This window comes from Pollicipes pollicipes, unplaced genomic scaffold (assembly GCF_011947565.3).
Source record: "Pollicipes pollicipes isolate AB1234 unplaced genomic scaffold, Ppol_2.1 Scaffold_7231;HRSCAF=8579_pilon_pilon_pilon, whole genome shotgun sequence".
In the NCBI taxonomy this organism is placed as follows: Eukaryota; Metazoa; Arthropoda; class Thecostraca; order Pollicipedomorpha; family Pollicipedidae; genus Pollicipes; species Pollicipes pollicipes.
In genome coordinates this window covers 16,385,395-16,526,438 of record NW_023597034.1, presented here as the reverse complement: position 1 = coordinate 16,526,438, position 141,044 = coordinate 16,385,395, and the positions used below count along the sequence as shown (strand labels likewise).

Sequence of the window (141,044 nt, the reverse complement as noted above, 5' to 3'; positions counted from 1 at the left end):
TCATCAGGAGGAGGGCAGTTCGGGCTGTGCTTTCCAGCATTATCTTGGCCACATGGAAGGACGAAATTTTCAGGAAAACAAGGGTCTTTGGTGTTGGACAGTTACAGAACCCCGCCATTCCAGTCCGCGCTGCTTGGACTAGCATGTATTCCTGTTCGCAGGATTAAAAGGGGGTTGTGCAAGCAGGGGCCGAGGTCCTCTTCAATATTCTTCCGCTTTCCTTGCAGCGCTCAAGGCTGACCGGAAGCGGTTGAAGGCGGAAAAGTTTGACCTGCTGAATCAGATGAAGCAGCTGTACCAGACGCTGGAGGACAAGGAGCGCGAACTGCGTGATTTCATCCGAAACTACGAGCAGGTCGGACCTCACCTCCCTTCCGCCTCAATGAGTGATGAAGGAGTGGCGAAGCTAACGACGCTAGCAAATAGCTTACGAGCGTTTGGTGATTGTGAATTCGTATTCTCGGGTTGGCTGCCTACCAGTCGCGTTTCATGTACCACATACCTTGACGTGATACTTTGTGACTGTGAAGGCTCCACCAGTCACGTGGTCCGTGCCGAAGGAGTGGGTACTGTTTTATAACCAGTTGGCGGGTTGGCTCGGAGACGCGAGCGGCCAGCGGTATGAGGTCCATCCTTGCTGTGCCTCGGCACCTGCCGACCCGAGCCAGTGTGTGGCAGGTGCGTCGGCAGCATTGATTTCTATGCAGCCGTCTTTAAGTGGCAGTACTGTGCGCTGCTGCGGACTTGTGTCCTGGCGTCAGCTTAACTGCGTTACGCTGCTGTTTGTCGCTGTCTGCCACCCGTCTCCTTCGCGGGTTAAGTTTGGCGTCTGAACCGAGTGCCCCCTTACGAGCGAGTGTGACGTCTGACCTGGGTGCTCCCTCAAGGTCTGATGTCTCCGACTCAGCCTGTCTGGGTGCGGCAGGTGTTGGGTGCGGGGCTTCGATGGGGGACGATTTGGGTCAGCCGCGGGCGCACGGTGTCTGGTGTCCGTGCTTGGAAAAGTTGAAACGAAGCGGAAAGACACTGCTTCCGCTTTCGGGCACGGCTTTGGTCTTGGCCTAGTGCTTTGTACTACACAAGTGATAGAACCCAAATTGGGAGCGGGGAAGGCATGGGTGTTTTGTATTTTGACTGTCTCTTTCATTTCCATGCATGGCTCATGGTATTTCATTGGTGTTGTGCAATGCACAGGGTATTCGTATTTATCGATATTTCGGTATTTAGATATACTCCAAATCATCCCAATTAAAGGAAAGCATAAGCACTGACGTAATAACAGCAAGAATTGGCATGATCACTATCATTTGTACCCAGCAGGCAGGGAACATCCCTTCTCACTTTTATTGAGCTTGTCTCTAGTTCTTCAAGACGTGTCTCTCCCACCCAGCGGATAAAGGAAAACGACGAGTCGCTGCGCACGCTGGCCGCCGAGCGAGACGAGACAGAGCGTGAGAAGTGGAACATTCTGAAACACGCGCGCGACGAGACGGAACGCTCCGTGGGGCTGTCGGCCGAACTGAGCAACAAGGACGGCCAGCTCAAACACATCACTGAGGAGCTCACGGGCGTGAGTACGGAACGAGCGCGGCATGACGCACCGGGCACGCGACAGCGAAGGCAGCGACGTTGTGCTCAGGGCTGGAAATCGCTCTCGAGAAGTGCGAGTCTTTGTGTCGCAGGATCCCTTGTCATCAGGGGTCGCCAGGGTCCAAGAGTCGCAGTAAACGCTTTCGTTTACTGCGACCCTTGGATTTCCAGAGATCCCCTTAGTGGTCAGAGGGCATGAGAAGTCAGAAGGACCCACGAACCTCCGGAAGACTCAGCAGCCGCGTCGGACTGTTGTGTTTTTACCATATCAAGTGGTACCAAAACACTAGTGAACCCCAGTGAAATTCAAAGTGTGGTCGCGTTCACGGAAGCCACCGGGCACGGGAGGACGTATTGTGGCTTTGTGCGGCACAATATGTCGTCTCATTGTCATTTAAGTGTGTTTCAGTTAGGTGTCCGGTCAGAAACGATAGGATAAAGAGCAGGTGCGACGTAAGATAAGGTTCAAAGTGTTAACAAAGTATACTTTGAGAAGCATCTATGTAGATCTCATTTACGTTTTGCAGATAAATGTCGCAATTGAAAGGCAGGTATTGCATCTGTTCGTCTATGTCTCAGTTGGTTAGAGGGTCTACCGTACAATTGACCAATCCTTGGAGCGATGAGCCTAAGCCCCTTTCGGCGGTTGCTGTTTGCCCAAGAGCGGAATGGCAGGTGGTCGGTGACAGCGACCACACTAAGGTCGGTTGACGTCAGAGGGTACGACGGGCTTTCGGGTGGGGGTTTCGTCGCAAAATTCTGCCCTTGACCCGCAATTTCGCGGTTGGATTGTGGGGTGATGGCTTGCGCAGTAAACGCTGCTTAGCATGGGCGCTGATCCCGGAGCGCCACCAAATCAAAAACTTCTGATAATCGAAAAGTTTGCAAGGGGCTGTCCACACATACGTTTTGCATATTTGGCCAGTTTTAACTCTCTCATTCTGTTTTACTAAAGACGGCGCGTTGCTGGTCATGAGAGGAAGCCAACGGCATATGGCTTCAAATTCTTAAACGTTGTTGTACTTCAGCAGAATTTGTAACCCCTCTTAAAGGGGCCGAGCGTAATGTTACGCTATCCATCCCCGCCCTTGCCATGCCACCCGAGCGGACGTGTAACGAGCCGTGACTGTGCCGGCAGCTACGGAAGCAGCTCTCGCAACTGGGCTACTACTCAGACCAGGAGGCGGCGAGCCGGCCGAGTCGCGCCGCGGCGCCGCCGCCGGCCGCCGCGCCGGCGCTGGCGCCAGCGCCGCCCTCGCTCTCTCCGGGCGCGCTCGGCACGCCCAACGGCCGCGGCTCGAGCGCCGACTCGGGAGTTCGAGTCAGCTCTGACCGCGACTCGGTGGCCGCCGGCACCTCGGGCAACCTGAGCGACTCGACCACCAGCGGCGAGGGTACGACTGGGTTCTGTGTGACCGGCTGCGGTGCGTCCCTCCTCCTTCTTTTAACGTTTTGTTGGCGGCCTGTGCGAGCAGCCCGGCGATCCATTGGGGATGACTCGTTCTGTCCTGGCTTTTGCTGACGTCCTTCCAGAACTAAATGTAGGACGTGCTATTGATCACGGCTGGTCTGGGGTCAAGGTCCAGCATTCCCATACCAGTGCACTCTGAGAGGCTGGGGCTCATTTTTGGTTGCTGCTAATTGGTGCTTGGGTAGTTCACATCTGCAAGAGTGTGCAGTACACGATATAGACAAGTGTTGAGCATTTCCTGTGGCTGCAACTCACGCGTGAAGTATACCGGTGGAATGGTGTTTCCAAACTTACGGGCATTAAACTTCCTCCTGAAGGCCGGGCTGGACGCACAGGCTGTGTTGTCTTGTTTTGTTGTCACTCATGGACTGGTGTATGTGGGGTGGGGACTTAATATCGTTTACATGTTTTCGTGACTCATATGCTTTTCACGTTTGGTTTTATGTTTTTCGTGCATCCGTCCTAATATTCCTTTGTGTACGCATCCATATACTCTTTTCCAGCTTTGTTTTCTTTGGAGGTGGCGTTGTTGGGCTTGTCTTGCTAACCACAAATAGCAGATCACTAAAATGATTCTGCCAAATAACTATTCGCAGGTTGGCTAGAGAAAGGAGACATCACATTCGGTTAGTTTCCATGACTGTGCCTTAAAGGCCTGTGGCCATATATATGCGTACAATGGGATCAGTCACAGTGCCTTCGTGTCCTGGGCCCCTGGGGGTCGTGCTAAATGTTCTGTTTTGTAATGTCGTGACCCCATTGTCGCAACAAGCAGAGGTACAGCTGTCCATTGACTAACCTACCGTGTGCTTACCGCATTCACTAGGTTCTCATAAAATGGGACTTGGCATCGGATATTGATGTCTTTGAGATCGAATCAACATTTCCTCAAAGTAATAAACTTGTTGCAAAGCTCACTTGCCACGAATTTCATAAAAATATAAGCATGCTAAGCCAAACAATTCCCCAAGCAGCATCAAAGTTGTGGTGTGAAAGTAGTCTACGGGTGTGCTCAAAAACAGTTTACTCTAACTCCACCCGCACTACCTAGCGCCACCTTGAAGCTGGCAGTGTATGCCGCTTGGCGAGAGCGGCCGCCCCACACCGTACCTATGTGCGTCTTCGCGAGAGCGGCCGCCCCACACCGTACCTATGTGCGTCTTCTCTCCGCAGCGGGCGCTCCGGCGCACAACCCGGACGGCGTGCCCACCGACTATGACTCGATATCGATAGTGTCCTCCGTAACCGCGTGCAGTCCCTACTACTACTACGCCCGTACGTGCCCTCCTCACTCCGTGTGTGGCTGTAGCTGCGCTCCACGTCGTGCTGTGTGAGCCTCCACTGGCCTGCCCACGTGCCCACTCCTGGTGTAGAGCCACAAGTGGCAGGCGCAGAGCCACGTCAGGCGATAGCGCGCGGCTGTGGCAAGCTTACGCATGTGGCACTAATACCTGTTAGCGAAGGCAAGCACGAGCAGTAAAATTCATGATCAGTGATGCTGGCTATCAAAACATTAAGGTCAACAACAAAGATGGATAACGTATTTTGAAACATATGCCGCTCTCTCGCATTCTGAGTCCGTCCCTGCTGCCTTTGAAGAGAATGCCCCACATTGGAAAATATTGAGGCAAGCATCAGATGTGATAAAATGAGCTCGCTTGTACCTTCTGGTATACTTTATGTGGAAAGACTGCTGTTGACAAAAAGGTCTGTTCTTGTAGTAAATGTTCTCCTCAATGCGTCATTGTTTGATTGCGTCTTGGAATATCTATATGATATTGAGACACTATCGTAAGAGGCACTAGGCTGTGAGAAATTAGCACTCCGGAACCCTAGCACCCCAGCACCCTAGCACCCACTTGTAGCACCTCAATCTTCTGAGGGGTGACCATGGCGATGATGGAGGTGTTTACTAACCCAGATATCATTATGTTTTCGTGTTTTGGCTACTCACCGTGGTGCTCTTGTACATTTATTCGTGAGTTTAAGGTCTTTGCTTGCGTTTAAATGCTCGATTGCGGCACCATTTTTAAGCTATCATATTTAAAATATTATATCTGTAGTAACTAGGATCCATGTCCAACTTCCTGCATTACGTAGCACAAAACGTGCCTCGTGATTGAAACTTTTACAACCTGCATAACATTGATTGAGGGCCAATGAACATCGTTATATTTGGAAATCGTGCTCACGAACGCCAGATATGAACGACCCGACGATTGTATTTCAATCGTCCTTGAAAGCTGCACTGCCGCCAATGGGATGGCATGATCTGTATAACGTTTCTATAGCGTCATGCATGCCTGAATGAGGTTGAAATAGTCTACACGAAATAGCATTCACATATTCGCGGGCTTGTAGCTCAGAAACTAGATGGCTTGAGGTATTAAGATGGGCAGGGCTGTGAACTGCATCGAATGAAACTGAAGATGGCTATTTCAGCTCAAATCCCCATACAAAGGTGGAACACTCCCTTAAATTCACCGCTGCCACCGGACTTAAGGTATCTGCCGCGTGAATACCAAACTCAGCACCAGCGAGGCGAACCAGACCCACCTGACCATGACCCCTGACCAAGTTACATCAGGTCGTTACACCTGACCAAGTTACGTGTCAAACACCGACCCGCCTTGCGGTCAGGCAATGTGCTTTATCCAGCACCGGGATGCAGCGGTCGGGTTCTCCAGCGCTAAAAGACAGAACTGACTGGAGTATCGTAAAGAATATCAAACGAATGCCAGACAGTGTAGCTTTCGTCCGCCTTTGTGCCGCCTGCGTGGCGCCGTGTACTCCACGCGCTTCATAGCTCAGCTTGTGTAGCTGTCGTTGCATGAGCGCACCGAATGACCCCTGCTTTTTGGATGTACTGTCCCTCGGCTGTAGCTCAACATTGCTGTGATGTTTGTTCTGCTTTGCGCCCAGGTATGTGTCTCAGTGTCGAGGTGGTTGAGAAATGATGTCGTTTGGCTTCGTTCGACGCGAGCTAGCGCTGCTTTGCCGCGCCATTGCTGCTGACGCTAAGCCAGCTACGGTGGTTAGCCAGCTATGAACCAGACCCTCTCAAGCTGTATTGAGCTGATACCATCACTAGCTTCAATGATGAAATAAACACAGAGACCCAAATGGCGTCATTGGGTCCCTCCGCGTGCAGCCTACTTTGCAGAATAGTCTTGCATTTCAGGTGGCCCGCGAACGGAGTTGTGCTGTGGCTGAAACGGAAGCTTATTTCACCTCGCTTCGGTTGCTATTGTTCATCTACGTCACCGTGTCACTATGTTTCAGGCAACCTGTCTCTTTCCTTGAGTCCGTGTCTCCCTGCTTCTCGCCTTTCTTGGAGCATTCCTGCTCTGCCCTCGGAGTGCTTCCTCTATATCTGCATGTGCCCCCTGTCTCTATCTCTCCCGCTCGGTAGTCCCCAAATCCTGCTGCGTTTTCCCTCTGTCTCGTCCTCCTCGACCGCCTCGGTCCTGACCGCCTCTCTATCCCTCCCGCCTGGCAGTCCCCAAATCCTGCTGCGTTTTCCTTCTGCCTCGTCCTCCTCGACCGCCTCGGTCCTGAAGTCCACTGTCCACCTAGGAGCGGCGGACGGCCAGTGCGGCTCGCGCTACTCCCTTTCCCCGCCCTGATTCTGACGTCCCGTGTGGTTGGCCGGCAGCGGCGGACAGCCAACGCGGCTCGCGCTCCTCCCCTTCCCCGCCCTGATTCTGACGTCCCGTGTGGTTGGCCGGCAGCGGCGGACGGCCAGCGCGGCTCGCCCACCATGTCGCCCCTCACGCTGTCGCACACAGTCGACGTCGCCTCCATCTCCAAGTCGGCTGAGCAGCTGGACTCGCTTGACCAGCTGGACCGCAAGCTGCGTCCTAAGGGCGCCAAGCAGGGGACCTGGGGCAGCATCTCGCGGGTGTTCTCGCGCCAAAAGCAACGCAAGCAGCTGCATATGGGCGCGCACACAAGTTAGTAGTGGTCTGCTGTGGAGGGGACGTCGAGGGAGCAGGTGGGGTTGACGTCAGCTGACTATGCGGAGATGATCCGCGACATCAAATCAGTGTGCTCTCGGCCACGTGACGTGGTGTCACCAGTTGGCGGACCCGCCAGTAAAGCCCCGCGCTAATGGCGTGTTTTCGTTTTTGACAGATGTCCAGCCTAAGCTCTCAGGAAAGCCCTCATAGCATTAATCAGCTTCTAACCTCCACCGTTAGCTTTCGTCCTGGTGTCAGTCCTCTGCTGTTGTGCCGTGTGTGGGTCACGCATGGGCCGAGGTTTGCTCGCGGGCTCAGCCGCGCCACACTGTAGCCGTCCTAGCCGCTTCCGTCCTCCCCGACATGTTTGTCATTACGTGGTGCCCGTGCCTCCCCCCGGTGTCGGACCGCCCGTAACGCCTCGCCAATAGCTGCCAACCGTGTCCACTGCCACGTCGCATGCCGCCACCTGTCGCCGCTGCTGCGCACCACTAACTGAGCCGGCCGCCGGCGGGCTGCAGACGACGAGACGTGGTCGCCACACTCGTCGCTCTGCTCGTCGCCGCTGACGGACGAGTCGTACGCCGAGAAGCTGCGCCTGCTGGAGGAGGCGCAGCAGCTGCCCATGGAGCGCTGGAAGGCCTCGATGGTTCTGGCCTGGCTCCAGGTGACCCTCGGCATGCCGCAGTACGGCCCCGCCTGCGCCGAGAACGTCCGATCCGGCAAGGTGGGCGTCGCCTGTTGGCCGACTCTCTCCAGCTTAGTCACAGCTGTGAGAGCCGGTGACGCTGTGTGCCGTAATGTACCCGCTCGTCAGACAGTGCCGGTGATGGGATCGTGTACTTTATTGCATACCAACTTTGTAGCTGAATTGTATTTTAGCTGCCATTTGGGGGGGGGGGGGGGCGAGATGGCTCAGACATGAGTATGATCGTCTTCCACGTGAGAGGCGTGGACTCGATTCTGAGCCAAGCTAAAGACTCCGGGTACTGAAATATGTCGTTAGTGCTCCAGGAAACGTCGCGGGCTCCCGTGCTCCAGGCAACCTTTTTGTATCTAACAAGTGACTGTTGTTTCCTGCAATGGTATGGTTTGAAGAAAAGATCCACATTTTAGTGCACACGTACGGCTGAGGAAGTTGTTGCCTCACTTACCTTCCATGAGTACGCTGTTTGGCGGTAAGCACCACGGGAGGTCTCGTGTAACCCCTCCGGTGGGGTTCAGACGTGGCGCCACCTGGCGTCTGCCCTCTGGTCTGCAGGTTATCCCACAGGCGATGGCTGCCCCCGAGCAGAAGCGCTCGCTCCGTTGGACCTCTTTGATAAGTTCGGGCGTGACTTCCAGGCCGCCGGACCCTGCCCTCCTCTCGTGTGTATCTAGCCCAGGCGTCGGAGGGTGTCGCTCCGTTAGCTCCCCGTCCGTCCGCCAGGTGATGCTGGAGATGACGGACGTGGACCGGGAGCGTGTCTATTAGTTCTCCGTCCGTCCACCAGGTGATGCTGGAGCTGACGGACGTGGACCTGGAGCGGGGTCTTGGTATCCTGCAGCCGATGCACAAGAAGAAGCTTCGGCTGGCCATCGAGGAGCTGCGCCAGCCACACCTCTGCAAGTACCCGTACATCTCTCAGCTGAACCACGGCTGGGTGGCGGCTGAGTGGTTGCCCGACGTCGGCCTGGCGCAGTACTCCGACATCTTCAGCGCCCACCTCATGGATGGACGGATGCTGGCGCACCTCACCAAGAAAGACATGGAGAAATACCTGAACGTCACCAGGAAGTTCCACCAGGTGAGTTGGCGCTGCGGCAACGCTGTGTCCGGCGCGGTGAGGTGATAAGCGGCGGCGAGCCAAATGTGGACGAGGCTTGTTTGGAGCGCATTACGTGTTCGTACCGTAACCGAACGATGATGGATGGTAATGGTAAAATGTGGAAGCGGTACAGAAAGGCTACCAGATAAAATTAAATCTACGACGGAGGCCTAACTCACATGCGCTGTATATTATGACAGCTGTGTGGTGCGACCCGCTGGTACTCTTCGGCCGTCTGAACTGTGTCAACTCAGGCCCCGACTCTCACCCGATACCACGCTGCGTCGCGTTGTTGGTGGAGCGCTACAGCGGCGTCGGCGGCGTCGGGAGCCAGCACGGCCGAACCCTGCGGCCTCTCCCGCCACCGCCGCCCTCGCCGTCACCCGTGACGTCACCCGTTACATCACTGGTCATGTCACGTGGCCAGGTGTCGATGCTGCACGGCATCCAGCTGCTGCGGCTGCTGCAGTTCGACCGCCAGATCATCTGCGAGCGCCGCCAGCGCAGCGAGCTGAACGGCGACGACGTGCTGGTCTGGACCAACGCCCGCTTCGTGCACTGGGCCCGCTCCATCGACCTGGCAGAGTACGCTGATAATCTCAAAGGTTAGTGCACAGTGGAGCTGAAGAACGTGACGCCAGCCCACTTGTTTCCCTTAAAGGAGGCCGTGTTTCGTGTCATGTTTTATTATATGTTGCATGTGTTACGGACAGGAAATTCATGCTTTGTTAGCCATTAGTGCTCAATGTGAATTGAATTAACATCGGTTCCTCTTTTTCCATCTTGTTGAGCACCTGATATAACGTTGGACGTGATGAGGAACCAGTTTGATGTAACCGCTCGTTCGTGTTGACTGGAATTCAAATGGACGAAGTTTCGACTCTTCAGCCGCTGAGTTTCGGCTGCTGTGACGACATGCTGTTGGTGGTGCGGCTGTGGTGCTGCCGCGATCGCCGCCGTGCCATTAGTGACCGGCTGCTCTGGTGTGCGCCAGACTCGGGTGTGCATGGGGCACTGGTGACGCTCGAGCTCTCCTTCACGGCGGACACCATGGCCACGGCGCTGGGCGTGCCCCAGTCCAAGAGCATGATCCGCCGGCATCTGGCGGCGGAGCTGGACAAGCTGGTGCGGCCGGCCAGGTGAGCGGCTCGGCCCGGCTCGGCTCGGCTGATCTGGGCGGGGCTCGGCCCGCCTGGGCTCGGCTCGGCTCGGCCCGGCTCGGCTCGGCTCGGCTGGTTTGGGCTGGGCTCGGCCCGCCTGGGCTCGGCTCGGCTCGGCTCGGCCCGGCTCGGCTCGGCTGGTTTGGGCTGGGCTCGGCCCGCTTGGGCTCGGCTCGGCTAAGCTAGGCCCGGCTTGGCTCGGCTCGGCTTGGCTCGGCTAGTCTGGGCTCACAACACTCCACTAGAGACGGGCCTCACCACTAGCCGGCCGACATCCGGCTGCTAATAATTAGGTCTAGGTCTTTATTGCCAGGTACGAAACAGTCCTTGTTTTCTCCTGCGTGACTCTAAGCCTGATCATTACTCAAAGCGTTATTGAATAGATGTAGGTATGCTGCAAGTGAGCACGTCTAACTGCAACTTAACAGAGCGTGTAGTTTGATAACACCGGCCAGCATCTGAGGATCCGCCTTCAGAGTAGAGCGTGTAGCTTGATAACACCGGCCAGCATCTGAGGATCCGCCTTCAGAGTAGAGCGTGTAGCTTGATAACACCGGCCAGCATCTGAGGATCCGCCTTCAGAGTAGAGCGTGTGGTTTGATAACACCGGCCAGCATCTGAGGATCCGCCTTCAGAGTAGAGCGTGTGGTTTGATAACACCGGCCAGCATCTGAGGACCCGTCTTCAGAGTGAAGATCTCGCCAGCGTGATATGCACGGCTTAGGATTCTTGTACAACAGGTTTTTGGTTTCTCTCATAGTAGTCGAAATGGCGTATAGCATCGTTAATGATTCGATCACTTGAATGCGCCGTAAACTGAGATGTTGAATGACCATAAGACGCTGTGCCCCATCGAGTGACAGAGGTAATGGGGATCTTTTCGCACCCGATTCAAAACCCTGGCGCTGTGGCAGATGTTGACCTTCATTCGCGGTGACTGATGGTGATGGCTAGCTGATAGTGAGCCCCTGTCACCCGTTCGCGAGTGCGCTGGTCGGCTGTTGTTCTGGCTCGGCTGGCGGGTTGCTGGTGAGCTGGCACCGTCGTCAGCGCGCTGACCGGCGCTGACCGGGGCGCGGCCGTCGCAGGGTGCTGCTGGACGAGGAGGCGCGGTACGCGCGCTGGGAGCAGGAGCGCCGACGCGCCGACCGGCCGGCCGCCGCCACCCTGGGCCGACCGTTCTCGCGCTCGTACGCCAGCGGTCTGCAGCGCAGCTCCGACAAGGACAAGCGCGGCTCCAGTCTCCGGGTGAGGGCTGCCGACGCGGCCGACGCGGCTGACGCGGCTGACGCGGCGGCCGACTGCTGACGGGCACAAGGGCAGGGGAGCATGACGTCAGCCGCGGAGTCGGGGGGTCTCGAAACTACTACAGAATATGACTCATGGTCAGATGATTGCGTGCCAGAGACTCGCCAGGGATGCGGGACCCGAATGGGAGGGACTGTGTGCCAGACCCTCGCCAGGGATGAGGGACTCGAATGGGAGGGACTGTGTGCCAGACCCTCGCCAGGGATGAGGGACCCAAATGGAAGGGACTGTGTGCCACACCCTCGCCAGGGATGCGGGACCCGAATGGGAGGGACTGTGTGCCAGACCCTCGCCAGGGATGCGGGACCCGAATGGGAGGGACGGTGTGCCATATTCTCGCCAGGGATGCGGGACCCGAATGGGAGGGACTGTGTGCCATGCCCTCGCCAGGGATGCGGAACTCGAGTGGGACGGTAGAAATCAGATCAGGCTTGTCTGAGAAGTAATCACTGAGTGTGTAGAGGCAAGTGTTATCAGATCCACCGTGTCCGCTGTTTGATAACTCCTCCCCCCCCCCCCCTCCCGATGACAACCTTGCAAGTAAACTGGTGCATGATAGGTAAAGAGGCACTTCAGGAGTGGCTGGCTATCTGTGATATATGTGATATCGTATGTTCAACGTTTGCTAACGAGGATGAGGGGGTCATGACGTTGCGCCTCCTCTCTGCCATGAAATAATCTAACAGTGGTATGCCCTCCAATGAACTCACCTTCTGTCTCTTTCGCGACGGTCTGACAGAACATGCAACTCCAGTTCATGCACAAGAAGGTTTGCACTTCCATAAACTTGTAGTGTTTCCTGTGTAGTGTCGACGCTGTCCTTTTAGAATCGTTTGATCGTCTCAGCCGTGTGAGAGGTGACCCTGGCCCAGTTTATGGCGGGGCAGCGCGAGTATTACGGGCTGGTTACAGTGGAATTCATGTAGCATTGAGTTTAATTTTAGTTGAAGCAGATTCCAGCCATACCTGGCTTATTTGCTAATATTCGTTTGTCGCAGGACTAGTGTTCATATGTTGGCATTCGCACCGCAGTGGCGTATCTAGAGGACGTCAAAAGGCCAGAACTACTTACGTCATGCTCCTTTGGTTTATGTCATCGACCCTTTTACTAAAATGAAAGCGCAGGTAAAATAAAATGCCTGAAACGCCAGCCGCCAAGGACTGGTTATTCTAAATTGCCTCTAAACACGCCACTGTTCCCCCCGTCTCAGTACCCGTGCACATGTTTTTGAGACCCTTACTGATGCGTTCTACCGTTTTTAAAGCCCACCGCATGGTGCAGTTCGCAGGTAATTAGCTCTACTCCTGTCATACATGGTGGCTGTCTTACGCTCTGTTCACTCATCCCTGGCTACTCTGTTAAGTAGGCGAAGCAGCGTCGCTTCTAACGTGCTCTAAATGCATGCATAGCGGAATGGATCCTTCTCCAACGTCGTCACAACACCCCCCAAGCTCACGCAGCGCTTTTGTCTTACAACTCTCCAACACACCCTGTGATGTTTTCGTGCGTGTAATGCCGATGGCATGTATGCTTATGTCATGAATAGTTCTGGGAGGAAATTGAACACACGTGTCGTGGATGTACAGTTAGTTCCATTTTAGATATGTCACGCTACCTTTTGTGTCATGTGCACGACGGACAAAGAACCTGGGGCCTTGCGTAGAACGGTAAAAAAACAGGCAGTGCGATTTCAATGGAACAGCGCGAGTTCTTAAAGAGCAGTCTCTTTTCGGACCCTCGATCCGAAATGTAGCAATTTATTTCCGTATCATTGCAAAGTCACTCATGTTATCCTGCGAAGACAAGTCTTGTTCATTCGCCCATTTTTTTATGGTAACATTCACGCAAATTGTCTTGGCTGTTCGGTGAATCGCTTTGGTAGGCCAAATTTGAGGCTCTGCAGGGTGTTTTTAGGCGAGGAAAAATATTCTAAGCCATAAGTTTTATAACTAGAAATTTATCAAAGCTGTCCGTTCATTTTCCCCATAGATATTGTTTAAAACCCTTTGATATCAGGAACTGAAATGTCTGCGTACCTGATGCAATGAGCTTATCGAGGGAGAAATAGCCATTATGGGATATGTAACATCATTCTGTTGCGTATCACACAATAAGTAAATTAATCCATGAGAAGCGGGCCATTGGGAAGCAGTCACTGTACAAGACTTAAGCGTGATGTTTCTCATTGGGGTGGACTAGGTCACACATGTTCAGTACTCAGACGGGAACAAGAAACGTTGGCGACGTCTTTGCCTATGACTTCCTTTGTAATGGTGAGAAAGCGGTAAGATTGCAGTGACGGCCCTCAAGTTTTCCTACATAAAATACGAACGTGATATATATATATATATATATATATATATATATATATATATATATGTGTGTGTGTGTGTGTGTGTGTGTGTGTGTGTGTGTGTGTGTGTGTGTGTGTGTGTGTGTGTGTGTGTGTGTGTGTGTGTGTGTGTGTGTGTGTGTGTGTGTGTGTGTGTGTGTGTGTGTGTGTGTGTGTGTGTGTGTGTGTGTGTGTGTGTGTGTGTGTGTGTGTGTGTGTGTGTGTGTGTGTGTGTGTGTGTGTGTGTGTGTGTGTGTGTGTGTGTGTGTGTGTGTGTGTGTGTGTGTGTGTGTGTGTGTGTGTGTGTGTGGTGTGTGTGTGTGTGTGTGTGTGTGGTGTGTGTGTGTGTGTGTGTGTGTGTGTGTGTGTGTGTGTGTGTGTGTGTGTGTGTGTGTGTGTGTGTGTGTGTGTGTGTATGTGTATAAGCACAGCTTCCTGACTTTGTCCGCGGTGGCGGCGCTGCGCGTACCGCGTTCGAAAGGTTAAAAGAAACAATCGGGAATACTCTGTAAACAGTCCACTCTCTGGTCTGGAGACTACGAAAGAGCTCCCAGACAAAGGAACGTGTTCTGATACGTTGTCTACGCTTAGACCTGAAACCAGCTTCCATAAACAGCCGTCATACTGCATGGCCTATTTTTTACGTGACCTGTCTACCCACCCAACCCCATCACTGACAACACGTCGCCCAAAGATATTCCTCAGCGTTCTTCCCCACGCAGATATTTTCCTGTACAACTGTCGATCTCCGACTCAGCTAACGCGTACTGGCTGTGACCGATATAGTGCCGGCCGTCGCTGCCTGTACTCAGCGCTCTTCCCCGCTCTGACCGTACTGTCAACACTCAGGTCTACCCTAACCCAGCGCCCCGACACCGGACCCGGCCGGCGTCCTGACCCGACACCATCCGGCAGGGGTCGCTGAGCCGGGCATTCGGCCTGAAGACGCGCCAGGAGCTGCAGCAGAGGGAGCCGGTGTACGAGACGCCGCGGGCGTCGGCGGCGCGCGCGGCGCCCCCGCCGCCACCGCCGCTGGAGCGGCCGCAGTCCGTGGTGACGACCAGCAGTGAGTCGCGTGTCGAGAGGCAGCACCGCCGCATCAAGTCCATCAGCGACATGGAGACCATCACCGTGACGCCCGTCTGAGACCCGGCAGAGACGGCGCACTGCGGCGCGCGCTGGTGCAATACGGCAGCGGTCGGGCCGCGTTTACTGCCATCTAGCGGGCCAGTGAACACTTGAGCACGATTTTCGCCGGTGAGGCATTCGCTACGAATGGGTCAATGGATGGTGGACGCGCGGGAGTGCTGATACCCGGGAACTTCTGGGCTTGGTGACGACGACAGGCGGCAGCAGTGCACGTGCGGCGACGTGCGTTGTGCGGGGCGGCTACCCCCCGATGAAGGCCGCACGTCTCGTGCCCCTGTGATACCGGAGACAGCACAGCCGTCGTTTGCCAAATGCTCTAGTCATGCCCGCGGGCCGGGGTCGCCCCCGGCGTTTTCCGCGCCGCCCCTTTCCTCCCCGCCTGTACAAACGGTGTCCGGCGTCGGCCAGAGGGCGGCGCTCGCTCAAGTCGGTCGGCCGCGCCGCGGGGCTCGGGTCTCGGTCGGAGGTCTCGACCTCAAGGTGAAAACCGGCCTCGCCGGCCAGACCCACACTTTATATTGCGGAGACGGTGCAGCGCTGGTGGCTAAATAAAGCTTTACATATCCACGTATGGTGCTTGGTCCTGCGTCAATGTTCTGCCGCAGAAACTCTTGTTGGCAAGTCACCAATGACATCTGATTCAAGTAGCACATAATTCAGGAGCTCCATGTATTGTCGACAGGCGCATACAACTCTACCATTTGGGATGGAATCAGGAAAGACATCATCAATGCGCCCAGCGTAGGTATTCCATGGCAAGCCCAATGCATCAAATCACCAAAAGACAGCTTGTGGCCTGTTTTGCTGCACTGTATCGGTTTCTCCCTAGCTTAAACCTGTAATGAGCAGCTGGACAGTAGCGATTCCCAAAGGTGCGACACCACAATTAATTTGAGCTGCTTTTGGACGCGTGACAGGATTCTCGAGTCCCAGTAGTTTGAGGGCGACTTGCTATGAATATGCGAAAGTGAAGTTACCAGCAGTTAGCACCAAAATATAATGCACAACATACAGCACGTTAACCCGCATTCGCTTATCGCTTCTTGAGGCCGCTGAATCACAATGTTGTGTTCTGTTATCCAAGGACAGGCGTCAGTCCACACTGCAGCACACTCAAATGGTTAACGCATTTAAGCATGATGTCCCCAATATAACTCCAGCGGCACAGACTTAGTGCCGATCGATAAGTGTCACACCACATGGTCTTTACACCGTGTTACTGATTCAACACATCAGGTGAATAGGGTTACTGATCAGATACTGCTATGGACTCAATGTCAAATACCAGTACCAAATAGTCAGCTGCCGGTCTTGATCAGCGTGCCCTGCAGACCATACCGGTGGCTGCAGACGATGCCCTGACCGGGCACTGACCGCTGGCCAGACCGGTACCCTACCGCCCGACCTGCCGAGCCAGGCCGGTACCCTGCCGCCCGACCTGTCGAGCCAGACCGGTACCCTACCGCCCGACCTGCCGAGCCAGACCGGTACCCTGCCGCCCGACCTGTCGAGCCAGGCCGGTACCCTGCCGCCCGACCTGTCGAGCCAGGCCGGTACCCTGCCGCCCGACCTGCCGAGCCAGGCCGGCACCCTGCCGCCCGACCTGCCGAGCCAGACCGGTACCCTGCCGCCCGACCTGTCGAGCCAGGCCGGTACCCTGCCGCCCGACCTGCCGAGCCAGACCGGTACCCCGCCGCCCCACCTGCTGAGCCAGACTCGCGCGTACATTTCGAGGTCTATCTCGTCCCCTGGATCCTGCGGCCCCCTTCACTGTGCGGGCGTGTCCATCACCGTGATCTAAGGCATTTGAGCTACCACGGCATCGCTCTCCATATTCTTCATCAGCCTATAATAGAATCGGATGCAGTTGTGGTAGTTCTCAACGGAGATCCTCTCGTCGTTGCCGTGGAACATGCCGAGCTGATCCGGCCGCAGCACGATGGGGTTGAAACGGTACACGTTGTCGGTGAGGTGGAGGTAGTGGCGCGTGTCCGTGTTGGCCACCATGACGGCCGGCGCCGTCAGAACATCATCGCCGTAAAGCTGCCGCACAGTGCCGGCTAGCAGGCCGAACGGCGCGTCATCCTCCCCGTACGGCGAGATGGGCGACGCCGGCGAGTGGTGCAGAACTTCAAACTCCATCTCCGGGTCTGAGATGGCATTGCGGTCGCACGCCATCACGTCGTCGCGGTCCTGCAGCGGCGAGATGCGGTGGTTTATGATAGCGCTGGCGTGCGCCGGCACCACGTTCTCCTTGTACCCACCCTTGAGCACGGTGACGGCGGTGGTGGTCTGCACGCTGGCGCGCAAGGCTGGGTTCTTCAGGAAGGCGCGCTTCAGCACGGCGCCAAACAGCCACAGATTGGCGTAGACGAGCCGGAACGGCGGCGACGCCACGGGCCCCATGACGCGCAGCAGCTCCATCTCGGGCCCGCGCCCGAACAGCACCGGCTGCGGGTCGGCGTGCAGCCGGTTGACGGCGCGCGCCAGCCGGCCGACAGCCGTTGGAACCGGCGGGATACTCGAGTGGCCGGCCTGGCCGCGCGCCGTCACCTCCAGCGCCAGGTAGCCCTTCTCGCTCACGCCGACCACGGCCAGTGGCTGGCGCACTCCCGGAAAGAAGCCCTGCATCAGCGTGATGCCCTCGTCGAGCACGAAGAGCGGGCGCGCGCCGCGCTGCTCCAACAGGTGGCCAATTCGCGCGGCGCCCTCCCGCCCCGACACCTCCTCGTCGTGCCCGAGCGCCACGATCAGCGGGCGGCGCGGCAGGTCGCCGGCCAGCAGCCGCCGCTCCAGGCTCTCCAGGATGGCGTGCGTCGTCTGCTTGACGTCGATAGCGCCGCGGCCGATGATGTAGCCGTCCTGGACGAGGCCGTCGAACGGCGGCCAGCTCCAGTGCTCTTCGACGACCGGCACCACGTCCATGTGCGAGAGCAGGAGGTAGGGCGACAGCTGGGGCTCGCTGCCGGCCACCGTCAGCAGCAGGCTCAGCTCGTTTACCACCTCGACCGTCACCGCGTGCGAGCTGAACACCGTCGGAAAGCCTGTGGTGGAGTCGTCAGTCTGTCACAGGGGAACGGCCCGCTCAAACGGCGGAAGCTCGGCAGAGGCATTGCTTGAAGCGGACCAACCAAACGGATGTATGCCGATGCATCATTAAAGAAAGTTTACGGGCGGAGTTTAAATCCAGCACCGGTATGAAAAAGAAAAACATTTCATCCTGCTTTGAGACATTCAATAATAACTGCAATATTTGAACCCGCGTTGAGCCCCAATGTTCCGTTGAGTCCCTATGCCCCGCCGCACCCAACCGGGTGCTGACGCGCCGGCAGAGGCTCCGCACACGACTCAGCCGTGCTGATGGTACAACAGACCACTTACTCACCACGAGGTGTTGGTAGTATCCCGGGTCACCAACTGCCCTTGAGGTGCTGGTAGTACTCCGGACCGCTTACTGCCCCCGAGGTGCTGGTGGTACCCCGGGCCGCTTACCGTCCCCGAGGTGCTGGTGGTACTTCAACCGCTTTTTGACCTCGAGATGCTGGTAGTCCTCCAGGCCGCTTACTGTCTCCGAGGTGCTGGTGGTACCCCGGCCACTTGCTGCCCTCGAGGTGCTGGTGGCAGTAGCGTAGGCAGAGGGGGCACAGGAGACGTGTGCCCCCCCCCCCCCCCCCCCTCCTCTCAGGTTCCCAAAACCCAAAGGAACTCAAAGGGCCCTGGGAACCTACGATTAAGGGCCAGAAGACAGCTGAAGGTCTCATTTACAGGTCCCGGCCCTCAGGGCTGGGCACTTCAATGCCAGTCAGAGGGCCCTGCGCGCTGATCAGGGGCCCACTGAGGCGATAAGGACCTATATTTCGGCCAGACGCCACCAGTAACGCACAGTCGGCTCGGGGGCCGCATGGGCCTAAGGGCCCATTTCTCAAGCAGGGGCAAAGCCGGAACCAGCTATTTACATGGCTCGGCGCTCCACAGCGCCTAAGGGGCCCCGTGATGTCAAGGGGCCCTGAGTCGGACAGAGGCGGTGTCCGTGGAGATCCGAAGAGCCTGTAGGGCCCACCGAGTTCGACGATCAAGGGCGTGATTGGAGAGTCTAAGCGCATAAAGGGCTGGTCGGAGTCTTATTCGGGGGCCCTGACCCGCGAAGACAGACCCTCAAATAGTGGTCAGAGGGTCAGGTCAATTCTGACTGAATGTTAAAGATTTCCAGGTCAAGATGATTTTGCCATCTTAATGCAAATTGTTGACCCATTTTGCTTTTCACTTTACATTCGCGTAATTCTTGCTATCTCTGTACTACCCAGACAAAAAATGCTGACAAAGTTTCTGAGTTCTGTTGGTTTAAAAAGTCCAGTGAGCCACTGTAAAAGGAAGAGCGCCAGCGATTTATTTCATGCAATCATTAACGCATGATTTCGTCAGTTAATTCACTATAAACTTAGGCAGAACTGATCTCGCGGTAGCGTCTGTAGAAAAATCTTCCAGTTCAAAAATATTCCGGTATGAATAAAAATATTCCGGAAAATATTCCAGAAAAACTATTCCAACTATGAAAGACAAAAATGTGTAATATATATATATATATATATATATATATATATATATATATATGCATATATCTGAGAAAAACGTGTCCTCAATAGCAAAAGGGTCATATCCGGCGATTTCTTATGGGGGGGGCCTCTTACTGCCAGTAGGCCCTTTGTCAACCTTGTGCCGCCCCCCCCCCCCTTTGCCAAGGCTCCGGCTGCGCCTCTGGCTGGTGGTACCCCAGGCCACTTACTGTCTCCGAGGTGTTGGTGGTGACCCGTGCCACTTACTGTCGCGGTGTCGGTGATTCCCTGGGCCACTTACTGTCGCGGAGGTGCTGGTGGTAGCGAAGCAGCTGCTCACGCGGCGGCGGGTCGTCCCGGGACGTTGAGACGGTGGGAATGCGCAGGCCCTGGGCCAGCCGGTCCTCGCTGCCGCGCAGCGAGGCTGGCTCGAGGTCGGCGTCGCTCAGGTCGGCGCTGCTGAAGCGGTAGCGGCGCCGGCGGCAGCTGAGCGCGCGGCCCGCCACTACTGACACCAGCCCTACTATCAGGGTCAGTGCCACCTTGCCGGCCGTCACAAGGTCCCACATGATGGCAGGGGGAGGGCAGCGGTTTGGAACGCTACCAGCCGGTGACGACGGGATCGGCTCACGACGGGACCACTTCGCGTGACCGCCGCCCGGCTACAGCTAAGCACAGCTTGGGTTATCGTCGCCGCCCCAAACACGAGCGCACCGTCGGCCTCGGCCGCCGTCAAGGCCGTCAGCACTGGCGTATCAGGCGGCCCGTCTCGGTGCGGCCGACCAACCAACGGCCTCGGTGCGCCCCTCCCCGCCGTCACACCCGCTCAGAGTCCGGCCGACCGAGCGGCGCGCTGCGAGCCTTTATCTGGTTATCGCCAGTCTGTAGCAGACGGCGGGCGCGCCGCTCCACCCAATACACATGTCCGCACGTCGATGGTCCGAGAGATAGAGGTGAGGAAATTGGCAGGTTCGAGTCCGGGCAAAACCCGGCTCGCGGCGCAGAACTGACAACGGACCCCATGCAAATGCAAATTGTCAACTTTATTTCCCGGACACAGTGAACGGCCCGTTGCATAACAATGACCATAAATCTCTTAAATTCACCGCCAGGGCAATCGCGGAATCCCAGATCCGGGGCGTGGCCTCGAGGGGTGGCGATTCGATCCGTTCCACAAAAATACCAAAGTAAACATCAGAATGCGCGGATCGATCCACTCTACAAAAACATCAAAAACACAGAAATCAGGATAGAAAAAACTTGGCTGGTTGGTGACATGGGAACCGGGAGTAGCAATCTATTTCGGCACAGCGCTGATAGCCTTGATTACCGAACCGATCAGGATAGTTGCATGCGATATGCTCGACCCGTCGACGAAACACGAGTTTCGTTACACCACCTTTGCGTGAAACCCAACCACCAAATCGATCTGGTGTTTAAAAGCCGCCAAAACCCCAGATCTCGAAATAGCTACGCTCGGCTCGAACAGTTGTCCGTAGAGCTCAATGAAAACTCCTGCATGCTGCTGCATTTCACCCGGACTGTGCGGTTAACTTCAGCAAAGTTTAGATGGGATTCATAAGCTGTATTGAATTTTGCGGACATAAAGCGGGAACGGCCTTTGTGTAGACATGCGGAGATCACAAAAATACGTCTACTCACAACCATACACAACAAAACAATGCAGTCCCCAAGCCACAGACGAGTCAGAACGCCCCAGATTACACGCTAATGGTTACGCTGTGGATTGGAAAGCCTATCCTTGTCTTGCAAAAACGAGCTACAAAGTTACGATCACCAACCGATAACATGATCACTGTTGGACACAGACCGCTCGGTGATCAGTTGAAGCGCTTCGTCTGATAATGGATCGGCTCAAAGAAAACCCAACCATCGCCATTGTGTACAACAGCTAGCTGTACGCAGCGCAACTCCGACCCTACGAACAATGACTGATCGGGCGTCTGTTATAAAAATGTCGAAAACAGGGTCATCTAAAAATTGCAGCATAAGTCGGGATCGTACCACTTAGGCAGTGATGGTTTCACACGATATACGTGAAGAGTGTAAGCGATCGGCCCTGTTCCACGCTATCCTGTCCGTGATGCAACAGCCCGGCGTGAAGCTCCCCACGTCCCCAAGTCACGATGAATATGTAGTGGATAGAGTACAGCTTAAAGCGTTTCACCCGCATAGTTCCCCACGTCCCCAAAGCACAATGAATATGTAGTGGATAGAGTACAGCTTAAAGCGTTTCACCCGCATAGTTCCCCACGTCCCCAAAGCACAATGAATATGTAGTGGATTAAGAGCGCAGCTTAAAGCGTTTCACCCGCATAGTTCCCCACGTCCCCAAGTCACGATGAATATGTAGTGGATAGAGTACAGCTTAAAGCGTTTCACCCGCATAGTTCCCCACGTCCCCAAAGCACAATGAATATGTAGTGGATTAAGAGCGCAGCTTAAAGCGTTTCACCCGCATAGTTCCCCACGTCCCCAAAGCACAACGAATATGTGGTGGATTAAGAGCGCAGCTTAAAGCGCTTCACCCGCATAAAGTTCCCCACGTCCCCACGGCACAATGAATATGTGGTGGATTAAGAGCGCAGCTTAAAGCGCTTCACTCGCATAAATTTCCCCACGTCCCCAAAGCGCGATGAATATGCGGTGGATTAAGAGTACAGCTTAAAGCGTTGTATCCGCATGAGGCCCCCCACGAGGTATTCATTACTAATGTCACTGTCCAACGGTTCCTCACACTCACACTCACACGCTCACGCCCACGCCACCAGAATACGGCCAAAATGATATTGTCCGGACTGGACGGATCAGTCCAGTTTACTATCCTGATATGCAGCTCCGGCTTTACTGCCATCGGACATGTGAAGCTGTGGCACTTGCAGATTTCGTCGCTCTGCATCCGAATCTTCAGTCGGTTATACCCATCTGCTTCAACATGCTAATGGCTTCTTCCTTCGACTGCAACCAGGAGGGGCCTTGATCATCATGAGAAGAGGTAAAAGTCAGTCACAACAAACTCTGTCGACAAACACTTGTGCTTCAATTCAGCCGCTTTGATTTGCTGCAAAAAAAAAATCCTGGGGAAAATGTCCAAAATTGGACTATACAAGCACGGTAGCAATTCCAAACGTATTCCCTGTTGTAGATTTGTTTGGAACGATCAGTCACGATCGTCAGTAGTTGTGAAATGACGGAAAAAGTGGTCACCAGCGACCTAAGCCGTACCTAACCATGAGCTCCTTCATGGTTTGGTCACGTACCTCTTCATCGTCCGCGGTCTTCGCTTCAAGGGCTCGAACCATCTTCAGGTACTTTATTGCGTTTTCCTTGTCTTTCAGTTTTTGGTAACACTTGCCGATCATCATGAGATTGCGACTGAAAAAGAAACACTTCATTGCGTCCAGACGACCAAGATCAACCCAGCGCAGGCTCGCCGGAAGAGCGACCTAAACATTCTTATGCGGAGTTTTAGATAAGACGCGTCTTCAAAGCAGTTCACGAACAACGATGTTGAATCAGAATGGTATGAGGAACAAATGTAATGGCATACAAACCGCGCCAGGATCGCTTCAAAATTGCTCAGGAAATCAAAAACACTTCCTGGGAATTCAGTGTTAGAGCAAAAGAGCGAGGTAACGTTGTATTGCGCACTGAATATTTGCATTGAAACGTGCAATAGCAAAAACACTGTGAATGAGTGGTAGCAGTTTATTGGGTGGTTCTAGCGGGCTGTCATTAGCTGACTTCGGCTATGATTACTTCAAGCCTTATCATGTATGATGTATCCTTGCCAACCGCATAACACGATTCCTGCCGGGTCTGCACCGCCTCTTCGCCTACTTATTTACTTTTGTTTGGTCTTGCTAGCTGGGAGCGCAGCGACTTGATTTTATGTTTTCTGATGTTAAGTAAGGTTCTATGCGTCGCTTGGATAGAAGGAAGGGCGCTCCTGGCTATCTGCTCTTGGGTAACGGCGCAGAAAAAGAAATAGGACTGGGCAGAGCATCACGATAAAACAAATAAGGACAGCAAAACGTACCTCTTGATTGGCCAGGCGAGACCCCGCCCTGCACTCAGCTGTCTGAAACAACAGTAAAAACATTAAGAACGTCACTAGCGACCCATGTCAATGAAGAGATGAGCTCCACTGCAAGCAGATGCCGTTCAATCACTGCAAGCTGATGCAGTTCAGTAGGTAGTCTGCTCATGTGGCGTCGGTGCAGTACTCCACAACTAGCATCCGGGTACAACACACAACACGGATGTTGAGCTTCTGAAGACGATGCACTTGAAACTTCAAGCAAAAATCGTGATAATGGTCATCGGCAAGGTACACGCCCCGTAGTCAAACCCTTTCACCCAGGTACGCTAAGCCCGAGAGCCGGCGCTGATGCGGAGCTCACCTGAGCGGCGCCACCTACACCGTCTCGCACCTGAAACCGTCCGACAGCTGATCCGCCTTCAGGAAGTTGTCGAGCGCCTGCTGGAAGGTGGCCCTGGGCGGCTCGCCGTACACCACCGTGGCCAGTTTGCGCATCACCCACGATATGTCGGCCACGCTGTACTCCCACATGGCGATCAGGTGCCAGTTCGTGGCGTCGTCCGGACCGTACTCGCACGCCTTCTGGTGACGGAAACAGCCCCCAGATGGTGTGAGTGGAATGGTGGCGCGTGCAGGGGCGGCGGCCAGGTACACACTCCTGATGGTGGGAGGGGAGCGGCGACACAGGCAGGGGCGGCGGCCAGGTACAGCACTGCTGATGGTGGGAGGGGAGGGGAGGCGGTGACGGAGACACGAGCAGCGGCGACCCGGGGCAGCCAGCACGGACAGGCGCGGGGCACGACCGCTCATGTCAGTCACCAGGCGGTTGTATTCATAAAGTGCTCTAGAAAGCCGTGATTTACGTCATCGTTCCACACATACCAAAATTTGATAAACACATAATGAGGTATTGGCAATGTGGCTAAAATATGTCTCACGTACCTGGCATGCATTCCTCTGCATTATGCCACAATGTGACCAGGCGGTGACCTGCTGTCAGGGCCCTGCCCACCCAGACAGCGTGTGGGCAGAGTTAGGGTCTCGCTCACCAGCATGTGCTCCCTGATGGTGGTGGCTGCGTCAATTTGTGCCTTGGAGCCCTGCAGCTTGGTGATGGCGTTCAGATAGATGGCCATCCACTTGTGGCAGTTGGGGTCAGTGGCGTCCAGCGCCAGCGCTCGCTGCACGGTGGCCAGCGTGTCCTGCAGCAGCCGGAGCTGGGCAGCGTCCGAGCCCAGCGTCTTCTGGCGCTCGTAGTTGGCCCGCGCCAGTCGCCACAGTAGTCCGATGTCGTCGCCGCCCTGCAGGAGCCGGTCACGGCGCCGTCACAGTTCACCCTGCTGCCGATGCTGCCGAGCGTCGGTCCAGCCGTGGTCACCCTGCTGCCGATGCCGCCGAGCGTCGGTCCAGCCGTGGTCACCCTGCTGCCGATGCTGCCGAGCGTCGGTCCAGCCGTGGCCTTCAAACTACACGGACGCCGTCCCGGGTCTAAGAAGCGGGAATCCCCTATCATGCATGACAAGTCGCGCGGGGTATCCCTGCCCTACCCACGGGCCACTGAGGTGGGGACCCATCGAGCCCAGCAGCAGCAGCAGCAGCAGTAGCAGCAGCAGTAGTGATAGTGTTACGTCTCCGCCGCTCGTAATTCATCCCGATTTACGGCCACGCCGACAGACTATACCTGTTGTAGTCATAGGTGTGGGTTGTTTCCGAGCGCTCTTATGGTATAAACATTTCACCACAAGGGAGCACACGCCTGTACTTTAATCCACAGGGTCACAAGTCTGTATTTTAGCAAACATCAAGCAAAAATGCACGACGCACACCATACCAGAAGTTGGCAACGCATGAACTGAAACCTGGGAAATGTGATGCAATATCAAACATTTGACTGTTTAATCATACGTGCCAATAAGCCAACACATTCACTGTCGTTTCGTGCTTCCACTAAAACATGCCTGGTTGGCACAGACCCCGCTATTCGGAATATGCGTGATCATCGTTACTACACACGTTACCTTGTATGGCTCCAACTGTTCAGCAATCTGATCATATTTCATTTCGTCATAATATTGATCTACATTCTTCTTCAGCTGGTCCACACCAGCCATTGTTATTGTGACAGGTTGGGCTTGCAAATAGTGTTCAATGGGATAGCTCTTGAATTCCGACCCTGAAAAATATTGGTATTCGTCTGGAACTGGATGACCATCATTTTCAGCATGAACAGCGCTGCTCGTCCGGTCGAATGGCAGGATTGCTTACTCGGTATGTCAGCAACAAAGCCCTCACTACTGGAAACCCTGGTGGTGAACATCATCCTCCGGGCGGTGCACAGAAATAGCCTCATGAAGCCCGGGATCCGATGCACAACCAGCACATCGCTGCGCAGCACCCAACCTCAGGCAGGTCAGGTCAGGACGGGTCCGGTCAGGTCAGGTCATAAGACCGCTCGGCCGTACACCATGAAAACTCTCGCCTTGCATAAAATGTAGCCCGAAATTCGTTGAGACTTACACTGTATGAAAAGAGATAGACTGAAAGTGATGCACAAAATAGGGTCATGATCTTCTATAAAGGTCAGTATATTCCCTGCAACTGAAACTCAATAGGTTTGAGAGTTGGTTGGGTGGGTTTAAGAGTTGGCATGGGTTAAAGCGGAGGCACTGCAGAACATGTGGATGTCACTTCCCAGACCTAAAGGAAATGTTCCAGTTTCAGGTCTCATTGGGGATGTCCCAATACGGACATCGAGGAGTGCTTCATTTTTTATGGTTTTCAAAACGGTCAAGGCATGGTTAAAAGTGTACACTTATCTTATTCACGCTGTCATTGTTTTTCTAAAATGCTAAAAGTAATCATACGCTGCGGATAAAGATGCAGCTGTGAGGCGTTAGTCAACCACGGACCAGCAGCGGTGGTCGAGGCGTTAGTCAACCACGGACCAGCAGCGGTGGTTGAGGCGTTAGTCAACCACGGACCAGCAGCGGTGGTCCAGGCGTTAGTCAACCACGGACCAGCAGGGGCGGTTGAGGCGTTAGTCAACCACGGACCAGCAGCGGTGGTTGAGGCGTTAGTCAACCACGGACCAGCAGCGGCGGGCGGCGGTCACGCCACGCCTTGTCTGCGGTTGAGATCATAAGACGGGTTCACAACCAATGAAAAAAGTAAAAGCCAATCAATGTATACCACAATTATTAAGCATGTTTGGCGTCTCCGATAAACAGAGGAGCAAGATAAGTCCCGCGTCCGTGTGGGCCCCAAGCCGGACCAAGAGGGACACTCAACCCCACCGCCAAACTATTGCAGGCCAGTCTGTGTGTGGGCCGGTCTGTACACTCTCCCCGGTCGGCGCCTGGCGCTACAAGGCCCCAGCTCAATACGATGATCAGTTTGAAAGCTGCAAGTTTGCATGGTGGACATGGACAGCAGAGATCCGGACTGGCAATCCATACTGCGTTCAGAAACTGATGGCACGCGTTAGTGATCTGTCCCGAGGTCCACTGAGCCCAACTGGGGAAAGCACATGGTGTATTATAATGTCCTATGGACCCGGAGCGGCAGGCATCAATGCACCGAACGCTTAACACAAGGCCCCGTGTGAGTCCGCGTGACAAAAATTTCGGCTCGTCGTCCGTCGCGCGTCGAAACTTCAGCACATTTGTCGCGTCGGAGAATTCCGAACGCAGCGCACAGAGTGTCTCGCGCCCGGACGACCGGTTAAATATCCTTCGCTGGGGTGGAGGGGGTGGGGGGGGGGGGGTAGTTTGACCCCGTGAGATCTCGAAAACTAAGAACACTTAAGCAACAAAATTCACAGGGTGGGTTCGCCTGTGCGTGAACTTATTTGTGTCGCCAAAATCCAGATTGGTGTCCAACGTGTCTCATGTCGTCCTCATGCAGCCGTTATGAGCCAAGATACCCGTTCGTGGTAAAACATCCAGATTGGTCCTTTAAGGCTAGTGGCCTTGTTTGACTCTAAGAAAGTCAAGATGGCCAGAATCTATCAGATCGCTCCTATTTTGCCCCTCAAATAATTGTCAGGGATTTCGCTAGGCGGTATGCTCCTCAAAACGAAACCTTGACGTGGGTAATTTTGGGTTAGTGACCTACCCTGACCTTTAAAAATTTCACGGAACGTGGCTGCTACGATCGGTGCCATTAATGAATTCGGAACCAGCTGGCGTTTTACATCACCAACTGGTACATGACAGGCATCGCATCGTGCTTCATCCTGAAACAGTTTCTGTCCTCAGAAACTACCCATCCCATGTCTCAAAAACTTATATCAGTCAAACTGTAACACATGGTTTTGTCAACCACAGTGAATGTGGTGACTTTGGGTAACCCAAACAACTTTCATATCACTAGGAGTCTATAAGATACTACACAAACTGTCTCCAGCCCATAGGCATAGAATTTTTTTAAGTGGCGAGGGGGCAGGCTGGCCTCACATCATATTTTACACATTTTGCTGGGGAGGCAAACTTGGCTATGAAGGGAACTGGGGAGGCAACCCAGTGACTGAGGGTGAGGGTGAGGGGGGAATGGTGACCTTTGCCACTCTTAATTTATAACAAAACCTTTCAGAGACCATGAAAATACCCCAATTGCTTTAGCATGTATACTTACAGCCGTTTTATCCCAATGCACAACCTTACATGAACAGCTCACCCATGCCATTTGGCAAACAGGCTATCTAGTTTCCTAAAATAATTCATGCATTTCAACATCATTTCCACCAAGTACACACAGGCAAAATGACGCAAATGAAGGGGGCATGGTCAGTTATTGGGCAGGCACCTGCCTCCCCAATTATGATGTTGAATATGTCCTGGGCCTAGACTGGTCAGAATTTCAAACTGGAATATGTGAACCATACTGCCCCAAAATTTGTTGTGGTACACATTTCCCCAGCTGCCCCTGACAAGACGAGCTCTTGTCACAACATTTTAGACAGAAACAAATTAAGAAGTTTCAACACAGTCTAACAAAAACAATCACAAATTAATATTTTTGTTTTCTCCTCCAAGAGCCTAAACCAAATTTCAGATACTGTGTATGGAGGTGGTCCTAATGATGCTCAGTGTTTGCCTAAAATAGCAAATGACAACTCCAATGTTTCCAGAATTGCCACTTAACTCTTAAACAAGACTCTGATGTGGGCACTAATTACCTTCCCAATCGTCTCACAACACACGGCTCACACAGCAAAGCTCGCCTCCCGCCCAGAATCACATCACACTTCACAGTGCTTACAATTTCGGCACAATTTATCACCATATGCTAGAAAGCGCCCTCTTGCAGATAATAGTCACTGTTACGAAATTGCACAGTTCTTAAAATTCGCGAAAACCGGTTCACCCGCAACTTGCAGCGCCAATCTCACCATTTCGCAAGACGGTGCCAACTTGGAATAAAAACAATGCGTTGAAATGGCGCACACTATGCGCCAGTTAAAAACCTTCCAATATGCGCTGGGAAAACGGAAAGTGACCAATGGTTTAGCTTGTTGTAAATGACGTCATGATAGCTTGCTGTATGAGTTAAAGTTGAATAAGAGTGTTACCACCCGCTTCACTAGCAGCAGGTTTGAATTTCAGTGCGCCATTGTTGGTTGTGTTGGGCGTGCGCCGCGGTTCCGTAGTGTATTGGTTTATAGGGAAATGCGTTGAGGAGTAGCCAGGCACCATCATCGCAAGCATGTCTGTTTTTGATTGCCGGTAAATGCTCAGAAATTAAGTTTGGTCGTTCTTTGTGCTCAAAAGTATCAATTGGAATCAAGCGTAGTTAATGTTCTTACGGACATCGGGCAACTTGCAAGCTATACTTGCCCCGAAACGTTCAGTGGCATGATGGATCGTCTGAAGCTAAAGAATGACCTGGCCAAGATTCGGCAGGGAAATGGTATGAATGATTACACACCTGGTAGCTACTAAAGCACCATGTATTGTCTGATTTTTTAAAACATGTGACATTTTTTCATGCTTCACTCTGCTACTGGTTTTTGCTGCACAGAAACTGAAAAAGTGCTGCCTGGAGCAGCTGGAGGTCCCAGTCACTCTCATGTGCAGTTGCTTAAGTGGTTTTCACACAGCAATCATTTGAAACTTAAGCACAGGTTGGCCTGGCCAGAGTTTGGTGTCTGCGAGCAAGGTGTTTAGCACTTTGATGTTCATGAATTGTCTAGTGTAGCGCATGGGTTGTGCAGACTGGGTATTGCTAATATTTGCATTTCCATTTGAGAGTTCAGGAGCTGAGCAAAGCATAATATTTATTTGCTTAAAACAAGGTGTCTTGTTTGGATGGCTTTGTATAAAAAGAAACATGGAAGCGAAAGCAAGCCAAATATTTGTTTGGGTTTAGAACATTTAGCTTCATAACCAAATAGGTAACCACCCTCTCAGATAACTGCTGTGCTAGTACTTAATTTCCAAAGTCAAGACATACAGACTTATTGTGTGCCCCATTGGTGTATTATGCAGCATGTCTCCAATATGGTCAACACCATGTGACTGTTTCTGAAAAAGAGCCACTTGCACACTGGTGCAGTCTGCTAAGTTTTGAGTGGTGATGCTTATGTCAGTCTGCCATTATTTGTATAATGTGGAGTGAGACCAGGAGATCTTATTTTCATACAACCATGAAGGAGAGGTTTGGATCTACAACCAGGAGCTCAATAAAGCTTCTGTTATTTTGTGTCCTTGCTCAGTTTGCGGAGGACTTTACTGTGGAGTAATTTGCAGGTAAATGAGGCACTGGAATTGTAAACCTCATCAGGGAGTTGAACCCTTGTCCTGTTGAAGTCATTTTCATGTACCATACAAGCTGAACTAATGAAGGGCCACCATTTTAAGGTACAACTTCTGGTATATGTGGTATGGATCAGAGATATGATATTATGCAAGAAGGGTGTTGAATTTTTGCAAGAAGTCCCTGCACAGTACAGTCCTTTGTGGTCGGTGTATGGAGAGAAACCAACACACAACACAGGAAAAGTGGAAGGGTTTTTGTGATATCCTTCAGGCATCACAAGTACACTTGTTTGATAGCACATGGCATACAATAAGTTTGTCTCACTTATGGGATTCAATATAGTCACATTTGGATGTCCTATTTGTATGGTTACTCAACACCTCATTGGCTACCTAACCTGCCTCCATAGATGTCCTGCCTTGCTACTACCTTCACATGTTCCAGCTCCAGGTCTTCCTGTGATGGGGACTGCTCCTTGTCCTGTCTCATGGCAGCACTTACAGGGTGCACATGTCATCACCAAATTCATAGATTTATTTAGCACAAGATGATGTAGCAAGATGCATGCCAACACAAGTAATGGTGCATTCTGAAGTGTACAGGGTGTACCCACCATATGCAGTTATATCAGTCACACTTCATCTTCCCACTCACAAGTCCCAAGTCAAAGATTCGTGAGATTTTGTGCTGAACTCTCCTTGCGCCGTGCCCCAGTGGAGCTGCTGGAGGGCGTGCAGGCGCGGCTGCAGGCGTCGCAGGCGGCACTCGAGGCGGCCGTGGCCGAGACAGTGGCCGCGCAGGCGCGCCGGCGCCGCCTGGTGCAGGCGGAGGCAGAGGCGCGGCGCGCGCGCAAGGAACGGCGGCGCACCGAACAGGAGCTGGCCGATGCCGAGGACCGGCGCGACCTGGCCGCCGACCGGTTCGACCAGATGCAGCGAGGTCAGCCATCGTGCCGCGCGGCGGCGACGGCCGCCATCCGGTTCGATCGGCAGTCTCACGCGAGCCACACGCCCGACGTCTCCGGGCGCGGGGAGGGGGGTGTGAGCGGGCCTCGATCTCTCTGGGCGCGGGGAGGAGGGTGTCAGTGGGCCCCGACGGCATCTTAGCAGCGTGGATGGACGCTCATCGCATCAGAGCTGTACGGTCGAAGGCTGTCCTAGCATGCAGTGAGTTGGGACGCGATGCAGCATCCTGGGGAAGCGTGTTGTGTGTGCTCATACAGCTCCATCATAGATACGGGTTTTGTCATATTCCAGTAAGTCTGGATGTGTGCTTAAGCTCTTTGCTAGTGTAGCAGAGTTGTAATGACTGTTGAGCCAACTTTCCGTTTGCTGGACAGCATTGTCCTCTGCGCTTCTGGAGCTGGAGAAGAAGACGACGAATTACCGCAAGGCCGCCACCATGCTCAGGACTTATATGGGCATTGAGGTGGGTAAACGCTGCAACACATCCCCTCTGCGAGGACTCTGCATTGGGCGTATTTCCCACAGTCGGTGGACTCGGTGCAGACGTTCGCCGTTGCCGCGGATCATTTTGCCCAGACTTTTACGTGTTAGGACTAAAGGTTACACGCAGATCATTCTTCGCAGGGTACTGGAAATATTACGGCACTGTATGGTTGCCTGTCACGATGTCTGCTGTTTTCCCGGGGCTCTATCTGGTGTCTCGTCAGGTCGCCTACAGTGGGCTGCGTCGGTGTATATTGCACTCTCCGGTGTCCGTACATGTGCGTCTGTCGGGCGGCCCGGTCGTGCCTGGCCAGTCCCTCTACAGTGCGGGCGGACGCCCACCGCCCTTTTAACCGGTCAGGTACGCAAGTCCAGCTCCTCCACTGAGGGCGTAGCGGTGCGCGTCATCACGCTCACCCGTGTCGACGACGCCGACCCGGAGAGGCCGTTCCACATTCAGTACTCATCTGACGACCACCAGCTGAAGCGTGAGTGGAAGGAGGGCCCGGGTCCCCCTGCCGCCACGGCCAGCGAGATGGGGTCGTCTTGGCGTGCACATGAACGCGTTTTGGTTTCGGCTTGAGTGTGTGAATATTTTTTTAATGTGTTAGCAATGGTGTTATCATAGTAAAGGAAAGAATAAGTCAAGCTGTTTACAGTTCAGTTGTGATGTTTTGCATGTATGAGGGGTTACTAGAAGATTCATTAACTTATATGCTCGTGGTGGACGATGCGACTCACCGCCTTTAAGTGGGCAGCCTGTGTGTGGGCCGTAGCTCCTCCGAGTCGTGGCTCGGGACCCTCGTGCCCCGTGGATCTGCTGAATCCTTATCGGGGTTCTTCCGACTCGCGACTCGTGACCCTTGGCTGGTGGCTTTCTCCCACCTGGCTGCAGTGTTTGACCACGGGCGGTCGTTGCAGTGATGAAGACCAAGCCGTCGATCGGCGACCTGACAGACCTGCAGGAGGCGCTGGCAGCGGGCGGCGACCTGGGCGCCTGCATCGCGCAGATTCGTGCCCGCTTCCGCCTGGTGGTGCGCCAGCAGGCGGCGCGGCGTCAGAGGCGGGCGGCGGCCCGCTCCGCCGGCCCGGCCGGCCAGCCGCAGCCGGCCGTCGTCACGTAAGGCGGGCGCGGCCTCACGCTGGATACGGCTGACGAGACGGACACCAAATGCGCCGTGTGTGGTGCTGGTCTCACGTGGTGATCGTGACAGCGGTTTGGCCATGTGTGACGGTTCGGCTGGCGGGACGGCGGTGGCCGTCAGGGCCGATGCTGGATCTGAAACTGGGGGCGGTGGCGAGCACGGCTGATGCCTGTAAAGCCGAGCACGGCCGATGCCTGTGGTGCCGAGTACGGCCGCCACCGTGTGGTGCCGGGTACGGACGATGTCTGTGGAGCCTAGTACGGCCGATACCTGTGGTGCCGAGTACGGACGATGCCTGTGGTGCCGAGTACGGCGATGCCTTTGGTGCCGAATATGGACGATACCTGTGGAGCCTAGTACGGCCGATACCTGTGGTGCCGAGTACGGCCGATGCCTGTTGTTCCGAGTACAGCCGCCGCCGTGTGTTGCCGAGTACGACCGACGCCGTGTGGTGCCGGGTACGGACGATGTCTGTGGAGCCTAGTACGACCGATACCTGTGGTGCCGAGTACGGACGATGCCTGTCGTGCCGAGTACGGCGATGCCTGTCGTGCCGAATATGGACGATACCTGTGGGGCCGGGTACGGCCGATACCTGTGGTGCCGAGTACGGCCGATGCCTGTGGGGCCGAATATGGACGATACCTGTGGTGCCGTGTACGGACGATGCCCGTGGTGCCGAGTACGGCCGATACCTGTGGTGCCGGGTACGAACGATGCCTGTGGTGCCGAATATGGACGATGTCTGTGGTGCCGAGTGCGGATGATGCCTGTGGTACTGAGTACGACCGACGCCGTGTGGTGCCGAGTACAATCGAGTATATGTTTATGTATTCACAAGAGTAGTGTCCATGATAAAGCTGGCATTGCATCTCGTTTGCAGGAAGCTTCTCGATATCCCACAAACTTAACTGATAAACCATGCGCATTTCAGTTAGTGTAAAGCAAAACATAACCACTGATCCACGCATCATTTCAGGAAATGTTTTACAACCTTCCCCCAAACGCTTAGGCGAATACCCTCTTCCTCAAAATACCTTTCCCCGCTTACTTCGTGAAACACGCATGGCTAGGCCGCTGTAATTTAGAGATACGCTGTTTACAGTCTGTTGTTTCAGGAAGGGGAAAGCAACTCTAACCCGCCTCAGTTCGAACATGTGGCAAATAAGACGGCCATGGCAATGTCGCGCGTCAGACAGGCTGCTTGTAAAAGCGTTGCTAGATGAGCTGCCTCCTCAGTGATCATGTTGGTCTGGAAAGGTTCGAACTTTGTTCAGAACCGAGACGTGTAAGAATTACATAGCATAGCGTTGACCACGAGAGCTCTCAAGCTTGGAACAAGTTGGCTCTTTTGTAGACATTGGTTGGGCGGTGACTGGTGGGCTGGGCTGTGCTGGCTGAGTCTCCGTGGGCTGTGCGTCGTTGGCTCTTGTAGATATTGGTTGGGCGGTGACTGGTGAGCTGGGCTGTGCTGGCTGAGTCTCCGTGGGCTGTGCGTCGTTGGCTCTTTTGTAGACATTGGTTGGGCGGTGACTGGTGAGCTGGGCTGTGCTGGCTGAGTCTCCGTGGGCTGTGCGTCGTTGGCTCTTTTGTAGATATTGGTTGGGCGGTGACTGGTGAGCTGGGCTGTACTGGCTGAGTCTCCGTGGGCTGTGCGTCGTTGGCTCTTTTGTAGATATTGGTTGGGCGGTGACTGGTGAGCTGGGCTGTGCTGGCTGAGTCTCCGTGGGCTGTGCGTCGTTGGCTCTTTTGTAGATATTGGTTGGGCGGTGACTGGTGAGCTGGGCTGTACTGGCTGAGTCTCCGTGGGCTGTGCGTCGTTGGCTCTTTTGTAGATATTGGTTGGGCGGTGACTGGTGAGCTGGGCTGTGCTGGCTGAGTCTCCGTGGGCTGTGCGTCGTTGGCTCTCTTGCAGATATTGGTTGGGCGGTGACTGGTGAGCGGACGAAAACGGCCACGTTTCTGAAGGAGGTACCTTTGAACGCTTCCAGATGTCAATTCGTGCGGTAAGAAGAAAGTCCGGCAGCATGTTTCACCAGGGTGATTGCATATTTATGGTAGGAACGGATTAGCACTCAACACTGTGATCGCTGACGGAATTTGGCGATGGAACTAGACAAGGACACATAAAATCCGTCTTTCCGTGCTGGCAATGCCTTTAATTGTTTAGAAGACATCCTCAATATTTTACTTGTGAAAGGTACTCCCAAGTCTTCTTTTCAACGGTACGAACCCGTTTTGAAAGACTTGCGGAGGCATTATTTCACGGCGCTTGTTCAGAAGCCCGCCGCCCGGTGTGGCCCTCCAGCGCCGCTCGGTTTGATGGAAGCTGCAACCGCGGCCATCCGTGATGTTGCTTGCAAGACTGCAAGTACGCAGGTCCAAAGTTATTCATGCAATTTGTTTCACAAGTTGTTCCGCATCAAGGCTGCACGTAGGGGTGTAACCTTCTAAGATGGGTCGGAGGAGAGGGGCTGAGCCAATAAAGTAGAACCGACCTACCCTCAAATCCCGATCCTCCCTGGGTTTCGACTGCTTTGATTTGTGTCCGTGATGTCAAAATTGAGCTTACGAAAACGAAGATTTCGTCGGTCCCGAAACTGTCTTGATGTTGAGAATTACTTCCCTTTTAAAATTTATTTGACATTGATAATGAGGATACATGAAAATATTGGTATAAACAGTAATGCGTTTAGTATGTCATGTACCAGCAGTTCAGACAAAAGGTAGTTTTCGCTGGCCCAGTGTTTTATTTTTCGCCCATATGCATTGGGGGTGGGGGGTTTGGAAGAGCATGAAAGGGACCATTCAGGCATGCATGACGCGATAGAAACGTTATTCAAATCCTACTACCTCACAGGACAAGCGGCATTCAAGACCAATAGTAATAATATGTTTGTAGTCATCCAGATCTGGCGTCCGTGATCACGATTTCCAACTCTAGTAGACATCAATTGGTTCCCTGAATAATAAGTAAGTTCTGCAGGTTTTGGACACGTATCACGTTTTGTACTACGTAATCTAAGAACTTGGACATGGTTGTTAACGTTGATAGAAATGAAATTTATAATTGAATAACTTAAGAATAGCGCCATAGCCGAGGATGTAAATACAAGCAAACATCTTGCACTCACTGATCAATGTGCAAGAACGCCGCAAGAAAGGGCCCAAAATACCAGCGCATAACGATGTTTGGCTCAGCAAGCACTTCCAGCACCGCTATCGCCATCTTCCGGCTAGTTGAGGTACTACGTGATTGTATGGCAATTTCGCACGGTTGGTTTGGCAGCACCTTAACGTCATACAAACGTTCCATGACACAATCAAGCAATGACGTATTAGAAAGCATGTCTGCTAAATTGAAAATTGTTTTCATCCAGACCAATATTTTCCACTTAAGAGCATAGGAATTGTTATAGCTGAGCAGATTTCACCGTATCTGATGCTTGCTTCAGTTTTCAAATTTGGAACATTCCCTTAAAGTGCAGGGTGGCAGGGCGGCATTCCCTTTAAGTGCGGGGTGGCTGTGGAGGGTGGCTCCGGCACTCCGGAAGCATAAAAAGTGACACCCTGGATGGACGTTTTCCTTTGTGTTGGCCTTTTTCCCATTTTTTTTTCATCTATGAGACTTCAGTTCAGCATAACGGACCCCGGGCTGAATGGAATGGAGAGGCCCCTGTTCTGTAAGGGAACCCCTGACCGGCACATGACTTTCCATTGTCTCATTGTGGACTCCCGTCGTAAATGATCATGTTCACTTGCGTTGTCTTAGGTTCCAGACAAACGCAAAAGGCTCTCTAACATTCTGGGTAGTCTCTTTCCATGTTCAGCAAATGTTACCCTGGCCGACTCGGGGCCCCTTGCGAAAACGGCACCCTCTGTTAGGCAATGTGGACATTTGACCGACAGAGAGGCCTTTGCTTCAGAGGTCCCGACCAATGCAAATCGCAGGTCACGACCTTGTTCTTGTTTGTGAAATGGGCTCCCAGGGCTTAGGCCGACACGGAGCCGACTGTTCGTTGCTGTTTGCCTCTGACCAAAATAGAGGCCCGTGTTGTTCCAGGGTCCCTCCAGTCGGTGCAAGAGACTCTCCGAATGGCATTTGAGGGCCCGGCCCTGCAGATTGACGTCCTTGATGTGACCTGTAGCCTGCTCTTCATACCTTGCAATCAGGCACTAGATGAAATGTCCCTATATGGCCCATCGAACGCTCAGGGGCCCCGACCGATGTAAATATCGGGCCCTGGCCTTGTCTTTGCTTGGGAAATACACCCTGAATTTCAGACCTGACGCTGCAGTAACCTGGTGGCGAACCCGTCACGTGTTACGGTCGTTAAGTCTCCACCACAGAAACGTTGGTATCAGTGGTTGTAAGATGAACTCTAATGTTTTAATTTTTGTTAGCTTATATGGCCCAAACGAGGATGAACCCACGTTTTTTGAGCCAATTGGTGCTGTGCTGGAAAGTCTCCCGTCAGATAACATCGCAACTGTTTACGACATTAACTTCGTGATGTATCACAGAGAGGACTCAAACTACGTACATGAACATGGAGAAATGCAAAACTGCATTCACTGAAGTTGCCGTAAAGCACAGTTCGGTTGATTTAGATGATTTGGTTAAGTTGATTTGGTTGACAAATGCGCCGCGACTGGAAAATAATTGGCTTTTATGATATGCATTAAGGTATATTTGTCAAAATTATCCACAGATTCATAAATTTGCGTGTAGATTTGCAGAATTGTCCTCTGTCGTTGTTTGTTGGTTTCTGCTCTGTGAGACACATTTTCTTCAAATACCGCCGCAAATTACAAACTACAATACAAATGTTTAATTGATTGCCTTTATGGAAAAGGCTTAGGTTGATAAAAGCTTGCATTTCTGTCTTGTGTGTTAAAAGTCAGCATAATTGTTGGCATTTGTTCGATGGTCTTAACTCTTGTTGAAATGTCTGAAATCATGTCAGAGACCCCCCACAGGCTTCGAAACTTCTCAAATATACCTGTATTGCATGTACAAAACGCATTTTAGGATACGCATATGGTCACTGCAACATTTGATGAAGCAAAACGATTAGTCGAGGCAGTTTCATTACAACAGTGCAGCATAGCATTGGTTTAGACGTTGCCTCGAGCCCGCAGGGCCAGATATATCACTACTTAAAACAGGCCGTCTGCGTCCCGCAGCAACATCAACATAACAAACGTCACGTTCCAAGTTCATACGATAGATGGTGCCAGCGATGCTGCGGGCGATGCTGCGGGCCCCCCGAAGTGCCAGCGATGCTGCGGGCCCTCCGAAGTGCCAGCGATGCTGCGGGCGATGCTGCGGGCCCTCCGAAGTGCCAGCGATGCTACGGGCCCTCCGAAGCCTCCATGAAACTTCGCCACGAACCAGGTGCCTCTCCCTTTCAAGGAGCGGACCGATGGGCTGTCGTACACTCTCACTGCCCCCCTGGCCTACGGCCGTCACGTGCGCGCTGCGCGTTCGTCACGCACACGGGATCCCTGCGCGCTCGCCACAAACCGGCCGGATCACACGACCGCCTCCTGACCGGAGGAGCAGCCAGCCGAGCGCGGCGGCTCGCGTCCTCGCGTCCTGTGGCCAGCGCGGCACGTCTGCGCTGGCTCACGTGAGCACGTCATACGACACGTCCACGGACAACGCCAGCTGGAGGACGCACGTGCGGTGCGTGGTAGATCGGACGATGCCGACGGCGGCGGGATCACGTGAGCTCGAGGACATAGGTGGCGGGAAAGATGCCGACAGTGCCGTTCAGTTCGCCCAGCCACCAGCCGTCGTCCTGCTTGTCGTGCACATTGATGGTGTCGCCTGGGAAGACACCGTGCCCGGGTGAAGACATGAAACATATTTCAGATCGTGCCTGAGAAATTGTAGGCGAGTCCAAAATAATCGCAAGTCGTGGACTGAATCGGTTCTTTGAAAATGTTGATGTGCATTACTTAGCCGCATTGTGCATGCTGCTGTTCATTTACTACAGCCGTGCTTGGCTAAACTTCTTATATATGTAATTGTCATGCTGAATTATTCTACTTCTAAACAACTGTTGTGAATTTTCACCGAGTGGGCCAGTCTTTAATTTAACCTCTGTCCATAATTGTCATTCCTAAGTTGTGTACTTATAAAAAAACCATAAGATACAGAGCGTATCGTTATCCATTTCAATTCCCAAACCTAAGGCACAAAATATAGCCCCAGATCCCCGAGAATAACTGACTGGAATCAGATACAAATCAAAGGGCTTGATCAAACCACAGAGCACATGACCAAGTTTGTTTTAGACCTTTTAGCGCAGTGTGCGCATCAGATCATCACAACAGGCCAGTGGACGCACACCGATAACTCCCAAACTTCCAACAGTGTCCCGCGCCAGCCGACCACCCGACCGTCCCGGGCACCTACCGGCCTTGATGGTGAGCTCGTCATACATGTTGGCCGTGTAGTCGTAGAGGACCTTGCAGCGTCCAATGGACGGCACGGCGCGGCCGTCCACCGGTGACGGCGACGTGGTGAGCTGGTCACTGCCGGTGCCGCTGCCGCTGTCGGCTGGCGGCGAGGCGGCAGCCGGCGCCGGCGCGCCAGACACCGCACACTGGTACTCACGCTCGTCCCCCTGGCTGCTGAACTCATCTGGCGGAGCGCGGTGGGCTGGCGTTGGGCGGCGCTCGTCACAGTGGGCTGGGGTCAGGCGGCGCTCGTCACAGTGGACTGGGGTCAGGCGGCGCTCGTCACAGTGGACTGGGGTCAGGCGGCGCTCGTCACGGTGGACTGGGGTCAGGCGGCGCTCGTCACAGTGGACTGGGGTCAGGCGGCGCTCGTCACGGTGGACTGGGGTCAGGCGGCGCTCGTCACAGTGGACTGGGGTCAGGCGGCGCTCGTCACAGTGGGCTGGGGTCAGGCGGCGATTGTCACAGTGGACTGGGGTCAGGCGGCGCTCGTCACAGCGGGCTGGGGTCGAGCGGCACTCGTCACGGTGGATTGGGGTCAGGTGGAGCTCGTCACAGTGGACTGGGATCAGGCGGCGATTGTCACAGTGGACTGGGGTCAGGCGGCGATTGTCACAGTGGACTGGGGTCAGGCGGCGCTCGTTACAGTGGACTGGGGTCAGACGGCGCTCGTCACAGTGGGCTGGGGTCGGGCGGCGCTCGTCACAGTGGGCTGGGGTCGGGCGGCGCTCCTCACAGTGGACTGGGGTCAGGCGGCGCTCGTCACAGTGGACTGGGGTCAGGCGGCGCTCGTCACAGTGGACTGGGGTCAGGCGGCGCTCGTCACGGTGGACTGGGTTCAGGCGGCGCCCGTCAAGACGACAAATGAATGAGGGCATACAAAAATGGTTTCAAACATGGCAATGTAGGCTTTTTCGGAGTATTCTGCACTTTGGGGAAATATTTCCGCTGGTTTCCCGTTTCGTCTCCCTCCCCCCCCCCCCCCCCAAAAGCTTCGGAATGCTTAACAAGAAAATCTTACAGCCTTATCATTTGATTACAGCGGTGAATTTTGAAAAGGATGTGCTATAGTACCCAGGGCAACTGAAATTCCTGATATCAGCGCCACCTGACATGTGAGAACCTTGTCATTCAAGAGCCCGTTTCCCCTTTGCAATGGTTGGCCGTGTGCTGGGGGCCCAGCGAGGCCCGATGTCACTGCACTCATACCGAAGTCAGAGTCCGGCTGGTGGGAGGTGCCGTCCGCCTTCCCCCGGTCCGCGGCCCACGTGGGCGAAATATCCGGCGACAGGTCCAGAGGGTCCAGCGCCACCCAGCCCGGTACCTGGCGGAGAGATGGAACGCGGAGGGTCATGACCCAGGCCGGCGCCCGGCGTGGCAGAGAGGGTACTCCGGAGGTCATGACCAAGGCCACCAGCTGGCCGGCGAGAACAGGTCACCACCAAGGCCGGTGTATGATGAGGCGACAGCAAAGCCAACAAAACGGGGTGTTAGGCTGGACCAAGATATGAGCACCATAAACGATTTTTAAAATATCACGTTCGTGACCGCCTACATCCGAGTCAGCTGTGTGTGGCCAGCAGTATGGTGGCCGGTAGGTGTGGAAGCACGCTGCTCAGTAGCCGCTGTCTCTCCGGCACATCTTTGTGCTCCGTGGAATGGTGCGTGTACCTTTAGTATGCTCTGCGTCATGCCCTGGCGGTCCTTGTGATACTCGATGTGTTTGCGGAGGGGGTGCTGGGGTCGCGGCTGGCCCTCCAGCTCCGCCAGTGCCACCTGGATCTTGTACCGACTGGCCTCCAGGTAAGCCAGCAGCGCGCGCATCTGCCGGCATCGGAGAAGCAGGGCTCGACACAGATCATTGACCCAACACAGGCCAGTCTGCAAGGCTCACAGTGGGGGTTCGACACCGACCCAGCTCCGTATAGCTCACAATGGCTCGTAGGTGTGCTGGGAATCTTCTCTGATTTTGGCATGCTCACAACCAGATGCCAGTGGTGCCCACGAATCCGGGTCATAGCACGTTGGCGTGAGAATGGCAGCTTCAAACGAATACAAAGAGGACTACTTCTGCACGCGTCCAGCTTGGGTTCTAACGAATGACTACGACGTCTTTCTACGACGTCTTTTCCGCCTTTTTCCGTTTTTTCCGTCTTTTGACTACGAAGTCTTTCGAAAAACGCATCTCGTGACACTGTCCACGACTAGTGACAACCGTCCATTGAGGCTGACGACCACACCGCAGCGGCAGATGCAGTCGCGATGTATGTTGGCGATGGCGACATACGTGCTGCAGTTTTTCGTGGACGTCCTTCTTGGAACCTTCGCTACCGAAGTGAGGCGTCTCTTGGATCGCCTTGGCGAGGTTCTCGACCCCATGCTTTCCTCTCCTTTCCCGTTCCACACCTTGGCGGATGAGATGGAGGAACTGCTCCAGAGCCTGCAAAGCAACACATCGCCGTTAAACATGGCCGCGTGCAGTTATTTTGTGTCACGTTTATCCCACCGTTTGCAGCGTTTGCATGAGAGGGCCGAATTAACTCGGTAGTAACCCAAATCATAAGCATACATAAACATAAAAAGATAAATAAACATAAATACAAAGCATAGTAATACCGGCAACACACATTGTGGTCCAAGTCATCGGCATTCTCAGGATCGCAATACCATTTTCACCACGCGTCGCACCAGTGACAGGCTTGTCAGTGAATGTTTCCCAACCATTGTGACCAACTATCAGAGAAGCGTTTGCTGTTGCACACCACCCCGCCCGCCCCGTTCCTCCCTCCCGTCCAACTAGTGTTGCCGTCCCACGTTAGACACGCCCGAACCCTCCCATCCCAACTGTACTGCCGTCCTCGGTTCAGACACACCGGTAACCTCCCGTCCCACAGCGCTCCCGTCTCCCTTGTGGATATACCCGTACCTTCCCATACTCCCCCCCCCCCCCCCCCCAGGGCTGCCGGCCTCGGTGTAGACATACCAGTATCCTCCCGTCCCCGCAGGGCTACCGTCCTCGGTGTAGACACACCATTGCCCTCCCGTCCTCCCATTGCTCAGATCGCCCGCTGCCCTACCTTCTTCCGTCGCTCGCGGTTCATCACGTTCGTCATGTCCTCGGCGTAGAAGTCGGGCAGCAGCTGTTCGGGGATGTTGTGACCGGAGCCTTTGACGTTGATGACCGTCTGGACGTCCCGCGTGACGTCGGCGCAGGCCAGTGGCTCTGAGAGACGGTCGGCGCTCTGGCGGACAGCACAGCACGCCACCGTCGCAGACACCGGGCAAGGACGGCACGGCTCTGGGGTCACATGACGCGCCGATCATTGCATCCCAGTAATGTCATCCTGGAGATCTCAGCAAATGTTACGGCGCTAACTGGCGCCTTACCGGGTGTATCTGGGAAGTAAACTTGATTTGATTTCTTCGCTTGATTGAGTCTTTTAACGGAATGTTTCACATCAAAATATATTGAAACAAGTATCAGATATGATGAAATAAGCTTACTTATAATTATTGGTATACCTTTACATGGACAAGACTTCTACAGACACCACAATTACTCTGTTGAGTACATATGCGCCTCAAAGCGTCATTGTTGGGTTAGGTCGTCGTAGCTTGCAAAACATTGATTGAGGGCCAATTGACGGCCGTTATATTTGTAAATTGTGCTTACGAACGCCAGCTATGAACAATTCCACAATATTTTTGGGGCATTTTATCACCGCATGGCTAATGGAATGGCTGGATTTAAAAGACCTTATTATGGCGTCATATACGCCTGGTGACCTTGAAATAGTCTATCCGAAATAGTCTGTACATCTTCGCGAGCGTGTAGCTCAGAAACTAGAGAGGTTCGGGTCCTAAGAAGTTAAGGGGTGTGAGCTGAACCAAATAATTTCAAGACAGCTTTTTCGGTCCAAAACCATTCACCAATGTGAAACACTCTCTTTGAGTCAAAACCGCATGATTATGAGAAGATGTCTTGAAGTCTCACAAGTTCCACAAGTCCATTTAGGTCATGGGATGATATTGCAGTATGAATCATTCTGAACGTAAATAATGTACACAAGTGCTGTAGTTTTACTACATTATCAGCACATGTTGAAAAATATGGTGTATGATGAAAAACAGCTGCCAAAAGAAGGGTCTGGTACCCAGGCGTAGGATCGGAAAAGTGCATGATATACTCATTTTAAGGTTTGCGCGCGAGTTCCTTCAATCTAGTTTCGCCACGAGGCCAGCATGTTGTATTTCGATTTGGGTCAGAGCACTTTCGGTCAGTAATGACCGCTTCAGGATGATAGGATACATGAGTTTGAAGAATGATGGGCTGGGCCATGTGCATCATCTACACAGTCTAGTTCTATTTGTCACGTGCTTCTGTTCATCCCCATTGCCCCAGCCCTATACTGCTGTTTGTTTTGATTTCATGCCTGTAAACCGTGCGCGCACTCGTAATGCGCACGCCCGGAGGCAACCTGACATGTTGGCACGCCTTCTACAGCCTTAATGTTACATCTGTATCCATCATAACTTCCTACTTTTATCGACTTTATCCACTTTGACAGTGTCCTTCGCAATAGCACGTTCTGTTTGATAGTGCATGTCTTTATCACTTCCTTGACAACTTCCAAAAAGAATACGGTAAACAAGAAGTGGAGCATTGATGCACCTAAGCAAAACTGTTCAAAGTAGGCTGAAATTGTCCGGCACTTTAGAGATCCTTCATCCACATCAAGTCAGAGCCCCATATCAGTTTTATGCTTGCGCACTCGCAACAGAAGTGCTTCAGATCATCTGTAAGACTACACATGAGACATGGCGGGCTCTCCGCTGTGCCACTCGGGAATGCGCACTCCCGAGTGATGGGATATGCTTACCTCAGGACATTCGTGTAGTGAAGCGAATGCAGCCTCTGAACATGCAGCATTTTGTATGGAATTTGATAATTGAAAATCCCATTTTCATCTTCATCACTACTTTCCCCAAACGTCATCTCTGCCTTTCAGAAACCCTATTCCGCTAACACTGGATAACAGTGTTAGATGAAGTATCCGATAGATAAAAGTGTGGTCGAATCACGCGGGCAGCTAATGAGATTACAAAAGTTACCGTGCATGGGCACCCTTTGCGGGGTTTGAGCGGGCGCTCGGTAGGGCCTCCCGCCAGGGGTTTGTGCGGGCGCTCGGTAGGGCCTCCGGCCAGGGGGTTTGTGCGGGCGTTCGGTAGGGCCTCCCGCCAGGGGTTTGTGCCGGCGCTCGGTAGGGCCTCTTGCCAGGGGGTTTGTGCGGGCGCTCGGTAGGGCCTCCCGCCAGGGGGTTTGTGCGGGCGCTTGGTAGGGGCTTCCGCCAGCCGGTTTGTGCGGGCGTTCGGTTGGGTCCCTCGCCAGCGGGCGCCGCCGGCCCGCTCGGGGCTGATGCATGCAACTCGCCACGGACAAGCGAGGATCGGCTAGACTTGGCTCAGGCATTCTGTGTCGAGAGGTACCCGAGGAAAGAAGGGCGGATGAGACCGACAAGCTACTTGATCCAATACACAGCTTGTCACCATCACCCAAAATGTGAGCTAACACACCACCCGCACCGCCAGGAGCGATCATTGAGAGCTAGCGCTGGACCGTGCAGCTCAGCTCAGAGACAGCCGCCCTCTGACGTCACCAGCTCGGCTCGGCTCGGCGGCCGCGCCCTCTGCGTGCTCCGGTGGCCGGCCGGCCGACATCTGCCGCCGCCTGGCGCACGACAGGCCGGCGTCTCGGCGCTGCGCGTCCGTGTAAACACGGCTCCGCTCGGCCGGGCCGCTGGCCCACTCCGGCGGTAACTGCCGCTCACACACTCCAGCGGGCGCGGCGTAAACAATGGTGCGGCGCCCAACTGCCCAGCTGACAGGCAAACGACCGACGACCTGCCAGATGACGGTCATTGGGGTGCCTTTCAGACCGTTGGTGAGCATCTTGTTTAAGTGTGGCTCCTTGCAGATACGATTCATGCGCGGCAATGGCCTATGAAATCATGGTTGGGTCTATGGATGCAAAAGAACATTAGTGATCCGCAAGGCACATCCGCCGCTCCGAGTTTTGTAGTAGGTCGTGATAAAAAATCGTCCGGGTAGTGTTAGGTGCTATTCTAACACCATAACACACATTCATTACGTATTTCGCCTTACGCCTACTCATTAAGCGGCAACCCTGCGCAGTTGCTGCGCCGTGCCCTTGCTGGCAAAGTGGCATTACGTGGGGGAAATCCGTACCTGCATCATCTTGGGCCCGAGTGAGCGCATGTTCTGGTGATAGGCGTGCAGGGCGGAGCGTAGCCGCACCAGCCGCTCTTCCTCCAGCGCCTGAAAACACTGGCTGCCCTTGTTGACGGCCGTCTCCCACTCCAGCCTGCCGGAGGATGTGCGCGGGGCGCGTCAGGGCGACGTCACGTCGGCTGGTCAGACCGCTGTCGGTCAAACTTGGCTGTCAGTCACACCGGCCAGCCGCCGTGGTCTGCTCACATGGCGCCCAACACACAGTCAGCACCACACCGGCCAGCCGCCGTGGTCTGCTCACATGGCGTCCAACGCACAGTCAGCACCACGCCAAATCACGCTGTCCAATAACAGCTGACCACCCAGCGTGTCCGGCTGCAGTCGGCAGGCGGGCGTGGCAAGAAGTACAGCGGTTAACGGTGGCCGGCTCGCTCGTGGTTTGGGTGCCAGGTCATACGAGGTCAAGTGCGAGGTCATACTCGGTCAAGTGCGGCCAATGCGGCTGGACTGGTGGGCTTAACCTCGGACGAACAGGCACGATCTGGAGGGGAGCAGAACTGGCAAAACCAACAGGCAATAACCTCACTTCAACGAACATTTAAGATCAAGAGATTTTTAAGAAGAGGAGGAGACCTATCAAGATGTTCAGGCGCGGTAGAGCGCCTGAAAATGCGAGTTTACCAACAACTAAAACTTAAATCTAAAAAGGCATCGCAAAGTGGGCGATTTCCGTGTAGCAGATCCGTGGCGTGCCTGCAGCGCCGTTCTTACCGCGCCCGCTCGCCTCGTAGGCAGAATGTGTAGTAGTCGGAGTCGGCCTTGCTCATGGCGTTGCCCGTCTTCTGTCTCCGGGACTGCACCTGCGGGAGAAGACCTCGTCACTGGTGGCGCAGAGGCGCACCGAGCCAAGCTATTGGTGTTAAGATATGAGCTGATGGCGGAGCCGTGCGCGCCGGTTCAAATAAATATCGGGTGGTGTTGGGGGGCCCGTTGTTTACCCAGTTGCCATACTCAGGGCACAGGGATGAGCCCCGCACCTCCATACGACAGTGGTGTCCCACAGTAAGCTTCCTGTCCGTCTCAGCCCAGCATGCTGCTTACTTTATTGGTCTCCTTCTCGGTGAGCTGTTTGCCGCGGCCCAGTCGCACATCCAGCGCCAGCTCCTCCGCCTTCTCGTTCTCCCGGGCGCACTGGTACGACATCTTCTTGGCCTTCGCTTCCGCCGAGCGCCACTCGGCCAGGTTCTTGGCTGTCTTGTCCACCATGCCTTCCACCGACTTGCGCACTTTATGCTGCGTGTCGATCAAGCCCTTCAGCGGCTTAACCAGCTCCTCAGTGAACGTCACCGCCATTGTCCTGCGCCAGACGGTGCGGGAGGTGATGCCAGGCAGAGGGGAGACGTCGATAGGGGTGGCTAAGTAACGCCGGCGTTCGGCATGAGCCGTCATGCGTTGTAATGCGTCCACATAACGGCCCATAGGGAGAGCGAGCGTTAAGTTGGATTGTATCGAGAGATACCAGTTTGATGAGCACTTCACTCGAGTGCTTACTAGTGCTCCCAAGCACCCAAATGCTCACTTAATGAGTACATGGCATATAAGTGCAGGATTACGCAGAAGCGCGGCTGCAGTGTTTCGGGGCATGGATGTGATATGCATGACAATCACTACGAATTTTTGCCCGGCGACCCCTGTCTTACTTCACTGGATAAAGATAACGATAAGGTGGCTGGATAAGGATCTAGCTTAGCTCGGACCTTGCGATTCTTTCTTCACACAGGCCTGAGACCACGAGCCTTTCCACACGCGTTTTTCCATTTCCTCAGCCATCCTCAGTTTGGTCGCGGGGCGACCGATTTGGTCGCGGGGCGCCCGAACTGAGGAGGTAATCTGCGACAGCAGAGACGACGCATCGTCTCACAACGCTATCCCTGCCCTGCTCCCTGAGCACTCCAGCCGACAGGCCAGCTTTCTTAAACATCACCAACGGTCATATTTGGTAGCTGTTTTCCGGGTAACGAGCTGAGCTTGAGCACGCCATACTCGGCACAGACAGGCGTGATCAGCTGTCCACGGGGCGGACTTACATCCGGGCCCGGCTTCACCTCACGTACAGAATGCCTCGACACCGCTCGGTCCGTCAGAGATCAGGGAAAGGATTGCGCGCTGTTAAACACTAGCGGCTGCCACGTGCCCCTGGCGTCTTCACGCGCCCGCGGCCCGGTCCGGCTGGCTGGGCCCCCGCCCGGAATCGGGAGGGCCAGAGGCCGACAGCGTCCATCTAACGGCAGCCGGCAGTGTGTCGGCTCTGCAGTCGTGATGAATGGCAGTCTGCCCCCCCCCCCCTCTGGTGGCGACAGTGATGCCAGCCTGGTGCGCAGGCTTTGGCCGACCGGGACCGCTGACGTCATCGGCTGCATCCGACCGCTGTCCGTATGGCCAGGCACAGCGCCCGCGAAGCCCAGACATGCGCAGACGGCCCACGGGGCCCGCGAAGCCCAGACATGCGCAGACGGCCCACGGGGCGGCCAGAACGCGCTGATCACAATGATCACGCCGAAGCAGCCAACAAGTGGACCTCGTTCGATATCGCTCTTAATCTCTTTTTGTTAACACTCGCATCCAGTGGGTGGCGTAGCCACGATGCCGCCCAGAACGGGGCCAAAGGCGGTCACAGAGGGCCCTTTTCAACAAAAGAGGCCCCTCTGCATTGCAAAAAGGGTCCTGCTTTTATCCCGACGATTTGTTTGGCCCAAAAGCCCCCTTTACTGCCCAAATGCATCCAGCAAGGCATAACCAAAATAAGGCCATTCCTAATGCAAATATTACAACATCCTTTTAGTTCCTGTAGTACCCACCATTTCTTTGGATCAGTTCGGGAATATCGCAGATGTTGTGTTCCATGTTTTCTGCTGCATTAGCCTCTGCTGTGCAATGTTAAACACTTGTGATATTCACTCAAGCTCACAGCTCAAGCCCCATCCCCTCCACCTATTTCATTGTTTTCGGCGTCCACAAGACAACATGATACGCAACTGTCCCGGTCGTGGCCAAGACTTGGCCGTTCTGGCCAAGACATGGCCGCTCTGGCCAGGAGAGAGGTCCGTCTGGACCACCTCCAACACAGGACCACGGATCAGCGCAGTTAGACGGACGGCCTGACTTCCACCACGAACCGATCGGCCTGCCAACAGCGCATAGCTATAGCGGAGGGGTGCGGCTCGTGTAGCCCGATCCGTGTTCAAACAACCGCTTTGATCAGACCTGCCCCACTTCACAACTATCCGCTGGTGCATTTCTGAGCTGCGTGCCGTAATGGCAGCTCAACGAGGTTGTCATGTTTACCGGTGTTCATCGGTGTTTATCGGTGTTTGATGGTGCTGATACGCACCAGACTCAAGGCGTACACCGTTGATGAACGACTGACAAACCTAGCCGGCCAACAGCCTGCGTCGCCCCGGGCCCTGACCGTCCGTCCGCCCTGATACCCGCCCCGCTGCTGGTGTGCCTGCACGCTCCCGTAGCACGCGTCCTATGTTGCAGGAGCGCCCACACCCACGTTTGACGAGCACACGCCCCGGCCGGCGCACCAAACACCGCCAGCACGCCACACCGATGCGGCTCTTGGCGCGGAAATCAGGAGATACGATCAGAAGACACGATTAGGAGACACGATCAGGAGACACGATCATGCAAAGCCACCTAAGAGCCGAGCTGGAGCTTTGCTGGGATGCAGGACGGGGCTTGCCGAGTTCAGACGAGCTTAAGCAGCCGTGGCGGCCGGCAAGACACTGGCTGTTGAGATGACAGATATTTCGCAACAGACTGATCTTGTTGTAACTGATCTTGATCAATTTCTTTTTGCATACCCCATTGACCCAGCTAGCGGTATTAGCGTGAAATCCCTACCAGTCCCACGCTCACCCCTGCCGTGCGCCTAGACGTTCGAAGTGACCTTTATGAAGTGTCTAAAACCATGTCGTATTGGTGCATGGCACTTGGAATCTAATTTATGTTTCTCTCGGGAAATTAAGAGGCACGTTTGTGCTCGGTGTGGTACCCATTTCGCTTTAGTCGCATTTTGTGGTCAACCGTTCGCGAACCGAGTGCCAAGGCTCAGGTCAGGTCTGAGTAAAGAGTAAATGTATACGTTTTATTCAGTTGGGGCCCGCTGACCACATTCTCCAGAAAAGCGTCATTTCCAATGGCCGGGACCGATGGCCTTTGTCCCCCCCCCCCCCCCCCAGATGAATGGTGAAATGTAACATGGGGTCGCACGGAATCATCAGGTCACCGGGTGTAAGTCTGTGAGAAAGGACACGGAATCAGGTCACTGGAGACACCATCAGTGGGAAAAGTACCAAGCGTCTCCGTAAGGTGTTCATCATGGCAGTAGACAGCAGAGGAACAGCAGCAAGAGGTCTACAACAGCACGTGACCTTACTTGTGCACGTCGGCCTCGTACTCCATTTCGGCGCCCACCATCTGCCAGGCCTGGTTCACGCTCCCCAGGCCCTCCTTCGACGCCTTCAGCAGTTTGGCAGACAGCTTCTGCAGGCTTTTGGCGTAGCTGACCTCGAGGTCAGATCTGCAGGGAAAACCATGCAATGAATCTGTAGCAACATCGATGTTAAGCAAAGCGGGGCGACACGCTGCTCCATCGATATCGTTGCAAGCTATCCAGTTTGGTCTCACTTCACCTTTTCTGATGAACAATGACGGATTTCATCGCGTGCACCTTCCATAAAAGCAAGCTAAAGCTTCTAGCTAGCGGAATAACGTGTGAGGTCATGCAGCGTGGCTTGAGTCACGGCACTAAATCCGGGGCAGAAATCACAGGCATATCGGTATTTTTTCCTATCCCACGATGGGCAACGTGCCCACAAAACACGTGACCACTCTGCAGCAGAGTTCAGCCAAGTTAAGGTCAGGCCGTCAGGCGACGTGGCCTTTTCCTGATATCGCTAGAACGCGTCACAAGTCCAGTGCCAAGAAGTGTATTCAAACAGCGTTACATGGGCGATACCGTGCACTGGTGATGCTCATCCAGCCACACCAGCCGTTCTCAGGGACTAGACACGAAGTCGCAGTTTAGCTCGTGTCTTAGCAGGGGAGCGGTCGGTGTACCGTCAGTAACATGCTTGGCTCTGGAGCATGCCCAGGTTGTGAGTTTCCCGGTGGTTACAACGGCGTCACTGGTCATCCCGGTGGTTACAACGGCGTCACTGGTCATCCCGGTGGTTACAACAGCGTCACTGGTCATCCCGGTGGCTACAACAGCGTCGCTGGTCATCCCGGTGGTTACAAGAGCGTCACTGGTCATCGCAACATTCGTCCCGGCTCGGAGCTGAGCCGCCAGATACCGCTGAGTGGGAGCGGAACTGATCCAGCAGTCCACTGCTGTCGACAGTGAACTGCTGCTGACGGCGAGCTGCTGCTGACAGCGAGCTGCTGCTGACCTGGAACCGATTCGCAGACCGTCCCCTCCCCCTCCCCCTCCCCCTCCCCCTCCCCCTCCCCCTCCCCTCCCCCTCCCCCCCCACCGCGACAGGACATGTAACATGACTCGCTGGCATCGTCTCAGCTGGCTCCTGCAAGCGATATGGAGCTCTCTGGAAGCTGTAGCCCACCCCAGCGTCGACGCAATCGTGATCGTTCCGTCCCTCTGCCCCCCCCCCCCCTTCCCCCTCCCCCGCCCCTGCCCGGTGGTCGGCAGGTGTTCCCTCCGCCGGTCCGCTTCTGGCACGCGTACCTCCCGGCAGCAGGCCTACAGACTGTGCGCTCTGTTCTGCCACGGCGCGAGGCCGCCGCTGGAGCGGCCGTGGCCACCCCGGCCGACAGTGTACCGGAGGGGAGGGTCGTTCGGACTGCTCCAGCCCGAGCACCGCCACTGAGCCGACCTCCGCCGTCGCCACACGGCTGTTTGCCTGACCGTGTAGTCCGTTTACGACCGTGTAAGCCTGCGTGCCGTCTTGTTCTGGCTGTGCAAACGCAGTTGGTGCCGGTTGAGAAGAGATTAAGACTCACAATTAAGACTCACGTTGGCTAACCAACAGCCGCGTTGGTCAGCCGACGGCATGCAGGGCGTGGTCGTGCGGTGGATACTGGGAAATGTAGGTATCGGGCTCCTTCGTCGTTCGGCCCGCGGACTCTCTTGCTCATTACCCTTTCATTCCCGTGCTCTAGGCCTTGCATGCTTTAATTCCGTACATGTGCCGATAGGATCACGATATTGATCATATGGTGGTTGGAAGTACGGTTCCACTTCCTCCATATGCATGATCATGACCACTTCGAAGTTCCAGTGTCGCACTAGGTCCATGGAACGCAGCTAGCGTACGCAAAAACGTTAATCCATGTCAGTTCTTAGGCTTTGTCCACCCACCGAAGTCATGTCTCTGAACCGACGCACGATTCATCTAGCTCATTGCTGAGAACCGAATGTGAACAATGGGGTAATCAAAGTTGTACCTCTGTCGCGTTGACTACCAGCCCGTTGTTCGGGTGGAATAGATAGGCCAATCAGCCACTTTACAGCCGCAGTGGCCGTCCAATCACCGCATCGCATGCGCCACAGTGCACAGCTTGGGTCCCGAGCTGCCGCTCTTGCGACAGACGGCCTCTTAGCCGCGTCGTTTTTGCCTGGCCGGACCGGTGACGGCGCTTTTTGGGGTTCAGGGCGGTCCGTTTGTGGCGCGGCTGCGGCATTTGGAGCCCGAGTTTCCCTGCTGGATGACGGTCAGCTATCAGTGCAGCTGCCGTTCGGCGGCCACGGATGGCTGATGGAACCACGGGATATGAGGGCGTGAAACGATAGCCTCGTGACTGATTTGACACAGCTGATGACCTGATGAATGAGGTCACGGAACCGATGACTTTGTGACTGACAGCATTGATCTGGTGACATGACTGACGTCCTGCACGCCGCGTATGGCTCTCACATCTTATGACTCCATGAGAACAGAAGCCGTGTTTTAAATGACTCGTGCCTGACGTCACGCGTTCGACTACGTCTGACGTCATGCGCTTGGATACGTACTGACTGCGAGCGCGTAACTGGCACATTTTAACATTATGCGTGCAATGTTATTCTTGTTAGACCAGTAACTGGGGCAGCGTTCAAACACAAACCGCTTACAATGCGTAAATAATCAACCCAAGTTCATCAGGGAGCCAAAGAGGTCAGTAAAACTGATGATAAACGGGACAAGGGCACCAGCGCTCCCACCAAGTGATTCATCCGTGAGTGAAATTTGTGATCTGTGATCACATCTGTAATCCGTGAGTGAGATTTCCAAACACCTTGGCTCGACGGTGCTGATGTCTCTACAGACGGCGTCAGGGGTGGCCCTCCTCGCTCTAGTGCCCTTGTCTGGAACGCCTCCACTGATATCTCTACAGACGGTGTCAGGGGTGGCCCTCCTCACTCTAGTGCCCGTGTCCGGCACGCCATCACTGATGTCTCTACAGACGGTGTCAGGGGTGGCCCTCCTCACTCTAGTGCCCGTGTCTGGCACACCACCAGCTGGTGTTTCTGCAGACGGTGTCTGAGGTGGCCCTCCACGCTCTAGTGTCCGTGTCCGGCGTGCTGCTTGACTAACGCGCACGCACCGCTCTGCCGACGCTGGCGGCCGAGCCGACCGCTGATTGCCGCCGGATGTGCTGCTACCGCGGCTGGCACAGGCAGCGCCCCTAACGGCAGGCCTAAGCTGAGCTGCGGCTCTGTACAAGGCGTGGCTGCCGTTGGCCTGCGACGATGCTTACCGCCGCTTGGTCTGTTGAAACATGATCCTTCGCAAAGCGACATCGATTCTTTGCTGGATCCTCTCTAGTTTCGGGTGTATCTTCCCGCTATGGTCAGAACTCACCGTGCTGTGGTTAGAACTCAGGTACGCCGAGCGCGGTCGCCTGTTATCAGGACTGTCACTCTCACTCACTCTTACTCTTACTCTCACTCTCTCCAGCATTCAGGATTGGCACTCCGACACTCACCTCTCCTGCAGGATTGACGCCAGCTCTTTGCAGAAGTCGCCGCCATGCTTGATATACTTTCGCAGTTCCTCGAAGCCATTGCTACCCTGCAAACACCAACAAATCCCGGTCAGTATTTTGGCATACATAAGGCCACAGTGTACACATCACTGAAGGCCCAGCCACCTTCGTATGGCCGCCTTCCTCAGTTGGACCAGATGGCACGTGATAACCCTCCACCTGCTGGTAAGTTGCAGGCAGTGCACTGCTATATGGTCCGTCACCATCCCCGGTGGCTTGGAGGGACCGATTACGACCAATTACCCTGACAGCTGCGCGTCCCGCTACCGCCCCCACTGAGGCGCACCCGGCGCGTGCAAGTCATCCGCAACCTGGCCTCGCCTGGAGAAGCCGGACACACTACTTAACCAAACATGATCGCGTTAACTAATCGGGAGAACGCGGGGACGTGCGGCACACCTGAGCGGCGCGTTGACCGCCGCGCTCGACGCGCTGTACACCTGAGCGGCGCGTTGATCGCCGCGCTCGACGTGCGGTACACCCCAGCGGCGCGTTGACCGCCGCGCTCGACCTGCCCTTCCGCCTGGCGGTGCACTGTTCCCGCTGACGGTCAGACTCCAAACAAGGCGCGGGCTGCGGAGGAGGCCGCCCGTCTGCCCCGTCACAAACCCGTCCCGACCAAGCCGGGGCGCTCGCCCCCGTACCGGCCTGACCGCGGCCTCCTGGCAAGGTCGGACGCGCCGGCCGCGGAAGGAGTGGTCCGGGGAGTGGGGGGCCTCGTGAGCATGGACGCATCCACCACCCATGGATTTGGTCACGAGAGTTATGGTTCCCTCGCTGACTGGGTATTTGTTTATGGAGCTGTCGTGCTCACGTTGGGGCCAGTTTCCTGCACAAGTGGACTGCTCGGGCACTTTCTGCGTTTTTGACCAAGTGCATGCTAAATGAGTGGATTTCCCGTCTGCCGTCTGCGCCGTTTTCTTTGGCGGGTGCGGACAGCTGCCGACAAAGCCTCACGTCAGCAGGTGTCTGTCTCGGAGGTGTTAGCCGACCGTCTCGTCTCTGCCGCGGCCGCCTCGGCCCTGCTGCGACCGTCCCGACCCTGCTGTGACGTATTTTGGCCTTTATCTTTTCGTTTTGTTGTGGCTTTTATCGTTAGAAGTTCACGTCGAAAGCGAGAAACAAACGCAGCAAAGTTCGGGAAAACCTTGGCGTTTAACGGGGCCGGGCCTTCATGTATCATTGAGAGGCTTTTTCATGCTAAACATGAAACTGGTTGGCCAAGCGCGACACGTTGGCTGGCTTTGCAGATGCAGCTTTTTGCATGATGCTGCACCCGGTCCCGACTTCAAATATATGATGACAGAGCGGGAATCGTGCAAGGCACGAAGCCTGCGCCGGCGTCTTCTCCTCTCATGCAATCGTCTTCTCCTCTCATGCAATCGGATTATCTCAGACATCTGAACGTCGATGGACATTGCTGATGGATGCTGACTTGATGTCGACGCACTCCTGATGGATGCTGACTTGATGTCGACGCACTCCTGATGGATGCTGACTTGATGTCGACGCACTCCTGATCATAGCCCGCGCTGCCCCACCTGCCTATGGTGAGGTGTCACGGCGTGCGGAGGACGGTGTGACGCCGCCCTGCCCGTCCGCACCGCAGCGCGTCACGCCGCCGTTGACATGGCGCCGGTGCGGGCGCCAGCACGCGCTGGGATTGACGCACGCCTGCAGTGGCCGACATGGCGCCGGGATTGACGCCCGCCCGCAGCGGCCGACATGGCGCCGGTACCGGCGTCAGCACGCGCTGGGATTGACGCCCGCCCACAGCGGTCGACATGGCGTCGGTACTGGCCTCAGTATGCGCCGGGATTGACGTACGCCCGCAGCGGCCGACGTGGTGCCGGTACTGGCCTCAGTATACGCCGGGATTGACGTACGCCCGCAGCGGCCGACATGGCGCCGGTACTGGCCTCAGTATACGCCGGGATTGACGTACGCCCGCAACGCCACACACTGGCGGAGCATTTTGCAGGTTGTGTAGCCCTGTGACTGCCGGGCCCGGCGCACCAGATGAGGCCCGCCCATCCGTCGCCGCCTCGCATCAGCCACGGTCCAGCAAATCACATCACCACGGGCGGAGACAGGTCATCGGTAGCGCGGAGCCACGCGCTTCCAATGCGACTTGTACCTTCGCAATGGGATACATGTGCGTGATTTTTTCTCAGACGGCATACGGTTGCTTGTCATGTATGTGGTTGTCTAGTCTGCCTCTCCGTCCGGCTGTCCTGATGACGCCTCTGCCTTCAGTCGGACCGCGTCCGGGGAGCGCCAGTTGGCAGACCGGCTGCACTGGCGGGGCAGTGCGACGGGCCCGGCGGCAGGACCGATCTCGGCTCGATGGCTGGCAGAGGCCTCTCAAGGTCTGCGGCGTCACGGCTTCCCCGCAATCTCTGTCACATCACTCCGCCGTGCAGCACGGCAGCGCCGTTTTCGCCTTCCAATGGTTGGTCAGGCGCTCCCGGTGCGGCCGGGCGCTCGCTGACCGCGGACCTTTTCCAGCGGGCGGACGCCGCCCGGTCGGCGGGGCTCGCCCGGTGGCGCCGGGGGCCAGCCGGCACGCTTCCGTTGCGTGTTGTTGCCGGGAGTGCTGGCGCCAAAGGGCCCGGTGTCTGGGGCTGGTCTGGTGGAGGCTGCCCCGCTGTATGACCCAGCATGGTCCGAGCGGTCCGGTGTCTGGGGTCTGGTGGAGGCTACCCCGCCCTGGTGCCGTCCCATGACCCAGCATGGTCCGGTGGTGTCGTTTCGGCTCCGTGGCTGGCCTGGTCCGTCCCCATGGTCCCATCTTGGTTTGGTGGTTCGATCGGATCTATCAGACAGTGTATTGGCCCAGTTAGGTCCAGTTCGTAGTTCGGTTTGGTTCAGCTCAGTCCGCAGTGATCTCCTCCTAGCGTGAGAAGCTGGACCTCTGAACAGTTCAGCTGTGCGGCCATACAAATCTCGAGAATTGAAGTTCTATCAGCAGCCTTCGGGCATGCTTTCAAACCATCATGGCCAAACGAATACCATGCAAAGGGAGTACGTGCTATTGCACGGGGGCAGGGTGGTTACTCGTGCATTAACAAGTGGTGGCTAACAAACGACAAGGTTAACAGATAAAGACGAATGCTGCACTTGAAGCATTGATAATGCGAGCCGTGACAAGGCCAGCCATGCAGACGAGCCATCAAGCGCATTGCACATAAACCATCAGGTGCCTCAGCCGGCTGGGTGTATGTCGGAATTCCATTGAACGGAAACACAACTGGCCTGCCTTTGTATGCACTCGTGGGAGGAATGGACTGCGTAAAGTCAGCAGAGTAGAACCATGTGCGGACCTTCATTAGTGCTGCCCGCTACACTCCAGCGGCCGCGAACAATTCGCCTTGGACGACATAAAAAGCCGCCAGCCGGCGGTGACTGCGGGCTCTCCGCGGACCTAGCTAGCCGCAGACTGCAGCCCACCCAGAGAACGAGCATATGTATTGTCACCTAATCAGGTGTCATCAGGCGCGAGGTGTTTGTGACTGTTTCAGCCGCCTGGCTGTGGTTTGTGTTTCACGCCGTTAGGAGGGACTCCGTCGCGGGGACTGAGACGGGCTGACCGAGGGTTTGACGTCAGGTGTGCCAGAGCGCGGTCATCTGAGGGGGTTTGACACCAGGTGTGCCAGAGCGCGGTCATCTGAGGGGGTTTGACACCAGGTGTGTCAGAGCGCGGTCATCTGAGGGGGTTTGACACCAGGTGTGTCAGAGCGCGGTCATCTGAGGGGGTTTGACGTCAGGTGTGCCAGAGCGCGGTCATCTGAGGGGGTTTGACGTCAGGTGTGCCAGAGCGCGGTCATCTGAGGGGGTTTGACGTCAGGTGTGCCAGAGCGCGGTCATCTGAGGGGGTTTGACGTCAGGTGTGGCAGAGCGCGGTCACCTGAGGGGGTTTGACATCAGGTGTGCCAGAGCGAGGTCACCTGAGGGGGTTTGACGTTAGGTGTGGCAGAGCGCGGTCATCTGAGGGGGTTTGACGTCAGGTGTGGCAGAGCGCGGTCATCTCAGCACCCGGACGCGCGTGGTCATGGGAGACCAGCCATTGCCAGAGCTCCGCACGCGAACCAAAATGAAACGAAGCGGAAGTACTGCTCAGAGAGCAGATGGTGTATTGGTAATTGGCCCAGGTTGTCGTAATAGCAGCATCGCTGCATTGCTGGGCACTAGAGGTGCCCTGCCTAGTTTCAGGACTGAGCTATGTCGTCTATTTACCAAAGTCAGCGTGCACTTCTTCAGACCGCTACGCTATGGAGCTGGAGTACTTCGCCCAGGGGTGGCCCTGCCGTCTACCCAGCTTGGATGAAGTCGTGTTGGTACAAAGCGAGGGGCCGCGAGGTCGGTGGCAGCTGGTTCGTGTCTCCTTACTTCTGTGAGGTCCCGATGGCACATTCGAGCCGCTGTGATCTTCTTGCGTGGCAGGCACGCTCGACGTCCGCTCAGTAAATTTTACCGCCTGGGGACATCACGGGAATGAAACGTGGATGACCTGTTGTGTCAAGTGTTTCCTCTGGTTTCTGATGCGTTGTTGTCGAAGTTCCTGTTTCCGCAACATGTAGATTCATATGCATTGCTCTAACCTTGCGCTGCTACGACTATGTCTCAGTTTGCATATTGTTGTAAAGTTTTCGAAATTAGCGTGATTTCGAATGGGGAGTTTGTCGCAATAGCAGCATTCCTTTGAACATTTGTTCACTGTGCAGAGGGATGTGGTAAGCCTCGTGGCGATTGCTGCCAACTTGCTCTGGTAGCCTCCACACCAAAACCGACGTTGAATGCGAGCCGGGGTTTGGAAATGCACCACTGATCTAGATGTGGACCTGAGTGTGTGTGTGGAGATCGACCGTGGGGCGGCGCGTAGCTGAGGCCGTCGATTTGGCGACGGAGTTTTTTGAAGTGACACAGGAAGGGTTTATTGTTTTATCGACCAACGCGCTTTAAAAGCCGAGGCGGGGGGACAATAAGCCTGTCCGTTACGTCTTGGGCTCGCCCCAGTTCCCGGCCGAACACATATTATACTGGGTGACATCCGCCGGCGAGATATGGCTCGCCACCACTCAGTGAGCTCTGGGCCGCCCGGCGCCCTGCGGTGAGGTGGACCTGGAAGCGGTGCTCGGAGGGTGGTCATGGATCAGAGGTCCCGGCAGAGCCCTGGACCTGTGGCGGTGCTCGGAGCGCGGTTACGGGTCAGCGGTCCCGGCAGAGCCCTGGACCTCTGGGTGGTGCTCGGAGCGTGGTCACGGGTCAGCGGTCCCGGCAGAGCCCTGGACCTGTAAGCGGTGCTCGGAGCGTGGTCACGGGTCAGCGGTCCCGGCGGAGCCCGCCTGCGGCCGCACCCCATCTGCTGCCGGGACAAAAACAGCTGAAGCACCGCTCCATAGGCCCAGCTGTGGTGCGCGCCGCAGCCGGCGGCGGTCAGCCCGTGCTGCTGGACGATGGTCGGCGCCGTGCTGGTGTGGCCGGGCTCTTGACCAGGCAGAGCAGCGTGACCGGGCTGTCTGTCGACAGCACCGATGGTCTGCTGATCCGGGTATGCACGCTGTCCAGAGCGTGAAGCGGATTGAGACATGGCAGCCACCATCGCTAGGACATGGGTTCATCTGGCCAAAGGGTCACACCAGGCCACGGCACATGCCGCAGCTGCGTTTGCAAATGCTGCGTGATTGTGCACGGCGCAGTTTATCGCCCGCTGCCCCACGTCAGCTCCGTTGGCCGTCGACGCCAGCCAGGTGTGATTGTCATTTGTCGGCACAGGAAAGCTTGCATAGCATGTGAATTATGAAAACCGAGTCCCGTATTGCGCAAACATTCGCACGTCCCTTTGTCAGTTCCCATACAATCACGTAAGACCACCACACGAACTGTTATGAGCAGCACTAGCACTCGCCAATGATGCCATACTTGGCGGCAAACGCGTGCCCACGTGAGGTAGCTAGCGACATCTTGTCATCACAGCTGACCGTCGGTACATGTCTGATGTCGCCCAAATTCCCAGCGCGCGAGCGGCGGCAGCCCGGCACGATGTGCTAACACCGGACCGGCACGCGGGAACGCTGCCTGCCCGACCGGAACCGGCCGACGAGCGGGCCTCCGCCGCGCCGCCCCCTCCGGCCATTACCGGATTCACAGCGCATATGACGTCAAAACGCGGCGCGGTTGCGAACGCGTGCGTGAAAGGCGCCGCTCGCACGTCCGATACCCGATGTGGGGCGAGCCTATTTCGAGACTGCCAGATTGTGTCGTGTGTGTGCCGTTTGCGCAACGGAACTATTCTATTTTTTCAATGATTACGCGGCCTGAACGTGCACTGGCTTGTGATTAATCAGCAAGTACACATCACACGATGTTTCTTTGCAACTATCTCCACCAATGTACCAATTTCGCCTCCCTTTCGCTCCTTCCTTTCGAGCGCTTCCCGCCGCTGGTTGTTTGCTCTGTCGTCAGCGGTATCCGATCCGCTCTTCCGCTGCACGCTCTCCTCCAATTACCGTCCCCCGGCGCGCTCGTCACCTCTGCGGGAGCCGGCGTGAAAATAGCATCTCGGCGGCGACCCGCCCGGCAGCCGGCCGGCTCAGTGGCCGCTGTTTGTTTTGGAGCCGCCGAAGCCCGTCGCCTCCTGGTGTCGGACCAGGTGTGAGGCGGGGACCCGGGCCGACCACGGCCAGGTGTGAGGCGGGGACCCGGCCCGACCACGGCTGGGTGTGAGGCGGGGACCCGGCCCGACCATGGCCAGGTGTGAGGCGGGGACCCGGCCCGACCACGGCCAGGTGTGAGGCGGGGACCCGGCCCGACCACGGCCAGGCGTGAGGCGGGGACCCGGCCCGACCACGGCTGGGTGTGAGGCGGGGACCCGGCCCGACCACGGCCAGGTGTGAGGCGGGGACCCGGCCCGACCACGGCCAGGTGTGAGGCGGGGACCCGGCCCGACCACGGCCAGGTGTGAGGCGGGGACCCGGCCCGACCAAGGCTGGGTGTGAGGCGGGGACCCGGCCCGACCACGGCCAGGTGTGAGGCGGGGGCCCGGCCCGACCACGGCCCACGGACACGGCCGACCACGGCTGACGGGGGATAGCGGCCGCAGAGACCAGAGTGCTGAGCCCGACCAAGGCTCCTGTCCCGGGAACAGCTACCGCTTGGAACAGTGCATAGCCGCCAGGCGAAAGCGGATTGCCAACCTCGGTGTCGCTTTGTTGCTATTTTATATTTTAAATCGATCGCTCCTGATTGCAGCAAAGTTTGACCATCCCTGGTCGCGTTTGGTTTAAGACTAAGCACCAGGCGTGAACCAGGCGTGGACCACATATGGACGAGATGTACAGTATGGGAACAGGAGGCTGACTGTGCGTTTCGCCAGCGGTTCGCGTAGTGGCGAGCCGCGCGGCCAGTCATCGAGCAAGAGGTCAAGTGGAGACGACCGGGGTCACAAGTGGTGGCGAAACCCCGCGGAGAACGCGGCGCCTGTGGCGGGACGGACCAGAGATCTGTTCCGGGGCACCGGTCAGGAGAGAGTTCCATGGCACTGGCCAGCGGTCCGTCCCATGAAACTAGCATTTCAGCCGTCTCAAGAGATTGGTCACTGGTCTGTCCCAATGGTTAGGACAGAGGTGAATGCCGACGGAAGCGAGCGACTGACCGGCCGCAGCGGCCCGTCGTTAGAAGTGCTCCGCCTCACGACCTCACGAGCTCGGCCAGGAGCCGACGCGGGAGCCAAGAAACTGACCAAAGGCTCGGTCCATGAGTCAGCCTCATGGGGTCGGCCAAGGATATGCCCCGGGCGGCGGTGTATTTCCACCGCAGACTCCCAGGCCAGGAGGCCGCGTTGTCTCCAGGACCGGGCAGCCAAGGCAAGGCCTGACCGGCGTTGTGGCGATGTAGCCTGACTGAGCACCCTCTTGCAAAACTCGCACTTGTTCGACGCTGACTACCGCACCGCACGACACACGGCACGTGACCATGACCTGCGCCGACAACAGCCGCTCCTGAGGGGGGCACCACTGCGACAGGTCACGAGTATGTCGCTGCCGTGGTTACGACCGCAATGTGTAGACACCGGGAGTATCTCCGAAGCCCCCCCCCCCCTCCGTATCGTTGCAGGTTGTCCCAGTGTTCCACGGTTTGTTCGACTGACCCTGAATGGCCCTCTCGCATCCACTGCACGAGACGTCAGCAGGCGTCACAAACCGGTGCACGAGTGGGGTCCGCGGATCTAGACGGATTAAGCCCCTTCAGGCGGCCCGACGGACCTGGCGGTACAGCTGGCACCCCGCAAAACAGAGAGGGAGAAAGCGGGTGGCGTGCCTGAATGGCATGCAAGCAGCAAAGTCGCGCGCGAAAGTGCGGCGCTGCCGCACGTTGCACTTTCCCAACGCAGATCGGATCATCCCATGGTGGCATGCGGTTAGTAGCTGTCAGCTGCCACGACCCAGTCCGACGGAACCTGTGTGAAAAAGCCGCACCGGGCCATTGCGAAACAGCACGACAGACCCGCCAGGCGATCAGGAGCGGGCTCAGGATCAGGATCAGCGATCAGGAGCGGGCTCAGGAGGTGTGTGACAGCAGGAGGAGCACGACGTGCTCGGGTAGTGGGAAGCGCTGAAGCAGCGCCGGTGTGTTCGATGTGTCGTGGGTTGTCTTCAACTGTTCGTTTGCCGAGGGTTCCGAGCGCGACAGCCGCTCGGGAACAGGACGGACGCGGGACGGACGCAGGACGGACGCTAACAGGACGGAGTCCGTCGGCGGTGGCCTCGGGTCCGAACACCGGCCGGCCTCGGCTCCGGCCCCGCTGACTCATCTGCGGATAAGCAGGCCGTCCCGCGCACACCGCACCGGAAGCTGCGCCACGTCACTGCCGTGAATCACATCACACTCCGCCGACTGCGCCACGTCACTGCCGTGAATCACATCACACTCCGCCGACTGCGCCACGTCACTGCCGTGAATCACATCACACTCCGCCGACTGCGCCACGTCACTGCCGTGAATCACATCACACTCCGCCGACTGCGCCACGTCACTGCCGTGAATCCCATCACACGCCGCCGCCGTCGGCGTCACTGCCACGTCACTGCCGTGAATCACATCACACTCCGTCGCCGTCGGCGTCACTGCCACGTCACTGCCGTGAATCCCATCACACGCCGTCGTCACTGTCACGGCGCCCCGCGCGGCTGCGGCGCAGCTCGCTGTCAGCTGCTGGCCCAGAGCTGTTGGCTGAAAGGGCCCGGGCCCGGCAGGGGCAGCGTGGGCCGAGCCGCGGAGATAGGGCACGCGATAGCCGGTTTGGGAGAAGTGCCGTGAGGAGGTGAGCAAGCTGGTCAAAAAACCCGCCGGGTACCCCGGTCCCGCTGTCGTCGCGTAAATCTCCGCCAGGGCTCTCTCCGGGACAGGATCGGCGCAAGTTCTGCCAAGTTGGGGGGGGGGGGGGGGTCCGTACCCATTCTTTATTATTCCTTTCCAAGCGACGCCGATGAGGCCAACGTTGAACCGCAGGCAATTAAGAGGCTCAGCCCGAGGGCCTTTAATAAGGAGTTTTGAGTGGTGTGGACGTTCCGATCAAACGACACATCCCGAATATGGATTCACCGATGCTATCTCTAAATCCTGGTTTCTCCTGGGATTAGAGCTACTTTAGTTTTGAGTTCCGATGGCAAACGATGGAAAAGCTATAGGAAATTGGCTGTGTTATGATGGAGTTACAATCAAGCTGGAAGGGCAGTGAGGGGGAGTTGGCCGAGTGCGAGGGCATTTCCCCGCGCGTAACATGTTCAAAAGACCATGCTCAGCCCTCTAGCTCGCTATTCTTTGCCCCCCCCCCCCCCCCCCCGGTCATTACCGCACCCTGACACGGTTCGACTCAACCCAACGTCACTCCGCGTCCTGAGGGCCGGGTGGGGGAGGAAACGCGACGCAGCACCTCACGGGCCATGGAGACTCAAAAGTTGCGGCGAGGGCCGGGAGGACATAGCCATTTATGGTTATTTGTTTCCAGGCACTATCCATGAGGCCAATGCTACTTTTTCAGAAGGTTGGAGGGTTGAGCAGCTGTCATCGATGCCGAGACGGCGCTCTCCCATGCCCCTTGAGTGACCCATGCTGCCCAAGCGCCGCAGCACCTGACCAGTCTCGACCACGGCTGGCATCTCTTCGCCGGCACCTGCGGCGGAAGGCGTCCCCGGCGTCAGCTGCTCCCCCCCCCCTCTCCCTGACACCCCACGGAGGGGTGACCTTGTGTACCTGCGTACAGGAGGGGACACCCCCGCGAGACACGCACGGACACAAAAACGGCCTGCACGGGCCGGCCGAGCGGCCGCGGTTCTGGCGCCGGCTCTCGGCTCTGGCGCCGCGCCCCAGATGATTGGCTATGATGGGGACCGGCCAACCGTCGCCGACGGACACAGCATTCAAACGGCGGCCGGTGGAAACGGTGGGCGTCGGCGGTTCGAGCGCCACAGATATGCTGATGTCGCCCAATTCCCGTCAATTTAGATCCCCGACCGCTAGCCAGCAGCCGGTCCGCGATTTGGCACTGCCCGTTGGCGGGTCATGTAACCCGAGTAGTAGAAATTCAAACGTTGCAGAACGATGAATGCGAGGGTATTTTGTTTCACGCCGTTCCCAATGACATTATAGGTTTTGTGGTCCACGACAGTGGCAACACAATGAGAAAGAACCACGTGCTTTCTTTTGGACTGCACCCTCGCCCATTACTCGACGCAAGAAGGCAATTTCCTGCATAGGTTTTCCTCCCAACGCACGAACAACAACATTCCAGCTCCCGTCACGCTCGAGACGGTACAAATCACACTGAAACGCAGGCCCGCAGCTGGGAGCGTGGTAGGGAGGGTGGCGTCGGAGCTCGGTGGCCACTCATGACACAGGCGTTTAACTTTCTGGCAGCACTCGTCAGTGGGGCTAGAAGAGAAAAATGGCAGTCTAGGGGATGGGGGGCCTTCCTCCCATACGGCTGCGCCTATGCTGTAATGCATGTATGCGTCACTATGTCATCAATGTTGAGCATTGTCAGAATTGAGCGTGCCATGGCACCCGCTGACCACGGACCACCACTTATCCGTCCATCGAATCGCAAGGAAAGCACACCATCCACGCGCAGATTCCATGAAGCACCAGGTGCCGCCAGCCTTTCCTTCCCGTCCACGTTACCTGGCTGATTGACCGTAAGAGGTTGGCCCTGCTCGTCGATCGTCGCTCCAGGATCGGCATCACTGCCGTGGCTGTTCCGCCCGCTCACCGCGTGGTGGCCACTCTGTCACCTCTGCCTCGCTGCATGCCCTTGCCCCTCCCAGCCCCCCAGCACGGCACGGCGCCCTCAGGCGTATCTCACCGGCACACACACAAACACAGAGACGCGGACTCCCGGGCGCTCTCCAACAGAGCCGCCGCGGCCGTCCCTACACCCGCCGCCACCGGCCGCTCACTGGCCGGACGGACCGCGTGGACGCCGGCCGGCCGGCGGCCGGGCGGCGGGGGCGGCGGAGGGGGGAGGGGAGGGGGCTGGGGCTGGACGTGCGGGCTCTGCGGGCCAACGAGTGGCACGCTTCAGTGCCCTCGCAAGCCCAGTCAGAGGAGTAGGAGAGTGCGGTGGGAGAGGACCGGGTTAGAGGGCCAAGGCCACATTGCACGGACGGCCTCTATAACGGCTACTTATGTGGTGTGATGAACTGTGCGCATACCAGAGTTCAACGCGAACAAAACGCTGCTTCCGATGGTGGCATATAGCGTTTCTCGATATCCGCACCTTGACAGTTATCACGCCCTGCGTGACGCCTACCTATTTCTTTCGTTACCGTGTCTCTTAACGTTAATCAGAGTTCGCCATCTCATCTAGTTAGCTCACTCGTCTATTGTACGCCAAAAAAGCGGGCAGCGATCGGCGCAAAGAATGCGAAATCCAGAGACCAGAGAGAAATTCGAGAACCAGGGGGAAGTCCCGGAACCAGAGAGAAATCCAGGAACTAGGGACAAATCCAGGAGCCAGGGAGAAATCCAGGAACCAGGAGCAAACCTACCGCCCGGCGTGAGGCCAGTGGTAAACGCACGCAACGCTCTTTAATCAAATTTTTAGGATTTGAAAGATTTAATCAAATCTTTAGACTTTTGCTATTGTCGCCTCGTTTGCTTCGGCCCATACCTGACTATCATCGCTCATTGCGCGTCAATGGATTGCTGCAAGGCGAGCCGAGATACCGTCCGAAACGGAGCCGCGCCGCCATAATCTCTCAGCGATGGAGAAAGTGCCTTTCCACTGAGGTAGGCAAGACTGAATACGCCGCGTACGCAGGTTTCGATAGTATAACCATTGCTGCCAGATGCACAGTTAATCCTTATGATGTACCCAGATGGAGTGGTTATTTCCGTTATTCGCATATCGTGCATGTCTATACTCGTACTCGCATGCATCTAACACCCGCATGTTTTTCTCAGCAATAGTTCAGGGCGAACTTGCTTTGCAAGCCACGAGGAAAGTAACTGCTATAACGCAAACAACACCGTTAGGTGGGGTCCATCACGGCTTTCTCCACTATACTTTGCCTTGCATGCCCCGACCTGTTTCTTAACCGTTGACCTGATGGTTTCATGCCTGAAAACAGGTCACTGTCCTCTAGACAGTGAAGTTCCAGAGGTGGATTTACGGACGATAAAATTTTGCTGCTACTCGCCCAAACCGTGCTGTGATAATCTAAGAGAAGTCTTCCACATTTTCAGGAGGTTTTGAACTGAAATAGCCATCTTGAAGGTCTTTCGGTGCTGTTCACAACCCCGCCATTCTTAAGACCTAAGCCTCTCTAGTTTCTGAGCTACATGCCCGCGAAAATAAGGAAAGATATACCGGATTTCAAAGTCACCTTGGAGTTTTTGACGTCATAATAACGTCATTCAAATCCTGCTATTCCATAAGCCATGCGGCGATCAATGCCGAGAATAATAAAATTGTTGAAGCATTTGTATTGGGCGTTCGTGAGCGCGATTTCTAGATATAACGGCCGCCAATTGACTCTCAATCAATCTTGGGCAATGTACTATGACGAAATCAAACCGTGACGCGTTGGGAAGCATATTTATTAAACAGAGAATTGTGCTGTCTGAAGCAGTCTTTTCCACCTAAAGAGCATACCAATAGTTTCAGGTGAGCCTGTTTCATTATATATGATGCTTGCTTCAATATTTTCAAATGTGAAACATTTCCTCTACGGATGGTTACCATGTTGTTCAACGAATCAGCTGGGGTGACCAGCGCCGTTTGATGACTTGCATTGAGTAATCTGACCACGTAAGTTTTATCACTGCAATTTTCCAAAAGGTGAGCGTACATTTCAGATGTCCTGTGAATCAGGGGTGTATTGCAGGATTTCATAATAGGAGCATAAACACCAGATTTCACTGAAGACCGAGTTTGGCGCGCCGTAGAGCGCAAGTTTTTGCGTATAGTAAAGTCAAATGTTCTCGACCTTGTTATTTTTTGCGTGTCTGCCTGGAATTGTGAGCATTTAACATTGAGTGATGTGCATATTAATGCACGTCATACGCTCCTGGTGGAAACACAAACTTATTTGTATCAAAATATTGTCGCAAAAGACTAAATAACCCCTCCCCCTTGATGACCGGTTGGCGACAACTTAGCGCGAGCCATCGAGCCAATCATGGGGCAGACTCCCGTTGCTCTATATGACGTGTATTAATGGCACTGGCATGTTATGTACAAGTCGCCCGTCAAAATGGCGTGAGCGCCAGACGTCCATAATATTGGTTCTGTGAACAGTGACATTATTACGCCCAGTTTCTGGAAGAGAAATTTCAGCTGAAGCCGGTTGGCTATTTCCGTGGCATGACCATATGGAGGATAAATCATTTTCACTACCTCTTCCGAATCTTCAATAGAGTAAAAATACAATTATTGCGTACTATGTAACTATCACCGCCCCACGTGTTAATACGATGTGATTTTCAAACGGATTAAGCCATAGTTTTGCCTCGGGAAACCGGCCATTGTGGGCAAACCCACGCACTTTCATGCAAGGTCACCAGCTCTGAAAAACGACCCTGAGTATGTACGCGTCGCGTGGAAGACGCGATCAAGAAAAAAGTTGTGCTCACCGGAAATAAGCAGCACAGGGCCTGCCGCGCGAAATGACCGTAAGCTTTAGGGTTCGATATGTGTTCACAGAATTCAGGGCTCCTTACACCCGAGTTCCTTGCAAGTTTGGCGTTGTACAATCTGGTTTTAATCATGGCAGCAGCAGAAAGAACTAATCATTCTGTCACGACGCCCTTTTTGGTAAGGCAGAAGAGTGCACTGGGCGCGACTATTCAAAAGTTAGCCAGCCGCAGCAGAGTGGCACGAGATCGACTCCTACTGCATGACAGGGCTTGGCTGAGGGAACCGGTACTAGACAGGATCCTGAGAGATTATTACATAAGAGTAGCTTAAATGAGGCGCGCCACATGCGATGGCGCCCATGCGTCCCTCCTCCTCGCTTGCATCCGGTAGTATCTGCGCTCAGGGAAATGACAGAATGTCTACTTTTTGCCAATTCTACCGTGACGTAACACGCCTTTGAATGGTTTAACCGCGGGGGAAGGCTTAATCGTGTGGATAGTCATGCAGGCTATCCCAGTGCAGTTCAGTGCGACGTGGCGATGTGCTGTGCATGGATGTCGAATGTGATGCGATGGGCTGCATCGGCCTGGCGTCGCACATCTCACTAGTCAATACAGTGTCCTGGAGATACAATGGCGAGTCCTCCTGCAGAGAAATACATAAAAAGCGTGTCCCAAAGTATGAGCTATGTAGGTAAAATACGATGTCATGTTGCATTCTAAGAATATGCGTCGATCTGCACGATTTTGTAATCATGACCTGGGCAACTTTGGTGTTGGCTTCTTCGATAGTAATGGCCAATGAGGTCGCGATCAAACTAAGACACTGTCAGGAAGAAAATATGTTAATCAATGCGTAAATTATGCGTAAGTTTCGTTGCCCATTAAAATCAACCCAATTACAGGTTGGCGGTATATGTTTGCCTAAATAATGAAAATTGGGCCTCAGATTCCAGACACCGGCTACCTAGCGTAATGATGCTCTGAAGGTGGCACGCTCAGGTGTGAATCAATGGTGACGTGCACTGACCCGGGGGTGTAGCTCTACAAGATCAGTTCGTCAGCTTGGCCCGGGGTGGTTAACACTGACCCGGGGGTGTAGCTCTACAAGATCAGTCGTCAGCTTGGCCCCGGGGTGGTAACACTGACCCGGTGGGTGTAGCTCTACGAAGATCCACAGTCGTCAGCTTGGCCCCCCGGGTGGTTTAACACTGACCCGGGGGGTGTAGCTCTACAACGATCAGGTCCGTCAGCTGGGCCGGGGTGGTTAACAACCTGGACCCGGGGTGTAGCTCTACAAGATCAGTTCGGCAGCTTGGCCCCCGGGGTGGTTACACTGACTCCGGGGGTGTGTAGCTCTACAAGATCCAGTTCGGTCAGCTTGGCGGCCCCGGGCGGGCCAACTTCTAGCACTCCAACATTATTCCCTTTCTCTCCGGATTTGACCAGGTTCATCAGTTTGCTGGTATGTGATGAAATAAAAGCCAACCTTGTGCTTTCTTTTTTAAAGTACTCCTTAGGGTTCTGTTGGGACGAAGGAAGCAGACAGATCGAAGAGGAGTTGCATCAAAAATGTCAAGGCAGGGCTTGAGGGCGAGCCCACTGTCGGAGTTATTCGTGCATGTCCACCCAAAACAGCATTATGCAACAGGATAAGGCTGCGTCAGACCCCCAGGCGAGGTAAAGCGCCTTTTTGACATAGCGCTGACATTTGTCACATTTTTTGGAGCAGGCCAGAACTCGGAACCCCTAACTGCTCAGGGAGCCCAGGGACCTCCACCGCGACACATATCTGAAGCGGCCTACGCCTGAGTGGTCAGCGCCCTCGCGTGTAGCTCCGCCACCGGTGCTGCCAGGTCCTGCACTGACCTTCTAGGCTGAGCTGTAAAACGAGACTCAGACGCTCTTGACGTTAGCTGTTTTATGCGCAAGCAACTCGACTCAGAATAATTATTGCAGGAGTTCTGAGAGATGGATGAAAAAGAGGTTGGGGCACAGCAGACCCTGCTGGCGGCACCGCTGGCATGGGGGTTCAGCGGGCTGAGAGGTACTCGTAAAACAAACCCAGGTCACAGAGGATCGGCAGCGCTGTTCTCCGCGGTGGCTGCACCCTTGGTTACACCAGTGGCAATATCCCTAAGGTTCGGAGCGCTCACTGTCAGCTTGGAAGCGCTGGGAGGTAGGTTTGGGCGAGCATCTCCAGTTTAATGTCACTGCGGCCACGCCACTGCACTGACTATCTGTGGGCCATCGGTAACATGGCAAGATTGCAGATGCTGATATGCATAATTGGTGTTGAGCACATTAGCGTAGTGAAGTCCGGAAGCACTGAGAAGGCCCACCACCTTTTCCTACCTGCACCATGACTCCCTTGTCACAAATACTTCCACTTTCACGACAGCATTCTTCACTGTTGGGGCGTAATCGTTGCTACCAGGAGCTGACAGTTGAATACAACCGGTTCGCCTCCGGCCATACCGCCGACGCGTGCCGCGTCCAGGCTTGGATGCCGTGTAGCGGGCTCTGCCGGCAGCTGCCATCTAGCGACTAAAGGACCTACCAATAGTTCGCTTTATTGCCTCGTCTGCCAACAATCTACTAAAAACATGAAGTTTGTATGCTTCGTGCGCTGTTCGCGTTAAATGAGGGGGAAAAGTGCGTCAGGATGCGGTCCTCCGGGGGCGGGGCGTTAGGGCGTGGTCCTCCGAGGGCTTGGCGGGGTGCGGTCATCCGGGGTGGGGCGTCAGGGTGCGGTACTTCGGGAGCTGCCAGTGCCCCGGCCTGCCGTGTCTCCTGGACACCGGTTGTGCGCCGGCACAGGGGACGGCTCCACCGCCGCAGCGCCTTAAAAGTTAATGGTCCCACTTAGTACACGTTAGCATGATTTTTTTCGTGGTTGATCAGTAGCCATGCAACAAACATTAAATACGACTACCACATTGTAAGATGAAACGTGAAAATAAATCTACTTGACTACATGGAAAAGGCGGGATGCTGTCTTCAAAAGGGGATATGAAAAATAACGGCAGGAGAGAAAAGAACGTTTGTCCCCAGCAACACTTGTGTGCCTGTGTGCATGACAGCATTTGTGTGCTGTCATGGATCGTGTGCACTTGATATTACATGATAACTTCAGAATAAAGTCATATATATATATATATATATATATATATATATATATATATATATATATATTATGTATGTATATATAACACTAGCTCTCCAGCCATTTGCCCGCGAGTTTTGCATACCAGATCGCATTCGTTTCGTCCTTACACGTGTCAGTCCAACTGCATAGTGCAATGCGTAGCGTGACAGTTAGCGCTCTAAAACCCGACAACCTCGCACAGCTAAGCTATAACGGCTATGCCTCGACACCATATGCGAATGGGCGTCCCCGGAAGGCATTCGCCGCGTTCTGGCTCTCCAATCCATCGCCGCGACGTACCAATAACCGCCGCCGAAAGCCGTCAGCCGTCGGGAGGCGGCGCCTGTGCTGCTGACGGAGCGGCGGTGCGCCACGCCGATGCCGAGCTGCCAACTTGTCATTATCGCGCTGCCATATGCGTTCAGCGCCCATTCCAGGCCGGCGAGGTGATCCAGAGTAACTGGACCGTCGGCGAGCCGGCCTTCCCGGAGCCACCAGCTGCTGTTTAGTGTTGCCGGCTCGTGGTGTCGGCTGCGGGCCAGAGATTAACCGATCCGACAGCTGGAGATTAGCGCCTGCTGACGACGGTGGTGGTGGACTCTGGCGTGAATAGACGCTGCGCCGCACCGGTCCCCATGTGGAGTCAGCCGGCGCGCCGCACCGGTCCCCATGTAGAGTCAGCCGGCGCGCCGCACCGGTCGCCATGTGGAGTCAGCCGGCGCGCCGCACCGGTGCCCATGTGGAGTCAGCCGGCGCGCTGCATCGGTCCCCATGTGGAGCCAGCTTGAAGCAGCGCAAAGGTCGCAGCGGATGCGCCGATTTGCCAACTGAGTGAGGACGGCGAGCACTTGAGTTTGCGCAACGTGAAACCGGGCTCGCATGCCAATGTGGGCACTGGGCGGTGGATAATTTTCTGGCATCCAAATGAGAAAACGTGATGACTTGTCTTGCGTAGTTTGCATTCATTCAGTGTCATTTTGACAGCATGTGCTCTGGTCCTCTCAGTAGAAACTGGGTCATAACTCCGCAAAGTGGTGGTTCAACGTTGGAATGATTGATAGCAGGTGCCGCCGGGTAAATATGCTAGTTCATGTCCAAGTTTGTTTTTCGAACGCGGACGAGCCTTTTTCGCGTACGTCGTGGATAAAATGTGATTGGTTACATTTCTGGTCAAATAGTTGCTGTCGTTTAGAATTATTGAAAGCCGACGAACCCTACGTTGATGATTAATAAAGCACTGATCATATAAATACTGAAGTGGTTGTGATTTTGCTGTCAGCTATCTGTAGCTCGTATAACGACAAAAGTTTCTACATTAACTGCCATGTCTAAATCCCATCGATTATTTTACATATTATATATTTATCTATAATATTTCTACTTCGTCGGCCATGATAACATCTCATTTTCTCATCCCAGTTTTGGGTTATTTTCTTTGAACGGTCCTTTCCCTGTTTTGACACAACTTTGCGTGGGGTACAAAGTTCGTAACGGAAAGAGTTTGTAATTGAAAAGTGCATATAGATGAAGATTGCATGGCAAAATGTTAGTTGGGGAAAAATTCGTTAAAAGATGTTCGTGCACTCAAAAGTTTACGTGGAAAAAGATCGTGACCAATGACTTGTACGCAAATGTTCCGGCGCAACTGTTGTCAAAAATAGCGTTCCCTTTGACAAGAGCATATGACCAAATATTCATATTTCGATATCCGATGTAAGTGCACAAAGTTTGTACGCAAAACCTTCGTCAGGGATGAAGCTTGTTTGACAATAGCACGTACGCAAAACTTTATACGTAGATGTGTACTGTACGTTGGAATGCAGATTTCATCTTTCGTGCCGGGCTTCGAATGAAGTATTCCTTCGACGGCCACCACTACAGTGCGGGAGATGGCGGTGGACAGTAACGATTGTGTATATCGGGTCAAATATAATGACCAGTCCAACTCTTCTAGGTATGAAACTGGACGTTCTCCGGCGGACGGAGGCGGCGTCAAGTCAGCTCTCGCTGATGGAGCGCGGGGGACGGCAGCGGCGTCAAGTCAGCTCTCGCTGATGGAGCGCGGGGGACGGCAGCGGCGTCAAGTCAGCTCTCGCTGATGGAGCGCGGGCGACGGCAGCGGCGTCAAGTCAGCTCTCGCTGATGGAGCGCGGCGGACGGAGGCGGTGTCGAGTCAGCTCTCGCTGGTGGAGCGCGGGGGACGGCAGCGGCGTCAAGTCAGCTCTCGCTGATGGAGCGCGGTGGACGGAGGCGGCGTCGAGTCAGCTCTCGTTGATGGAGCGCGGGCGGCGGCAGCGGCGTCAAGTCAGCTCTCGCTGATGGAGCGCGGGGGACGGCAGCGGCGTCAAGTCAGCTCTCGCTGATGGAGCGCGGGGGACGGAGGCGGCGTCAAGTCAGCTCTCGCTGATGGAGCGCGGTGGACGGCAGCGGCGTCAAGTCAGTTCTTGCTGATGGAGCGCGGGGGACGGAGGCGGCGTCAAGTCAGCTCTCGCTGATGGAGCGCGGGGGACAGCAGCGGCATCAAGTCAGCCCTCGCTGATGGAGCGCGGGGGACGGCAGCGGCGTCAAGTCAGCTCTCGCTGATGGAGCGCGGGGGACAGCAGCGGCATCAAGTCAGCCCTCGCTGATGGAGCGCGGGCGACGGCAGCGGCGTCAAGTCAGCTCTCGCTGATGGAGCGCGGGGGACGGCAGCGGCGTCAAGTCAGCTCTTGCTGATGGAGCGCGGGGGACGGACGCGGCGTCAAGTCAGTTCTCGCAGTAGCTTAGTCGGATGAGAGACTCTGATTATGATGTAGGCGGACGTGCCCCGCCCTGGCCTGACCCGCGTGCCCGGGTTGACCTCTGAACGTCGGGATGGAGTTTGCCGCAACACCCCGCCCGGCCCGCTCCCCTCTCCGTCCTGCGCCACTCTCGCCTCCCCTCCGTGCCGGCAGCGTTTGCCGCCTGACTGCGCACGGCCGGCGGTCGGTGGCCAGGCCAGAGGACGGTACCGTTACCAGTGACGTCACGGGCCGGGCCCGTCCCATCTGGCCAGGCAGCGGCTGGCCACCGGTCAAACACAGGGCTGGGCGCCGGCCGGTCACACTCCTGCTTGACCGGACGCCGAAGCCCAATGCTGAATGCGACGTTTTTGGTTTTGGTATGCTATGTTTTTATCCGTGCGTGGTGTTCTTGTCTGCCCGCATATAGAACCAGTTGAAGCACTTGCCACAGTGCACACACATACACACACACACACACACACATATATATATATATATATATATATATATATATATATGCTTTTTATATGAGTCCGTGCTCAGGATACTATAAAAAGCATGCCTTTTGCTTTTCACCAGGGATTGTAGGCACTGAAGTTTTTAAACATCAAACCATTTAGAGCTTTTTGCATATGTACTAGAAATGTTTAAATATAGTTGCGCATTACTGGTCCGAAGCGTCGCTAAAAAAAATACATCCATCGCATGATAAACACCTAAACGCTGACGCATAACCAGTCACACCGTCCTAAGGTGTTTCCTGCCATGTCGGGCCACACCATCTTTGAGTGTTGCCTTTCATTCCGAACCACGCCATCTCAGGGTGCTACCTTTCATGCCGAGCCACACCATCACAGGGTGTTGCGCTCCGTACCGAGCCGCACCGTCCTAGGGTGTCGCTTTCCATAATAAGCCAAACGGTCCTTGGATTTACCCTTCATGCCAAGCCATACCATCTTACGGTGTCTTCCATGCCGGCTCCGCCATCCTAGGTGTTGTCCTCCATGCCGAGCCACGCCACCTTTGAATGCTGTCTTCTCGCGCCGAACTGATGGTGCGCATTTGGTCACGCTCGCAAGTTTTTAAGGCCAATGACAATCATCGGAAGGTGTTCTCCGCGCGTGCAATGCTGGCAAATGGGTTCGTTGGGCAGCCGTGGGTCTTACGCCTTTACTGGAACGTGCGGTGATTTGAGCAAGTTTTTGAACCAAAAAACTGCCGGGGTAACACCACCATCTGCTGGCGTTAGTATCCGAGCCTCTGTCCCTTTTCCAGCTGACCTGTCTGAGGACAAAGCCTGTTCAAACCGTCCCAGCTCCCGAACGGAGCGTCATCACGGCCGCGCCACCCGGCGCCATGATCGGGCCGTGCTGACCGAAATATGCCGACTTATCTGGAGATCCTTAGCCGCTTCATTGTTGAGCGTGGTCTGAGTCGGTCAGCTGGCCCACTTCTACGTCACAAGCGACTAACTGCCGCCGTGTGGTCCGTAATTGGGGGTCGCGCGCCTCGGTTGACCGCTCCGGCTCGGAGGTACGCCAGGAACGCGGCGTCAGACGGCACGGACCGAGCGGGTCGAAGCGGTTCACGCTCATCCACGGAGCGGGGATTATCTACGTACAGGAATGCGGCATGGGTTCGTGCAGGCTCTTATGCACAGAAAGCATGCAGGATACATGTTCACTGCTTAGCCTGTACAGCTGGACTACATTAAAGCAGGGGGGTCCAGGGTGGAAGTTTGGACACCCGCCGAGAGATAGAGCATTTTGCGACTTGCAAGGACAGGAAAATTTGAGTGTCATTAAAGCAGCAATGTCTTGAGAGGTCAACATTGACACGTTTTGGTGACTACGAAGCACTATCTTAACGCAGCACATAAAAGATACGGGCAAGGCATTCCTTTCAAATGAGCCACGTAGCAGAAATAAAACTATCGTTACGACTTGAATCAAATGCAGCACAGGTTTGATCGCACACGTATGGCTACCGTAACGCTGGTAACGAAAATACCAAAACTAAGAAACGAAGAGAGCTCTCACTGGTGGCTCTACCAGCAAGCAGTGCTAGTTAAGCGCTGACGAATGGGCCACCGAAGCACCATCAGACGGGCCACCGAAGCACCATCAGACGGGCCACCGAAACACCATCAGACAGGCCACCGAAGCACCATCAGACGACAGTCGACGTTACGCTGAGTGGTTACATGTCCCAATTGGAAGAGATGACAAGGATTGTTCAAGGTGCTCGCGCACGCCCTCGGGCCGTGGAAGGTTGTGGAGCGGTCTCGCCAATGTTGAATATCGTCCGACGCGGCGACAGCGCTCCGACGCTCCGCGGCATATAGACAGCTATTCGTCGTTGGCAAAAACAAGTTTGTAGTCGTGCGAAGTTGGTTTGCGTATTGCGACGAGTTAGGGGATGTTCTGCATCGTCTGAGGTATTTGACGGGTCCCAGAGGTCATCAGTGCCCCTTTCTGTCCATGGGAACATACAAGTCACAGATGTGGAAGGTTTCTTACTGCATAATAGGTGGCACCCCAGGTCGTCAGAGAATTTCGGATGATTATCGGAGAACATGCAATGCCGTGCGGCTGCTCAGCTGGTGCGAAGCAGCCGGCAGCAGTAACGATCTCCTCTGCTGCAGAGTCGAGCCCGCCCAGTGAGCGACGCTCAGTAGCCGGCAGCCGTAACGATCTCCTCTGCTACAGAGTCGAGCCCGCCCAGTGAGCGACGCTCAGTAGCCGGCAGCCGTAACGATCTCCTCTGCTGCAGAGTCGAGCCCGCCGAGTGAGCGACGCTCAGCCGCCGACGGTCAGAGGTCAGAGTGTCAGCCTCGTTGGCATTCGGCACCGTCGCGCGTTATCGAGTGGTCACCACTTCCCGGGGCGTGATCGGAGCGTGACGGACCCTGTGACGGACCCTGTGACGCCGCGGCGCGGCTGCCGGTCGCCGGCGGCGGCAGGGCATGCCCAGGTCGGCCCGGAGGCCCTCTGCTCAGCGGGCGATCAAGCACGGTCGGTGACGTCACCGCCCGGAGTGCCCTCTGTTACTCAGAGGGAGATCAGCACCGGTCGGTGACGTCACCGACCGGGCCTCTTTTTTTTTTTTTGCTCAGCGGGTGAGATCAGCACCGGTCGGTGGCGTTCACTTGAGTCACTGGCTCCGATTGTTGGCCATTACGCGATGCGGCACGTCCTCTGAGTGGTGAGGGGAGATGCCAAAATTGCAATCTCGTGCCTTGATTTGTTTTTACGCCACACTTACGTTAACGTTCATTCCTCCTCTCCCGATCAGGGGAGAGGAGTTTCGCAGTCCTGCCCTCTCAAGCCTTTCCCCATTTCCGCCGCACTTGGCGCCAGAACATACAGAACGAATAAAGTGGGAAATAGCATGTACGCAGTTTGAGCCACCCAGCCGCTGTTGATACCTTGCGTGTAAAATGCAGCCTGCTGACCACACCACACTTTGACAGAACCGTGCACAAAGTTGTTGGGCAAAAAGCCATTGGGAAGCACCAGCATTCCAATGGCCACGCTGTAAATCGTCGTTACCGACACAGCTCATGCGCGAGCCGCCTGCGTGACATCAATGCCTCCTGTGGCTGTAGCACCGGGCTGAAGCGCCCGTCTGTCCCGACCGTCTGTCGGAGATTCGGAGATGTAGGCCACCATAGCACTGATCACTGGCTGTGGTCCGTAATATCCATATGTGCCGAGCCCGCAGCGCAGCCCGGTCATTGATCATTCTCACGATCTTCCACCGGCGTCATTCGTGCGATGTCTCTGAATCATGTCACGCCCGCGAGCCGACTGGCGTGAGCTCGGCACAGTCGTGCGATGTCCCTGAACTATGTAACGCTCGTGAGCCGAATGGCGTGAGCTCGGCACATTCGTGCAGAAGCCAGGCCAGTGAGCAGTGTAGATCGGGTCGGTCGTATTTCGAGTCGCTTGATACAGACCTGATGCACTCGAACAGCTTGTTGTGTCGTCAAAATTTTGCGTCGCCCACCTCGTGCTTTTTACAGCACGAGTGTGTTTACAGTTGCCTCATTTATATATATTCGCATCGTGTAGTGAAAAGCCGTGTGCACGCGCAAGACCTCCAGCGCCAACTGCCGGCCACATGTCAGATGGAAATGCATGCAACAAATGTGGCATATGGCATAAATGTTTCCCGTCGCTATATCCATAAATTTCTAGACATTTAGTGCAGATCCTACACACACAAATATTTTGACTCTGAGGCCATTTGTTGTACCAAGGCTCGAGCTCCACCTGTCTACCAGACCAAGACCAGAGCTCCAGCCGTCCCGCTGGCACAGGCCCAGGGCTCCAGCTGTCCGCTGGCACAGGCCCGGGGCTCCAGCTATCCGCCGGCGTAGGGAGGTCGGCCGTCCGCCGGCGCAGGACTACAGAGGGTCGGCCGTCCGCTTGGGCATGACTACAGAGGGTCGGCCGTCCGCCGTCGCGGAACTACAGAGGGTCGGCCGTCCGCTTGGGCAGGACTACAGAGGGTCAGCCGTCCGCCGGCGCAGGACCACAGAGGGTCGGCCGTCGGCCGGCGCAGGACGACAGAGGGTCGTCCGCCGGTGTAGGACCACAGAGGGTCGGCCGTCGGCCGGCGCGGAACTACAGAGGGTCGGCCGTCCGCTTGGGCAGAACTACAGAGGGTCGGCCGTCGGCCGGTGCAGGACTACAGAGGGTCGGCTGTCGACCGGCGCAGGACTACAGAGGGTCGGCCGCCGGTGTAGGACTACAGAGCGTCGGCCGTCCGCCGGCGCAGGACTACAGAGGGTCGTCCGCCGGTGTAGGACTACAGAGGGTCGGCTATCCGCCGACGTAGGACTACAGAGGGTCGGCCGTCGGTCCGCGCAGGACTACAGAGGGTCGTCCGCCGGTGTAGGACTACAGAGCGTCGGCCGTCCGCCGCCGCAGGACTACAGAGGGTCGTCCGCCGGTATAGAACTACAGAGGGTCGGCCGTCCGCCGGCGCAGGACTACAGAGGGTCGTCCGCCGGTATAGAACTACAGAGGGTCGGCCGTCCGCCGGCGCAGGACTACAGAGGGTCGTCCGCCGGTATAGAACTACAGAGGGTCGGCCGTCCGCCGGCGCAGGACTACAGAGGGTCGGCCGCCGGTGTAGGACTACAGAGGGTCGGCCGTCCGCCGGCGCAGGACTACAGAGGGTCGTCCGCCGGTGTAGAACTACAGAGCGTCGGCCGTCCGCCGGCGCAGGACTACCGAGCGTCGGCCGTCCGCCGGCGCAGGACTACAGAGGGTCGTCCGCTGTCCGCCGTCCGCCGTCCGCCGTCGGCCGGTCGGTGGTCGGGCCGGCCGCTAACGAGCTGACCATCTGTGCGTCCGTGGAGCGCCGACAGGTGCGCCACCACTGTCGCTTCCCACCGCGCCGCCACCGCCGCCGCTCTGGCAGCGTTCATTACCCCGCTTTCGGCCCATGGGGGCTACCCGAGAGCCGCACAAGGCCGAGAGAGCCGGCGTGGCTGTACGGAGCCGGATCGGGCCCGGGTTGAGCCGAGCCCTGGTCTGGGTTGGCGGCGGAGCTCGGTGAGGGCCGAGATAGCCGGCGCGGCTGTACGGAGCCGGATCGGGCTCGGGATGAGCCGAGCCATGGTCTGGGTTGGCGGCGGAGCTCGGTGAGGGCCGAGATAGCCGGCGCGGCTGTGCAGAGCCGGATCGGGCTCGGGATGAGCCGGGCCCTGGTCTGGGCAGGCCAAGAGAGCCGGCGCGTAACAAGCCGGCGCGTAAAGAAATGTTTGTGTGGTACGTAACTGAGTTTTTTTAGATCCGTACCACTTCTACTGATCACCTTATCCATAGACGTCATGTTCACGGTCGATATGTTACGATATGTTACGAGGCAGGATGATATGTTACATGTGCCGGTGATCAGATCCGAATCGGGAAGGCGGCGTTTTGTTTACTTCGCCGTGACCGCCTACAACGCACTACCGCAGAATATCCGCGAGCTGAGCCTTCCACAATTCAAACGCGAGTTGCGTAGCTATATCCTGCAGCAGCAGATCAATAACGGATAGCGACGCCTGCTTCAAATGAATTTAGCTAATGTGAGAGTGCGTTCTGCGTATGTGTGTCTGCGTGTGTACGTGTTTACGCGAGCCTCCCTGACCTACAGTGTTTTATTTCCATGATACGAGGTCTGTAATAGCCACATTCTGGATGGAGTGACCTTATGACGTGTAATAAATAAATAAATATATAAATACTGTATCTGGGGATGTTGTCGGCGCATATCGTGGAGCGGCTGGTGTTTGTAAGGCGGTCTGGTGCTGCCACTGCCAGACACCGCGCCGTCAGCCCGTGCCCGGGGCCGCAGCGTCAGCCGCCAGCCAGGCTCACCTTCTTGGTGCGACGGACCCAGTAGTCGAGGTCGGGCTGTGACACGAGGTCGGGCAGCCACGGGTGGTTGCGGTGGAAGCCCATGTACTTGATGCCCACCCAGTCGAGCAGCGGCGCGGTGGCTCGGCCGAGCGCGCCGCCGACGGCGCCGCCGGCCGCGCCCGCCCAGCGCCGCAGCGTGGCGCAGGCGGCTGCCACCGTCAGCCAGGCGGACAGGTAAGGCGAGGAGGCGGCCGACGGCGGCCGTGACTGGCGCACCGTTTGGCGCGCGTGATCGCGCAGGCTGCGATGCGCCGCCTCCAGCCGCGTGGCCGTGTCCAGCGACATGGTGGGCGGCAGGCGCGGCGCGGCGCGTTCGCCGCGGCTGCCGAACACGCTCGGCAGGAGGTCGCTCATCGAGCTCGACTTGCGCATCTTGGCGCGCCGATAGGCGGATGGCGGCGGCGCGCCGGCGCGCGGCGCTCGGTGGTCCTTCAGGTTGAGCGTGATGTACGTCTGCGGCGGGTCGGGCGGCGGCGCTGCGGTGGGCTCCGACGCCTCTGCCTCCTCTTGACCGGGAGGCTGCGCGGCGGCGCAGTCCACGCTCTCGTCCCCGGAAGGCTCATCCCCAGCTGCGTCCGCATGTTCGCGCCGCGCCTCCGGCTTGGGCAGCGTGTCCATGCTGGTGATCTCAATAGGCACGGCGCGGAAGAGGTCACTGTTGGCGGTGCTGCCGGCGACACTGACCGCGTCCTCGGCGTCGCCCGCCAGCTCCAGCTCGGCGTGTCGCAAGCGCAGGCCATCGATCAGACCCTGGCGCACGTCCTGCCCGTTGACATAGAGTGGTTCCAGCGGCAACAAGGCGGCCTGACCGTCGGCGCTGGCGCTGCGTCGCGGCACGCTAGCCCGCGCTACAGATCCGTCCAGCGACTCGGCGTCCAGGGCTTCATCGATGGCCGCGTCGATCTCCAGCTCGTCGTTCTCGATGTCGTCCTGGTCGTCGTAGTCGGATCCCTCGTCGCTGGCGCCATCGACTTCTATGGAGTCGTTGAGGATGTCTCTGCGGTCACCGTACGGTGGTTTGAAGGAAGTTTGGCGCGTCTGAAAGCTCTGTGACGCCATCAGCACGAAGTTGTCGTTGATGGACTGCTGGAGAGGCACGGACGGCATGGTCTGGCTGTTCGCTGTCGCCAGTTCCTCGGGAGACATCTCTGACTTTGGCTTTGGGTGTAATCGGAAGCTCTTTTTGGTCTTTATCTTCGGCTTCGGGATTTCGATTTCAGCAAAGCACTGTTGCAGATTCTGCAGGCTACGCGTCTTATGTCTCGTGGCATCTCGTTCTTCTGATGTTTCAAATGCGACAGTCTTGGGGACGCTTCGTAGCGAGGTGGCTTTGAGAGATGACGGCCTGCTCTGAACGCCCCCTGCAGGCTTCGATTTGAGTGACTCTGGTTTTGGAGATGGCATGGGTTTCTTCCTGGAGCGCTTCCATGTGCTTCCAACACCGTCGACCTCCTTATGGCTTCGCTTGGTGGCCTGACGCTCCTTATCGCCAGCTTGTCCCGTCTTCTCAACATTGTTCTCTGCAGCTATAAGTGGGTTCTCAAACACTCCCGACGCCCCTACCACAGCCGGGTTCTCATAAACCCCCGACGCCCCAAACGCAACCGGGCCCTCATGCATCCCTGATGCCCTTACCATAGCCGGGTTCTCATACACCCCTGACATGGTCACCGCCTGTGGGTTCTCATAGAGGCCGGTCGCCGGTGGCTGTGGGGCGTGCCTCGTCTTCCGCCGCGGCACGGCGTACACGTCACCGTTCTCGCTCGTCTTGGACGACACGCCACTGTCGCTGCCAGCCTCCTTGGCGTCGGGCGCGTCGTCCAGTGGGATGTCGAACAGCTCTTGCGCCGAGACCCGCTCTGGGCCGCGACGCAGGTGCGGCTTCACAATGGTGCCTGTGTTGTAGCGCATCTCGACCACCTCCTCGATGATCTCGGGGCACTCGCGCATCATCTCGTAGGTGCTCTCGCGCTTCTGCACGCGACTGTACAGCTCGTCGGCGCCATCGGGCTGCTCGAGGTCGCGGTCGGCGCTCTCCGGCCAGAGCGACGCCAGCGACGGCAGCTTGTTCTTGAAGAGGTTTCGCAGCGATCCCATGACGTCTGCGAGCAGTTATCCTGCCTTGCAAGCGCTGATGTTGATCGTCTTGCCGCCGTTGCGCGGCTCGAGAGACGGCGGTCACACGGCGCCAGTCGCCGAGCCTGGATAGATATCAGTTCGTGTCTCGGAGCTCCTCATGTGAACCGGTCCCGATCGTCACCGACGCTGGTCGCAGGTTCACGCAGACGCGCTCACACACCCCCTCTTCACGTCACCGAGTTGTCGACAGCCGTCGCTCGCCGACGTCGCCGACCCGGCAGGCTCTTGCCGACGGTCAGCGCGGCTCCGCCTGACCTCTAACGTCACCTCTGCCGCTCACGCTGTCCGCTCCCAGAGGTGGCGACGGCTGCGGACCACACCGGACCAGACCACTAGCACTGGGTCGGACAGCGCAGCCCGCCTCACCAGGCCTGCGCACAGGCTCCCCGGGAGACCACCGGGTCCGGCGCCGGCTGCGGACCACACCGGACCAGACCACTAGCACTGGGACAGCGCAGCCCGCCTCACCAGGCCTGCCCACAGGCTCCCCGGGAGATCGCCGGGTCCGGCGCCGGCTGCGCGCGGCCGCCGATGACTCCCAGCCGCCGACTGTGGCGCTGACGGAGCCTCCCGCCGCCGGCGGCAGAGTGTTCTGCTGGCCGCGCACGGCTGCCGACAACCTCCCGTAATGGCCGGCCGCGGTGAGCCGCCCGCCTTGCACTCCGGTCTCCGGTGGGAAGCTGCAGCTAAAAAGAGTCACACTTATGGCGCGCGGCCGGCTGTGTTCCGCATTGCTGGATGATCGCTGTGAGAAACACGCCGGGGCCACGTCCTGGAGCTTAGCGCTGATCCGACCAGGCCGCTCGGCTGGCAACCCGCTCTCCGACGGCTAGTACACTCAACACTCCGAGTAGTGGCGCAAGCTTGCCGGAGTCGAGAAGACGTAGGATCTCCTCCGCCAGTCCGTCAGCCGTCGCCTGTCCGCACCGACGCGCCGCGCAGACAACTGGCGTGCCCGACCGCGTCAGGCGGACGTGCCGACGACCGTACGCGCCGAGGGCGGCCAATGGCCAGCCGCGGCAGCGCCGCCTGGCCAATCGCCACTGCCGGCGGCGCTTCGTCGCGGATGAATGAGCGCCGGCGGAGGACGGCCGTGTGGCTCGGCGGCGCCCGGAACAGGCAGCGGAGAATGCAACGGCACGGGTCACTGCGTCCGCGGGCCGTGACGCGGCCCCGCACCGGTCAGGGGTAGCGCGCTGGAGGGTCGCAGTAGGCGCACCCGCGCGCCACCAGCCACGCTGGCGCACAGGCGCCACCGCGTTGTTAGCTGATTACGATTACGGGACATTTACAGCCAAAGAACGCGAATTGCTTGGATGTCATGGTCACCAAACACGGGGAGTCTACTCAGGTGGCGAAGCTGTATGGTAGGCCCGTTAGCTGCCGTGATAGTTTTTTCACAGAGACGGAGAGCGCCTTATGCTCTGTTCATAAGAGATTGCCAAATCGCAAGCAAGCACAAGCTGGTGAGATTTCCCGCACTCACCCTCATATCACAGGTCAGGGAAGTGTACAGAAAACACACAGCTAGCCTGCTAGTTCCTGACGTGGGCATTGCTTCAGAAAAAATGCCATATGTGAAAGCACAGGAAAGGTTCACACTCTTCGCCACTCGAGATGATGAGTGATTTACTGTCAGATACCATGCATGACTGCCGTTTACAACGTGCTGAACGAATCTGTAGCAGCAGATCTGAGTTTGCATTGGCATTCGGTACAGCTGCAGTTGACAGTAGAGTAGCTGTGCCTATGGATAGACACCCAGGAATGTAAGTGTTGTTTATGGGAGCAACAGCTTGCCAGGATTTTTAATGACGGTCCTTCGAATCCACGCCCATACACCCGCTTTATCTATGAATGGCAAAATATCGTGCTGTCATATCGCATAGTTTTTATGCCTGAAGGGATATCTCGTCGATGAAGTCCATTGGTTGTCAGGCCGCGTTTACCGCACTAGAGCGTGTCACGTGACTGTGTGTTGCTAATACCACAGGATGCGGGAAGCTGGACTAACTTGTGTGTGAGAGCCGGTGCAGGTCGGGGAGGACCCATCCCTCCCAGCCGAGCAGGCCGTGGAGGTCTGCAGGCGGTCCCACCGCCGCATCTCGGTGCGTCGCCCTGCCCGGCTGGGCCGCCCGTCCGACACGGGACGGAACGGGACGGGACGCACGGCAGCGGAGGCCGGCCATCTGCCTCCGGCACGGCTGCGCGTCACAAAGGAGGCCGCAGCGCAGCCGGCCGCGGTGTGGCGCAGCTCCCGCCCACAGTGTGGCGCCGGGCCACACCAGCGGCTGCCTGCCGTGAGGCCGGGGTCGGGCCGGCCACCAGTAGGGGAGGGAGGGGGGATGGGAGGGCGATAATGTCACGGATGCCGTGGCTGTGACCTAGGTCTGGCGTAGGCACGTGGGGACTCACGAAAAGTCGAGGCCAAAATGCAATTTGTATATATTTTCATCAGACATCTGTACGCGGATAATCCTTACGTCATTTCTAGAATTGGAACAGCAAATGGTAGATTTTACGGGAGCTGGGCCGCCGCTTCTTGCCTGCCCCGCCCACCACAGCTCCCTGTTTTCCTGCGCTACTTGTCTGCCCCGCCCACCGGAGCTCTCTGTTTTCCAGGCGCCTGGTCCGCGGCTGTGCGGTCATCGTCAGGCATAGAAGAGAATGAGAATGGCAACACTCGTCTGATGAGCTCAGCTCGGCGAGACTCTGCAGCAAGAGCGCGCTGGGCCGCCGAGACAACCCGCCATCCATTGTGATCCAGTCAACGGCGCCAGCCAGCGCAGGAGTCGCAGCGCACGAGCGCCCGCACTGATCCGGCGATTGTGTGTGTGGGACCGGCCGTCACTTCAGCTCGCCTCGGTCGTGAGGCTGAGGCAGATCCACTGACTCGCGCTGAGTCAGTGGATCTGAACACAAGCTGTGTGGCCCGTTCGGGTTCAGTTGGCACCAACCGGATTGTTTTCGACGGAAGGGTGAGCAGCCACTGTGCCAAACAACAGTTCAATTTCCCTGATCAACTACCACCCAGCCGCTGTGCTGGGCGAAAACCTCAACTCCTTTAGTCAATTGTCCACATGTTTGTCTGCCTTCTCGGTAATGTGGGCGTGTGGGAACCTCTCCATCTAATCATTCGCAAATGTGTAAGGAAAATATCATGCTTGCATTGCATTCACGACAGCGGTGTTCTTTTTTCATCCAGCCTATGTGGAAATCCAGAATGTATCCACATAACTTGCAGGCTTAGCTCCATCGCCTTTACGTGATTTTATTAGACGACTGTCATCTGCATCGGCAGGGGAGTAGAGTCCGCTGCCACCTGCCGTGGGGGCGTGTCAGCGCGTGCCACGGGAGGAACGCAAGCATGTGTAGCGGGTGGAACGAAGCATGGACGAATGTGTCGTGGATGATCAGAGAAACGTGCAGCGCAGGGTAGATGGATACTGACAGAGGGAGACAGATAGGGAGAGGGAGAGAGAGGGGGAGGGGGCAAGAGAGCAAGAGAGAGAGAGAGAGAAGGAGAGAGGGGGAGAGAGAGAAAGAGAGAGGGGAGAGGGAGAGAGAGAGAAAACGAGAGAGAGAGGGAAGGAGAGAGGGGGAGAGGGAGAGGGAGAGAGAGAGAGGAGGGAGAGATCGAGCTAATCACGCTCATTGCGGGGACGAAATCATCTATCGTGAGAAAAGACCGACACGTTGCGCGGATGGCGAAGGTGCCTGCTCCGGCATGATCTTGATGGCGGTATCTGCTGCGAGCGGACGGACACATACCCCGTGATATGTCCTTGGCGTTGGTATCTGCCAGCGGACGGACACATACCGCGTCACATAAGTTGCGTGTAGGTTGCCGGAGGGGCGGGTATCAAGACCTGTGATGCCGACCCAGCTGTATTCCGTGGAGACGGCGGTGTGTGCCGCCGGACGGTGGACGCACGTGCCGTGGGAGGACCAAGCGGCATGCCGTGGGAGGACAGCCGGGAAGCAGGCCAGCCGCTGCGGCCGGCTGCGCCCCGCTGGCCACCATCCATCAGCTGCGGCCGCCCCACTGTGAAATGACGCCTACTTGGCGGCCGGGCAGCGATGCCCGTCCGGTATCGCACGAGTGCCGACGGCCAACAGATGGCCGCGCCGCCGACCGCGCTCGCTCGCGCCGGACAGGTACCAACAGAGGGACCACTTCGCAGAGGTCCCCCCGCGGTGAGTCCAGTGTTCGGCGGTCACCAGCGTGGGCCCGGGGCCAGCGACGCCGACCATTGCCAGCGCATCTCGAGGAGCGAGCGCTCCCACCGCACGGGCCCAGTCACGGGAGCGAGCACGGCAAACGGAGCCTCCCGGGAAACATCCGCCAACTGAGAGACGCCGGCGAGATTCATCACATCCCACGGTGCCGTCACACTTAACACCAAACAGCGCGTAATCGCCTCTCACGGTCTCCGCACGGTCTCTGTACGATCACCTGGCCATCTGACTCAGAGGCAGCAGTCCTGACGCTCCGCTCGCCATGGCGCTGGTTCTCGGCTCTCGGGGACGGCACTCGTGGGACGGCGCCGGCGGCCGGCCGGCGCCTCACGCGCGGACGGAGGGTGAGTATGTGCGCGACGCCTCTCACGCGTCGGTGATGGGCCCAGCTGTCGGCCCCGGCCGGCGACGGCCCGTCCACAGCCGGCCGGCGCGCCGCGCACACCAGCCGGCTGGCACGGACGCGGTGGGAGGGCGCGGACCTTTGCTGGACCGTCGCGTGGGGGGCTGGTCAGGCCGGGAAGACATGACGATATGCTTCAAGTGCTCCGTAGGGTAGGATTCGTGTGCGATCTCGTTCTTTGAGACGGCACGATTTAGCGACTACATACCTATCAGACATGATTAGCATTCGTCATAAATCCAGAAGCACCCAGGCTTTTTGAATGCATGTTAACGATGTACCTGTACTGCATCCGGCACTCTCAAGTTTTACTGCCAGGTAAGCCACGTACACAAAGCGATCTGCAAGACAGTTGCACTCCATCGAGAGCCTAAAAAAACGAAAGGTAGCTGACCGACCGAGCGGCCGCTCTAAGCAGCTGAAGCCGCCGCGGTGTGCTGCCTGGCGTCAACGGGAGAAGTGGCCAGGCCCCCGTACCGCTGTCCGGGCGACCTGACGGACTAAGGGACGGCGCAGTGTGCTGCCTGGCGTCAGCGGGAGAAGCAGCCAGGCCCCCGTACCGCTGTCCGGGCGATCTGACGGACTAAGGGACGGCGCAGTGTGCTGCCTGGCGTCAGCGGGAGAAGCAGCCAGGCCCCCGTGCCGCTGCCCGGGCGATCTGACGGACTAAGGGACGGCGCAGTCAGGAGCAGCGAGGGCCTATGGCTCCCGGGGGGCTGCTGACATCCTGTCAGCCGCGCCAGCTCTGGGGAGAGCGCTGGACTTAACGCCTCAGGCAATGTGAGGTCAACGTCCACGTGTGACCGCGATCTGGCCACCCCAGACCGGCGTGCACCGTGTCATATACTGACAGCGGCGGTGTAGATGCCCAGGCGATCGCCCGAGCCCCGAGGTGTTATCGGTGCGGCCCGCAGCGCACCATGTCAGGTCACTGGCACATGCCGTTCGACCTCGACCTGCCCGCTGCGTGGCATGGAGGGGCGGTGCGTCCGACTCCGACGGGGGCAGTTTGACCCGGTCCCAGGCCTGCCCGCTGCGTGGCATGGAGGGGCGGTGCGTCCGACTCCGATGGGGGCGGTTTGACACGGTCCCAAGCCTGCAACAAACGGCGCACTCGCCGAAGCGTGACCTGCCTGCTTAATGAGCCCTGACGGTAGTACGCCGGTAGGCGGCACGACCTGCGGGTAACGCGTCCTAATGACTTGATTTGCCGCGCCGTCACGCTTCCAAGGCGCGCTGGCGCCGGTTTTCCGCGTGACCGCAGCGGCGACGACGAACGTCTGAGCTGGTGAGCCCTGACCGCGCGGCGTCGGTGGAGGGCAGCGCGGCCCGTCCTTACGCCGCCCCGCCCCGCTGGCTCGGGCCGTCCCAACACCGCCCGCCCGGCTGGTGGGGCTGTACCTACACGACCCCGCCCCGCTGGCTCGGGCCGTCCCAACACCGCCCGCCTGGCTGGTGGGGCTGTACCTACACCACCCCGTCCCGCTGGCTCGGGCCGTCCCAACACCGCCCGCCTGGCTGGTGGGGCTGTTCCCACGCTGCCCCGCCCGGCTGGCTTGGGCCGTCCCAACACCGCCCGCCCGGCTGGTGGGGCTGTTCCTACGCTGCCCCGCCCGGCTGGCTCGGGCCGTCCCTACGCCTCCTGCCTGGCTGGTGGGGCTGTACCTACACCACCCCGCCCGGCTGGCTCGGGCCGTCCCAACACCTCCTGCCTGGCTGGTGGGGCTGTACCTACGCTGCCCCGTCTGGCTGGCTCGGGCCGTCCCAACACCTCCTGCCTGGCTGGTGGGGCTGTACCTACATCACCCCGCCCGGCTGGCTCGGGCCGTCCCAACACCTCCTGCCTGGCTGGTGGGGCTGTACCTACGCTGCCCCGTCCGGCTGGCTCGGGCCGTCCCTACACCTCCTGCCTGGCTGGTGGGGCTGTACCTACACCACCCCGCCCGGCTGGCTCGGGCCGTCCCAACACCTCCTGCCTGGCTGATGGGGCTGTACCTACGCTGCCCCGTCCGGCTGGCTCGGGCCGTCCCTACACCTCCTGCCTGGCTGGTGGGGCTGTTCCTACGCTGCCCCGCCCGGCTGGCTCGGGCCGTCCCTACACCTCCTGCCTGGCTGGTGGGGCTGTACCTACACCACCCCGCCCGGCTGGCTCGGGCCGTCCCAACACCGCCCGCCTGGCTGGTGGGGCTGTACCTACGCTGCCCCGTCCGGCTGGCTCTCGCCGTCTCTACACCGCCCAGCCCGGCTGGTGCGGTCTGACCGGGGCCGGAGGAGGAGCGCTGGTACCGCGGCGCCGATGACAGGACCGCCACTGAGGCCGCTGGTCCAGATCAGGAGAGGGCCGGCGCTGTGGTCACAAAGACGAAACTACCACAGGGATCGCTGGCCGAATCAGGAGAGCGCCGGTCCACAGTCCTGACGACAGTGCCACAGGGACCGCTGGCCGAATCAGGAGAGCGCCGGTCCGCAGTCCTGACGACAGCGTGACAGCGACCGCTGGCCGAATCAAGAGAGCGCCGGTCCGCAGTCCGGATGACAGCGCCACAGGGACCGCTGACTAAATCAAGAGAGCGCCGGTCCGCAGTCCTGATGACAGCGCCACAGGGGCCGCCGTCCGAATCAGGAGAGCGCCGGTCCACAGTCCTGATGACAGCACCACAGGGACTGCTGACTGAATCAGGAGAGCGCCGGTCCACAGTCCTGATGACAGCGCCACAGGGACCGCTGGGCCGCTGATTTGCCTCCATTGCTCATATCGTGATAGTCACTAGTTTGCCTATATTGCTGCTAATGCAAGAAACATGTATTTGTTATTTGGCGAAAACATGGCACGATTCCCCACTTTCATTATCAAGCAAACATTGGCTCCATTGTAGTAATATTGACTCCATTGTACAGCAATGTATGATAGCTCGACGTTTGAGCTGTGGTTGTGATCACGATAGGTTGTGATCATAGGCACAACTTAAAACGACGAGTGTTGACAATGTAACCAATTTTTGCTTAATAACGTCGATTACCCAGTACCTCCCATTATATTGAAGATCAATATTTGTCAACATGAAAACTCTACTCTTAACACGCGCTCGGGTTGGGGTCGAATTGACCCCCCCCCCCCCAGGTTTTTCCAGAATAGGTTCCGAACGGCGCGGCGTAGCGGCGCCAAATTTTGCATGGCTGTAGACAATTCAATAGCGGATCGTTTGGTATCTAAAATTTGGATGTACCTTCTAAGGTCGTCGACCTATGGTAGGTCAAGTCAGGTCATGGTTTCAGCAAAGCCAATTTCTAGGGAATCGCTCAATCTGATGCAACAACGGAGTGTTAGACGAAGCCATACATCTCTGAGATGCTTTCTTAGGCAACACAAATATTGAAAAAGCAAATTACGTTGACCTAAAGTCATATATAAAGGTCAGACCAAGGTCAAAACCAGCCCGTTTTATTACTCTAGTGTTTTCTGTACGGGATAGATTCTGGTGCTCATTTCGAATTTATGGATAGCAGGAACCGCATTATACATATTTCATGGACTTCTTTGGGGTCAAAATAGGTCATTAATCAGAAATGACCCAGGGCAGCATTTTGCTTTTGGAACATGCTGCCTAGCGTAATCTTTGTCGGTTACACAACTGCAAAACTCAGAGCATTTTTGTAGGAATTTGGTCACCTTGACCTTCAAAAGGTCAAAAAAGGTCACTGACCTTAGATGAGCATGTGATCTTTTGCTTAGAAACAGTTATTTAGGTTCTAGGGGCACTTCGAAGACGAGCCTGAAATGTGACATTGTTTCACCTTATTTGACCCGAATTTCGTGACCTAGGAACCTAAAACTTTGACTTAAGTAAGTTCACATATAGGTCAATACACCCTGTAAATTTGGTCCCTCTAGCTTTCTTAGTTCTCGAGATCTCTTGGGGGTTAAGTTGACCCCCTCCCGAGCAAAGGGCATCCATATTGCATACATCGTTTTGGTTCTTCACATATCACGTCACCAAAGAGGGCGCAGGCAATGGAATTACGTGCACATACACGTGGAAGCACACCAAGTCAACCAATGATTGCCTGTGGGCGACGGATAGCCAAGCAGGTACGTTCTCCTCCACGACCATAAACATTCCTGAGGTGCTACCTGATAACCATTCTGCAACGCAGTCAAGCCGTGCAAATGACGCCAGCAGCACCCACGAGCCTCCAAAACTCCCATCGCATCGGGCCAAATTGCGATTCGCCGCGTCTGTTTGGCGTCGATGGATCAGCGTTCCCAGGCGTGCTGCAGCGGCGTGGCGGCCCAGGCCAGGCCGGCGGCGCCGCGGCCAGGGGCTGCACCGATGCGAACCCGGCGCGGCCAGCGCGCCTGTAACGGTGCCCGAAGCCTCTCATCACAGTTAGACCGTGTTACGACGTCCGGTCAGTGCCGACGGCACGGGTGCGGTGGCGAGCCGGACCGGACCGGGGGTGTCCGGTCAGAGGACGTCCGGTCAGCGCCGGTCCACGGGTGCGGTGGCGAGCCGGACCGGACCGGGAGTGTCCCGTCAGGGGGCGTCCGGTCAGCGCCGGTCCACGAGTGCGGTGGCGAGCCGGACCGGGAGTGTCCGGTCAGAGGACGTCCGGTCAGCGCCGGTCCACGAGTGCGGTGGCGAGCCGGACCGGGAGTGTCCGGTCAGAGGACGTCCGGTCAGCGCCGGTCCACGGGTGCGGTGGCGAGCCGGACCGGGAGTGTCCGGTCAGAGGACGTCCGGTCAGCGCCGGTCCACGGGTGCGGTGGCGAGCCGGACCGGACCGGGAGTGTCCCGTTAGAGGACGTCCGGTCAGCGTCGGTCCACGGGTGCGGTGGCGAGCTGGACCGGGGGTGTCCGGTAAGAGGTTGCAAGTGACGACTTCCAATGCATTGGATGAGAACATCGTGACTCTGACTAGATATTAAATGAGAGCTGTAGATGAGTTATAATTCAACTCAGAACTAGGAACGTACGTATCATTACGTGCCAGCTTTAGAAAACGGAAGTCTCAAGCGTTTTACGCGCAGTAAATGTCTCCACAACACATCTTGCTTTATAGCGAACGTTTTTCAATGACCAAACTGGCTACATCCCCATCCCCCCCCCTCGAAAAAGAAAACATTTACTCACAAGAACACAATCACATCAAAAAACGTTCTGACCTTCACAGGACAACCGTGAAAGCTTATCCGTGACCTGTGGCATAACACCGGCCTTATCCATGACCTGTGGCATAACACCGGCCTTATCCATGACCTGTGGCATAACACCGGCCTTATCCATGACCTGTGGCATAACACCGGCCTTATCCATGACCTGTGGCATAACACCGGCCTTATCCATGACCTGTGGCATAACACCGGCCTTATCCATGACCTGTGGCATAACACCGGCCTTATCCATGACCTGTGGCATAACACCGGCCTTATCCATGACCTGTGGCATAACACCGGCCTTATCCATGACCTGTGGCATAACACCGGCCTTATCCGTGACCTGTGGCATAACACCGGCCTTATCCATGACCTGTGGCATAACACCGGCCTTATCCGTGACCTGTGGCATAACACCGGCCTTATCCATGACCTGTGGCATAACACCGGCCTTATCCATGACCTGTGGCATAACACCGGCCTTATCCGTGACCTGTGGCATAACACCGGCCTCGCACACGCGCTTGACTGCCTTCATACCGTCAAACCATGGCATGGCCGCTATCAAATGCATGTTGCCAGCGTTGTTTACATCGCCTCAGTAATGCACTCCACCCAGGGGCGGCGCAGCAGGGGAGACAGGGGAGCAGTTTCCCCTCTGCCGACAGGCGGGGAAGCGCATGTTTTTTCCCCTCAGACCTTTTGTGCAGGCCGTATTCCAAACTGAAGGCACTGCGGCAGCTCGCATGTTACCGAAGTTCGGATCAAGGAGGCCTCCACAACTGAACTATAGTATTGAACTCTTTAATCAGAAGACCCTTGACCATTCTTTAACTGAGCTATAGCACTGACCTTTTTCATCGGAGGACATTCCTACATCATGGGGCCACATTTCTGGATCATGAGGTCACCTTTTATGAACAACGTAGCGAATGCTCCAGTTTAGTATGCTCAATGCTATACTAATGAGGCTTCTTTTCTGGCCCTAGAGCCCCCCCCCCCGCCCCCCGTTATGAAATAGGAGGCCCCTGTTCTTGTTTAGGAGGCACCCTCTGTAATTAGAAGGCTCAGTTTTGTAACAGGAGGCCTCTTCATGTATCAAACGGCCGCGGGGCCGGATCAGGGTGCCCTGTTTTGTGATAGCGAGGGCCCTGGCCAGAACTTGGGGCCTCCTTTTTGAATCAATAGCATGCTATTCTGGACTAGGAGGTCCATCCATCATGCGGCCCTTTTCTAGAATAGGTGGCCCTGTTTTGGGACAGCGAGACCCTTTGCTAGGGAATCAGAAGGGTCTCATTCTGAAATGTTTTCAATGTCAGCATTGATTTACTTGGATAGGATGCATGTAACCATTTGATAATGAGGCGCATACCCTGGGTGTCCCTTCCCTTCAATAAGACACTGGCCGGGGGCCTCCTACGAGAAGACACATTTGGCCACGGAGGCCTTCTGGAAGTGCTGCCTCCCGCTGCCAAGTGCCAGACACGACTCCAGTTCCGAACACGGCTCCAGTGCCAGGCGCGGCTATAGTGCCAGGCATGGCTCCGGTGCCAGGCACCACTCCAGTGCCAAGCACGATCCCGGTGTCAGACACGGGAGCCGTGCCTGTCCCAGTGCTAAGTAAGGCTCCAGTACCAGGCACGGTCCCACTTCCAGGCATGGCCCTAGTGTCAGACACGGCCCGAGTGCCAAGCGCGGCTCCAGTGTCAGGCATGGCTCCTGATGACTCCCAGACAGGCGTTTCGGTCTCGCTGGCGGCCCCAGCCGCCCCGAGCGGCGCGCTCTTGGCGCGCGCCGGTCCGATCCCACCGCCGCCGCCTCGGTGAGCGTTGACCTCTCCCGCGCGCGCGCCGCACCTGACCGGCGCTCGGCGGCGGGTGCGGTGCACACATCCGTGACGGGGCGGCGCGGACAACTAAGCCGCTGCTCGCCCCGCGGGCTGCCGTACCTCGGCTGCCAGATGGCCGACAGATCGAGCGAGAAGAGCGCGACGGGCGCCTCCTGAGGGAACAACAGAGGACGGGACATGACAGGACAGCACGGGACAAGACAGCACAGGACAGGGTGAGGCAGGGCAGGGCAGGGCAGGGCAGGGAAGAGAGGACATGGCGACAGGATCGGACAAAGGATGAGAATATAAGTCTGCGTAGAGCGGGAGAGGATAGCAGAGGACAGGAGAGGACAAGATAAGACAAGAAACGGTATCGAACATGACTGGACAAGGAGGAGCGAACAGTGAATCACAGCGCAAGAAGACGTCATATGATAGAACGTGAGGAACATATCCTGAAAAGTGATACAACAGCTGGTGCTCGACCGAAGAACATCCCCGCGACAAACCGTAGTCACGCCGCGGCACAGAATACCAATACTGCACCGTTAAACACAGCACACCACGGAATGGGCAGGTAGGTGCAGCGTACCGTGACACCGCTATGGCGCTGCCACTGTTGGTCAGGGCCGGGCCGCTGTACCGGCAGCAAGCTGTACTGGGAACAGGCCGTACCGGGAGCAGGCCGTACCGACAGCAGGCCGTACCGACAGCAGCCGTACCGACAGCAGGCTGTACCGACAGCAGCCGTGCCGGCAGCGGGCCGTGCCTACAGCAGGCCGTACCGACAGCAGGCCGTACCGACAGCAGGCCGTACCGACAGCAGGCCGTACCGGCAGCGGGCCGTACCGACAGCGGGCCGTACCGACGGCAGGCCGTACCGACAGCAGGCCGTACCGGCAGCGGGCCGTACCGACAGCAGGCCGTACCGGCAGCGGGCCGCACCGACAGCGGGCCGTACCGAAAACGGGTCGTACCGGCGAGTTAATGGCCGTCTCGGTGGCTGGCTGTCGGACCGGCACAAATTGGGCCCATCCCACGCGCAGCAGCCGAACGCGCCGGCCAGCATGAATGTGAGGGATGCTCCAAGTCATTGTGGTACTGTTAGCTGACGGCCCGGGCAGGAGCTCAACCAAAAACGGTGCGTTCCGCGTCCTATCACGGCGTGAATGGATCACCGGAATCTTTAAGCTATTTTGGAAGACCCGTCAAGGTGGCAGACATTTGAGTGTTAGACGCCCTCTCCCACCCCACCCCACCCCATCCCAATCCCAAAACACATGAAAAGGTGGCAACTCTTTCATGACAGCTGATCAGCGAGATGCATGGGTTATGCATATCTATCCGTCCCTGTGCCCATCTCATGAACATGTTGTTCCTGTTCCTACTCCAGTATTCCGACCGACCAAAGCAAGAGCCATCTGACTGATATTTGAGTGCGTGCGGGGGCGCGCGCGCGCGCGCGCGCGCGTGTGTGTGTGTGTGTGTGTGTGTGTGTGTGTGTGTGTGTGTGTGTGTGTGTGTGTGCGTGTGTGTGTGTGTGTGTGTGTGTGCGTGTGTGTCCGTGTGCGTGTGTGTCCGTGTGAGTGTGTGTCCGTGTGTGGTGTGTGTGTGTGTGTGTGTGTGTGTGTGTGTGTGTGTGTGTGTGTGTGTGTGTGTGTGTGTGTGTGTGTGTGTGTGTGTGTGTGTGTCGGAATTCTGCTGAGCAACGGCAGGAGGACTGCCGCCACGTCCTGACACCTGATGACCGACCATCGCAAGTCGTTCTCGTAGCAGACAATGGAGGTCTGAGTACAGAGGCCGGAGCTCAGATGACATGACAGACGACTCGGTGGGGTCGTATGGTCATCTCCCAAAACAGCTACAGTGGATAACGTGGGGGGCATGTACCCGATAGGGCCACTTCTGAATTCAGCGCCACACGCAGACATGACGTGGGGCGGTGTTCGTGTTCGTGTCTGCGTGTGCACTACACGCAGACTTGACGTGGGGCGGTGTTCGTGTTGGTGTCTGCGTGTGCACCACACGCAGACCTGACGTGGGGCGGTGTTCGTGTTGGTGTCTTCGTGTGCACCACACGCAGACCTACGTAGGACACAAAACGTAGCAATGTTTTCGTCAATGTTTTCGAGAAACATGGCAGTGGTGGTCATTTAGAAAACCTCTCTTCTTACTCACGCGAAAGCAATACTTCCAAAGTCAGTTTTCAAACAACCCGAAAGGTTCTCTGCGACCATCTTAATGTCACATCCGCTGATAGGTGGCAGCACAGTACAGTGGTCGTGAGCGGCGCTGCTCACAGAGAGCAAGTGACTAAGCGACCAAGCAGAGCGGAGTTTCAGCTGGCGCCACCTACATAGATGGCGTCAGCTGAATCTGCGCTGAGCAAAACATTTGGCGACAATTTCAACTCATACCAGTATCACTGCACGGGGTTCCAGCTAAAAGAAGGCTCGCTGATACGATATGGCATGTAAGTTATGTGCAAACACCGCCTGACGCACCATCGTCTCCATAGTAGAGCTACTCGATTGCTTCATGCGCCTTTCGCACGGAAATTGTGTTTTAAAATAAATGGCACTTATGACGACAGGCTACATCTTTTAGTGTTCTTATTGAGCAACAGAAGACATATCTTCCTTTGACCTTATTTGGGGTGCTGTGCTATTAAAGATCGTAACACCGAGTGGCGGTGTCCCGAGTAGCCCGTGACGGGCATGCAAAAGTGTCATTACTTATGCTGGTGCAAAATACTCTCGGCACTTAAAGCTTCATGGAATTTCCTCGCGCATCTTTTCCATCTATGATTTGTACTGTTCATAAAGAGAATGCTGCATTGCTCCATGCTCCATGCTGCATTAGGTCGGCCGCGTGCCGTTCGGCTTACATTCACAACACAAGCATGCACGCCACTGCAGCAGACACCACCGGGGTTCAATAGGAGGTGCTCCTGCCAGGATAGCTGACCAGCCGGGCCCCGCACAGATACACCCCATAAGACAGCAAGCCACCGCAGCAGACGGCGACCGGGGTTCAGTAGGAGGTGCTCCTGCCAGGATAGCTGACCAGCCGGGCCCCGCACAGACACACCCCATAAGACAGCAAGCCACCGCAGCAGGCGACGACCGGGGTTCAGTAGGAGCTGCTCCTGCCAGGATAGCTGACCAGCCGGGCCCCGCACAGATACACCCCATAAGACAGCAAGCCACCGCAGCAGGCGACGACCGGGGTTCAGTAGGAGCTGCCCCTGCCAGGATAGCTGACCAGCCGGGCCCCGCACAGACACACCCCATAAGACAGCAAGCCACCGCAGCAGGCGACGACCGGGGTTCAGTAGGAGCTGCTCCTGCCAGGATAGCTGACCAGCCGGGCCCCGCACAGGCGCACCCCAACACACCTCTCCGTTGTATCTCACTAACCCGTAGTCAGGTCATCGAACTGGACGCGGTTTGTCGTGACAAGCACGGCGCACCTGTGCGCCGAACGTCGTTTTTGCAGCTGAAATTGTACTGAAACGGCACAGGCGGCGAGGCAGCCGCTAGCAGCAGGCCGGTAACGTCGCCGCCGGCTGGGACGCACCGTTCCAGCTCTGCCTCGTGCGAATCAGCCGGTGAGTTGACCAGACGCTCCGACGTGCGTGCGCTGGTGAACCGTGTGGGAAAGGTCGGCGTTGATAACTGGAGCGGGTACTCATCTACGGGATTCTTTGGTTTGTAGCCACGCAGGAAAAACAGAAAGTTAGTCATTGAATATGATATGGCAATTTCATGTTCTTTGTTCCTTTTCCCTGTGAAATAATAAGAACCTTCTGTACAGCTGATATTGTTTCGATACCCCATTTGCCTTGCCCTGCTTTACTCAGGCACCAGAAGGTTGGGAGGCCAAACTTACCGTGGGGGAGGGGTAAAATGGGCATGGACGGGGTAAGTGGCCAGCCCAGAAGAATGCAAACCGACGTCCGTGTCCTCACCTTTCGCGGGGAAGGGGTTCCGTGGGCAACACACTCGGGGCACATTATCGTTCCCGGCAAAGGACTGATGAAGGGTCATTCCGTCCCAGCACGGGCTGGCGTATCAAGCTTGGTCAGATATTCCGGTATTGCCTGCAACAAAACTATCAAAAACGCTTTGGATCCTCAAAGATCTTTCGGCAAAACTCCGAAATGGTGCAAAACCTGAGATATCCTTCGGGTACACCCTCAAAATTTGTTTCGGGTCTCAGAATAGCTGTAATCCAGCTGTTCACATTCCGCGCTCTATTGCTAGGATCCAAGCATATGCACTACGAACGGTGTACACAGAGATGTTCATTTTTTCCTCATGCGGGGTAGTTTCGGATATTTTCTTCCGTTTAGAATCTCCGCCGTAGAAAGCACGCATGCAGTGCACCTATATCGATGTGCAGGATTTGGTGAACAGAGGACCAGTTTGGGTGACTAAAGGCGAGGCCGTGTCCCCAAAATGGGCCAACGAGCCAAAGTTTTAGTCCTGGAACAGAGCCTAATATCCAGCTGATATCCCGCCTATAAAGATAATCTGGAGCCTGTCGGACACACTGAACACTGAGAAGGCAAATAAAGACGCATGACGTTCACTCATGACCTGCTAGGGTAAGATAATAAACAACAACAATTGATTACCTGCCACATGCCTGTGAACCCACCGTCGCAGGCGTTGGCTGACACAGCGTTTTTCGCGTCATATGGCGGCCACTGCTATTATTGCTGCCTTCTCCTGCATACATGGCCCTGGCCAACGAAAATAGACCTTACCTGCTTACGTTTTCGATGAGGTATGACCAACATGGTCACTGTTACCGACGACTTGTTACCTTACATGGCGCATGACCGCAATAGCCTGTGACATTGATTTACCACTGCCTGGTCACCGTGACCCGCTAAACAAACCCTTGAATTATCATTGTAAGAACGTCATGTCATGAACAGAAATTCAGGTGTCTGTTTGCTTAACCACCGGCCGGTCCCCGGTTCCACGTCCAGCGTCTCAAAACGCAAAGAATTCCGAAAACCATTAGAATGGTGAACGTTTAACTGCTTCATCTAGTCTATTGGCCTGAACAAGCTTTATCAATGCCTTTGCCAAATCCGTTTCTCGCGCGTTCTCCTCACTTCCCTATTAAGCTCTCCTGGGTTCGACATAAATCGCAACAGCAGCAAACACGCAACAGACAACTAGGTACCCATCAGGCACCCATGTACAGAAGCTCACACCGTTGTTCGGCATGCAACATCCGGTTTCACACGGCCCTCTTACACGGCGATAAACGAGCCGGCAGACAGCCACAGCCAGTACCATGCTGACGTGACTTCTCGGCGAGCGTCGGCGTCAGGCCGGCGTTGAGGCATGGCGTCCACTGGCGGCTCACCATCGGGGCCTCACCACCGGGCCTCACTACCGGGGCCTCGCCACCGGGGCCTCATCACCGGGGCCTCATCACCGGGGCCTCGCCACCGGGGCCTCATCACCAGGGTCTCACCACCGGGGCCTCATCACCGGGGCCTCGCCACCGGGGCCTCGCCACCGGGGCCTCATCACCGGGGCCTCGCCACCGTGGCCTCATCACCAGGGTCTCACCACCGGGGCCTCATCACCGGGGCCTCGCCACCGGGCGGTGGCTGCCGCCTGACCACTGGGACAGGTCCGATCCAGGCCACCACCTGCCGCTGTCTGGACCCAGCAGTCCTCTGACACATGACACACTTGACACGCCGCTAACAGCGGCCGATACCGCTGCAGCTGGGCGACGGTAGGCGCCATGTGGTTCAGAGGTTTTGCCAAGCGTTTGCCCGGCCGTGAGTGCGACTGAGCCCACGGCGCCGCTCTAGGCTGATGTCGGCTGCAGATGTCATCTTTCCAATGGTGGGCGCAATTTCACCAACGGTCGCGGTTTCAAGAACAGATGTGGTTTAGCCGGTCAACCAAGCGACACCACGCCGGCAACTGCCGCTTGGTACCAATGACGCTGCCTGGTGGGAGCAGCGCACCTCTCAGCCGCACCCTCAGCCTTCACACGTTTCTTGTCCATGTGTGACACAGACACGTCAACCAAAAAAAACCGGTCGGGATCTTCTCTTCGCGGAACATCGAAAGCGGTGGTGGGAAGTGAAAGTCAGTCGCGTCTCTCCCCTTTCACGTCGAGTGGGTCCGATCGTGCGTGACCACCTCCTCCAGCGCCGTTCCTCTGCGCGCACAGTCCCGTTCCAATCGACAAAAACGGCCAACACATGGCCACCTCGTTGCCTGGCTGGCGCTCACCGCCACGCTCACCGCACCTGCGCGTGAAGCCACAGCATGTCTCGGCAGTCTGAGGAGGTGCGTGAGCCCGGATGACGATCGGGCTGATCGTCGCCGCTACTGACTGCGGCGCATGTGACCGGCCCGCAGGGTCTCCACGCATTACGTGGCCCGACACTGATGACGATGGCGGCCGCCGACCGTGGCGCGTGATGACGCGGCGACGAAGCGGGTCTGCTCAACGCGCATTCGAGCCCAGAAATGGGGACCGCGGTCCATAGAGACGGCAGACCCGAATCGGGGACAGGAGATGACGCGGCGGCTGGGCGTGAGCGCCGCAGATGGCACGTGTCACGGTGTGACGCGGTCGCGTCCCCAGCTGGTGCGGACCGACGCCTGGCAGAGAGCCCAGCTTGGCCGTCAGCGGCGCTCGATCTACACAGGTCAACGGCGCTCGACGCTCGACCGTCAGCGGCGCTCGATGCTCGGCCGTCAGCGGCGCTCGATCCACACAGGTCAGCGGCGCTCGACGCTCGACCGTCAGCGGCACTCGACCCTCGGCCGTCAGCGGCGCTCGACGCTCGACCCTCGGCCGTCAGCGGCGCTCGACGCTCGACCCTCGGCCGTCAGCGGCGCTCGACGCTCGACCCTCGGCCGTCAGCGGCGCTCGACCCTCGGCCGTCAGCGGCGCTCGACGCTCGACCCTCGGCCGTCAGCGGCGCTCGACCCTCGGCCGTCAGCGGCGCTCGACGCTCGACCCTCGGCCGTCAGCGGCGGCAGTGACAGCTACCAGCTCGGACCCTGCACCCGTTCGGCTGTATTGGGGGTGGGGGGGGGGGGGGCTGCAACAGCAATGCGGGAAATCTTAGATAGTATGTCGCTCATCTCTGTACGTGCACTCGAGGTCAGACTTGGGGGGAGAGGTGACGTAGGAATTCGTCATGGGGTGGGGGTACGGGGTGGGCACAATCATTAGAAGCCAAAGCAAGCGCACTGTAGGCTCATGAAATCGCACCTGCTGTAAAACAACACCAGCAGCTTTTGATTTGCATAGTTTTACTTGCTGTCTTGAATTGTCACACCTTGCTACCTTGAATTGTCACACCTTGCTACCTTGCATTGTCGCACCTTGCTACCTTGAATTGTCACACCTTGCTACCCTGAATTGTCACGTGTGAACATGTGTTTACTCGCATGTATGCAACATATTTGGCGACAGAATCTGTCCCTGGCGGTTACTGCAAGCGTACGCCCCCTGCGTTGGAATGCGTTTACCATTAGGATTTAGGCGTTTACTTCACTTTTAGGGGTAGGAACGCTTTAAAAAGTGAGGGCCAGGCTAAGGTTAACGTTTAAGGAACTTCTTTGGATCGGTATGTCTGGTGAGCGGGTGGGGTGGTGGAGGTTAGTGAGGTTCGCTCTTAACCCACAAAATAATTGGACATGAGTAAATTGCCTGGTTCCTATGCTACATGGGCCTGCTGCTGTTTCCTTCTGTTACACAATTGTTCTCATATATATATATATATATATATATATATATATATATATATATATTGGCCGCTGAAATATGCGGTTCGTTGCTTGGTGTCCTCCGGGATGTACTCTTGATCGTGCACGGTAAGCGCTTCCTTTCTGGGCTGTGCTTGTTAAGAACACAAGCAAAGCCCGTTGCAAGAATGCCTAGGCGTTGCTGGCTTGTGTTGCGTTAGAGACGCCACCCCACACGGCCCATGCCGTCCGTCCCGTCTCGGTCAGCTGACGGCGCAGTAGTGCGACCGGGTTTCACCGCAGCCCAGCGGTGCCGGACAGCGTGTTTGCTGCAGCAACTGGTCCACATACCGCTACATGTGGTTAGCAGGCGGGAACGGCAGGCGCGCCGCAAGACGGCCTGCCTGGAGCGGGATCGTCGACATTGCCCAGCGGTTGTGATGGCGCGCCTGACCTTGTAGCTAGGTCAGCCTTAACACGTGTGCTAACCAGTACCAATTCGTGGCGCAGCTGGCAGAACAGGAACAATGTGGAACATCAGTGCTATTTCAGCACCAACAAAGATATCGCTGGTTTAGTTTTTTCCTTTGTGATCGTCTTATCGGAGAATCAAAAATACTCAAAAGCAGACGGGAAGCAATATTTGAAAGGAGTACGGGACCAAGTAGGCCAAATTAGCATGTCAGCAACCGGCGGCTCAGAGGCATCATTGAAACGTTTGTTTCCGGCGTGGGGTAGGTCAGTAGGCACCGACACGGGCTCAGGTTGATCTTGCAGTCCGACCAGCCTAAACGCTGCGCTGTCTCTGGGCTCCAAGCCACAGGTACGGCCCCGGCTCCCAAGCAGTGCTCCTCGCCACTCTGACCGGCCCGGTCCCGCTCTGACAGACCCGGTCCCGCTCTGACGGGCCCGGTGCCGCTCTGACAGACCCGGTCCTGCTCTGACAGACCCGGTCCCTCTCTGACAGACCCGGTCCCGCTCTGACCAGCCCGGTCCCGCTCTGAAAGACCCGGTGCCGCTCAGGGGTCCCGCCCTGACTCTGCCCCTCACCACCGGCCGAACACAACAACGTGCCATACTGTATGCATATTACACACTCGTGCGGGACAAGCGTCCCACTGCTCACGACCAGACCGGAAGCGGGATTCAGCGGCGGCGGCGGTCCGTGGCGGGGAGGGGAGGGTGGAGCTCGGAACGACAGGCGTGCGGCGGTGCCCTGCCTTGGCCTGTGCCGCGGCCGGCTGGGGTGGGCCGCGGCAGCGAGCCGAGGGTCGGCGGCACACCGGCGGCACAGGCGAGGTCAGCGGCCGCCGCGCCGGTGCCGGCAGCGCTGCCAGCCGCACCATCTGGGAGCCAGAGGCCGCCCAGCGGGTGGCTCCAGCTCCCTTGAACTCGGCTGGCGCGGACATGGCGCTCATCGACACAGGGTAAACAAATGTAGTCTTTAGAGACACATTTCAGAGGTTTGTGGTTTTTTATCGGTAAATTAGTTGCAGAAAAGTGTTTTGAATACCACGGGAATGCTGGCGTTGTTGGTAATTGAGGTGGCTACGGTGCTCCCTCAGTCGCAGGTGGAATGCATAGATGATCCGCGATAGACAGGTGCGCGCGGCCCGGTTCCGCCCGAGGCATCACACCAAGGTCGCCATCAGATGCGCCAAATACGGCGAGGCACTGTGGCCGTGATGCCTGCTCCAAGGTCACGCGCAGAGTACAGGTCACCGACGCCCTTCGACCCTCCTCTAACGTGCCGTCCCGTCACGGCACGCCGATGCGTCGGGTCACCGGCGCCCTCCGACCCCCCTCTAACGTGCCGCCCCGTCACGGCACGCCGATGCGTCGGGTCACCGACGCCCTCCGACCCTCCTCTAACGTGCCGTCCCATCACGGCACGCCGATGCGTCGGGTCACCGACGCCCCCCTGACCCTCCTCTAACGTGCCGTCCCATCACGGCACGCCGATGCGTCGCGTCACCGACGCCCCCTGACCCTCCTCTAACGTGCCGTCCCATCACGGCACGCCGATGCGTCGGGTCACCGACGCCCTCCGACCCTCCTCTAACGTCCCGTCCCGTCACGACATGCTGATGCGTCGGGTCAAGGTAATTTGAACCCCGGATGTAGATTACAAAACAAAATGATCACATTGATTGAAGTGTCGTAGAGCGAGAAATAAACGGCCATTGATCCCTTTGATTCGCTTTGTAATTGTCCGTCTACGACGCCTCAATCAACTTCATCGTCCCCTTCAGCCGAAGCACCGTAACGCAGTGATAAAGACGCGCCCTGGCCGCCGCGAACAATTAGAGGTCACCTCCACCTGGTGGCAGTGGCTGGATTGAGACTCACCCCGAAGCTGTCGGCGAAGCGTGCCGGGTCGATGAGCTCCGTCATATTTGCCATGGGTCACTGCCGTGTTCCGCCGCAGCAGTCCCGTCTGTATCGGCCCATACCCCGGACGCGCTTGGCGCGCGCTGCTCCACCTGCAGGTACACTCGGCGCCTCCGCACTCTTCCCACCACACTCCGGTTCTACTGCACTCCCGACTCCCACGTCACCGTCTCGCTAACTGCGACCCGGCACACTTCGCGTCACCTGACCCGTCACACTCCGGGTCTGCGTCACCTGACCCGGCACACTCCAGGTCTGCGTCACTGACCCGCCACAATCCAGGTCCGCCCGCGGCAGCCTCGCCACGGCCGGTTCCCCGTCAGTCGCACCGCGGCTCCTCAGACTGCGTCACGGAGGCACCGCGGCTCCTCAAACTGCGTCACTGAGGCACCGCGGCTCCTCAAACTGCGTCACGGAGGCACCGCGGCTCCTCAAACTGCGTCACGGAGGCACCGTGGCTCCTCAGGCTGCATCGCCGAGGCGCTGTGCAAGCGCTCAGGCACGGACGTGTGCGTTGCTGCCGGCGCGGCGCGGCGGGGGCGGCCAGTGCGTGGTGTCCGCTCGACCGGGCAGCAGCACGGATGTTTCGGCGGAGGACGGGTCCTGGGCCTGGTGTCACAGGTCACGAACAACTACCATCTCAGCTCAGCGGTCTGAAGCCTCCCCGTGAGTTTCATCGGAGTCCAGCGCCTACAAGTCACTGCCAAGTCACCGCTCTCCATACGCGAGGACCCCGCGTGCCACCTCCTGTGCGTCCGGCGCTCCACTACACGTGAATCGGAGCTTGGCGGTGCACTAGTTCAGCCGGCGGCCGCCGCGCCGTCGTGGCGCTGTTGCTCGGTTTACTGACCCACTATTGGCGCGCTCATGGCGGCGGGCGAGCCGGCCGCCGGACGCGCTTAAGTGGGACGAACGCTGGAGAAACGAAGGAGAACCGGCAGGGTCAATAGCAGTGACCCCGTGCCAGACGTGATCACGTCCGGCGCGGCGGCCGGGTGGGCGGAGGACGCGCTGCGGGACCTCCAGGCCGAGCGGCCGGACTGGACTGTTGCTTACTCAGTCCGGTCTATTACAATAACTTGGACGGTTTGCATGGAATAAAGGACTATATCGCACGATGGAAAAGCAAGTTGGGACAAATCGCAACGGTAAAAGAGCAGCGTGAAGTCATGGAGTGGAAATACTGTGCCATCGCCTACCCAAGTCACACCATATCATATCGGCTGATTATCCTTCGATGGATCCGGGTGAAGCGGCAGGTGATTTCACAGATGAACACACCTAATTTGCGAATGCTCTCATACTAAATCATATCGATCCGTGCCAATCATTTACTATTTGGGATCTTTCAGCATTCCACGATTAAGGGGAAGATGTGAAAATATATTTGGTGTACTCCCTATCTTTAATTGGTGTACTTTATTGTAACACCTTTTGGTGTACTTGACCACCACAAACATAGCGGGACAATTGCTGGCACCAGTGTTGCCCCACTCTTCCCTTTCCCATAAAACATATTAACGGCTCTAGTGGTAACCTAATCCAAGCCTGCCTCTGGCCATGGGACCTGCCCTCGGGGAGGGGAACCCTCGGGTGCAAGAGCCGAGGTCCGTGGGAACCTCTTACGGGCTTCCATTTGGTACGCCGTCCGCTGTCGGTGGGAGCGTGCCCTAGCCGCCGCCGCGGCCGTGCGCCGGCGCAGTGACCGCGGGCTTCAGCGGCGCGGCTACGAGACCGGTCAAGCGCCGGCGCCTGATTGGTGCTGGACGTGCAGTCCTAGACTGGGTCCTCCCGGCTCACTGGTCCGAGAGGTCCCCCCCCATCCCACCCCGTCTTCCCGGTCCGCTCGGTCCATCCGGTTCGGCTGGCCCTCTCAGTCCATCCGGTCCGCTCGGTCCTCCCGGTCGTTCGGGTCCTTCTGGTCTCCGCGATCCTCCTGGTCCACCCGGTCTGCCTAGTCTTCCCGGTCTTGCCGTTTCATCAAGTCCTCCCAGTCTTCTCGGTCCTCCCTGTCTACCGCCACCTTGTGTCGCGCGGGGCAGAAAGCGGTATTCCTTTCAACTGCGAACGCAGCAGCGGCCCGACAGTCAGTTGTAGGTGAGCGCGACGGTCCGACGTCTGCTGTCGATGATCACAGCGGTCCGACAGTCGGCCGTTGGTGACCGCAGCGGCCCGACAGTCAGTTGTAGGTGAGCGCGACGGCCCGACGTCAGCTGTCGGTGATCACAGCGGTCCGATAGCCGGTCGTTGGTGACCGCAGCGGCCCGACAGTCAGTTGTAGGTGACCGCAGCAGTCCGACGGTCAGCCGTCGGTGATCACAGCGGTCCGACAGTCGGCCGTTGGTGAACGCAGCGGTCCGACAGTCAGCCGTTGATGATCACAGCGGTCCAACAGTCGGCCGTTGGTGACCGCAGCGGTCCGACAGTCAGCCGTCGGTGATCACAGCGGTCCGACAGTCAGCCGTTGGTGACCGCAGCAGTCCGACAGTCAGCCGCCGGTGATCACAGCGGTCCGGCAGTCAGTCGTCGGTGATCGCAGCGGCCCGACAGTCAGCTGTCGGTTATCACAGCGGCCCGACAGTCAGCCGTCGGTGATCACAGCGGCCCGAGCTGAATAAATCGTGCGGTAAGCGCCAGCATGGAACAAATCAACCACCGGCGCTCTTCATTTCACAATGATTCATCGACTACTTCTAAACCGAAAGAACGCAGGAGCTTTGCCGGAACTTCGGTCGCGACTCCGCAGAGCAGTTGAGGAAGCCGTGAACGTATATTATAGATTGAAATGGGCCAATAACTTGCATTAACATGGCCAACACATGTTTTTGCCCAGCAATTTTCAGCTTTCATTCAGAATACATTTGTGAGAAGAAGTGTAGAGTGTTTTTGAGTATGCACGCTCGAAAATCTTGGCGACAAAAACCTTGACGCCCGGCGTTGCAGTCGCAGTAGGCTGTTCGGTTTCTGCCCTGTAGCTAATACTAGGCGTTGTTAAATGGATGCCGAAAATATGGTGGTGGAATTGGCAGACTAAAGGTAAAATGCCTCTATTTTTCGCGTTGTTTTAACCATTCATCTGTCTGGTTATAACCACAAAATTGTAAAAAGATATGCCCCAGTCTAATTTTTAGGAGTGCGGACTTGCCTTGAGACTTTTGGAAGCATCGTTTCAAGACGGTCGATCTGGTGTACACGGCACCCACTGCCTGGTCTAACTAACGATGGTCAACGCCGTTGTGCTTTGCGAAAACTGCAACAGCGGCCATCGCTGTTTTTGCTCCCGAGATTGCACAGGCTCGGAATTTTCTCTTTGGGATTTGTTGCACAACTCTATTCTGCAAAGGAATGAACACCGCTAGGCAAACATGGGTTGACTTTTTTAAATTATTTGAACCCACCCTATTCAACACCAATTAAGTTTCTTACTTTATGCAGGCGAAAGCTCTCCTTGAGTAGAACCATACAGGGCACATTATCACCCCGTCCATGGGTTGAAGGGCCATTCCGTCCCAGCGCGGGGTGCCTTCCGGTTGTCATTCTGACGATACAGGGGCTGGGGTCCCCTGATCGACCCGGAGCCCCTTAGAAAGGTGCATGATATCACATTGGTCCACTCCCGGACGCAAAAGGCTTCTGACCTGTGCACTTGATGCCGGATAGACGCAGGAACCCACATTGACGCAACAAGAGTCCTGATCGCCGCAGGTGGTCCAATAATTGGCACATAGCTCCCAGTTCGGCTTAACGGGCCCCTACCAGTAAGACAGAAGCGGGTCCATGTCGGCATTGGGTTGGAGGGCCCACCTTTCGGCACTGAGGGGCCCTGACTAACACAGGACTCTTCCATTGCCTCAATGAAGACTCATCGCATGTTCTCATGTTTCCTTTCATTGTTAGAGGCCACCAACCAAAGCAAGAGGCCCTCTAGCAATCGGGATAGGCCCCTTGTTGATATAGGACACTCGATTAGGCACTGTGGGCGCCTGATTGACACAGGAGCCCTGCATTGTTGCAGAGGCTCCGACTAATGCGAATAGCGGACCCGGCCTTGTCTCTGCTTGGGAAATGGGCCCCCAGAGCTCAGACCGAAACGGAGCTGGGTGTTCGGTTTTGGCGATCTCTAGCCGAAACGGAGGAACGCACTGTCTGAGAGGTTCCCGATCCGTGCAAGGGGCCCTTTAACTGACATTTGAGCTCATACCTCTTCGGGCGGGGGTTCCCAATGTGGCCTACAGCCAACCATTCGGGCCCCTCAGCCTTTCAATCAGGCCCTTGATCTTTGGTTCCGGGGGGCTCTTCAGGCCCCCTTCGAGTCCCCTCAAACGCGGATCCTGGAAACCCGGGTCACTTGCCGACACAGGACCACTGTGGGTGCCGTGGCCGATACATATCCCCATTGTTTCAGGAACGCGACCAATGCAAAGCACAGCCTTGCTTGTGCTTGGGAAACGGACCCTCAAGGGTCAGACCGACACGAAGCCGACAGTTCGGTGTTGGCTGTCTCTGGCCGAAATAGAGGCCCGCACTGTCCCACGGGTTCCCAATCAATGTAAGCGGCGCTCTGAATGGCATTTGAGACAGCGGCCTTACGGGCAGGAGGCCATGCTTATTGTGACCTATGCCCATTCCTTCTGGCCTCTCGGCCCCTCCAGCCGTCCAATCGGGCCCTTCGTCTTTGCTCCCCAGGGGTCCTTCGGTCCCTCTTCGGGCCTCCTCAAACAAAGCTCGTGACGGACTTACGGCCACTTGCTGACGCATGACCCCTGTTTAGGCACTGTGGGCCTCTGGCCGGCACAGCAGCTCGATCACTGTTTCAGGGACACCGACCAATGCAAATCGTGGGCCGCGGCCTTGCTTCTGCTTGGGAGATGAGCTCTCAGGGTTCAGACCGACACGGAACCAGCTGTTGATCCGTAGGCTCGTGGGCTGAATGACTGATACTTCAGGTCACGAGCCTACGGACCGGAGTCCTCTGTGTGACCTACAGCCAGCCCTTCAGAACCTCAGAACCTTCAGAACCCTGCTTGGGGAAGGCCCAGCGGGCCGAAACCCCTGAATGCGACCTTGGGCCGGCCTCTTAAACCCTATTGTGTCTCGAGGGGCCCGAAGGACCCCACAGGACTTAAGGCGGGGAGAGGGAAGGGGCACGTGCCTCCCGCGCCCACTGTCTGTGCCACTGCTCAGAGCCCCCAGCACCAAAAGCGTATTCCAACACAGTTCAGCGAGGGGCCCGCTGAAGCCGAACTGGAGTCACTGTGCCAGTCATTGGATCCCAGCTAAGGAGTACTTTCGTGAGGGCTCCTGTGTCGATTCGGGTCAAACTGCTCCAGAAAGGGGTCTCCGCGTCAGGGGGAGGGGGACGATGCATAATGTGTCCCAATGAGGGCCACCGGATCGTCCAGGAGTCCCCGGCGCACGTGCCGTCAAAGTCGCAGCCGGGAGGTACCTAATCTACCCGGCCCTTGAGCCCCTGACTGGGAAAGCTAGGCGATCTCTTGAGTGTTCACCAGGATGGATCGGCACAGGGCCAAAAACTGCAACACAAGTTTGCTTGAGGACGTTCATCCGCTTACCGAATCGACTTGTGAACAAAACAAGATGAAGCAGTTTTGAGAGTCTGTCCACAAACTGTTATGTATGGAGGGACGGAGAGGAGAGGTGACCCCTGCAACAATGCAATCAGGTCAATCCTGTGTCAATCAGGTGCCCACAGTGCTTACCCGATTGTCCTGTATCAACAAAGGGCCCACCCTGAATGCTAGAGGGCCTCTTGCTTTGGTTGGGGCCCTTCAAACAACGTAACGTCTCGTTCAGGTGTGGTTCCGAATCATGTCGATCCGTGTAAACCAAATACAAACTTACAAATATTTAAAACCTAGATACCGTTTACCGCCTACGCCCCCTACCGCTAGGACCACTTTCACTGATGGCAAGGAACACGCTCGTTATTTACATCGCACCCCCAGCTTAATTACGCGTCAGACTTGCTTCTCGGGATGTACTCAGATCTTGCTTCTCGGGATGTTACGTTTAATACAGAGTAACCAAGGGGATGGGGGTTTATCCAGCGTAACCAGAGCGTAACCGGAGGTAGGGTGGGTTGAAAATACTTGAAGATGCGAAACATAATTTATGGCTGGCCTGAGCGTACGCGCTCGGGATCTTTGCGAGCAAGAATTTCCAGGCCCGGTGTTGCAGTTTCTACCGAGCTGAGCGGCGTCAGTCCTTGCAGCTGATATTGGGCGGCGGATGATGACGCGCCAATGAGGACGGGCATCGTGAAATAATGGCTCTGGAAGCCTCCAACAATGAATTCCCACCGTTCAAAGGCTAGACTGACGGCACACACTTGAACCCCACAAGTTTGAGGTTCCTGCTCCGAGCAGATCAGCAGTCCAGTAATTCAAGCCAAAAACCACATCCAGACATCGCTTTTACTGTTCCAGGATCCAGCTAGATCTAGTAACATGGCCCAAGTAGCCAACGCGTTCCCAAATGAAAATAATCGTGTACTGGAACAGGACTGTCTCAAGACACCTTTGCTCGCCTTTATCACTCCGGGCGCGCGGCACCTGCCCTGCCCAGAGTTCATTAGTTCAGACCCCGGACCTATTAGCTGACAGCTTCACCCCCGCCGCTTCGCCCAGCGGCCAGCGATTCCAATGAACTCCGACGCACCCGCCACAAACCTTCATTGCCTCTGTAACTGGAGCCCAGGGCCTCTCCCCATACCATGGGCCTTGAACACAGCCGCAGTTAGGTCACTCGTCTCACTTCCACATCACCAGGCACACTGTAAACACGCAAAGGCGAAGGCATACACATTTTATTCAAATAAAAAAGACTGCTTGTGGGCGCAAGTACAGTTGGACCGTGTATGAGTTACCCGAGCACGGCACAGTGCATCCTCCTGGGCCACGCGGCACTGCCAACACAGCCGCCAACACAAGCGAACTGGGGACACCTATCACAACGGACGCGCCGGCAGCCAGCCGCGGACGCCATCACGGCCGGCCGGCCGGCCGCCGGCAGTTATCGCGCGCCGCCGACGTCGGGAGGGCAGCCGCGGCGGCGGCGGCGGCGCCGCGGTGGCACCTGCGGGGGCACGGGCAAGGGTAACATGCCGTGACGAACGTGATGGTGATCCCAGGAGGACGGAAGTTGTCAGAGAAGTCCCGCCCACCACGCTGTAGTTCCGGAGAACAATGACGTAGCCTCTCACGTAAAGCGATGACATCGCATTCGTGAAAAGCCTGCCTGCCTTAGTAATCAACTCGGCACTGTATTAAGCCACCGCACGTGACTAGTTCAGGTGCCATCTCGCGGCATGAATCTCAACTGACAATTTAGTTCGTTGACACCGCCCATGAAGCGATGGTTAATAGACGGGCCAGAGATCGTTGGCTCTCTTGCTCTACTTCCTTGCGCCTGATTAGCAAAAGACACCGGCAATAGCGATAGCCACAGAACAACAGACGACAGAATAGTCTTACATTACAAAGTCATTCGTCCCGAACAAACAATATGAACGCAAGCTGAATGAGACGTCTTCATTACATAAGCGCGAGATCAACTTTGACGAAACGCCGTCGAGGGTCCAGGAGATTAATGACAAAAGCAAAATATGTGTGGCTGGCTTGGTCTAGCCGCCACCGGTGGTCCGCCGCCGCTCGTACCGACATCCACGCAGGACAGACACTAGCCGGGTCCCGGTCATTCCTCGAGGTCCGGCAGCTCCCCCGTGTCCGAGTCCGAGTCGCTGAGATCGTCCATGCTGGGCTTGGCGCCGTCACCGCCGGCGCCGGCTCCGCCCAGCCCTCCCATCTGCTTCATCATCTGCGGCAGGGCAACAGTGGGCGGTTACGAGACGACTGAGCAGCGTGGCAGTGCCGGAGATGGGCGGTGTGTGCTCAGCTCGTGTAACAGCCGGTGACAGGCGCTGTGAACTCGAGGCAGTGTCCCAATGGTACAAGGGTCGCAGTTCCAGCACAGGCGTGCATGTGTCAGCGACTGCCTTCGCCGAACGTGGTCGAGCGCCAGCAAATAGAAATATTCTAAGGGACCGCGATCACCCACCGTTGTTGTACACTACCGTTACTGTACACAAATTGCAAGGGGCAGGCTGAATGGACCGCCAATCCGAACAACCACAAGGTGTGTACAAAGTTAGTGACATGGGAACCGCAACACACCACTCACCGCCTCCAGGTTCATCTCGTTCTCGGTGTGACATGAGAACCGCACCACACCACTCATCGCCTCCAGGTTCATCTCGTTCTCGGTGTGACATGAGAACCGCACCACACCACTCACCGCCTGCAGGTTCATCTCGTTTTCGGCGGGACATGAGAACCGCACCACACCACTCACCGCTTCCAGGTTCATCTCGCTCCCGGCGCCATCCTCGTCCTCACTGTCGTCCTCGTCCTTCCATTTGCCGAAGTCAACCTTGAGCCAATGCATCTTGGAAGTCGCCTTGAGCAGACGCGGCCAGTACGGCCCCTCCTCCTTCTTCATCAGCACCAGCTGGATGTTTCGGTCCGAGATCTGCTGCTTAGAGGTCTGTAGCGACATAGAGAACAGGTGACGACTCGGGCGCTCGACCAACATCCGGTGCGCATCGCACCACTCAACAAACACTACTGAACGCTCGGTGTCGGCTCTTACATTTACATCACTGCCAGCCACGTACGTAGCCAAACTTTGCTGATGTGCCAAATGTAATATCTCCTCCAAATACTGCGAATTGCAACAAACCGTGCGAAACCCCTCGAAACCTGAACCATAACACGACGGCTTGTCTTCGCAGAGAACAGAGGCGGGCGGCTTTATATCAAAAGTTGAAAATTCCTAGGCCGATGGCACACCGAACTTTGATGACTGCCCGGTGCGACGCTCCGAGTGTTGTGGCACGAGTATTCCGGACAGGTTGTGAGGTAGGGATATTTCCCGGACAGTTCGAGTTTGGCTTTGTCCACACTGGGACGATTTCGTGAAGCAATACCTGCTCACAAAATAAGCCCAAATGGCGACCCCAGACCGAAGCAGCGGCAGATAGCAAAGCAGAAATAAAAGCTTATCACTAGATACCGGGCTGCCTGGAACAAGCAACAAATTGGAACGGCTGCAAATACCGATAACGCAGCTGACTGCAATGTATATCCAAACGCAAATACCGGATAACGAAACAGGACAGATACCACGCAGTGCAAAGAATCCGGCAAGCAAAGTATTTTGGTGAAATCGAATAGCGATGAAGCAGTGTGAAAGAAATGATTGAAAATAGTCCGAAAATTAACTTCAAAATATGAAAACACAACAGTTATTTGCCCCGTTTCGGACCACGGGAAAAGTCACTGGGATTAAGTATGGTAGATACCACACCAGATCATAAAAACATGTTATACTGTTATATTGCTAAATTGCAGATGGCAAAAGATCGCTAACGTTGCCCGTTTCTTCAGACTTTGTTTTAAGCAGCAGACAAAGATTATCAATGAGCTACAGCTTCAATAATGTAATGCCTAATAGAACGCCTTCTCCGAATAAAAGCGTGTAAAAGAGCTACTATATAGCTATGAAACAATAAACAACACCTTCTCTGGTTTTTCAGTTAAACACGATGCAAAGACGTTCTTACCAGTCACAACTAAGGCTGAGATCACCATGACGCCAACAGCGTTGTAACTTACTTCAGAGTCTATTGATCCATAAAACTCCATGTCCGCTTCATAGGTCTTCTTGTCAGAACCCCCTGTTCCCTTGAAGTGCAAACGGCTTTCTTCCACCTTGATATCTGCGTCCTTGACATCTTCCACATTTATCGTAAGGAAGATAAGATTGTTTCTTTGCGCCCAAGTCACTGGTGGATGGATGATTCTGAAACAGAGACAGCAATGAACGCGACAGTAACGTGCAGGGCGGGAGCCCGCGTACCACTGACGCACATGTCTTCAGATCTGCCAAGCTCGGACAAAGGTCAGGTGCACCTTAAACCCCAGCAGCCAGGGGCCTCAGAGGACGCACGTAAAAAGCCACAGCTGTCTGGGATCTGAAATCTCGATTTCATGTTGAATATCTTTGACACCAATCTGAGCACTTTGCCAACATTTCTAACAGGTGAATTTGAAAAGCTAGTTGGGATACTGGACCCAGTTGTGTCCTTGAAAACTTCTGAGCCATTCTGAGAATGACACTGACAGTTTTTGCAGCTAATTTTAATATATACATACCAATATAAATACACATTTATATGTGTATATATATATATATATATATATATATATATATATATATATTTGTACTTAAGAATGTACGACCAAGAAAAGGCTGTCATCCGTGGCATGCCCAGTCCATTACAAACATCTTTCGAACGTGGACGCTGTGTAATCACACGATTTAAGCGTCTGTTGGACAAAATCCTGTATATGGCACATTTTGAAGGAGAAGATAGAATATTAAAAACAGTGTTCCTTTTATTTTTCACCAGAGACACTGGCACGAGATGTTGATGACATCTGTCATATGTAAAGTCTCTCATAGTGGTCATGATAATTCACTATCACTGAATTCACTTGGTACCTGGGGGATTCCAGGGCAATGCAACCACGGCCGCACACCCTCAGGTTTCAGAATAGGTGCAGGTGGTCTTCTGAACTGCTATCTGATACCCTGAAGACGTCTGCGCAAATCTTAAGACTTATCCGAGTAACGGTCGCTGAGGTAGAGCCTAGGGCAGTTTTAAGAGGTTTTGCTGCACTCTTCTTTGATGGCCCATAACTTGTAGTGGAACGATTCATAACCCATTTAACTATACATCGATGAGCTTGCAATGGTGCAGACCCACAAATGTGCGCATAAGTGGCGCTTAGAACGCTATATTCACATATCTCTTAACTGAAAAGAGATATCGACATGCGGCCAACGCCAGTCGATTCTATACTTGACTCTTGGCAATAAATTTAGTACGACTGCATAACCGGAGGCTAATGCCAAAGGCATATTCCGGGCCAAACATCAATAAATTGTTTTTGCTTGCGTTTTGTTTAGGTACATTAGCAAAGCTGTTCGATGGCTTCATAGGGCAGAAAATGTGAGCAGAAGCATCCCATTCGCGTACCGATGCCGCCACGGTGCTTGGGAAGTGGGCATGGGGTCCGCCTCGCGACGCCCGTCTTTAGCCACGTTCCGCAAAATGGCAAAATGGTCAAGGGGAGCGAATGTGGGACACCGACCGTCGCGTCGAAGACATAACGCAGTCGTTCTCCAACAAAGGGAAATGCGCAGCCGTGGTCAGTTGGCGACCAGACTGTGAAGTGTTGGAGCAACGGGCAAAGAGCAGTGCTTTGAATTTGCGAGATACCGCGCCAATCACATTTTTGCTGCGACTCTTACTTGTGGCACAAGAGCAAAACAGCGAAAGAATTGGTAAAACCATCCGATCAACTCATCCAGAGTATAATGGCCCAAGACTTACAGCTTATGACGTGATACGCATAAATCGTCGGATAATGCTAACAGAGGGCCCGAACAGCCCGCCAGCACTAACAGGAAGTGGCTCAATTTCTGTCATGCTTCAATCAAGCGATTCAAGCAAAGGTGATGCCGAATCAACTGGATGGGTCGGCTCGTCTTTGGAAGCCAGTGTCAGCCGGCAAGACACCGAGTCAGTGACGCTGTTTCTAGATGTCGCCACCGGCCAAAGCAAGCGTTCAATGTCGTCTTTTTCCAGCAACTGGTTTCAAAGCGGTTTGATATGTTATGAGACAACGCCTAAATGCCTATTATCTAAATGATAAACGTGTAGTGAGTTTAACGTGATCGTAAACATCGGCCTCGCATCATAACCTTAAGGGGCAAGAAATGTAGTGCTAATCTTATATAGCGTTCGACCTTTGCGCCTTAAATGTCCTCGTATGTGTTGTTTGTTTTCGCGTCTCCGCGCAGTTATTAGTTGCCGATTATTACTTGAAAATCTGACCCAATGTGAAAGGACGGCGCTAACTGCTGCACCGAAAGAAGAAAATTCGATTATCCGCGGAATACGGTTTGTCAATACCTTCTACAAATGTATTTGCAGGAGCAGTTTTGTCAAAGTGCACTAAATATGCAGACGTGCCTAGTTTTATCTTCATATGAAAGCATCAACACCACCGATTTCTATTTACAAAAGGGCTGAACCCGGGACAAAAACGGGCGGCACGGGTCAGAAAGCTCAAACATCAAACATCTCTCTGAAGAGGAAGCTGCAACAGACGCTCAACGCTGACCTGAAGCGATGACGAAAGCTACCACTGACCCTGAGTGGTCGGTCTGACAGGACCGTTACTGTGAGAGGCACACGCAATTTCGCCGACTCTCGCCCATGAATCCTTCAGACTACACTCGTTCGCGAGTTGTCTACAGACCACGGCGGAAGGGAAGTAAAAATTACTAGTGAGCATGTAGCGACTGCAGGCATTTGGCTGGGCTCTGTCGCCGAATCCCCTCACTACGGAAGTCGGCGGTCACTGATCTCTAGAAACACGCTGCACTGTGCACATGTCGATGTTTGACTTGAGCATCGTAAAACACAACAGTTACCTATATTGTACTGTATTGTTGCATTGTTGCGACAGTCAACAGCGCTGTAGTCCAGGGGAGATGCATCCTGGTGTGTGAAATACATTCCTCGTGACCAACTTTCATTTTGTGCCGACATGAGCGTGCAGCAACTGGAACAGTGACAGCAGCTTCTGCTTCACATTAAGTGAGATGACCCCATCCTCGGTCATCTTATGAGTCCGGCCTTGCACTGACTGTTTCCGATGCATCAGAAACATTCATAAAGCACAGCAGGATAATGCCGCTAAGCGCTCCCCTTCGGTAGAACTACTCAATCTGTGTACACGATCTTACCAATGATCTTGATCTTGAACTAGAATCTAAGCATGCCTAGATGCTTGCTCAGAATCACTTATCCAATAAATTGTCATTAACCGCATCTCGATACCTTTCTCCACACAGTTCAGAGATATCGAGAGGGGCATACACTGCTTATTATTACATTTATCGCTTAGAATAATGTAAACAATCGACTGACACTGACAGCACATCGATACCTTCATTCAGTGCGGAGATAGTGTTCGAAGCGCCACCTATACACACTTTTGCGAGGCTCAAAAAAGCACTTCATAGGTAAGTCATTATTGATATATTTATGGCAAGGTTATGGATAGAAGTGTATTTGACGTCCAGATAAATAAATATCTTTCCGTGCCAAAGCCAAGATATTTCACGTAAGAAAGGGTCACTAGATCACAAACAAGAAATTTCAAGAATCAAGCATTTCGAGATTGCCCCAAGTTTTGTCGCATCATTGCAAGTTCACTCATGCATACTTTTATGGGATTTAAGCCATTCTGCTGCAAGTTATGGGCCATCAAAGAAGCGTTTGCAGCAAGACTTCTCAAAAACTGCCCGAGGCTACAACTCAGTGACCGTTGTTTGGCGAGATATAATATTGGTACAGTCCTCTTCAGAGCCTCAGACTACCCTTAACGAAGTTTCATCTTTTTTAAACATTGAGGGGGTGTAAAATTCGGAATTTTTTGCTGTTTTGTCCTGGAATGGCCCACCAGTGAACATGACGTGGCCTGGGGGGACAAGTTACATTATGTGGGAGCAAGTGGCATCGAGTGCATATTCAACATGAAATGAAACCATGCCTGAACCCAAATGAACTTGACATTAGCCCAACAAGAAGGCTGTAGCTGTGAGCCATACAAATGAGGACTTCAGAACTCACAGTTAAAATTAAATAACAATACAGTAATGCGCATAACAAAAGCTTCATCATACCAAGATAGTTCAAACCTGTTCCAGAAAAAAGCTAAGGGATCACAGCCACAGAGAATATCTTGGTGGCTCAATTCGTCGGGCAGGGGTCCGACAGGCTGTCATGTGGGAGGTCTCAGGTGCCTTAGAAGGGAAGACTTGAGGAGCTGTTCCAGTGATGCCTCAGATACCATCTCAAACAGCTGTTGGGTCCTTCCTCAAAATTTGCTGAGCCCTTCCTAAACATTCGCTGGATAACATAAGTTGCTCAGTGCATTAGCGAGGAACATTAGACACATAGATAAGACAGTAGCATTAGCCTTATTCCTCAGAAAAACCAGGAGAATGGAAATATAGTCAGGTTGATATTTCGGGCAACATGCCTTTCTGAAAACAATAGCAGAAGATTGGTTGCTATCGTTTTGAGAAAGTTATACTTCTTGTCTTTAGGTAATATTCTGCTATTGTTTTGAGAAAGGCATGTTGGCAAAAAAATCAACCAACTATATCTCCATTCTCCTGGTTTTTCCAGATAAGGCTAATGCTACTAGCTTATCTATTTTTTGGATTATTTTGACTCCACACTGAAATTTATATGATCTTAAGTAGCAAATTTTCAGCATCTGCTGTGAAAACTTAGTTCTTACTGTAGCCAAAACATCTTTCATCATTTGGTTCAGGCTCAAATTATAACCTCTTTGTTGAGGTAAGTTGGTCACATTTTTATCCTAGATGTTTGCTTCTTACAGGGGGCATTCACATTTCTGAGTTTTGAACTGAAATGACCATTCTGAAGATTATTCAGTACAGGTCCCAGCCTTGTCCTTCTGAGCACCTAAACCCCTGTAGTTTCTGAGCTACACACACATGTGGAGGCATCCAGACTAATAATAGGAGACTTTTTCAATGTCATCATGGCATCCATGGTGCCATATAATCATTAAGATGCTGCCATTCTACTGGCCATATTCTATTCACCAAGAAAAAGATAATTGATGAGTTGTCTATATCTGGCATTTGTGAGCACGATTTCCAGATATAACAGCCATCAATTGGCTCCCAATGAATGTTGCGGGAAGTATAATGACACAATGAAGTATTAAGGAGAATATTTGCTAAACATACACATAGTTTGGTCTCCATAGCTCCTCAAGTCCTGTAAACTCTATTCTAAGAATTTTCATCCAGGATAGGTAATTCCCCACTGTCATATCACTTGTTGATTTGTTTCCACCAAATAAATTATGTGCCCAAAGCTTTCCAAGGTTATCTGATGCAAGTACCCTGTGATTGCAAACCAAGAGAGTAATCTGGCTGTACTGGCAGGATCTCACATAGATACCATACTATGCATCCCATTAATAATCAATGGGTACTTTATGTTGATGGCTCAGTGCACAGCTATACAACACTATTGCATCCACCAGAGCTTACAAATACACACTTCTCACACTAGAAACCACATATAAAACACAAGTTACAAACAACTAGTATAGCCTGTTACTTTAATAGCCACATGGATTACATTTGATAAATTTTCCATCTAGCTCTATGATTGCCAACTCAGGCAAAAAAACATAGCTAATACAAAGGAAACCAAAGGTCCAATGCAAGGGAAATGCAGTCAATTATATGCTGTGTAAAAACTGAGTATTCCAGCCTCACTCTCAGGGAGCTATGGGAATTGTGTGACATGTCCATTGAGAACACTATCCCACCTGTCAGTTTGCTTTTGATACTACATGGACTTTTCATCACATGGGACAGTGACATAATTTACCTTCTTTCCCATGTCTATGCTGGACAACACAAGTTACTTTTTCCCTTTTGTTGATGAAAAGTAGTAGTAGTAGTCATAAATCACAGCTTTCTTGCATATCCATATAGTTAGAATATTTCAGCAAGAACTTTCAAGCAAACCTTAGGCATGCATCAGGACAAACAAGCAGGCTTGGATCCTAATTGGACCATGATCAGATATGTATGTCTGGCATGATCATATATGCTACTTTTTCCCATGATCCACCTGCCTCTTGTCATCAACTGAGTAAAAAATGCATGCTTGACAATCCAGTGAGCACCATGAGCAGTTATGCCGAACATGTCCAACACAGCAGTGACATCCCAGCAATGGCGATGGTGCATGCAGGGTATATTTAATAACCCATAATATGGAATAATCATGACCAATTTCAGTGCAAAAACATCCAAGGTTTTGAGAAGCTTTGATCCTACGCAGTTTAAGGCAAAAATACTCTCCAAATTTTTCAAGCAGAAATAATTTGAAAATCCAAACTAATTTGGCTTGACATCGCATTGCTGAATGAAGCATATATTTTTCTACATGATAAATGTCAAAAGCAAACATCCAGCACAGCATTCCTTTTACTTGCAAGACTTTGCCACCATAGCTACTAGCAGATCTGTCACAGAAGATACTCAATACAATGCAAAGTATTTCTTGAATGTACCTTATGACGAATACTAAGGTAATGATCAGCAGAGAATCATGACAACAGCACACTCACACCCATTAAGTTATAACTAAAATGAAGTTCCACTTCAATTTGGTCTATACCTATCACCTTCTCCGCCAAACAGGCCCATCCTTGCTCTCCCACTACATTCGCTTAAGCACACAATCTTACTCACCCTGTGCTTGCCATTTCCGCGGTAACCATAACACGCGGCCAGTGACGCTTCGCAGTGCAGCCGAAAACCCCAATTCGTCACGCGGATATTCTACAGCCCGGCGACGATCACCGCGCGAACCAAACGTTGCCCCGCGATATCCCACGCGGTGGGATGTAATGCCGGTAATGCCCTCTAGAATGTTCTCTGCGCGTTGAGCGCGTCCTCGAGAATATTTAGTACGAATTTGTACTAAGAGGGGCATGGTGTTTAGTACCGATTTGTTTTAAAATCTGCGGAGTATAGTACGTAAAGATAAGAAACAGTGACAGTTCCCAGCTGAGAGTTGGGAGATTCCAGGATCAACAATATGGTATTTGCTGCTGAGGAATAACAATAACAAAACAGCTTCGATCGATCCTGCCTTGGCGATCTTGACTTTGGAAGAGCCGTAACCTCTCCGAAAGAGTCTAACTCTATTCTTAAAAATCTGGATATTATGCCAGTTCGGCAAAAGAATTGTACTGCAGTAAAACTCTGTTACCCTGAAAGTTGTGACGAAGCGCCGTCATATACTATTTTCTTTCACAATAATATATATAAAAGCAAAATTGATGGTGTGAAGCGTCATAGTTAAGTGAGTATCTGGATCTAATGGCTCGAGTGTAGTACTTGTGAACGACGCAACTAAACGCAAAACGGCGCTTTCGCATTGTCGTCCAACGACGTTAATTTGCGACACAGGAGCCCAGGAGACCAGAATGACTGAGTTCCAGGCATTTTAGAGGGATCTTTGTCTCCATAGACGTTGGATATAAGTAAGTGTAATAAACCTTAAAATCAGGCTTATCGCGCTCAAAAGTGTTCGTAGATATATTTTACCCGTATGTGTACGACCAGGGGCCCCCGAATTTCCAATGACACATTGGCCAAAGGTGGTTGTTGAGATGGTGCTAATATCGCAATTGCTGTTTGTAAAGAGGACGTCTTGGATAGCAATCTTGCTATCAGCTATCAGCTATCGGTTATGAAAGCAGTCGCACGATTAGTCACCCGCAATCACCCGACCGTCACAGCCAGGGTGTACGTAGATGATTTTCTGTTCGTGGTTAAAGAGCCTGCATCGCTTCTACCAATACTGGCCCTGCTTCAGTCCTGGGGTATCAATATTAACTATCACAAAAGCGTGCCGACACCCTCGACAGCAATAAAATCTTCAGGTCTGCACGCAAATTTCGCTAGCGGCGTCATCCATGTCCCCCCGGACCAACAATCACGTGCGCTTCGCTACCATAATGAAATCCTCCTATAAGTCGCTGAAGCTCCGCCAAAGATTGGCTGGATATGTTAACTTTATAAGATCAGGGGTCGGACTCCCACTCCAGATCTTATGATAAATATTGAAAGGTGACTGGGCTACAACGAATCGGGCCATGGTGCATGATGCCGTGGTTTATAGACCACTCGCTATACCATGACGGGTTCAGGAAGCATACGCAATGGATCGCTTCAGGCGCAACATCGTATGCCCTAGACTGCGCCAACCCATCTGGTCGATTGTCTCAGAAACTGACTAGCTACCTACCTATTCACTACGCGTAACTGGCTGCCGTGAGCCTCACAACGACGATCACGCCGGCCCAAACCAAAATATACGTCGACAACGCGGCAGCCCTATCAAACACACACAAGGCCGATGTCCGGCGCAGTGGATGCCAATTGTCACTCATGTATTATACAATCGACGTTGTAGCATAAGGAAAGTAAACACACTGAACAGCTCCGCGGGCAAGCCGTCACGCTGGTAATCCGGGTCCGGCACCTACCAACACTTACTAACCTAATATAAGCATATGTGTTCACGTTGCCAGTCAGGCCCAACGCCAGCCTGCCGTGCGGCAGCTCGGTCGCGAGACTGCGTCCTCGCTAACAACGCTGCAAGACAGGCCCGCACCGTACTGCGGTGAACATCGCGGCTAGGTCAACGACCGGCAGCCGTTACGCAGCCAGATACGGGCATATGGAGCAAGGATAGTAACAACATTAATTTTGGGTTTTCATGGCAAATGACTTTCACGGACACAAGAGCCATTTCATTTTCATTATTCTATCCCTTCTCAATGTTTCCTCGTGTGACAAAAAGCATGGATGGCCAACACTCCAGCACGCATAAGAGCTTGTAGCAGTCGAGGCTCAGTCATCCAGATACCGGTTCGCCCTGATCGTGTTACATAGGAGAACGAAGGTAGGCACAGAGTACAAACCACCGTTTGGCGTTGGATACTTAACTATACTCATAGTATAAAGGACAAAGTTACAAAACAACTCTTTGGCCCGAAACCCTACATACTTCCCTCTGGACACGCCAGTGGTGGTATACAACATTTCATCTTCTGGTTAAAGCGAAATTTGGCTCTGAAATGCTCGAGGGCATCTATCATTGCGCATCAACGTTGTTGTGATGGTTACGCCTCACATTTTTAGCAAAATGCGTCGGTAATTGATTCAGTTGATTAGCACACTAGCAAAGGGAATGCCAATTGTCCACGATTTGTGCGTTCTTTTTGTTACGCTGGTAAATTGCGGCACATACATGGAAGCCGTGACAAAACAGCACTAACCATGCGCGCATACGCACATGCGTGCACAATACACACATATTCGCAGCAGCGAGATCAAGATACGGATGGAGAACGAGAGCAAGAGTCGAAGAACCTGAGCGAGGGGGATAGAGGGGGAGGGAGGGAAAGAGGGGGGGAGAGAGAGAGAGAGAGAGGACTCACATAGTGTGACTTTGATATCAGCGCAAATGTAATGTAGCCATGTGCTGCACCCATCGCACCCGATCACTCGTGCCTCACAGACTTTCTGGCAGACCGCGTATCCCCAGTGATGAAGCACTGCGTGCTATCGGCAAACATGGGATCATTGCAACTGGCTCAGGCGGAGGGCTTCAATCCGGTGACATTGACTGAAGACGGTTGGACCTTACCAGCTAGTCCTATGGGTATGCCATACGCGAATAATTGCGTCTCTTGAACAGTGAGAGCCCAACATGGCCATCCAAAGTGTTTGACGTAGCCCGGTAGGAAGCACCCATTCTTGACTTTTTATTCTCATCTACCTTTTTGTTCAGGGGCATTCCGGCGGGTGAGCCTCGCTCAACATGGGTAAAGTTCAAGCTTAACACACGTGCTCTTGCAAGTGTCATACTGGTCTGGCTGGGGCAAAAACTCGCAGACGTAAGTGAAGTGGCATGCCATACCTATGCCTTTTCGTATCACCTGTGTCTTACTGAACGATTCCAGCTTCAGGTGTGCCTCCCTGGTCATAATGATGCGCAATGAGCAGAGCGAATTGGTGCTCGCAAGCTTCAAGCACGGGGATAGAATGACGTCCACCAAGCTAACGTTCAGATCATCCGCAGCGATCAGACGGCTGGGGTCCGCTTCGCGCAGAACCCGTCATGTAATTGAGGCTTTACGACGCACTCAGCTGCTGAGGCTACATGGCGCCGCCTGCCGCTCACCCTGGGTGGGAGGGCGGGCACCGCGGGGAATCGAACCCCGTATCTCTGTTTTCCCAGACGCGCAGTGGTTGACGCAGACGCGTTAACCACTACCATAACGGCACCTCCGTGGATTACCTCCTCCAAGCGTATGTGTATCAAGATGGCTGGAATAGAACAACGCAGAGGTTGGGTGTTCGTATTTCCAGACCACTTACAGATGTACACATGCACTGGACGTGATTTTAGTCTCTGGGTGTGGAGTTGCCTTGAATAGGTAGGTCTGCGCGTTGCTCCCAGTCAGTACCTCAATGGCCACCAATAGATTACGTCACGCTTACGTTTTGGCTCCTTCGAACACTGATCCAACCTGTTTACGTGGTCGATACGCTGGGAAAAAAAACTATTCCTGCCATGGTTGCCCTGTGTTAACCGTAGCGTCCGAAAAAGCTGGCGTCCGTTTAGCACCTGGGTTGAGTTAGAGCCATGCCATAAGAGGAACCCGCTAGTATCAGGCTAAAGCCATTTCAAGGATTTATACTTTTGAGCATATCGTTACACTGTCTTACGGGGCAGTATTGTTCCGTGACCCACTTTCATGATTGTAGGTGGCTGCCTTCTAGCAGGTCCGTCATCATTTCTAGCCGGCCAACGTTTTGTTGTTCCATTGCATCAGCAATCGTGGCTTTTCCCCGTTTGCATTTTCTTCGCGAGCGTTTTAAAACAGGGAAGTTGGGATGACGGTCATTGGTTCAGCCCTGCGGTCGGGGCTGTGGGAAATGCACCCTTGACATCTCGAGGATACCAAGATGAGCTTTCCACTCCTTGATGTCGGTGCCAGGTAGGGTTTCAACCATGGCCATCAACCGCGTGAGGCAGTTTTGCAAACCTTGGAGTCCAATCTTGTCGGTCGGATTTACAACAGAGATTCCAGTAATTATACATAGGACATGCATTACGTGACATTTTCTTCAACACTCATATATCACTCTATCACTGAAGTATACTCATGCTATGCATTAGGTATGCCGTCCGCTCTATCAGTCTTACTTCTGGTAATTGGCCGCTGACGAGCGCCGGAGGATTGCGTGCAACCACACGTGCACGCGCACACGCGCGTGCGCACGCACGCACACACACACACACACACCGACATACGCATATACACGACATAGAATACATCAACACAGATGCTTTACCCGTCAACTCCACTTGAAATGCTGGTGGCACGCGCAGGTGGTCTCGACGGGTGAAATGCTTGTAGCGCCCGCTGCTGAATTTCACTGAGATGCCCCAGTGATCGCCGTTCTTCACCCTCACGTGAGATGTGCATGTTCCGCTAGAACAGCACGACCCTTGAGTTTTGAAATGACGTTGTCCCTGCTTGATGCATGCGGACCAGACCTTGGCGAGCTACAAACGTGGCGAAATCATTGCTAGCGCAGCACAATTGGACACATCTAAAGCAAGCTTAAAACAGATCAAAAATGTAATATTGTTGTTTGTTGTGTTGATTGGAGTTTTAGGGCGCGCCGACTACTGTGGTCATTTTGCGCCCATAACAGCAAAATGATTTCCTACGACGGTAAATGGCTAAAAAATATGTATTAGAAATGAAAACCGCTGAGTTGTGACAGAAACGCGTCATCATTGATGTGCGAATACGTGAACCCATAATAACATCTTGATACGAAATTTTGTCAACCTAAAAACTTCCTACACGCGGTATGGGACTATTCAGGCAGGTGTATATAAAGTGCAGAACTTAACATGTGATACGAACCTGAAGGTATGTTCGATATATGGTGAGCTGTCACATAGTAAATCGAAGAGCGTCAGGGACGGCGCCGCCGGGCCAAAGTACCTCAGACGCTCGACGCGTAGTACGGGACAACGTATGAGCACATGTTCCACTGCGAGCGTGGTGTTGCAGTGACATAGTAAGTATCGATGTGTAGAATAAGCATGGCCAATCCGCAAGCGACTCAGGATAACTTCCTCCCGTCTAGACTTTCAATAGGATGACTGCCATTCCTGAACAATCGGCTTAATGCTTTTCAGTTTGCTGGTGCTCATCCCATCCCATGTGCTCTGCCATTCCTCGCGCAAAAAGGTAGAGATGGCCGAGTGTGGGCCTATAGCGGGTATTGGAGACGCTCTGTGACAGGGACAAAGAGTAGCGCGCTTTGCGGCAGCAGCAGACAGCTCATTTCCCGCAATGCCAACGTGGCTCGGAATTCAGCAAAGTACTATGGTCCGACCAGCTCAGTGCAGAGAGTCGAGACGCAGTAAAACATCCTGTATAACGAGACTTACCAGATTAAAACGCCTTCATGCCGAAATTGCGCTTAGGGAATCCTACAAAATCACGTGCAGATTGTCTTTGCCTACCTCTATAAAGCAAAGCGCCTTAATGCTGGCCACAAGCCCTGCCGTATACACGGACGCATGGGCTGGCAGTGTAAATGATCGCGTGTCGGGGCCGCACACAAAAGCGGAGCCGACACTCGCATCTGTTTTCGAGCCGTCTGTATACGTAATTGTGGACCCTGATATGTTTCAATGTGCTTCAGAGCTGTTGATATGGCAACATACGGAATCATATTTTGCTTCCGAACCTCCGACAATGGGACGTCGACAGTTGGCGATACAGTCACCCACGGAGCGGTCGGCAGGCTACGTGGGCGTGCCACAGCCCGAAAACTTAAGCCACTCTCATAAAGGACATTAAGAACACGCACACAGAACGGCGCCACACGTGTTGCTTGTTCGGACTAAAAACGTTGGATGTGTGGCGTGAGAACGCAGCGTCATGTGTTGGGTGGTTCGGAAATTGCGCGAGATTACAAGCGTACCGCATCCCCAACAACTGCCCTCGGGTAGCTAGCGAAGGTTCGTTGGCTTCCACAAGCAAGTTCGCTGTCGGAGACGTACGAAATGCACCAGTAATGATTCTCAATGCAGCATGACGGACCGCATTCAATGTACATTTTACGGGCTCAGAGGCGCCATCATATACAAAACACGCAGAGTCCAGCTTGGAGCGTATCAGTGAACGGCATAACAATAAGAGTTTTCCGATCTGCTCTGTAGAATGTTCGTGCCACGCATTTCGACATGTTCAGGGTCTTAAAACACTTGTCACGCAGAATGATAAGATGTTCCTTGTAGGTCAAACGTTTATCAAAATGTAATTTCAAAAACCGTGCCGCCGTATTGCGGGGGATCGACTGTCCAAAAAGCTTAAGTACCATGTCGGGACACTGGTGCCGGCGTCGACGAAAGTGGACGGGGACTGCCTTCGAGGTCGAAAACCGTAACCCGTTGAGCATGCTCCATCTTTTTAAGCGAGCCACAGCCAACTGCAACTGGCGCGACATGGACGCTGCTGTGGCAGAGCTGCACCAGATGGCGAGGTCATCAACAAAAAGCGAGCGGCCCATCGCCTCGGGAAGACTGTCCCCAACATCATTTATCATGACGGCAAACAACGCAACGCTTAGAACACTGCCCTGGGTATTCCGTTCTCTTGGGTGTATCTTTTAGAGCATACGGAACCAACACGGACGCAGAAGAAACGGTCAGCAAGAAAGTTCGCAAGAAAAGTACCCCTAGCTCCGCGTATGCCATACTGGAACAGGTTTCTTAAGATGCCATATCGCCAGGTGTTGTCGTAAACCCTTTCAATATCGAAGAACACCGCTCCTACGTGTTGCCTTTCCCTAAAAGAAACGCGCACAGTTGAGTCCAAGGCTAAAAGATGATCAATGGTGCTACGGTTTTTCCTGAAACGACACTGCGCGTTCGAGAACATATCGTTGCTTTCTAAAAACCAAGCCAATCGTGTCTGAACCATCCGTTCCACGAGTTTGCACATAGAGGTCAGCGCAGTTGGACGGTGGTCCGATGGATGCTTCCCATTCTTACCGGGCTTCAGCAACGTAACTATTAGCGACTCCCGCCAAGACGTGGGGAACTCTCCTGTCTCCCACAAATGGTTGAATGCCACCAACATAGCTTGTGTTGCTGTTGGTGGAAGTCGCCGGAGCATATCATTATGAATGGAATCCGGGCCTTCCGCCACGCTGCGCAGAGTTAATGGCAGCCATCAGTTCAAACATTGTGAAAGGTTCGTTATATGAAAACTCTTCGGCTGTATGAAAGTTTATCTGGGCTGCTTTGCAAAGAGCACGATGGCGTATGAAATCAGGAGCGGCAGTTGTCCGCCCACAACGCTTCGCGAACGCACGAGCCATATCGTTCGCCACCTTAGATGGGTCCAGTACGTGGCCATCCCTATGAAGCACGGGGTGCGGCACTGAGGAGTGTTGGCCTGCTAAACGCTTCACCCGCGCCCAAACCACCGAAGCCGGCGTTTGGCAATTTAGCTGGCCCACATATAAACGCTGAGAGGTACGCTTGGCTTCCAAGATAGTACGTCGGTACATACGATAGTACGACGTACGTCCGCCCGAGCTCGTCGAAAAGCGATTAAGTTGTCCGTAGTGCTGTGCCGATCAAAGTCTCGCAGGGCTTTTTTACGCGCATGTATAGTGTCGCGGCACTGGTCCCTCCACCACGGAACAGGGGGACGACGGGGGGCACCGGATGTATGTCGTAGGCTTTCTTCTGCCGATCGTAAAATGTAGAGGTGAGTTGCTCTACCGATGCAGGCACATCCACCGAAACGAAAGCCAACCTGGTTTCCACCGGTCCCTGAAATTTATCCCAGTCAGCCTTTCTAAACTTCCGTCGTTGTCGCCTGGAACCGAGAGCTGCTCCGTTCTGGTAACGCAACCAGATGGGGCAGTGATCACTACCAAAGGAGTCGTTGTCAACAGACCATGCCAGGTGTACCGCCAGTTGGGGGCTTGCGAAACTCAGGTCCAGCGCCGATGTCTGACCTGACGGCAGCGTCATGTGAGTTCGGGTCCCGGTGTTTTAAAAGACAGATTCATCATGTAAAAAAATCGCAAAGCCCGAGTGTTGGTCTGGGCGCAACCCCAAGATGTGTGGTGAGCACTGAAGTCACTCACCAAAAGAATAGGCGGGGGAAGCTCGGCCACCAGAAATCTCATTTCTGTCGTCGGAAATGGAGTAGTACCAGGAGGTAAGTAAAGCGAGTGGACGGTTATTGCACGACGCCCGAAAAACACCTTAGCTGCAACAGCTTGCAGGTCCGAGTGTAAGACAACGCGTTGGACGGAGACACTGTGGTGGACAGCCAAAAGAACTCCGCCGTGTGCAGTTGGATCAGCTGGCATATCTCGACGCATTACGGCGTAGCTCGGGATACTAAAATGAGAGCCAGGTACCAGTTTGGTCTCCTGCGAGCGGGCCATGGCCGGACAGCGCTGATTCAGAATGACTCTGAGATTGTGTAGACTAGTTCTCACGCCCCTGCAGTTCCACTGTAAGATACTTCTCACAAAGCGAAGAAGTGAGGGCGGCCATTACACACCTAGCTCACCAGCACAGCGCGCAGAATGTCACAGTCAATACGCCTGCAAGGGGGCGTACTAAAAAAGGGGTCAAAGTTACAATTTAAGACACGAAACGGTTCAAAAGAACTGGGCTGCGCCTGTTGCAGGACCGGACAACTCGGTCTGAGAGTTACGGCTCAATTCCGTAGGGCGGTGCTCCACTCTGGGCCGAATCCTTGGGCTTCCTCCGTCGGATGAAGACGGAGGACCGGCTGGGGGGCGCTTTGTGCCAGCGTGCCCACTCCTGGGTGGTGGAGGGGGAAAGACCCATGGATGGGGCCGTGCCACACATTTGAGGACCAGCGGGAGGCTCCACTGGTTTTCTGGGCGATGGAGCACCGCTGCGGGGGGACGGACTTCTTGCCCGCCCCAGGCATACGGTTCGCCGCCTTTGCCCGTTCTTGTTCGGCCAGGCGTGCCTGTCCGCCTCGTGCCGCTCCAACGTTTATATCGCCAGCCTGCATGCGTTCGCTAGTGGTGTCGAAGGTGATAAAGGCAGCGGAGCACACGAAGCGGAGGCGGACGAGGGTGGCGAGGAAACCGATGCGGAGGCCGGTGGAGCCCGCGGGCCACGGCCACGCCGGACCACCGTCCAGCCCTCCTCTCCGGCAGGAGACCGTGGAGCCGGGGAGCTGGCAACATGCAGGGTGCCGACCGGCCAAGCGCCGGGATGGAGCAGGGGGCTTAGCCCGGACGCCAACATCCGCCACAATTTGGTCGGCCGGCGAGAAGGGAGTCCGGACTGCTGACTGGGAGTCCGGTGTACGCGCTGATGGTACAAGAGTGAGACCAAACGATTTCAAGAGTCCCACAAACTGAATGACCGTCATCTGCTCGACGACGTCGTTGTGCGGCAAAGCAGTTTTTACTTTCGATGCATACAAGAGCTTAGGATGACTCGCGTCATGCTCGCTCTGGCCTCTCGGAAAGATATGTTTTTGGACGTTTTTAGCGAAAGTACCTCCTTTTCTCTGACGAACGCTGGACATGTACGGTCAAACACAGTGTGCGGTGTTTGGTCCTTACCACAGTTGACGCAATAAGGCTGGTCAGCGGTGCAGTTGTCACTCATGTGGGTGGTGGATTAGCACTTGCTGCACACTGGCTTATTGCGACCAAGGGGTTTCGTATTGCCGAACCGTTGACATTGGAAACAGCGCATTGGGTTGGGAACAAAAGGACGGCCTTTTTCACGCGGGCATAGCCCACACGGATATCTGATGGTAGGCCTAAACGATTGAGAGTGAGAAGAATGTTGATGGTAGCATTCAGTTCTCCTCTCCTAACCAGGATTCCACACGCGGCGGTTACGCCGAACTCCGCAATCTCCTCGACGATTTCGCTCTCACTTACATCACGAAGGTCAAAACAATTTACGACGCCTCTAGATGAGTTTTTTTTAGTTGTATGGTGTTATTGTCAAAGCCACGGTTTTGTCATGTTTCCCGTTCTTATCACGAATGTCATAAATGAACTCCTTTGCTTCCAATGCACGCTTAGCCTCCAGACTACTAGCGATCTCTACCCCGATGTTGCCATCCCTCAGCTTGTCACATCTCGTGATAACTCCAAACTTGCCACAGCCGTTGTGTCGTTGGAACGGCGACAGGGTGGAAAGATTTACATCTCCGCTGGAGATCATCAGAATCCGAGGGCAAGGGGGTCCGAATCCCCCTCGCACCCGGGCCTCAGCGTTGTCCAACCTCCTTTCGGGGTCGGGTGTTTCTTGAATTTTGAGAAGCCATGCGATTTCTAGTAAGCATTCGGCACCGGGGCTCCCACCCACCTCGGAGCCCAAATGGGGGACGGTCCAACACTCCGTCGGGAGGTGGTCGCCGCCAGGGCTACCCCGGTGCTATACGGGGTGAACGACGCCTCCCACACGGCCAGGTGTAACCGGGGAGACCCCTCCCCGTCCTGATCGTGGTTCAGCGTCGCCGCCCCTTGACCCCTTAAGCCGCTGCGCGCGGCCAGGCGCCCCAAGCGGAGACCCGCAAGGAGCACCCAACTGCAACGCGAGCGACAGGCCGCTAGACCCGTGTGGGGCCCCACGGGCCCCCCACGCTCCCGGATATCCTGGCCAAAGTGGAGTGTTGGGACGCGCCGTGACTAACCCGCACGACGCGCCCCTCAGCCACCAGGATCCGATCAACCCGGGGACGCGGCGAGGGGGCGTGGCGACCCCGATAAAACGAGGATGAGGAGCGGTGATAAGGCCGGATACAGGAAAGCGGGTGATGGGAAAGCAGCGGGCGGGACAAGGAGCAGGAGCTCACATACCGGCAGGGCCGCTACGCCGTAAGGGGAACAGCTTGCGCTGTCCACCCGTAACCGGAGCTGAGACCCGAGGGGGCGCTAGTCCCCTACACCGACCGAAGCCGGTACCCCTGCGGGGAAAATTTTAATATTGAAATATGATTTCAGACATACACCTGTGTATGTATTGACTTACAAATGCAATAACACAGGTGTTCTTGCCACTCACTGGTGGCTTAGCCTCATTTGGTTGTTCAACATGAGCGAACACTGCAGCTTAATCCATCTGATGTCACTCTCACAAATGTTACAGATGGACAAAGACTACCTGAAGTGGTGATGCCATTTGTGCACATTATCTTGCATGATGACCAGTCAAGTGGATGGTATTCTGGGATCCAACTCCTTGACTACTTGATACAGTTACAAATGAGGCAGCCTCAGGTTTCTTATCTGGGGAGCAGCACATTATAACTAACACATTGATGTCCCTCTACAACTGACATTAGGTTACAATGCTATGAGGCGGGCCACCTGGAAATCTGCCCTTTCTCACCAGCACCAAGATACCAAGCAACATTGGCATCATTAATGCCAGGGGTGGGAATCAAACCCACCTACCTCATGGAGCAATGGAGGCTGCATCACAAACTTGCAAAGATTTTACAAAAATGTGTTATATATGTCTGGGTACCAGGGATGAACTGCTCAAAACAAAACAATTGAATGTTCTTTCCATTTCACCAGCAGCTTCCATGACAAGCATTGTAGCATGCCAAATGTGTTCAGGTGACCATAGTATTGTCCTACAATGAATCACAACCCCAAAACACATACTTTGTGCAATAAGAGATTAATACACTCCTCTGCTACTTGAAGATCTGTGCTCAAAATAAAGGCTGTGTTGAAAAGGTGCAAAAAGGTTAATTTAGCTTATAGATGTGATCCTGGTTTCCTAAGTTTCTGAGGTGCATACACAGGTAAAAACTGCTTACCTCCCATAGGACATAGTCCAATAACCATATGCTGAGATTATGGAAACAAAGAACAGAACATGTTTATGGGAACCAGGGAAGGAAAGTGGGCAGGGTTTTTGATAAAGTATAAGCATGATCTCACTGTGAACATCATTCAGAGGAAATACAAACTACAACATAGGCAATTTCATAGCAGATAGTTAATAGTCTCTATTAGCCCCACATCATCATTAACTTGTCTGCACACACCAATATAAGCCCCAGCACATGGCATCCACCTGCTACAAATGCATGCATTGTCCACACTACTTTTGCTCTGTGTGCAGCATACCATGACTTGGTGGACTGCTTCAGAGCAGATCTCCATGCTAAGAGCTCTGAAGACACACAAGCAAGCATATGTCCCACAAATATCTACTCAATGTATTCATTTGACTCGCTAGCATGGCAAGCATTCCACATGTTTTACAGAGGATAATTTCATTCATGATACACAACCAGAAATGAGAGCAATAGCAGTTGAAACCTATGGTTGCCAAACAAGACACAGCGCCATGGTTCACAATCCATTTGGCCGCTCAGCATGTGAAACCTTTTTTACTGAACACATGAACTGGACCACTCAACATGAAATGAAGTGCAGTGTGCAATGTTGCAAGCAATCAAGCAGCATGTGATTTGCTGGAATGTTGTTCGATTACAATTATTTCCAAGTATATTACACGACTAAATTGCTTTCACGCGACAGCCCCTCACATCACCCACCCATAACACTTCAACCCAGCAAACAGGACTGAGTGCTATCGGCCCAGACATATAACAAGCCGAACGCGCTCCTAGGTATGGCGAGAATTAACATTCTAGATATTGACCACGCCCAGAAAATTATCTCTGATTCTTCTTTGGCACGTAGAAGTATGTCTTGGTAGAGCGGCAAGGCACTCCGAAAAAGCCCCCAGCATTCCGCATAAGTTTCCGAGGTTAGCTGCCGGCCGAACGCGCCCAGTATCGTTATGTGGGCTCGACTGTACATGGCGTCGGCAGTCTCCCACTGTAATGACGTCATGGTCGGCGGCGGCGCTAGCTTTCAGCCAGCTGATTCACGGCAGGACGGCGCCGCTCGAGAGGCGGCGCCCGGACGCGCTGCCGGCGTCGCCAGTCGCGGGGCCGTTCGCTCTGGGGTTGGCGGGGGTGGGTGCGCCGTGCCCGCGACTGCTCCAAGGCGTCCTAACGAGGTGGAAATCCTTGCTCGACACCGCGAGACATTCCCGCGGACTGACCAGCTTCTTGCCAGCGTCGGGACGGTGCACGCTGGCACGTGACGTTCCCACCCGGCCCCGGTGAGTGCAGTTCATGGAGGCGGATCGATCCGATCGGTCTGCACCGAGCCGAGCGCACAGCGGGATAGGCCAGACGCTCTGCTCCGGCCCAGTCCGGCAGGCGCCGCTCTGCTATCGGATCAACCGACGCGACTGGATTAGCTCTTATCTTTCGCAAACCCTATTCTCCGTCATCGTAATCAGCATGTTGGTCAGCCTGGGGTGCAGCAACACAAGGGGAAGGACAACGGCCCCACTTTCCGTGCAAGTTAAAGCATGTCTGTCGTGATGGATGGAAAGCGCTGACTTGTAAATGGTTGGCCAAGGGGTGTAGTTTTGCAAAATAACTTAGGCGGTGAGAAGAAGGTGAGCCAGCAGAAATTGCTGAACCCACCCTCGGAATCTGGAATGATGTGTTTTTTCCCCAGATTTGACACACTTTTTCTCAGAGTTGGAGTCTGACCAGGGGCGCAACTATGTACCTTCGGGTGGCCTGAGCTCGCCAATGCTGATTTGAGCCCCCCCCCCCCCCCCCCCAATATCTTTTAAAACCCCTTCAATGCATACGGGCGAGGAGGAAATACCGGGCCAAATGAATAGACCAGTTATCTTTACAATAGGTGTACTAGGTGGTAGGTACCTAAAACATCGTTTAACCACGCTAGCTACTCCATATGTTAAGCCAGTCTGGAAACGTTTGACACGTTTTTTTCAAATGATACCGCCTGGAATGGAACGCAGAACAATTTAATGCAATAAGCAGCAGCTTGTAACAGTACAGAGGGCTCAAATAAATCAAAAACGCATGCTTTCTTATCAGTGGCAAGGGTATTTGATGAATAGTCGTGACTGTGGTGGTCATACAACACGATCCCGACAGCGGTAGTCGCCAGTAATCCCTTAGTAAGCCATACTCAGGTGCTGTTTTTATTTACATCTTATTCTAAAGCTTTTCACAAAAAGGCGGCTCACATTAACTTGAAATTGGAAGTCATTCCTCCACACGAAAACAGGTTTGAATCTACAAAATATTAAACTTTTTTACTTTGAAATCGAGGACGCAAATTCAAGTGGCCCAAATCTAGGAGAAATCAGGTTTTGGGGTAGACTTGCTCTTTCTTTTTGGATGAGGCTCCCAACAGGTTTTAAAAAGTGGTACCTCTGAGTCTGACCCCTCGCTCCAACAGAAAAGGAACCTACACCTTCCGGTGGCCTTTTTTAGACGTTCCGGCGCCTGCTGCGCCGCGCTCGCAGCTCAATCTCAGGGAGGCGGCATGTTACGCTTGTAGCCCAGTCTCAGGGAGACGGCATGTTACGCTCGCAGCTCAGTCTCAGGGAGGCGGCCTTGTTACGCTCGCAGCTCAATCTCAGAGAGGCGGCATGTTACGCTTGTAGCCCAGTCTCAGGGAGCCGGCATGTTACGCTCGCAGCTCAGTCTCAGGGAGGCGGCCTGTTACGCTCGCAGCTCAATCTCAGAGAGGCGGCATGTTACGCTCGTAGCCCAGTCACAGAAGGCGGCCTGTTACTACGCTCGTGGTCCAGTCACAGGAGGCAGCCTGTTACGCTCGCAGCTCAATCTCAGAGAGGCGGCATGTTACGCTTGTAGCCCAGTCTCAGGGAGACGGCATGTTACGCTCGCAGCTCAGTCTCAGGGAGGCGGCCTGTTACGCTCGCAGCTCAGTCTCAGGGAGGCGGCCTGTTACGCTCGCAGCTCAGTTTCAGGGAGGCGACCTATTACGCTTGTAGCTTAGTCTCAGGGAGACGGCATGTTACGCTCGCAGCCCAGTCACAGGAGGCGGCCTGTTACGGCTCGTGGTCCAGTCACAGGAGGCAGCCTGTTACGCCTCGCAGCCAGTAACAGGAGGCGGCCTGTTACGCTGGTGGCCCATTCTCCGGTCCAGCGTATGCGCTTGCTTGGTTGCGCGCACTTAATGTCTACGTTTAGATGGGTTGTGATGGCTTTCTAACATAATGGGACATATAGTTGTACTGGTCACCGTCGGCAGATCGCCAGCAGAACGCTATCTCCCCGTCAACGTCTGGGCCCTGTTGACAGCCGGGGCCCGGTTGTAGGCTGTCAGCGATAGTCAGGTGGTTACGGCTGCTCCCTGGCAACGCACAAGGCCCCCTTGGTGGGCCGGACCCGATGGTACGCGGTCAGCTTGGGTTAGGTGGTCACGGCTGCTCCCTGTCCACGCATGAGGCCCCCTTGGTGGGCCGGACCCGGCTGTACGCGGGTCGCTCAGCGGCTGTGCGAGCGATGGTTAGGTGGTCTCGGCTGCATGGTCAGACGGCTCTATGTAGGTTGCAGGTTGCTGAACAGCTGTATGCAGCTGTTTGGTAGATCAGCCCTCCCAGCAGCAGAGCCCATCTCCCGGAGACCGTTGGCCGACATGTGCGCGTCCCGACCACCACGTGCGGGCATTTGTGCTGTTCCCAAACAAGGGTCTCCCTAGCTCGGCATCGTGACTGTTCATGCTCTATGCCCATCTCCCCTGCCTTCTCTTCTCCTTTCCTCCCTCCCTCCCCTCCCTCCTCCCTCCCTCCTGTACAGAGAGCGGATCTCTCCGCCGTAAGTAGCTGCCTGGCACTTGCCAGACGGTGCGCGCAATAGCCAACGCCGGTTCCGCGCGCAGCGACGCCGACATAATTACGAGCATCATTACGTCGAGCCATGCGGAAACAAGGCGCTGTGTGTCATCTGGCTCCAGGCAGCGGCAGGCCGGCTTCAACACGGTGTGTTTGCACGTTCCTGGCTTCTCAAACATTAATGAAGGGGTATTCCATTTTCCACTTTCACTGGATGATTTCCCATTTCATCCGAAACATTGACCGCATGTTACACATATTGACGTGGTTGGTTGTGCTACCTTCAGCTTGCGTGCCTGCCGTTCGCGATACCAAGAGAATGGGCTGTGGAGTGTCGAGGCTCGGCCCGTGCGCTTTCACAGCTGAGATGGTGCCAAAGAACGGCCACGTGGCTTCGTTAAACGGTTACAGGTTGCGACATGATACACGATCTTTCTCCCCTGCTGTCTTGGTGACTTCAGTTTAAAGATACGACTTGGGCTTTGTCCCCCGCCCCTGCCCCTCTCCTTTCATCTCCTGTCTTCCATCCTCCCTTTTTGAAACATTCGTTATGGTGTGATTCACTGGCCTGTGCAGACCGGTCTGTGGGTGTGCAGCTGTCAGGTCTGTTGTGGGCCTGACCCGCTCCCCGTCCGGTACAGCCAGCTCCCGTGAACCCAGCCGACGCCGCGCCTGGCCACGGCCCGGCTGCCGGGTGGTGAAAGCGGCAAGCGGGCGTCCGACGGGCTGGACCGCCTGCGCGCTGGCCGGCCCGGTTTCAGGTCTTCGGGTCTCAGTCGGGCCCACACGCCCTGAACGGCGCCGGCGGTGACGCCATTGCCGCTCACTAGCTCCCACAGGGTGAAAATGTAACCCGCGTCAACACCACGGGCTGGTCCCGCGTCGGTGATGCTGCTTCAACCGTGCTGATTGTACGGTATAGGGACGGAGGATACCCTTGGGCTCACTCGGAAATAGCATTTGGTAAGGTTTTGCTGTCGTTTTGCGGCTGCATCGAGAAATTGCGAGAACCCGTAAAGCTCGGATTTCACCGCACCCCCTTTTCGTTTAGCGATTTTTCGTTTTTTTTACATCACCGCGTCACGTTTGCTTGTGCGTTTGCTCTTTGAACTGTTGAGTCAAGATTATGTTACTGTTTTTTATCGTCCCGTTGTTTATATGTCCTCGACGGCTTACAACAACACTAATCAATTCAGGGGCGGATACAGGATTTCACCAAGGCGGGGCCACGAAACACTATGGAGCCCCCTAGAGTTTGGGGCCCCGAACGACACTGTGCATAGGCAGGTTAACAGATGGGCCTCTGACAAGAGCGTAGGGCCCTAAACGAGTGGCATGGAATTGGAAACACCCTAGACCGATGCAGAGGGCCCATGAGCACATCGCGAGTGTGTCGGTAGTTGAACGGAGACCAACGTAAAGGGCCCCGACCAACCGAGAATATCCCGACAGGCTAACATATGGGGCCCCGGCTGGGTCCCTTGGGTCCTATGGGTCCCTTCGGAGCCTATAATCCCCTTCGTAGCCTAAGCGGGGGAGGGCATTGTCTCGTGCCCACCCACTTTGGATCCTCCCCTGAATCAATTGGCCATCGCAGCAATACCCAGCCTACCTGCAGATGCACACCATAAGCGTGCCACCGCCATGTATTTTAGCAGTGTCTCGTCTTGGATTCCTGCTCGCATGCTATTGATCTATCGTTGAAAGTAAGGGAGAGTTCAGTAAAATTAGGGAGATAAGGAATTATTCCCCTACAACATGGCCTGCGTTGCCCTTTCGCTGCGCGCGGCAGCATTTGCAACAACCGTGTCTGCGCTAAGAAACCAGATGTGTGACGTCAAACTCACCAATATTCAACTAGCTAAATTAGATACTAACTCACCTGCAAGTGCGCCCCGCTTTTTACGCAAATGATGATAGGTAGCATACATACAATTGGGAGATGCGAAAGTCCCTGAATACCTGCACGTGTCTACTATAATTGCGCTGCGTGTCAAGCTTGCCTTAAAACCTGGTCCTCTCTGAAGGCACACTCTTCGCCAGGCACTAGTTAATTACCCTCCATCTCGACTGAGCTGGCCCTCCGCTCTCCCTCAAAATCCACTCAAAAGCAGTGACAAGCCGCTCCATGTTCAAAGTGACGTCATTAACGCTATTGTGATGGAAAATTTAAATGCAGTTTATATGCGTAAATTGTGTTGCAATTTACTGTTGTTTTACTTGTATTTTGTACTTCCACACTCCTGCCTTTTTATTTCGTGTTTACGATTTTTCCCAAATTTTGCGTTTTTTCGATCACAATGTTTTGCAGTGGGGCCAGGCCCGTGTTTGTATGGACCTTACATTACTCCAGTGACGGAAAAGTGCAAAACCGAGATAAAAATGGTAATCGCAACGAATAATTGGAATCACGTGTAGTGGAGCCTGGGTGTAACGCCACCCGCAAACGCATGCAGCTCAAGCCTGGGGATACGATCTTTACTGTGTGCTCCGCATGTGCGGACACTGCTGCAGCGTACAAACCACGTCCAGCGCTGCGACGATCGTGATTTGCAAACCGTGCGCACCTCTACGCCATGTTTGGCTGCGTCGGGGACCCGCGGGACTGGTTTAGAGGCGGGTGTGGGCTGCGTAGTCCCTCCCCCCCCCCCCCCCCCCTTCCCCTCGTTTCCGTGCAGCGGCTCGACTGATCAGATTCTGCCCCGCCGAGACGCGTCTGGCGGGACTGGCCTCGTCTGCATATATCTGACGTGTCGGAGACTCGTGGTGCAGTTTCTCAAAATGAGTTTGCGCTGCTGAACAATGTAAAAGCACGAAACCCGCTCTCAAATAACGCCAACAAACGGGTTTCTCACTGAATTTAGCCCACTCTCTTCCTCAAAGTTGGAGGGCTGTATGCCCTCACCCGCCTCCCCTCCCACGACCCCCCCCCCCCGCCCCCACACCTGACAAGAAATTTTAGATCTCGGCGGTTTCCTCTCCTCCCCGACCTTCGGCTGTCTTTCTCTACTTAAGCTGGTTCCCGGGAGAAAAGTCGAATGGAAAAAGTCCAAAGGGAAAAAAGTTAATCGGAAGCAAGCAGGGTCGACAAGGACAAGAATCGGTTTGGAATACAATGAAATGGACACAAATTCGGCATGAATAAACGTCAGTGGCACTGAGCATGATCGTTGTAGAGGTAAACGCGAGAATGTTTTCTCGCAAAAGTGGTAAACGTCTTATATACATAAACTCTGTTCTCCTTTTACCTTTGCACATGGCTGAGGTGAGACAGGCGACCGCCAAATGCTGGCCTGTTGTAGTTAAGTGCCAATTTAAAGATATGTCAAACGCTACGCGAAACGAAAACGCCACCAAATGATGCCGGAACGCAAACCTCAGCATAACTTTCCTGCAATGAAAAGTACGAATAATTTTGGGGGGCTTTCAGTTGTAGACATAACATTTTTTAAACATTTCAACTTTTATCTGATTCCACGTTAATCCTTGTCGGATTTTTGTCCTTTTGACTTTTTCCCAGCTTGGCATTCATCTCTGTCAAGTTTTATCCCTTTTACTTTTCGCGTTCCAACATTTTCCCGTTTTGCATTTTTCTCTGCCGACTTCTTCCTGTTTGACTTCTTGCCCTTTGACTGTTTTCCATTCGAATTTTAACCCTATCGATTTTTTGCCGCCCGACTTTTCGTCTGAACTTGTATGCTCGCCGTCTTCCACTCGACTTTTGTCTGGACGCCCATAAGCACTTTTATGAAAATAACGAATCGTGCCCAGAACAGGAAGAAGCTTTGTGGTTTACCCCGAACAAAGTCGGATTCGATTCTGGAATCGGTCAAATTTGCATTTAATCGTCGAGGCGAAATTGTCCCTTTCCAAAGCGTTGCTGAGATTGACTGTAGGATGGGATTTACTGTATCGGCTGAAATCCGTGATGTGTGGCCACCAATATAGATGTAGGAAGCAAACAATATTCATCTTCTGACAGGCTTTCTAGGTGGAGGATACGGACCACAATCTTATGTGTAGTGTAGGCCTCATGTGTGGTCCTTCAAACCCGAGGCTAATGTTCACAAGTAAGGTCCGGATTGTCCGAAATAATAAAGTGTAACTGCAATCATCGCTTTAAGGTAGTCGCATACCTTGATACCGGGGAGCCTTTTCGCCAATTTCGGGTCGTTTACTAAGCTCACGATACTTTTTGTTATTGATTTCAAAGATTTAGGATTGCAGTTGTGAACTTGCAGTAGGTCGTTGCTTCTCCTGCCATTCGGATTATTTCGTGTCAGTTCGGAGTCATAACATTTTGATAGAAGACAAAGGAAGTTGGAAAGCAGGAGAAGCAATGACCTCTCTGCCGAAGATGCGGAGCACCGTTGTGTGTGGTGCATATGTTCGTTGAGTGTCGGAGCCATGAGATTGAGCGAAGCTGTATCTTAAAGTGATTACAAGCCTCAGCCTGTCTGCCAGGCGACCCGCCGTGGATCGAGCCTCGAGCAGCCATTACCTTTATAAGGGACATCGACTTGAGATTGCTATTATCGCCGACCAGCTCTGGAGGCGCATCCGACATTTCCTGATTATCGGTTTGG

At 55.0% G+C, this 141,044-nt stretch overlaps 6 protein-coding genes across 17 annotated transcripts in view; 2 read left to right on the top strand and 4 right to left on the bottom strand.

Moving 5' to 3' along the window:
* Window positions 1-15,345, top strand: part of LOC119109092 (kazrin) — a 68,532-nt gene extending 53,187 nt beyond the window's left edge. For 3 of the 9 annotated variants that reach the window (XM_037232635.1, XM_037232628.1, XM_037232634.1), the window contains 12 exons: window positions 228-355; window positions 1,391-1,570; window positions 2,729-2,984; window positions 4,235-4,336; window positions 6,793-7,014; window positions 7,542-7,747; window positions 8,514-8,807; window positions 9,256-9,433; window positions 9,823-9,967; window positions 11,077-11,236; window positions 12,036-12,065; window positions 14,545-15,345. In XM_037232635.1, the coding sequence (XP_037088530.1) occupies window positions 228-355; window positions 1,391-1,570; window positions 2,729-2,984; window positions 4,235-4,336; window positions 6,793-7,014; window positions 7,542-7,747; window positions 8,514-8,807; window positions 9,256-9,433; window positions 9,823-9,967; window positions 11,077-11,236; window positions 12,036-12,065; window positions 14,545-14,775 (2,132 nt within the window). In that variant the 3' untranslated portion in view covers window positions 14,776-15,345. The other 6 variants (XM_037232632.1, XM_037232629.1, XM_037232633.1 and 3 more) reach the window with 6 other exon arrangements.
* A 1,036-nt stretch (window positions 15,346-16,381) lies between these two features.
* Window positions 16,382-20,056, bottom strand: LOC119109091 (N-fatty-acyl-amino acid synthase/hydrolase PM20D1). Its single transcript, XM_037232627.1, has 2 exons — window positions 19,633-20,056; window positions 16,382-17,822 (listed from the first exon to the last, which is right to left on the bottom strand). Exons 1-2 carry the CDS (start codon window positions 19,898-19,900, stop codon window positions 16,576-16,578), a joined length of 1,515 nt encoding a protein of 504 aa, XP_037088522.1. The 5' UTR covers window positions 19,901-20,056; the 3' UTR covers window positions 16,382-16,575.
* Window positions 20,057-20,359: 303 nt separating this feature from the next.
* On the bottom strand, window positions 20,360-28,794 carry LOC119110579 (regulator of microtubule dynamics protein 1). Of its 4 annotated transcripts, none has more exons than XM_037234456.1 (7): window positions 28,784-28,794; window positions 25,413-25,567; window positions 24,444-24,695; window positions 23,786-23,976; window positions 23,392-23,433; window positions 22,613-22,727; window positions 20,360-22,310 (listed from the first exon to the last, which is right to left on the bottom strand). In XM_037234456.1, exons 2-7 carry the CDS (start codon window positions 25,503-25,505, stop codon window positions 22,260-22,262), a joined length of 744 nt encoding a protein of 247 aa, XP_037090351.1. In that variant the 5' UTR covers window positions 25,506-25,567; window positions 28,784-28,794; the 3' UTR covers window positions 20,360-22,259. The 4 variants fall into 4 exon arrangements, with proteins under 4 accessions (XP_037090351.1, XP_037090350.1, XP_037090353.1 ...); XM_037234455.1 differs by lacking the exon at window positions 28,784-28,794 and adding an exon at window positions 28,654-28,759; XM_037234458.1 differs by lacking the exon at window positions 28,784-28,794 and adding an exon at window positions 28,675-28,728.
* Window positions 28,795-30,898: 2,104 nt separating this feature from the next.
* LOC119110368 (uncharacterized) lies at window positions 30,899-33,556 on the top strand. The gene is made up of 4 exons (XM_037234163.1): window positions 30,899-31,089; window positions 31,490-31,578; window positions 31,960-32,086; window positions 32,520-33,556. Exons 1-4 carry the CDS (start codon window positions 31,080-31,082, stop codon window positions 32,720-32,722), a joined length of 429 nt encoding a protein of 142 aa, XP_037090058.1. The 5' UTR covers window positions 30,899-31,079; the 3' UTR covers window positions 32,723-33,556.
* Window positions 33,557-37,731: 4,175 nt separating this feature from the next.
* LOC119109780 (uncharacterized) lies at window positions 37,732-103,883 on the bottom strand. Its single transcript, XM_037233533.1, has 17 exons — window positions 103,839-103,883; window positions 93,862-93,914; window positions 81,613-82,009; window positions 80,825-81,063; window positions 80,194-80,644; window positions 79,936-80,022; window positions 53,453-53,538; window positions 49,905-50,048; window positions 46,562-46,817; window positions 46,232-46,320; window positions 45,458-45,593; window positions 42,289-42,453; window positions 41,499-41,651; window positions 40,883-41,035; window positions 40,421-40,535; window positions 39,168-39,395; window positions 37,732-38,576 (listed from the first exon to the last, which is right to left on the bottom strand). The coding sequence occupies exons 1-17, from the start codon at window positions 103,881-103,883 to the stop codon at window positions 38,470-38,472; spliced, it is 2,904 nt and encodes a 967-aa protein (XP_037089428.1). The 3' UTR covers window positions 37,732-38,469.
* Window positions 103,884-110,688: 6,805 nt separating this feature from the next.
* Window positions 110,689-120,507, bottom strand: LOC119109661 (co-chaperone protein daf-41). The gene is made up of 4 exons (XM_037233378.1): window positions 120,348-120,507; window positions 113,573-113,759; window positions 112,251-112,442; window positions 110,689-111,716 (listed from the first exon to the last, which is right to left on the bottom strand). The coding sequence occupies exons 1-4, from the start codon at window positions 120,374-120,376 to the stop codon at window positions 111,594-111,596; spliced, it is 531 nt and encodes a 176-aa protein (XP_037089273.1). The 5' UTR covers window positions 120,377-120,507; the 3' UTR covers window positions 110,689-111,593.
* Window positions 120,508-141,044: the final 20,537 nt, after the last annotated feature.

What these genes read in the sequence shown, in the direction of transcription:
- LOC119109091 (XM_037232627.1), bottom strand. Translation starts at nt 19,900, where the DNA reads ATGTGGGACCTTGTGACGGCCGGCAAGGTGGCACTGACCCTGATAGTA. An exon ending in CCACCAGCACCTCCGCGACA is followed by an intron (nt 17,823 to 19,632) that starts GTAAGTGGCCCA and finishes ACTCCACCACAG; the next exon opens with GCTTTCCGACGGTGTTCAGC.
- LOC119110579 (XM_037234456.1), bottom strand. Translation starts at nt 25,505, where the DNA reads ATGGCTGGTGTGGACCAGCTGAAGAAGAATGTAGATCAATATTATGAC. An exon ending in CCATCAGGGAGCACATGCTG is followed by an intron (nt 23,977 to 24,443) that starts GTGAGCGAGACC and finishes TTCCGTCACCAG; the next exon opens with AAGGCGTGCGAGTACGGTCC. An exon ending in CTCGCCTGGCCAATCAAGAG is followed by an intron (nt 22,728 to 23,391) that starts GTACGTTTTGCT and finishes TTTCTTTTTCAG; the next exon opens with TCGCAATCTCATGATGATCG.
- LOC119110368 (XM_037234163.1), top strand. An exon ending in GGACTTATATGGGCATTGAG is followed by an intron (nt 31,579 to 31,959) that starts GTGGGTAAACGC and finishes TTAACCGGTCAG; the next exon opens with GTACGCAAGTCCAGCTCCTC. An exon ending in TGACGACCACCAGCTGAAGC is followed by an intron (nt 32,087 to 32,519) that starts GTGAGTGGAAGG and finishes CGGTCGTTGCAG; the next exon opens with TGATGAAGACCAAGCCGTCG.
- LOC119109780 (XM_037233533.1), bottom strand. Translation starts at nt 103,883, where the DNA reads ATGACGGAGCTCATCGACCCGGCACGCTTCGCCGACAGCTTCGGG. An exon ending in TGTATGAGAACCCGGCTATG is followed by an intron (nt 81,064 to 81,612) that starts GTAAGGGCATCA and finishes GTGCCTCTCCAG; the next exon opens with CAGTCCATCAACGACAACTT. An exon ending in CCGAGAAGGAGACCAATAAA is followed by an intron (nt 46,321 to 46,561) that starts GTAAGCAGCATG and finishes CTTCTCCCGCAG; the next exon opens with GTGCAGTCCCGGAGACAGAA.
- LOC119109661 (XM_037233378.1), bottom strand. Translation starts at nt 120,376, where the DNA reads ATGGTTACCGCGGAAATGGCAAGCACAGG. An exon ending in GCGGAAATGGCAAGCACAGG is followed by an intron (nt 113,760 to 120,347) that starts GTGAGTAAGATT and finishes TCTCTGTTTCAG; the next exon opens with AATCATCCATCCACCAGTGA. An exon ending in GCGAGATGAACCTGGAAGCG is followed by an intron (nt 111,717 to 112,250) that starts GTGAGTGGTGTG and finishes GCCCTGCCGCAG; the next exon opens with ATGATGAAGCAGATGGGAGG.